Consider the following 142,991-nt stretch of genomic DNA (forward strand, 5'->3'; position numbering starts at 1 on the left):
GCAGGGGGGCGCCCTAGGGGGGGCACCCCCCACCCTCGTGGACAGGGTGTGGGCCCCCTGGTCTTCATCTTTGGCGAGGATTTTTCATTATTTATTATAAGGTATTCCGTGGAGTTTCAGGACTTTTGGAGTTGCGCAGAATAGGTCTCTAATATTTGCTCCTTTTCCAGCCCAGAATTCCAGCTGCCGGCATTCTCCCTCCTTATGTAAACCTTATAAAATAAGAGAGAATAACCATAAGCATTGTGACATAATGTGAAATAACAACCCATAATGCAATAAATATCGATATAAAAGCATGATGCAAAATGGACGTATCAGAGGTCCGTAATCTCATTAGCGTAATCACGCTCATGACCTTCCATTTTATCAATGGTGACCTCATGCTCCTCAAGATGAGATTCCAACTCATCAATATATTTCTTGCCCTCAGTAGCAATAGACATGATTTCCATGAAGTTGGAACGAGCAATTTTATTCTTAAGAAGAGCTTTAAAAATCATTTCGCCCTTAATTTTTAAGGAGGCAACATCATCATTCTCTTCATCATAATCAACATCATCATCACTCTTGCCATCATCAATATCATCACAAGATATATTGGGATTCAAAGTGGGAAATACCTTTGAAGCCTTGGCCATAAGGCAAAATGCAATAGATGATGATTTAGGATCCCTTGAAGCACCATCCAAGACCACATCTTGTTCCATGGAGTGTTGGGTTTCCTCTACATTGTTAGCACAACAACTCGAGGAAATACATGCATTTTCATCATGGCAACAAGATATAGCAAGCATATCATCATGAGATTTAGTCAAGCAATTTCTACATGATATGCAAGGACTATCCACACAAACATGTGAAACATTTGGAGTGCTCGAAGTGCTAAAGTCCAAAGATGAAGCATTGCAATAAGAAAGTGATGAAGGATTATCAACAATGAGCCCACTATCATCATTGCAATGAACACCACTACTCACCATGTAATTACCTTGTGGCAAACCACACGTAGGTGAAGTAGAAGAAGTTGAGAACACAACACGGCTGGAGGTGGAGGGAGAACAATCATCCCCACAAAACTTGGACACGTCATATTTATCTTGAAGCTTTGTCCACAACTCATGAGCATCCCGGAACGGCATGAGCTGAAATATAACTACATTGCTCAAAGCATCGAAAAGCACATTAGAAGCTTGAGCATTGAGATAAGAGTTTTTCTCATCCTCTAAAGATAATCTTAGGGGATCCTTTGGAGGAGAAAAACCCATATCTACAATTTGCTCTAAATTTGGGTCCATGACCCTAAAGAGATTAAGCATGCGAATTACCAAAACATCAAAAATTTGTGCCATCGAAACTAAGAGTGTCAGACAATCCTAATCCCCTAGTCGACATCTTTACTCTCTAGGTGGTTAAGCCTAACAAAGAGAGACGAGACTCTGATACCAATTGAAAGATCGTGGATGTCGCCTAGAGGGGGGTGCATAGGCGCTTTAAAATAATTACGATTTAGGCTTGAACAAATGCGGAATAAACCTAGCGGTTAATTTGTCAAACACAAAACCTACAACAACTAGGCTCACCTATGTGCACCAACAACTTATACTAAGCAAGATAAACAACTATGTGATAGCAAGATATATGACAAGAAACAATATGGCTATCGCAAAGTAAAGTGCATAAGTAAAGGGCTCGGGTAAGAGATAACGGAGGCACGCGGAGACGACGATGTATCCAGAAGTTTACACCCTTGCGGATGCTAATCTCCGTTTGGAGCGGTGTGGAGGCACAATGATCCCCAAGAAGCCACTAGGGCCACCGTAATCTCCTCACGCCCTCGCACAATGCAAGATGTCGTGATTCCACTAAGGGACCCTTGAGGGCAGTCACCGAACCCGTACAAATGGCAACCCTTGGGGGCGGTCACCGAACCCGTACACTTTGGCAACCCTTGGGGGTGGTCACCGGTACCCGTCAAATTGCTCGGGGCGATCTCAACAACCTAATTGGAGACCCCGACGCTTGCCCGAAGCTTTACACCACAATGATTGAGCCCCGAACACCACCAACCAGCTAGGGCGCCCAAGCACCCAAGAGGAACAAGCTCAAAGGTACCAAGCACCCAAGAGTAATAAGCTTCTCAACTTGTAACTTCCACATATCACGTGGAGAACTCAAACCGATGCACCAAATGCAATGGCAAGGGCACACGGAGTGCCCAAGTCCTTCTCTATCAAATCCCACCGAAGCAACTAATGCTAGGGAGGAAAATGAGAGGAAGAACAAGAAGGAGAACACCAAGAACTCCAAGATCTAGATCCAAGGGGTTCCCCTCACCAAGAGGAGAAAGTGATTGGTGGAAACGTGGATCTAGATCTCCTCTCTCTTTTCCCTCAAAAACTAGCAAGAATCCATGGAGGGATTGAGAGTTAGCAAGCTCGAAGAAGGTCAACAATGGGGGAAGAACACGACATCAAAGGATAAGGTTCATTGGGGAAGAAGACCCCCTTTTATAGGTGGGGAAAAATCCAACCGTTATGCTCACAGCCCGCACCGAACGGTACTACCGCTCCAAGGAGCGGTACTACCGCTAGGGCGGTAGTACCCCTTTGAAACACAACAGCGAGGAGGCAAAAAAGCCAAAAGAACCGTCGGAGCGGTAGTACCGCTTGACCTCACGGTACTACCGCTAGGGGTAGAGGTACTACTGCTAAGGGTAGCGGTACTACTGCTTGCGAGCGGTACTAAAAAATTACGTCCGTGCCTACCACCGCTGGACTTGTGACGAGTTTTTGGTCCCGAGCGGAAGTAGCCACAGAAGTAGCCGCGGTAGTACTGCTCCAAGCGGTAGTACCTCTCCCAAGAGTGGTAGTAAAAAATTACATCCGCTCCTATCCGCGGTAGTACCGCTGCAGCCTTTTCAGAACACCAAAACTAACACAAGTTCTGCAAACGGACTCCGAATTTGACGAAACCAAGTTTGTTGGAAAGCTAGTGACAAGGGCTAACACAATCTTGATAGAAATACCAATAATAAGAAAATGAGAAAAGGCCCAAAAGAAAATGGTGAGAACCCTTCCTCGGATAAGACCGGTAAAACCTCCAACACCGAAAACATCATAGAAGACGCATGCAAACTCCGTTTTCGATGAACTCAAGCTTGTCATCAAGATGACCATAAGCTCTAAGACTCACAAAGAGAACCAAACAAGAACCAAGAAACATGATGCAAGGATGCAATGGTTTGAGCTCTTGACGAACGATACGATCAAGCTACTCACTTGAGAGCCCCCCTTGATAGTACGGCTATCGATCCTATAACCCGGTCTCCCAACTACCACCATGAGACCGGTAAAATAGAAAACCTACCAAGGGCAAACCTTTGCCTTGCACATGATCCACTTGAGCTAGATGATGACGATCTTGTCCTCCTCAAGATGGACCACCTTTCTTGATTGCGTTGGGTCGATGGAGACTAGATGATTGCTCCCCCATACTCCAGTATGGGTGAGCCACTCTTCGGCACATCTTCACAAGTCCATTGACACCACAATGGATGGAAAGCTTCAAGCACTTGATCTCTTTGCGATTCTCCACTTGAACTTGCACACGGCAATCTTGATGACGATCACCACTTGATGTCATCCTTCCCATGGGTTGTATGATATCATCGTCTTGACGCAAGCCCATGGACACGTACCTAATCCCACATAGACTCTCACATAGACCATGTGTTAGTACACAAAGTGCAATGGACAATGCTTACCATACCATGGGATCACTTGATCCCTCTCGGTACATCTTCTACTCTTTGTGAGTTGATCAACATGATTCACTCTTGACTTAGTCTTGATCAACCTTGAATCTTTACAACTCTCTTCGTTTGGATGATGTCTTGAAGGTAAACATGAATGATCACACAATCTTCTTCTTCAAGACATGCTTGCAATAAGCTCAACACTCACATGACCAATCTTTGGATAATTTCTTAATAGCATCTTGGTCAACCCATAAACTCCTTGAAACCAACACATGGACTTCAAGAAATGCCTATGGAAAATCCTTCAAATATAACTCAATGCAACCATTAGTCCATAGAGAATGTCATCAATTACCAAAACCACACATGGGGGCACCGCATGTCCTTTCACCAACGAGGAGCAGAAGGAAATGATAAGCAGTTTTCAGTAAGGTATTCTCTGCAAGCACTGAAATTGTCGGTAACAGATAGTTTTGTGATAAGGTAATTTGTAACGAGTAGCAAGCAACAAAAGTAAATAAGGTGCAGCAAGATGGCCCAATCCTTTTTGTAGCAAAGGACAAGCCTGGACAAACTCTTATATGAAGGAAAGTGCTCCCGAGGACACATGGGAATTATCGTCAAGCTAGTTTTCATCATGTTCATATGATTCATGTTCGGTACTTTGATAATTTGATATATGGGTGGACCGGTGCTTGGGTACTGCCCTTACTTGGACAAGCATCCCACTTATGATTAACCACTATTGCAAGAATCCGCAACTACAACAGAAGTATTAAGGTAAACCTAACCATAGCATGAAACATATGGATCCAAATATGCCCTGCTCGACGGGATCATTAGGCACGATAAATTCTTCGTCGCCGAGGCTCGCCTCGTCTTCGGAGAGGGACATGTAAGTGTCATCTTCTGATTCTTCGTTTGTCGCATGTTTCTTAGGGCTATCTTGCCCATCCTCCTGCTTGAAGCCTGGCTGGAGGGGATTGTCTTTGTCTTCGGCACTATCCGCAGTGTTATTGTCTCTTGTGCCGGTATCGCTGTTTTTGCTATGGCGAGGCTTAGAGTGGTGTTGATGACGCCGGTGCTTAGATTGCTTCTCGAGGGGATTATCCTCCGTTGCCTTATTGTCGTCGCTTTCTTTGGGGGTGTCCACCATGTATATATATCATATGATGAGGTGGCAGCCAGCGCCCTGTGGGCGGTGGTTCCCGTTCTTCTCCTGCATCGTCGTCCATACCGTCGATGTCTTTGGAGCCGAAGTCGAGCATGTCGGATAGGTCGTCGACATTGGCTATGAAGTGGGTGGTGGGTGGGGGACGAATTTCTTCGTCGTCCACTTCCCACTCAAGCCAGACACAATTCGGCCAAGGGCCTCCTGACAAGGAGAGAGGCCTTAATGAATTTAGCACATCGCCCAAGGGAGAGTGCTGAAAGATATCCGTGGAGGAAAACTCCATGATCGGCGCCCAATCAGATTCGATAGGAACGGACGCAGGCGGTTCGGAGCCCATGGCCGGAGACGAATCCAAGGATCCGGCAACACATGTCTCGTAGGAGGTGAAGTCAGTATTCGGCTTTATCGCCGCTGAGTGTGCGGCCTCCGTGGCGGGGTCCATCCACCCGTCCTCGGACGACGCGATATGCTCCGGGTCGAGGGCCGGAGTTGCCACAGGGGTGATCTCCCGAACACTGTCCGGCAGCAGAGCTAAGTCATGCTCGTCGTGATTGTGCAGTGCACCTGACACGGGCTCGAATCCGTCGAAGATCAAGTCTCCGCGGATGTTGGCAGTATAGTTTAAGTTTCCAAACCTGACCTGACAGCCAGGGGCGTAGCTCTTGATCTGCTCCAGATGGCCAAGCGAGTTGGCCCGCAGTGCAAAGTCGCCGAATACGAAGATCTGTCCGGGGAGAAAAACCTTACCCTGGATCACATCGTTGCCGATGATCGAAGGAGCCATCAAGCCTTTATCGTGACGGTGCAGTGGAACTCTCAATGAAAGCCCCAATGTCCATGTCAAAACCGGCGGATCTCGGGTAGGGGGTCCCGAACTGTGCGTCTAAGGCGGATGGTAACAGGAGGCGGGGGACACGATGTTTACCCAGGTTCGGGCCCTCTCGATGGAGGTAATACCCTACTTCATGCTTGATTGATCTTGATGATATGAGTATTACAAGAGTTGATCTACCACGAGATCGTAGAGGCTAAACCCTAGAAGCTAGCCTATGATTACAATTGTTTTTTTGTCCTATGGACTAAACCCTCTGATTTATATAGACATCGGAGGGGGCTAGGGTTACACAGAGTCGGTTACAAGGGAGGAGATCTACATATCCGAATTGCCAAGCTTGCCTTCCACACAAAGGAGAGTCCCACCCGGACACGGGACGAAGTCTTCAATCTTGTATCTTCATAGCCCAACTGTCCAGCCAAAGGATATAGTCCGGCTGTCCGGGGACCCCCTAATCCAGGACTCCCTCACCTATCCAACAACACCTACAAAGTACTTCTAGTTTCATACTTGTTCTAGGTAAAGCGAACATCAAGCGTGCGTAGAGTTGTATCGGTGGTCGATAGAACTTGAGGGAATATTTGTTCTGCCTTTAGCTCCTCGTTGGGTTCGACACCCTTACTTATCGAAAACTGTTGCAATCCCCTATACTTGTGGGTTATCAGGGAGTTGATACGTCCATTTTGCATCATGCTTTTATATCGATATTTATCGCATTATAGGCTGTTATTACACATTATCTCACAATACTTATGCCTATTCTCTCTTATTTTACAAGGTTTATATGAAGAGGGAGAATGCCGGCAGCTGGAATTCTGGGTAGGAAAAGGAACAAATATTAGAGACCTATTCTACACAACTCCAAAAGTCCTGAAACTTCACGGGAGCAAATTTCAGAATATATAAAAAATATTGGGCAAAAAAAGTACCAGAGGGGGGCCACCCACCATCCACGAGGGCGGGGGGCGCACCCCCTGCCTCGTGGGCCCCCTGGCAGTCCTCTGATGTCCATCTTCTGCTATATAAGGTCTTTCGTCGAGAAAAAAATCATAAGCAAGCTCACGGGACGAAACCCCGCCGCCACGAGGTGGAACCAATCTAAGACTCCGGCGGAGCTGTTCGGCTGGGGAAACTTCCCTCCAGGAGGGGGAAATCATCACCATCGTCATCATCATCGATCCTCTCATTGGGAGGGGGTCAATCTCCATCAACATCTTCACCAGCAGCATCTCATCTCAAACCCTAGTTCATCCCTTGTATCCAATCTTTGTCTCAAAACCTCAGATTGGTACCTGTGAGTTGCTAGTAGTGTTGATTACTCCTTGTAGTTGATGCTAGTTGGTTTATTCGGTGGAAGATCATATGTTTAGATCATTTATGCATATTAATACCCCTCTATTTATGAACATGAATATGATTTGTGAGTAGTTACGTTTGTTCCTGATGACATGGGAGAAGTCTTGCTATAAGTAGTCATGTGAATTTGGTATTCATTCGATATTTTAATAAAATGTATGTTATTTTTCCTCTAGTGATGTATGTTGATCGGGTGCCATTTTATAAAATCGCTCCATTTATAAAACTCACGTGTTTTTTCCTTCTAAAATGGCACTCACCAGACCTGGCCAAACGGGCCGGCACGGCACGGCACGGCCCATCGTAATCGTACCTGACCCGGCACAGCCCGCCAGGGCACGATTACTATACGGGTCGTGCCATGCCGGCCCGTGTGCTGCGCCTCCAAGCCCAAGCACGGCCAGTTAGTAAACGGGCCAGCATATTGGCCCGTTTAGCACGCTGGGCCGCATTTTTTTCCAGCCTGTTGGGCTGATTTTTAGGTTTATTGGGCTATATTTTAGGTATACATACATATATATATTAAGGACCCAGGGTGAGGAATAAGTAATTCATCACCCTGGTCGATCGACCTAGATGGAAGTTGGGCTAAACCAAACCAAGACACCGTCGTACCGCTGTAAATTTCTACTGGCACCGATGTAATTTTACTTTTCCTCCTTACCGCTGTAATTTTACTTTTCCCTTGATAGTTAGCTGATCGTGGGGATTGGGAGATACCCCGTTCCCCATCCTATTCTATACGAGCGGTTTCTGGAGTCTGGACAGCGCGCGGCGAACGTTAACGGGAGATCCTCAGCGGCAAATCTTCAGCGGTGCTCGTCGATACTGCTCGTTGTTGGCGGCCCACCTCCCGTTCTATTCCAATCAGGCGATGCGGTGAGGGGCTGCTCGTGGGATCAACAGTGCGGTGGTCGGCGGGCAGGCGGGGCGGCATGGTGCTCAACGGCTGGTGTCGATGTTGGGCGGCCCTCGTATATATGGTGGTCGCGGTGACTCTACTGTGAATGGATGCGGCGGCTCTGCGGTAAGTGTGTTGAGGTGGTGCTAGAAGGTACTGAGTCCAACGTTTTCTATTTTTATTTTTAGGATTTTTTTCGATTTTCAGGCTGATTGAGTGTTTGGGGTTGTCTGCCTGAAGCTGCGGTAGTTTAGGAAGAAGATGGAGAAGAAGTATCCTGGGAAGTAGGTAGAAGCTGACACGGACAAGGGGGCGCGTGTGCCATCTCCTAGATGTGGAGAGCGGCAACAGCCATGTAGCATACCATTTGAGGTGAACCTTGTGTTTCAGATACCTTTCTGAGTGTGGTGCGTGGAGTTGAGCGAGTCATTGGTGTGTGTAATACCCATCCACAGGAAGCCGCAAGGTTGTGGGTGGGGAGCTCATGGGAGGATGTGAGAAACCCTGATCCCAGTTCCAATATATTTACACTTCTTTTATGTCTGTGTTCTTCCCAAATTTTCTGTTTTTTCTGAAGCAATAAGGGAAGGGGGTATCCAACCTGAAAAGGAATTTCATTAATTAAGGACCAGGGTTACAACTCTTAGGGAACTGGTTCTTTCCAAATTGCTAAATCGGTGTTCGATTTCTGTCGAATCGGTGGTATGGAGAGATCATGAGACGAAATGTCATACCTGGTATATGCGTGCTCGTGTTTGCATGGTATACTTTTTGTTGTTGTTTTTCTTAGGAATACACTCTGATTTATATTAGACATGCAATGTTTTTGGAAGCTCTGGTTGTGTTACTGTTTTTTAAGTTCATGTTGGGAGAGTATGAATATTGATAATAGTCGTGATTCTAGTCGGAGTAATGCAAATGTCATACAGCTTCTTCAGGTTTACACCATATAACCAATTGAAGCATGGAACTGATGTTATCACCTTGTTTCAGTCCCATGTACTTCTAAGTGACAGCTGAGAACACTGCATTTCATTAATCATTTTCTTTTTCACACAATTTTCAGAAGCTAACTCAAGTAGTTAGACAAGTGCATAAGAATTGCCATGGTAGGCCGGTACGTCCTCTGATTGCTCTGCATGTGATGCCTGCTTGCGACATGAACAACAGGTACATCTCAGTCAGGATCAAAGGAAAATAAAGCTATTTCTTTCGTGCCATTTGGAGATGGGTATTAGTTTACCACTAGTCAAGAAAACGGCACCACATGATCCTATATAGAATGTACTGCCTATTGAAACAATGAGAAAATGAGACATGCATTGAAACAAAAATAACTGACTGGAGTTTAGGCTAGCAAAAAATCTGTGCGCACAGTTCTCTACATGAGTAACATTGATTATTTCGAGAAAAGCAACCAGCTATTATATCTTCAGCTGACCGCATGAGTAACATTGATTATTTATCTGAATCCAGAGTAGTCAAATTTTTCTCGTTTGATGCTGTTTGGAGCAATGCTTGGTTAGTACCAATTTCCAGTTAGATTTATTTCCATTGCAAAGAGGTGAATTCTGATCCTCTTCAGGGCGTCAATCTTTGCTGGGTTTTATTTTCGATACTTTTTGTTTCATTACAGTGCAACGAGGAACTTGGAGGTTAGTTGCGCCCATTTTATAAATCAACACGCATGAATCTTGATTATGTATGAGATTATTCTGAGATACTGCCAGCATTTTTTATGTTTTGGAGAATGAATTTATCTTTTGTGATAAACTGAGGAGGGTGAAGGCTATGGTTGTCTGTGCAGACTGTGAGATGAATATTTCTACAGCTGGAAATTGCTTCTTTTATATGGTTGGCCGGTGTGCTGCTTCCGTCGTCTTGTTGGAAGGGCATAGGGGTCCCCTAGTTGCTGCGGCGTATCGGGGGTGGCATGAGCCCGATACTCCTTGTAGACTAGGTGTCGCTCCTAAGTATTGTCTCGGCAATCTCCGTTGCTTTGCTTATTGTCATCTGCAGCATCCTCTGTGCATTTGCTCGTCCTTGAGTGTGATGTGTTGTTCAACAGGTGAAGTTTCTACCTCCATGAGCTCGGCTTAGCACAGTGGCGGTGGTCATTTTGTAATCCGGTTGGTCTCAGCGGTTGTTTTCACCTTAGGTCTCGAGGGAGCGTCTCCATCTTCCGATGGATTGTTGCCTCCCGTGCCAAGGCAAGGGGGCAGGGAGCGCCCTCCAGAGATGGATGAGGTCACAACTAATTTTCTCTTGTGCCCATGGTGATGTCGAGGACGCTTCCTCTCCTGCTGGTTGTTCATCGTTCCCAAGGCTTTGCTTTTGCTGCTGATTACTGTCTTGTTCGTCTAGAAGGGCTTCATCTACTTTAAGCTGGAAATGTGCCTTAGTTGTTTATCTTAGCTTGTTGCTTTTGTTGTAACTTGTGAGTGGTTTGCTGAACCCCTTGTATCTTTTGTTGTTTTCTTTTCTTTGTTTGTTGGTGTTTTCTTAGAGATGTTGGTGGTTATTGTAATTCTTGCCGGCTGGTCGCTTTGTTAATTCAAAGTCGGGTTAAGCTCGAGTCTTTTTTTAAAAAAAAAGCTCAGCTATTTCTATGTCCTTGATCCTCTGATGAGGTAGAATATTGAGATCAGATTGAGTCAGCGACAAATGACGTCAATGAGATGGCCTTCAGGCTTCAGTGTCGTGTAACGGAAAAAAATATTACAAAATAGTTTGGAATGCCGCATAAATTATTACATTTGCCTATCATTTTACAAGTAAGTCATACGTTGACATGACATTCAGTTACTGGACCATACACGTTGAAGAACCTCTTTTTTTTATGGAACGTTGAAGATACTCTTGTTTACGTCTACTGCCAAATTTCTTATGTTCGGATCTCAACTGAATTAGTAACGTGTTCTCGTGTCACAAAATAAAATACAAGTAGGACGTGTTTCTCAACTGAATTAATAGAACTTGTTTCTTTACCGTCAAAATAAAATTAGAACCTCTTGTTTGCTTTTTGGATTCCAAATTTCTTACCGACCTAGGAATTGAATATAAAGTTTTTTTTAAAAAAAATTGACCTGTGATAGGGAGACAATTATGACGCGGCAATGCCCATGTATAGCAGATATATAGAGGTAATTTACTAATCTCTTGGCGGCGAGGGGATGGGCAAGGCTCAGAATATATCAACTCGGTGTGGAAGGATATGTGGAATTTGAAGGTTCCTGGGAAGATAAAACACTTTGGTTGGAAAGTCCTGCACGGTTCCCTACCTTGCCTTGGTGTATTGGCAAACCGCCATATCCCATGCACAGTCTGCTCAGTTGGAGTAGAAGATATACAACACTGCCTGTTTAACTGCCCGCGAGCAAGCTCGGTTTGGAAACAACTTAGCTTGGCGCAAAGTGTGCAAGAGGCGATGGCTGAGGACAGATCAGGTTCTATCACAATGGAAATCCTGTCGAAGCTTCAGGGTAATGACCATGAACTACCAAGGGCAGAACTTGCACTAGTGGCGGCCTGGTACATTTGGTGGCAGCGACGGCAGATCGCCAAAGGTATTGAGGTCCAAGATTCGTCGAGAACGGCTCTAGCGATTAGAGTTCTGACAACGAATTACTTGCGATCAGTGTCTCCCAAGGGCACATCAAAGACAGTTGATCATATTTGGAAGAAGCCAAACCGGGGGATAGTGAAGATTAATGTTGATGCTGCGTTCCAATATGAAACACTCTCAGGAGCGAGTGGGGCTGTGGCCCGAGATGATCGAGGAGATTTTATAGCGGCAGCAAATTGGTTCTTTCCAGTAGTAACAGGGGTGGACAGCGCTGAACTAATGGCGATCAGGAATGGTCTCTACCTAGCAGCCAATATTGGGTGCAGCACTGTTGTTCTGGAGTCAGATTCTTCATTTGTGGTGGACTCAATGAACCAAATCTATGATTATATGGGGCCGGATATAGCTATCATCATGGAGTGTAAGCAACTAATGACAGACTTCGCGTCAGTATCATTCAATCACTGCTTTAGAGAAGCTAACCAAGTGGCGGATGAACTAGCAAAGAACTCTTTCATGAAAAGGGTTTCTGGGTTTTGGGACGTGATCCCTGACTTTATTTCCAATCTCATTGTAAAGGACATGTCTATTATTTAAGAAATAAAGTCTTATTTGCGGTCAAATTTTTTTTTACTAATCTCTTCCCGTAAAACTATGTTACATACAGATACATGGCATGCCCTTAGTGCTTCACGCCTCCTCTCTGTAAGATTACATTGCACTCCAGGTTGTAAGATTACACTGCACTCCATGCTACCGTAAGTAGTAAACTACGGAACGCCTTCCAGTATCCATAATTTTACCTCCTGTGTGTTGTGTTCCTGCGGGATGGGTGGGGTGAGAAATAAGAATTCCTCACCAGGGTGACGAATAGCGCGTGCCATGCCGGCCCGCGTGCCAGACATGGCCCGTTTAGCCTGTGCCATGCCTGGCCCATGGCGGACCGTGCCGGCGTGCTCGCGGGCTGGCCCGTTTAGTCTGGCCCGTTTGGCCACCTATAGCACTTGCTTGCTCCATGACCCACCCCAGCACAACCCAGTCCCCACTCCGAGTCCCCATCTCCAAAGGCACTCCGCCGCCGCCGCCATCCATCTCCGCCGCCGCAACCTACCTATTCCAGCCACCTAGTCCACCCAAGAACTGTAGCCAGCGCTCGCGGAGGACACGCGGCATGGAGGAGCCGATGCCCAGACTCACCCACGACCTAATGGCGGAGATCCTCTCTCGCGTTCCCTACAAATCTCTCTGCATCTGCAAGTGCGTCTGCCCGGCCTGGCGCCACCTCATCGCCGACCCCGTCTACAGGAAGAAGATTGTGCAGTCCCTGGCCGGCTTCTTCTACCACACCACCGCCAAACGCGAGGCCGACTCTGCCGAGCCCCGCGGCTTGGCCGTCAACTACGCCGATCTGTCGGCCTCCCCTTGGGCGAGCGTCCCCAGGACCTACCCGCGCCTGCCACTGCCGCCTGACAGCACGGAGTGTTTCTTCACTCTCGAGGATTCCTGCGATGGGCTGTTTCTTACCCGCATTCGGACGGGCACCCCGGAGCTACAGTTTCGCTACATGGTCTCCAATCCAGCTACCAGTGAGTATACTCTGCTGCCCCACTCCGGCTACGCTGGCAACTGCTGAGTGCTGTGGCTCTTACTTGGGCTTGGACAGTGGTGTCTCCACTCAAGAGTTTCATGTGTTCCAGTTTGTGGAATGGGCAGACGAGCACTGGGTTCCCCCGGTTGTGACAGGGGTCAACATTTACTCTTCAGAAACTGGTGCATGGGTAGCAATGGAACCCAAATGGGACGTCCAAGTTAGCTTGTGCGGTGGTCCGCTTGGAGTTTTCCTTAAGGGGTGTTTGCACTTGCTCATACATCTTGATGGGTTGGCAATAGTTGATGCACAAGGGCTAAAATGGAGAACCACCCGGTGCCAAATTTCATCGATCCGAGTTCCTCTGGTTTCATTGGAAAATCTGCAGGACAACTGTTTTATATCAACTCTGACGACCGTGAAGAAGGATATGGCTCGCCCCCATTTTCAACTGTATCTGTCTACGTTCTTAGTAGTGGGATTTATAACTGGGATGTGTCTCATTTGGATGACGGATGCACGCATTGGATATTGTTGCACAAGCTTTCAAATGTGATTCCAAGGAAGAATTTTTGTCTCAGCCGGCACCTCAAAGTCGTCGGAGTACACCCACATGCCAATATCATCTTTTTGGCCGATTGGAACAATAATGAACTGCTGGCATATGATTTGGATCATCATGAAAGTACAGCTGTACTCCGCATTGAGCGTACCTACTGCGCACATGAGCAATATTTCCCATATGTGCCACTGCTGTCCAGCCTACGGCTCGCAACTCCTAGTTGATGAATGTTCTGCTGATTGAAAATGGGAAGCCATGGACGAGGTGCTCAGTTGGTTGTTGCGTTTTCAAGTGAACTCTTCACAAAGATTCAAACGGAGATGCTGTGTTGTTCATAGAAAATGCCACCTTTAGTTTCAGTTTGATCTGCATTGGTTTTCATTTCTAGTATTTGTCTCGTTGGATGTTTCCCTCATGGATGTGTTACTGTGATTTGTCGTATGCTCTATGCCTTTTGACGAGGCAACAAGTACGGATGTATGAGACATTTCCGTGTGTACCTCTATTGGCTCAGCCAGAATTATTTATGTTCTACTATGGATGTGTACAAGACACTTGGTATGAGTTGTAGAATGTTCTGTGCCTTTTGATGTGCAACGAGTATGAGCTATATGAGGCAGTGAGACACTAGTCTAGTGTGTTCTAATTTGATTTGTTTTGTAATGTTTTACCCGAGTGGCTAAGCAAGAGTTGCTTATGTTCTGATGTGTACACATACAATTCTATCTAGGTGTTTGCATTGCTAAGATTTTCTTGGTCTCTTGTTTTTTCTGGTTTGATGTTATATTCCTAGAGGTTTGCATATGTGTGCATCATGTATGTGATCATGCTAGGTCAAAAGGTTGAGAAAGCCAGTATCAGAAATGATCATAATCTCTTGATGATGCATGGACAATTTCCTGCTATATTTTTCTTCTAAAGGATTCAAATTGAAACCATGGCTGGGTTATCTAGTTTAATTTTCTGAATCCATGAGTCAATTGTGTTGGGAAACCATCTGTTTAACTCTGCTCCAGCTCCAACAAGTCGGGATGAAATAAAATGTACTAGTCCTGCTTTGTCAGGCTAATCAGAAAAGTCGACTTGCCACTCTGTTTTAGTGGGCTGATCACTCTGTTTTAGAGTAGAAATAAGCATTTTAGAACACATGTTTAGTAAAATAATGGGGTTGGTTTTTCTAGTAGATAAGAATGTGTTAGGGTTACCACTTTTGAGCTGGTGCTTGTTAAGGTTAGCACTTGACACTTATTTTTGCTAGAATTAAAGTAACTGTACTGATGCTAATATTTTATTTAAGGTATAACTACTATAACTTTGTACTCCCTTTTGTTTCTCTAACCTATGTCTTATTGTACTCACTACTTCAGTATATTTTTATTAGTGGCATTGTACTATTTCCTGCCTTTATTAATTATGGCTACACCTTTCTTCGATTGGTTATCTCCTTCCCTCAGGAAACTTCCGTTGAACCTCTTTCCTGGAGAGATTGCAGAGAGGATCCTCAGGAGACTTCCATTGAAGCTCCGAAGGTTGTACTAATTTTCCTCTTGGGCTCGCACTTCAGTGTGAATATTCAGTCAGATATCATATAACCTGGCCAGATCACAGCTACTCTGGAAAATCGAAGTGATGATGCCAAAGTAACATCATCAAACCAGCGGACTATGGAAAAAGATTGGAGACAACTATTGACAATTCAATGTCCTAACAAGATGAAGGCGGTTTTATTTGTCATCTTTGTAATCGAGAGGAAAATGTGGAGCATTGTTTTTTGTAATGCCAATAATGTGTCATAAATATGGAAAGATCCGAAGAAAGATTATGGTATTTGCCTGAAGCTTCAATATTTTGCTCATATCAGGCAATGCTCAGTGGGCTGGATTACTGAAGCATCGGACTTCCACTGCTTGATTTTTGGGCTGGCTGTATGGCACATGTGGAAGAACTTTGTATTGATGTCGTGATGATCCCTTCGCGTTGCTAAAAATATCCAGGCTTATATCGATTTTGTGTCGCTGATTGGCATCAGTTCAGCAGGCTACAGTAGGCGTGAGACGCTGTCGACGTCAACACATAAATATATGATCTCTGCCGCTTGTTGATGATCAATGTGGATGCTGTGATTTTGTTTCAGAACCCTGTTTTGTACTCCTGTGATTTTGGAGTAGTACCTAGCCTCTCGCTCCAGCAAGCAGCATCCTGTGAGGAAGCCTAGTCCAAAATCATGGGAAGATTCTCAAAAAAAAATATATCATGGGAAATGCCCGTTCAAAAAAAACATGGGAAATGCCTGGAAAAAAAGTAGTAGTACTGATATTTGATTTAAAAATAAGTGACATAATTCATTATGTAAAGGGGAAAATATGAGGTGCATTTGGGAGCATGTACTTCTCTAACTAAATTCATACTGTACATTATAAAAGTCTCACGTCCAAGTGACTCATGTATGTTTCCAGATTTAAAGTTTATGAAAATCGCAATTTATTTGTGCTCTGTAAAATGTAAAAAATGAAACCAAGCATTTTTCTATGCGACAATGGCTAGTTATTCACTTCAGTTTTTTTATATCCAGACCACAAATTAATAAAAAAATCCACAAAAAATTACTGGTACAAGACCCACTATAAAATCCACACACAGGTTTCTTTTGAAAAAAAATCATATTTTCAGCTCAGCTTTGAAATTTTCTGAAATAAACGGACCAGGTGATCTTCATATCAAAGCAAAGAAAACCTCAAGAAATAAATCAAAGCAAAAAAAAAGGCCACCTTTTTTATCTTCATCGTGGGCCTTTTCCCCAATCCGAGACATCAGTCAGTCCCCACTCCGTCCGAGTCCCCTGCCCCAACCCCTATAGCCTACCCATTCCAGCCGCCACCCCTTCCAAGCCGTCGTCGCCGCCGCCGCCCATCTGCCGTCGAAACCTACCTATTCCAGCCGCCGCCGTTTCAAGCTATGGAGAATCCGGTGGTGGAGCCGATCTCCAGGCTCACCCGCGACCTAATCGCGGAGATCCTCTCCCGCGTGCCCTACAAATCTCTCTGCATCTGCAAGTGCGTCTGCCCGGCCTGGCGCGACCTCATCGCCGACCCCGTGTACAGGAAGAAGATTCTGCAGTCCCTGGCCGGCTTCTTCTACCGCATCAACGACGAGCCCCGCGGCTTCCCCGGCGTCAACTACGCCGACCTGTCCGCCTTCCCGTGGGCGAGCGTCCCCAGGACCCACCCGCGGCTACCGCTGCCGCCCGACAGCACGGACCGCGTCATGTCCGTCGATGATTCCTGCGATGGACTGTTTCTTGCCCGCATTTCTATTGGGGCTGGCAATTTTCGCTACATGGTCTCCAATCCAGCCAGCGGTGAGTACACTCTGCTGCCCCACAATGGCCACGCCGGCACCAACAGCATTGCTTACCTGGGTTTCGACAGTGGTGCGTCCACTCAAGAGTTCCATGTGTTTGAGTTTCTACACGAATGGTCACACCGGAACTGGGGCTCGAACAAATCCCTGTTTGTGAGAGCAGTGAGGATTTACTCCTCAAAAACTGGTGCATGGGTGGCAATGGAACCCCAATGGGACATCGAAGTCGGCTTGTGCTTTGATCAGCCTGGAGTTTTCTGTAATGGGTGTTTGCACTTGCTCACATATCAGTCCGGGCTGGCGATAGTTGATGCACAAGGGGTAAAATGGAGAACCGTCCTGCTGCCAATACTCGCTGCTAAGGGTTTCTCAGGTTTCATCGGGAAGTCTGCCGGACAGCTACTTTACATCGACCCCCGTGATAGTCAAGGATACAGCTCAAACAGATCTTTGACTATATCAGTTTACGTTCTTAGTGTTGAGATTTATAACTGGGAAGTGTCCCACCTGGACGACGAATGCGTGTACTGGAATATGTTGCACAAGTTTTCAAATGCAGTTCCAAAGAAGAAGTTTCTCAAAGTCATTGGTGTACACCCACATGCCAATCTGATCGTCATGGCTTATTCAAACAGTGAACTGTTGGCATACGATTTGGATCACCGTGAAAGTACAATTGTATATCACCTTGATCATGACTACCGGACATTTATGCAATTTTTCCCATATGTGCCACTGCTGTCCTGCCTACCATTGGATGGAGGAATACGGCTGGCAACTCCAAATTGATGAATGTTCTGCTGATTGAAGAAAGGGCGGCCATGGGTGAGGTACTCTGTTGCAATTTCAAGTGAAATCTTCACAAAGATTCAAATGGAGATGCTGCGTTGTTTGTAGAAAATGCCAGCTTTCGTTTCCAGATTGATATGTATTCTTTTTCATTTGTAGTATTTGTGTCGCTGAATGTTTCCCTCATGGATGTGTTAGTCTGAGCTGTAGTATGCTCTGTGTCTTTTGATGGGCAACAAGTATGAGACATTTCTGTGTAAGCCAGAATTGTTTATGTTCTAGTTTATGTACACATGCAATCTGAGCCATATGAAAGTGTACGAGACACTTGGTATGTTCTACGCCTTTTGATGTGCAACAAGTAGAGCTGTATGAGATGCTTTAGTGTGTGTTCTATTTTATTTATTTTGATATTTTACCTGAGTGTCTAAGCAAGAGTTGCTTATGTTCTGGTGTTTGCAAGATTTTCTCGGGCTCTTGTTTTTTCTGGTTTGATGCTATATTCATAGAAGTTTGCCTATGTGTGCAGCATGTAAAGTGATCATGCTAACTCAGAAGGTTGAGAAAGGTCAATTTTGATGATTCACATCCCAGTTGGTAAATGTTATAGTATGTCAGAAATGATCATAATATCTTGATGAGGCATGAATAATTTCCTGCTCTGTTTTTCTTCTTGTAAGGATCCAAATTGAAAGTACGGCTTGATTATCTACTTTAATTTAACAACACTGTTGGTATATCCCTGATCCAAAACCACCATAACTTCATACTGCCTTTTGTTGCTCTAGCCTATGTCTTTTCGTACTCACCCCCTTAGTTTTCCTATTTCTGGCATCCTGTTATTTCCTGCCTTTATTGATTGTAGCTACACTTTTGTTTCTTCGGCTGGTTATCTCCTGCAGGTAACTTCCATTGAACCTCTTTCCTGAAGAGATTCTCAGTATTCCAGCAAGTTCTGAACGTTGTACTGATTTTCTGCCTTGTCCCACACACTAAGATTGGAGCATATTCTAGAAAAACCTAAGTGATGCTGCCAAAGGAGCATCGTCAAATCAAGGGACTATGGAAAAAGCTTGGAGAAAATTATGGTTAATTCAGTGTCCTAACAAGATGGAGGTGGTTTTACGGAGAATGTGGCTCATAATTGCCTTCTTACTGGTATTCAACTTCAAGTGCGATCAGTCACGACAAGGTATGATTGTAATCAAGAGGAATCTGTGGAGCATTGTACTTTGCAATGGCAATATGTTAAAGATATATGGAAAGAGCTGAAGAAAGATTTGGTATTTGCCTGAAGCTTACATTTTTTGTTCATACCAGGCAATGGTCAATGGCTGTATGGCACATGTGTGTGGGAGAACAGGTACCGATGTAGCAATGGTGAGGCACTATCCCACCCTCTTCGCGTTGCTGAAAAAAATCTAAGGTTATATCGATTTTATCTCGCTAATTGCCATCAGTTCAATAGGCTCGAATAGGCGTGAGACGCCGACGTCAACTCAGAAATATATGATCTCTGCCACTAGAAAGCTTGTTGATGATCAATGTGGTTTCTGCATTTCTTTAGAATCTGGATGCGCTGGTTTCGGAGTAGTAACGTGTGCTCACTTGGGACTGGTGAGCTGTTTGCTGAGGCTTCCTCAGTCGTGTATATTGCCCTCAAGCTCTCAGTTCTTGCTGAAAATACAGGGGTCCAATCGCTTCAGGTGGTTTCTGATTGTCCCTCGGTAATTAATGAAGTCCAACAACAACAAGGCCTCGATAGATCTCTCACCAGTGCGGCGGTGCTATTATCCGTAATATTTAAGAGCAGAGCTAGAAAGTTTATATCCTGTGCACATAGACATGCTGTTCGTAGGTGTAAGGAGGCAGCTCATGTTCTGATCACTCAGTTGTAGAATAGAATTAAGCATTAGTGTATAATGATAGAGTTTTTTTTTTCTAGCAGATAAATTTGTTAGTATAGTATGATTTTTTTAGCGGGTGCTTCTTAAGGTAAGCACTTACCACATGCATTTTAGCTAATTAATGTAACTATATTGATGTTTACTGCTTTAATGATTCTCGTAGTAGCATACTGCTATTTCCTGGCTTCCTGCCTTTATTAAGTAGAGTAAGGCTAGACTACTTTTCTTGCGTCCATTGGTTATCTACCTTCTACTGCTTTCTGCAGGTAACTTCCATTGTCAGTGTGTATTCTACTGAATATTGTGAAGCACATTGCCTGCTAAAAACCTTGCATAGCCGTTGAACTGTTCTGCTCCCTCTTACTAGTAATTACCTACAGTTATATCCTTAGTCCTTGATAGAATTTCATTAGCTCTACACTAACTAATTCACTAATTCTTTATAAATAATGGTTCTTAAAAAGTGTTACATTTAGAGAATCATTATTGCTTTTCTGTAGCCATATGCCTTATGATGAGGCAGCGGGAATCCTCTTCCTTTTATGTTGTATTGTTACTTAATTTTGCAGATTCAGATAAACTGTGGTTCAGTCACCATGAATCGTCGAATTTGATGCTAGCAACTTTCAGAGATCAGATGGGTGTGCATCTGCAGACCACAACAGTTTGCACTTAGCAGTCTAAAACCGTGGGGTCTTTGCTAGTTTCCTTATTTCTTACCAGTTACTAGCTTTCTCCGCTTCGCTTTTCTCACTTTGTTATTCTACAGTCTGATATCTTTTTTGGTACTACATTCTACTTAATAGGGATAATGTTGCGCAAGACAGATTCAACAGAGGTTGCTTGATCTTCCACCTATTCGGAACACAGTTACTGTGCGGATGTCAATTCTCCCAAGAGAAAAGGCGGATGCATAAGCCAAGTTAACTTGTGATCGTTGGTCTGGTGCTAGTAGATGCCCAAGAGACAGTGATCAAGTCAAAGGCGATGCATGAATGTTGCAGTAATCGGGGCACAAAATGCAGTCAAAGGCGTTCCGGGGCTTGTTTGAGTTGCTGGCTCCAGATGACTGCCACCTCACACCAGCTGAGAAGGAGACGCTGGACGAACCATATTGTATCGGACGGTGTTTCCTAAATATCCCAAAGGCAGAGGAGGAAAGTTGTAGTCTGAAATCTGGCTGTACGGCATACTCAAACTTGTTTATTTGTTCCTCTATGTTACATCTCACATTTGCTCTAGAGGCAACTGCAGCGACCTGATTGCTTAGAGAATATGAAGATTCTATGTGCTACAACAACAAGTACCAATAAAACATAAATTATCCCCCAATTTTTCCTTTTGATTTTTTAATAGACTCTAATGTATAGCTGCGAGGTATTTTTTTCTAACTCGAGGCCTTGCTTTCTATACCTAAAATAAGAGGATCTTTACATTCGCCAATGGGTAGTATATAATTGAATTTCTGTTGACTGATTGTTATTTAACTGTGGTAGTGTTCAGCTCTAACTATAGCTGCTGATTAATTATTATATAAGTTTTTTTGTGGGGAAGTTATTATATAAAGTTAATAGCATAGCTCAATGAAATTTGCGTTATTTACATGAAATAAAAAAATATGCAAGTGCTCGATGATAGCACCTTTTGGCTGGGACTCGAGGCTCCATTACTTGGCTCAATCGTATACATATGCAACAAACATACTTGTATTGCATAAACATACTGGATCCCCACACACATACACACTACCACATAGCCTCTTGAAGATTGGAGTCACGGAGCTTGAAGAATGTGTTGAAAGTTGAATGGCTTTGGGCCTGTTAATCAAATAATTCGCGGATAAATCTCATACGCTCATGATATGGGTGTGAGTTTAGTCCCACATGGGATATGGAGGAGATGTTGCAACAACATATAAGGAACTATCTTCCACATCGCATTGGAGCATGAGAAGAGGAGTGGTACAAGCACTCCTCCTCGACCACACACCAGGTCCGGTGCACACTTTCATGTCGTGTTTCATGAACGAGTCAGGCTCATACCCATAATAGACGTGTTAATTTCTACACAGAGCATCTCGGCGCGACTACCGTGGGTAACAACAATGGCACCTTGAAAAAGATTGCTGCTGCCACTTCTTTTGATGCCGCAACCTTGATCTTTCCTACTAGAGAGTATGATGTAGTGAAAACAAAGTGTGCTTAGGGGGTTCCTTTAGAACGTGGTCGAGACCGAGAATATCATAGGTGTCTTTAATAAAGCGAGCACAATAAATATTTATTTAGGGGGTGTATATGACGACCTTATAGCGACTCGATGTTTTTGAATAGGTTCACCGACTCGACAGAGCGCGATGTAATCCTGTGTTAGGAAGGAGTTGAGACTCCTTAATTGGCACCCTCTTCAAGCTTCTCCTCGACAACAATTAGTCGTACGAGACTCCGCGGATTGGACGTTGAGCTCCCCGAACAAGTCTTGGAGCTTTAATTAGTGCCCTCCCCTAGATTATATCCTAGTAGGGGTGAATGAGTTGCATGCCCATGGGGGTGTTATCTATGCTAGGAGTCCTTAAAAGGGACCAAGAGTACCCTTGAGATGGTAAATATGAATAGTATCAGAGGTAATATTTGGTCCATGGTGGATTAGAAAGGGGAAGGGAGTTCATAGTTCATAGTGGACCAATCCTTCTCACCCCTACCATGGGGGGCTTCTCTTCGTGGGCTTCCTTCTTAACTTGGGCATCTTTGCTTTTTAACTATTCCTTTGATGTCTTCTTCTTATCATTTTTCCTCCATTGACTTGTTTGACCATTAAAATTTGCTTAGACTTTATTGATTGCAATAAACTTCATTACACTATGATTGACTTGCCAAGTAGGACTAGGTAGGTCCCCCAGGTGCAATTAATTGTTCTCACTACAAGAGTCCCTTGAGTTGAGCCAGGTGAATCGTCGCGATTGTGTGTGTGTGGGGGGGGGGGGGAGGGGGGCGTCTAAAGTCTCTAGATCGGAGGATGTTGTCATCTTTCTTGATTTGGGGGGGGGTGGTAGCTTGCTTTGACTGCGAGCAAAACTTCCATTGTGTCCTTGGAACTTTTAGATTTGTCTTCGATGGAAAATTCCCTTTTGTTTTGAAACCCTGGGTCTTGATTGCCGAAGAAAGGCTTGCTTCATCACATGGGGCAAAAGAGGAAGAAGAGAAAGAAGTCTCATTTGAAGGGCGGTATAAAAGGTCCCAGTAGGTCTCCCTATTTTCCCTTCCCTTCCTGGCAATTTTCTCCATTTCTCCATATTTTACTAATTTTTTGTTAAGTTTCTATGAATTTCTCGAGTTGTCTAGCACTTTCAGGGATTTCCCTGGTTTCTTAAGAAAATCTACCGAAGAATCAGACCTTTCTATTATTCTTGGGATTTGGGGTGCTACTTGCAAATGTTCCAATGGGCAAGGGTCTTTGCACAATTTTGAAAAATTGCAGCGTGATTTGCACATGAGTGTTGTGGGGATCCTTTTGTTAGTTTTTCGAGCCATTGAGAACCTCTCTTTTATTTCCAAAAAGTACATGGTGTCGTTTTGCAGAAAGATGACTTGGAATTCTATTTATGGAAGCGAGAGAAGATTCTATCGTCATATTATGATACATTATCACAGTGCATCAATCATGAAAAACATAGGGATCACCTATGCATTTTATATTTCAGTCGATTAGCGCGAACCCAATGACCTTGGCGTCTTCTTTTTCTTCTTCTTCTTCTTCTTCTTCACGCAACCACCGACCAACGTAGTCTAATGGCCTACCGCCGCCATTTGTGGCCAGCACTGCATGACGCCCCCCCCCCCCCCCCCCCCCCCCCCCCCGCGCGCCCCGCCCCCTCCATCTCCGTTCTGCTGCCATCGTCCTGATCATCCCTCTAACCCCGACACGATCTCCGTCGCCAGTAACCTCCCCGCACCCCCAAACCCATCAACCTCTGACTCTCTTCTACCGGTGACACTATTGCCATCATCCTTGGCTCTGACCCTTCTGGCTAGGCCTCGCTAGCATCCCTGCCTCTCGTTGGTGCTCCTTGCGGTGTCCTATCTTTACCTCGGTGCTTCGTCCAAAATCGACTAACCCAGATCAGAGCATCAGGCAACTGATGAATAACAAATGAGAAAAAATAAATAAGAAATCGAAATATATATACAACTTTCTATGTACACAATGAATTAACCCCTCCCACCTACCTGCCCCTCATTCCCCACTCAAAGAGTCCCCAACCCTAAAGGCACCCCGCCGCCGCGGCCGCCGGCATCCATCCCCGCCGACCGCCGCCACAGCCTACCAATTCCAGCCCATCCCTTCCGCGAGAACCGCAGCCAGCGCTCGCGGCGGACGGCCGGCATGGATGAGCCTATGTCCAGGCTCACCCACGACCTAATCGCGGAGATCCTCTGTCGGGTGCCCTACAAATCTCTCTGCATCTGCAAGTGCGTCTGCCCGGCCTGGCGCGGCATCATCGCCGACCCCGCCAATCGGAAGAAGATGGCGCAGACCCTGGCCGGCTTCTTCTACCGCATCAACAACGAGGCCACGGCCGAGCCCCGCGGCTTCGACGGCATCAAGTACGCGGATATGTCTGCTTTCCCTTGGTCCAGCGTCCCTGAGACCCACCCGCGTCTGCCACTACCGCCCGATAGCACGGACTGCTTCTGCTCCCTCGAGGATTCCTGCGACGGACTGTTTCTTGCAAGCATTCGCACGGACACCCCTGCTGGAATTTCTCGGTACATGGTCTCCAATCCAGCTACCAGTGAGTATATCGTGCTGCCTCACTCTGGCTACTCTGGCAACCTCAGCAGCGCTTACCTGGGTTTCGACAGCGCTGTATCCACTCAAGAGTTCCATGTCTTCGAGCTTGTGACAGACATTTTACCCCCGGACAGCCAGGGCATACACCCCCTGGTTGTGACGGGAGTGAGGATCTACTCTTCAAAAACCCGTGCATGGGTGGCAATGGAGCCCAAATGGGACATCCAAGTCACCTTATGCTTTGGTCAGCGTGGGGTTTTGCATAAGGGATTTCTGCACCTGCTCATAGATGAGTCCGGACTGGCGATGGTTGATGCACAAGGGGTGAAATGGAGAACCCTCCTGCTGCCGATACTCGCCGTCAAGGGTTTCTCAGGTTTCATCGGGAAGTCTGCCGGCCGGCTACTTTATATCGATTCCTGGGATCGTGAAGGGTTCATCTCACGCAGAGCTTTGACTCTATCGGCCTACGTTCTTGGTTCTGAGGTCTATGACTGGGATGCGAGTCGTCAGCAGAATGACGAATGCATGTACTGGAAACTGTACAGGTTTCCAGATGCGGTTCCGGGTAAGACGTTCCTCAAAGTCATTGGACTACACCCACATGCCAATCTCATCTTCATACATCATTCAAACAATGAAATTTTGGCATACGACTTGGATCATCGTGAAAGACCAATTGTATATCGCCTTGACCATAACTACCAAAGATTTATGCGATTTTTCCCATATGTGCCGCTCTTGTCCTCCTGCCTACCATTGGACGGAGGAATACGGCAGCTGGCAACTCCCAATTGATGAATGTTCTGCTGATTGAAAATGGGAAGCCATGGGCAAGGTGCTCCGTTGTGTTTTCAAGTGAACTCTTCACAAAGATTCATTCAAACGGAGATACTGTATTTTGTTTATGTTAGTATATGAACAATACATACAATCTGAGCCATATGAATGGGCATGAGACATTTGGTATGACTTGTTGTATATGTTCTATGCCTTTGGAATTTGGATGTGTAACAAGTAGAACCGTATGAGTATGAGACACTTTAGTGTGATCTATTTTGATTATTTTTATGTCTTACCTGATTAGCTAAGCAAAGTTGTTTGCTTATGTTCTGATACGAGCGCCCACAGTCTGCATTGGCTGATTTCATTGCTAAGATTTTCTTGGTCTCTTATTTTTTCCGGTTCTGATATGTGTGCAGCATGTATTGTGATCATGCTAGCTCAAAAGGTTGCGAAATGTCAATGTTGATGATTTGTAATCCTGCCTGTTTCAGAAACCAGAGTAGTTGCATTGCCTCTACGGCTCTACCAGTATCAAATGGATATTGTAATTTGCAGCATGTTGATCACTCAGTTGTAGAATAGAACTAAGCATTTCAGCTACATGTTTAGTGTATTATGAATTTATGATAGAGATTTTTTCTAGCAGATAAATTTGTTAGTGCAGTATGAGTTTTTTTTGGCGGGTGCTTCTTAAGGTTAGTACTTACCACATGCATTTTAGCTAATTAATGTAACTTTCATTGTCCGTGCTTATTCTACTGAATATTGTGAAGCACATTGCGTGCTAAAAACCTTGCATACCCGTTGAACTGTTGTACTCCCTCTTACTAGTAAACTACCTACAGTTCTATCCTTAGTCCTTGGGCAGAATTTCGTTAGCTCTAAACTATTTCACTATTTTTTTTGTAAATAATGCTTATCAGTATTCATTCAAAGTTCTTAAAAGTGTTACGTTTAGAGAATCATTATTTCTTTTCTGTAGCCATATGTCCCACGATGAGGCGGCGGGAAGCCTCTTTCTTTAAAGTTGTGTTGTTACTTAATTTTGCATATATTCAAATAAACTGCAGTTCTGTCACCATGGATCGTCGGATTTGATGCTAGCAACTTCCAGAGATCAGATGGGTGTGCATCTGCAGACCACATTGGTTAGCACTTAGCGGTCTAAAACCGTGGGGTCTTTGCTAGTTTCCTTTCATACTCACTGCTCATTTTCCAATAGATAAGCATGTTTAGCGACTACTTTTATTGGATTGATTGGTTCTCTACTGCTTTCCACAGGTAACTCCCATTGTCAGTGCGTACTCCGCTGAATAATGTGAAATATATTGCCTGCTAAAACCTTGCACACCCGTTGTGCTGCTCTTTTCCCTCTTGTTAGTATCAACCTACAGTTAGATCATTACTCGTTGGACAAAATTTTGTTAGCTCTGCACTAATTCTTTATAGATAATGGTTATTAGTATTCATGTAAAGTTCTTAAAAGTTTTCTGTTGAGTCAACTTTTCAGTAACTTATATGTACTACTCCTTAAAATTACTTCTGTTGAGTAATTTGGAGAATCATTACTGTTCTTATGTAACAACCTGTCTTACGATGAAGCGTCAAGAAGCAGTCTTCCTTTTATCCTGTGTTGCTACTCTATTTTGCAGATTCAAATAAACTGTGGTTCAGTCACATGAAACCTCAGAATTTATGGTAGCAACTTTTTCAGAGATGGGTGTGCATCTGCAGACCACATTGGTTAGCAGCCCAAACACGTTGGGGGTTACGAGGCTCGGCGCCATGACTGCCAGCTTGCAGCCCTGAGCAGGAGGTGCTGGATGAACCACATTGTGATCGTCCTGGCCGGCGTTTCCGAAATATCCTGGAGGCGGAGAGGCGGAGCGGGAGGGAAACATGGTGGGCACCTTTGAGGAAAGAGCATGCTTCGACGGTATCTTCGGTGCCTCAATGGAGGGCTCATAGGCTGGGGTCGACACGGCTGGAATCCCATGGTTATGAGACTAGCGGATGTAGTGTCGATGTGAAGTGGACACTCTCTAGTGTGTTGTTTTTAGCCTGTGTGGTTTTGCCTGTACGGCTGTAGCCCTCCAGGCTCCAGCGTTGAGGGTGTCTTCGTATCGCAGGTTTGGTTGCCGTTGCCGTTTTCTATCAGTTTTTTAGCAACGTTTTCCATTAGTTCTGTAGGATAGTTTGTTTTGCTTTTCCTGACCGGTCACTCCTCAATTGTCCGTGTCCACAACAATCTCCCTCATAGCAAACCCTCAAATCCATACATTGTCATGCAACATACATGTCACCGGACACCAAAAATTGGCATGTTCTACTTGCTGTCTTCATCATGGAAGTAGTGCACTAGTAGAAAAAAGGGCTTTGGTTAAGGCCTGGATAAAGACATTAATCCCGGTTCACTCACGAACCGGGATCAAAGGGGGCATCAGTCCCGGTTCGTGAGGCCAGGGCACCGGCCGGGTCTCAGGGGCCATTGGTTTCGGTTCGTCTAACACTTTTGGTCCCAAGACTAATGAGCCTCGCTCTTGGCCGAGTACCTTTAGTCCCGGTTGGTGACTAGAACCGGGACCAAATGTCAGTCTTCTGTCCCGGTTTAAGCCGCCAACCGGGACTAAAGAGAAGCCTATATATACCCCCGTCCCTGCCTGCGAACAGAGCCATTGCTTTGTTTTTTTGGCCGGTCGTGGGAGAGGTGTGTGTTGCTCTAGCTCACTTCTGTTGCACATGAGATGTTCGATGAAATGCCCGAGCCACACTTAAGTTTTCTCCTCTTCAAGCTTCTAGTCCAAACTCCATTTTCCTCGAGATTTGTTTAGGTTTGACGGTCCATCTTGTCCCGTCCTCGTCCTCACCGCCGTTGATCGCCCGCGCTCGTCGTCAGCACCACCGTGGCGAGCCTCTTGTTCTTATCTTCTTTCTAAAAAAAGTCTTACTTGTATATTTAGATAGATACTTGTATAATTTTTTTATTTTTATTATTTTTTGTTATTATATGATGCGATGGTTTTGGTATCCGCCCCCGTCGGCCCTCGTCGGATGTGGTATATTTTATCTTTTATAACTATTTGTTTTATTTAGTGTTTATGACAATTATGCCGACCAACATGACTTAGATGTTTTTATCTAAGAGGTATGTGAATCGGAAATTTCAACCGACCCTCTTGTCGAGAGGCTAAATTTAGTTGAAAAAGAAAACAATTACTCACTGTCGGAGCTGTCCGATTTGTCACCCTCCTCTTGTGGGGGGGGGGGGAGAACCGCCGGGGTTTTCCTCTTTTACAAGGGCAAGGGCACGACGGGCATGTAGGTACTTTACTATCCATGGCCGCGTCGTCTGGTGGTGTTGATCTCGGACTCTGAGCCTGAAGTCGCGGGAGACGAAGCTCCACCAATGGGGTTGCGCCGTCGGCTTGGGGCCTCCGATTGGGTGCGGCAGTACCTCCTGACGATGCTCGCCATCTCTGGCTTTGTCCGGTCATGAGCCTCAAGCCATCGGTGTGCGTCGGATCCAAGCACCACTTGTGCGAATGCAATGAATTGTCGCTGGAGCGACTCCGACCATAGAGCACGGTTTCCTCTCGGGACTGGCGAATCGCTAGTCAAATGGCTAGCTCCTCCCTGTCCCCGCATTAGAAGAGGTCCAAGTCGACGAATCCAAAGTTGTCGGAGATGAGATCCACTGCTCATCAAGATGTAGAAGGCCGGAGATCGTCAGTTGGCCTTTGTGCTATGCTTGCTACTGTGCCCCATCTCTATTCTCTACCATGGGGCTTTGTCCAAAATCTACTTACCCGGATTAGAATTTCAGGCAACTGATGAACACCAAATGTGAGAAAATTAATAAGAAATCAAAATATACACACAACTTTATATGGGAAGAACCAAATGTGGCACCCCACTACCCAAAGCTGGCCAAATGGGCCGGGCCTGGCATGCCGACCCGTGAGCAAGTTGGCACGGCGCGCGGCTAATCGGGCCGTGCCAGGTACGTGGCACATCCTGGGGCGTGCTTGAGCTGCTAGGCTGAGCACGTAGGCCGGCACGGCATGACCCGTTTATCTTTTTCATTATTTTTTAATTTTTTATATATGTATATATGGCATAATACCAGCCCAGTAGGTAAAAATAGGCCAGCAAGCCAAACAGTAGGTGGGCCTACGTGACTGGCGGGCCGGTGGGCCGGCCCGATTTGCAGCTCGGCACGGCCGGTCTAATAACCGTGCTGGCCCCATCACCACCTCATTCCCCATTAGTCTTGTCTCAAAAAAAAATAGTCAAAAAAAAAACCTCATTCACCACTCCGAGTCCCCAATCCTGAAGGCACCCCGCCGCCGCCGCCGGCCATCCCCCGCCGCAACCCTACCAATTCCAGCCGTCATCCCGTCGGAGAACCGCAGCCAGCGCTCGCGGCGGACGGTCGGCATGGAGGAGCCGATGTCGAGGCTCACCCACGACCTAACCGCAGAGATCCTCTCTCGCGTGCCCTACAAATCGCTCTGCATCTGCAAGTGCGTCTGCCCGACATGGCGCGGCATCATCGCCGACCCCGCCAACCGGAAGAAGATGGCGCAGACCCTGGCCGGATTCTTCTACCGCATCACGGCCGACTCCGCCGACCCCCGCGGCTTCGTCGTCAACTACGCCGACCTGTCCGCCTTCCCTTGGGCGAGCGTCGCCGAGACCTACCCGCTCCTGCCGCTGCCGTCCGACAGCACGGACTGCTTCGTCTCCCTCGAGGATTCATGCGATGGATTGTTTCTCACAAGCATCCGCACGGGCACCCCTGCTGCTGCTGGAACATCTCGCTACATGGTCTCCAATCCAGCTACCGGTGAGTATATTGTGCTGCCTCACTCTGGCTACGCCGGCGACTGCTGTCGCGCTTACCTGGGTTTCGACAGTGGCGTGTCCATTCAAGAGTTTCATCTGTTCGAATTTATGCTGGAACAATCCCAATCCCTGGTTGTGAGAGGAGTGAACATTTACTCCTCAAAATCTGGTGTGTGGGTATCAATGAAAAGCCAATGGGACAGCGAAGTTAGCCTGTGCTGGAGTCAACCAGGCGTTTTCCACAAGGGGTGTCTGCACTTGCTCATACATCAGCGTGGGCTGGCAATAGTTGATGCACAAGGGCTAAGATGGAGAATCATTCCACTGCCAATATCAGTTGATCCGAGTTTCGCGGGTTTCATCGGAAAGTCCGCAGGACAGCTATTTTATATTGACTCCGATGATACTGAAGGACATGATGCAAACTCATTTTCGACTATATCAGTTTACGTTCTTGGTGCTGACATCTATCAGTGGGATGGGACTCACCTGAATGACAAATGCATGCACTGGAAATTGTTGCGCAAGCTTTCAAATGTAGCTCCAAATGTGTTGTTTCAGCTCGGCTTCGACCTTGAAATCATTGGAGTACATCCACATGCCAACATAATCTTCTTTATAGCTCATTGGAACAATGAACTGATTGCATACGATCTGGATCGTCATGAGAGCACAGTTGTATATCGCGTTGAGCCTAACTACCAGAAGTTTAGGCCTTTTTTCTCTTATGTGCCCTTGTTTTCCCGCCTACCACTGGATGGAGGAATGCGCTTGGCAACTCCAAATTGATGAATGTTCTGCTGATTAGAAGTTTGGCAGGCATCGGTGAGGTGCTCTGTTGCGAGAGTATTCTTGACAAAGATTTTCAAATAGAGATGATGTTGTTTTTGAAAACACCAGCTTCAGTTTTCAGTTTGATCTGTAGTTCTGTACTCATTTTCATATCTAGGCCTGTCTCTGGTTGCATGTTTCCCTTATGGACATGTTGGTACGAGTTGTAGTATGTTGACTATGCCATTTCATGTGCAACAAGTAGAGTTGTATGAGACTTTAGTGTGTTCTATTTTGTCATGTACCTGGTATCTCTATTAGAATATTATGTTCTATATGAAAAGGCATAATCTGATATGTGCACACATTATCTACATTGGTTGGTTCTATCTAGGTGTTTGCACTGCTAAGATTTACTTGGTCTTTTTTTTGGGGGGGGGGGGGGGGTGGGGTGGGGTTGATGTTAGATTCATAGAAGTTTGCATACATGTGCAGCATATAATGTGATATGCTATCTCAAAAGGCTGAGACAATGTGAATGTTGATGATTCGTAATCCTAGCTGGTTTATCAGAAAATGACCATAATCTTCTAATGGGACTTGAACAATTTCTTGCCTTTTTTTTTCTTTTTTCTAGTGGCTCCAAATTACGAAATTGAAAACCATCTGTAGGATATTCATCTGTCTTCGAACCTGATTGCTTTTTCTAGCAGGTTTTCAAGATTCTGTGCTCAAAATCAAAAGTCCTAGTCCTGCTTTCTTGGGCTAATCAGAGTAGTTGCCGTGCCTCTACCAGTATCTGCAGTCTGCTGATCACTCAGTTGTAGAGTAGAATTAACCATTTCGAGCACAGTTACCAGTCGGATGCCAATTCTTCAAGGTAAGGCGGATGCATTAGCCAAGCATCGATCAGTTCACTTCCATCAGTGGGTATACTCAAAGACGGTATAATATTGGGGACATTTGGGGACATAAATACACTCAAGCAACGCCAGTCCGCCAGACAGAGGATAAGTGGGAGTTCTGAGTGAGGCTCGAGCTGCTGGCTGCAGATGACTTTCACCCCGCGGCATCTGAGCAGGAAACGCTGGATGGCCGCACCATGCCGGTGTTTCCATATATTCCAGATGCAGATCAGGAGGAAAGTTCAGCCTCTTTCTGGCTACACCCCAGATTCATAGAAATATTTGCTGGTTTCTTAATATGACATCTCATATTTGGTAAATAGTGACAACTTCAGAAAGACTTGGTGGGTGACCGCAGTGAATAGCGGTCATCCGATCCCCACGGCGTTCTTCGTGGTGAACACCGCAGCACAAGATGCGGGTCAGGTTTGGAGATCCGGTGCACCTATGATACCTGAAAGACTAGAATCTTGACATTTTGTCTTCCGGAACTGAGTTCAGCTTTGACGGTTTGTTGTGTAACTGGGCCACTGTTCAAATCTGACTGTAGCTTGTTGTCTGAATAAGTCAGCAGGAGCATAGTCTGCACCAGAAGATTTGGCAAATAACTGAGAAATTCTGCAGAAGCTCCTCAGCGAGAAAAGGAGCCTGGACTGGGAATACACAGTACAAGATTTGTTGGGGCAGCGCTGCGCTCTGTTCCAGGGATACTACACTGGGATGTCAAGTGCAAGAACATACTGCTCGATTCGAAGTATGAGGCATACTTGGCTGATTTTCGGCTGGCCAAGCTAATGAACTGTCCCAAGTCCCAACTATATCATGCCATGTTGCGTATCGCTGGTTCTTATGTGTACACACTGCTCCAGGCAAGTAACTTGTACTAACGTGCATTTATATTATCCTGTACTGTTTCTTACTATCTTCAGCATTTAGAACTGTAGGCAGATAGTGTACATTCATTCACCGGTTGATCCCACTGCTCCGTGACTTATTGGGGTAGTGCTGTTACCTAAGCAAGATTCTTTGACTTGTGGTTGCTTCTTCTAGTAAGCTTAACATGGTTCTTCATCCAGGACCATGTCGATATCTTGTACTCCCTCCGTTCCTCAATCTAGTGCGCATAGTTTGCAGCACACGTACCAATGTATGTGCTGGCGGAGGCTTTTGGACGAGAAAGCCCTCAGCCCTCACACGCTTTGTCCCACTCCCAGCCCATGCCATATGTGCCCAAGTAGTACTACAGTACTAGTACTAAGTGGAGAAGAAAGTGGCAGCGTGCCGTCGCTGCGCCGGCGGCGTGCCCTCGTAACTTGCTGGACGCGGAGACGCCGGCCGAGGACGCGGCAACGCCGGCAGCGACGAAGGCATGCTAGCCGGGGACAGAGTTACAGCGGAGATGCTGACCGCGGACGTGGGCATGCAGGCCGTGTATGCGGTGACACCGGAGACGCCGACGGTGGACTTGGTGACGCCGGGGTCGTGTCAGGGGGGGACGCACGAGGTTAGGACTTGCCAGAAGATCGCGGTGTCAAGCTAGCCAACGAGCAGTCAGTGACGCCGGCGGGAGCCAACCTTCCGTTGTGGTCAACGTGGGCAAAGGGCATGCCTCCTGTGTGTACAGGGGGTCCAGCCAGCCCCTATCGCCGCCATTGTCAGGCGGCTCCCCATCTTCTTGCCCGTGGCACCATACATCATCTTCTTCCTCCATCTGCTTGAATCCCGCTGGGCCGCTGCAGTCCTGACCACCTGGACGGCCAGCATCGCCTTCTCCGACGGCGGCACAAGCATCCTCCTCTCCACCCCCCGCCTCCTCCGTCCATCACGCCACTGAACGCCGCCTCCACCACCTCTGACCTCTTCCCCCGCCATGATCTCTTCAAAGGATAGCAGTCGCGTGCGCTAGGCGAGTAGATCGGCGATGTGGAGTTCAATCGAGATGCATCTGCGGGAGGAGGGGATAAAGCAAACAGAGGAAGGAGCGAGCGGAGGACGAAGCGCGTCCTTGCGGTCTGGGGTTAGAATCGTCCAGAATCGCCCATGGGTGCTAATGCGCACTACAAAGTGGAATTTTCGTCAAGATTTTATACGCACTAGATTGAGGAACGGAGGGAGTAGTTTAAGCGGGTGACTGGGTAGTAACTGACATTGTTCTTGCTGAAGCAGGTTGGCCTCATGCTGTTGATTCCAAATGCCTAGCACATCACTGTGTTGATTTGCATAATTATATTGAAGTGCAGCGATAGGTGCAAACTACAATTATTGTTCTACTAAGTACTAAATAAAATAAAAGATGATTTCAGTTTCATGGCACAGTGGTTTGACATTTGCCTTTCATTTCAGAGTATGGCTACACCACCAAGAAGAGCGACATGTACAGCTACAGCGTGATGCTCCTGGAGATCTTGAGCGGGCGGACGGAGTGTCATCGAGCCGATGGTCAGCGACAGCCTGCACACTGGAGTGTGCGAAGATGGGGAGCCACGAGCCGGCAGTGAACATTCTGGGCCCCAAGCTGCGTGGCATGCCAGACCAGCTGGTCCAGGAGATGCCGCATGCGCTGGGCATTGCCATCTTCTGGGTGAAGCCGGCGCCGGAAGGAGGCTGTGGCCTTCCTCAAGGAGGCGAGGAGTGACCTAAGACTGGCAGCGAGGAGGCTGACTAGAGCATCTTTGTGGTGGATTCAGTGGCGCATCTTGTACAAGAAATGGAGGGACATCAGGAGATGATATGGGAAAGGAAAATGAGTAGGATTTTGATAATTGCCTAGCTAGCTTTGGTTAGGGGTTTCTTGTACAGTTTGAGATGACGTTGTAGCTCATTCTGGGGAACTTGAATGGGAAATTTCAATGTTATTACTTTGCTCTTGCAAATTCACTGTGCCTTCTACTCCCTCCATTCCTAAATATAAGCCTTTTTGGAGATTCTAATACGGACTACATATGGAGCAAAATGAGTGAATCTACACTCTAAAATACGTCTATATACATCCGTACATAGTCCATATTGAGGGAGTGGTGTTTTGGCTTTGGGGTCTAAGTGGTCGTGATATCTTATCTATCCATATGTGCTTTGGGGTCTGTACCAGAGGGCATTCAATGCTACATACGTTGGTGTAAAAGCATTTTGGGGTCTGTACCAGAGGGCATTTAATGCTATATACGTTGGTGTAGAAGCATGTCGCTCTTAAGAACCCTGTTTGTTTGGGTTTTTGCTTCTCCTTTTGCAGCGTTTTGGCTTTGGGGTCTAAGTGGTTGTAATATCTTATCCATCCATATGTGCTTTGGGGTCTGTACTGGAGGGCATTCAATGCTATATACATTTGTGTAGAAGCATGTCGCTCCTAAGAACCCTGTTTGTTTGGGTTTTTGCTTCTCCTTTTGTAGCGTTTTGGATTTGGGGTCTAAGTGGTTGTGATATCTTATCCATCCATATGTGCTTTGGGGGTCTGTACCGGAGGGCATTCAATGCTATATACATTGGTGTAGAAGCATGTTGCTCCTAAGAACCCTGTTTGTTTGGGTTTTTGCTTCTCCTTTTGCAGCTCTTCTAGTTTGGCAAAAAAGCTCCGAAATAGGTGCCTTTTGCTTCGGCACTTGGGCATTGAACATTATGAATATCAAGACTAAACTAAGGAAGAGGAGTTTAAATACACTCATGAGCCCATCATTGGAGATCACAGGTCCAATAGTGGAGAAAACCCCGCCATTGACATGAGCATACTGGTAGTCGCTAGACCTTTTAGTGGAGGTGTCTAATCGATCGTTGGTAGTAGGGTAGTGTATCTTGGAAAACTCACAAAATTGCAGTAACTCTCTTGTTTACTGATTGAAGTGTTTGAAAATATTTGGATAAACCTTCAAACATGATATTGAGAATAGGAGATTAAATTGAAGAAATCATTGTTAACAATGGCAAAGCATCATGTGGGCGTGGAACGAAACAAAGGGATATTTACTTTGATGCTCTAAAAACTAGTGAATATACCTTGAGTCCAAATTGTAACGACTCTCATGTTTAATGATGATTGAGGTGTTCAGAAGTATTTTTTGAATACATCCCCAAACATAACATGTTTGGAACTTAAGTGAATAAAATGGAAAAAAGAATCTATTTTGTGTGTATTAAGGTGGGTGGGGGGTTATTGTAGGTTAGTGTATTTCACCTAATTTTGCAACGCATACATCGTACTCGGCATCTCCTCAAACTGACGGCAAGTTACACCAATATCATGTTGAAGTTAGACCATCTTGCTGACTTAAAAATTTGACAATATTTTGTGATGTATGCTGAATCAAACCTCACTCAAAACAGTAGCGAATGGTTGAATTGTTGAAGATGGCGACATTAGGGAGACAAAAAAAGGAGGTTGCGGTGAGCGTGGATCGAACACGCGACCTTCAGATCTTCAGTCTGACGCTCTCCCAACTGAGCTATCCCCGCTTGTTGTTTTTGCATTTAGTTTCCTATATTTATCGTGGGTTTCTGACCCACTTCATATTTGACTCTATATCTATACTAACGCTCTTCAAATTTTGCTGCTCACTAGTGGTTGGGGCGCACCCTTGGTGCGCCGCCTGGGAGAAAGTTGGGGCGGTACCAGGTTGGATGTGTCCCTTACACTGTCTTTTTTATTCTTTGGGTTAGTCTTCTGGATACAAGCTCTATTAGTGTTGCATACTGTATTTGTGTGAGAGCACAAAATAGTAATATGAAAGCAGTCACAGGTGCAAGTTATTGACTGGAGCAGTGTAAACAGTGACAACATAGATACTAACAGCGATAATATGGACACTAAGATCAGTGATAACAAAAGACAATAGTAATTCAAAAGGAACTGATGACAGGTTTCAAAAGTAGAGCATCATACGGCACGCAGTGGTAATCTAACACGTAGTTCCCGTGCGGCAACTACCCAGTCAGCGACGACCAAGTGGATTGTTAGTGACAACATGGGCATAGGTGCAGCCCGCCACCCCACCGCAGTCTTATGGTTGAATAACAGAAAAATATGTTCTTTTGCAGAAAATCAGAAAAATACGTTGACAAAAGAAACAGAGGATGACAAAATGTTGGGCAATATCATACCCAGTGCAAAACCAAAGGAGAACCAGGCTCCCTAATGGAGGCAAAGGATAACATGTTGTCATCCTTGGAAGCCACCGAGAAGTTGAATGGGGCCGCCTTCATCCTCCGTTTCTCCTTGAAGTAATTGTTGTACCGTCCAGAGTACGAGCGTGGTGTCAAAAGTTCGGGTGTGGCACTGTCGGCCAACACCCGGCGGGGCATCGAAGTCATGATTATGGCCACTGGTCCTCCTGTTAAAACTGCTTGTCTTCCTCGGAACAGAGTTGGACCCAAAGATCATCTCATTCTCTTTACGCAATAGATTGTGCAGGTTCTTCTAGTCCTTTGGTAAGAGTCAGTGAACAAGACTGATACTTCTGTTGTGAGTGTAGTGCTTGAGGATGTGGAATTTATACCCGGTATCGTCTCTTATCTTCCTCTTTCTGTACTCTCCTAAGTTTTTGCTCTTCCAAAATGGCAACCATATGAACCTTTGCATGAAAATTCAATGCATTGGATCTAGTGTGCTTGATTTCTGGTAATCATGGTGAGCTAGCTCAGTGACTTATTGCGTCATATAGAAATGGTGTATTGCTTTCATCCTCCCAGGCAAATGTCTTGTCTATCAAGTTGTCAATCATAGCTGCACAAATATAGCTTCTGATCATATTACGTACCAAATGAGCGACTGAGTGACCAACAGAACAAACGAAGATCACAGTTGATCTTTTTGAAAAAATAGGAAGTATATTGCGCTTATTGAATGATGGAGCACGGTTACTTAAAAAATATTATACGGAAATCACTACAGTGTCCAAATGAAGAAACGAAGACTCACTTGGAATCTTCTGAACAAAGTACCCCTGCTTTCTCTACACGCTTGAGATTCAAATGGGCACCCCTGCCTATACCTGTTATCATCCTGCAGTAGGGCATATGCAAACATTAAATAGGGCATTACCTAAATCATAGCTTGGCAGCTAAATTGAATATTTAGTACAAGCATGCCAATATAGAGAAGAAAATGCGGAAATCATATTAAGCTGATGGACCATGTGCTAGCATATTTTCATGAAAATAAACATGATTGATTATATTCCTCAAGCCAAGACTCTTCATCACAGGCCGATAGCCATTTGTTTACTCTCTTCATGATAACTTTCTTTGTTATGGATTCATCCTTTGCTTTTGTAATTTGTGCTTCAATGTTGGAAAGAAGTTTGCAAGGATCCACTATACCTGTAAGTGAGAAGGTTCTAGGATCGTTCAAGATATTCAGCAGGGGCATTTTTACAATTGTAGGTGCGAGAGAAAGAGATCAGCGCCATAAATACCAGTCAATTAGAGCAACAATCTTCTCTATGGCTCACTATATTATTTTCAGGCTAACGGATACTGTACTCAAATTTCCTATTCCACAACAAACATTTAAATTTCAGCAACCAGAAGGAAGTCTAATAAACAACTAATGCACTATTATTTTGGAGGAACACAAGTAAATGGGAATAAACTCTAAAAAGTAGACCGTATTTTAGGATACCATGAAACAAAAAATGTTCCAAGTAATACCAGATCATATTCATGGATAATTCACCTTTTATTTCTTGGGTTTAACACAAAGTATATCCACGTAAGAGACAATTATTTGATAAGAAAATCCATTTGAGAAAATATAAAGTGCAGCTTGCATTTGACAAAAAGCCAGGCATATTCCTACAAAATGACCAGATTTAAGCATAGAAATGATAACTATATCATACACAATGTTGAGGATGTCGCTTATCGTTATCGTCTCGGTCAGCTAGGGATTAGATAAATGGCAAAGATAAGGCATGATCTTATCGGTCACCCCCGATTAGCGATAAATCGGAAGATTTCTTGAACAGTGATCATACATGACTCCTGACCACCAGACCATTACACAACTCATAATGGCAGACATAGCGCTGAACTTCACACTGGTAAAGCACAAGCACATCAAAGGTTTCCAGTAAAAGCTAATAGGCACATAAGACCCAAGAAATGTTTAGAAGCATTAGAATTTAGCACATATGGGATTTAGTAAACAAATTATCTCAGATTTTGGAGAAAATCAAGGAGAGCACGGATATGTAGCCCCTGACTTCCCAGTCGCCTTGTCCTTGGAGAAGGTGCAGCTCAGGACGGGAGATGAAGAGGGCACGAGCGTTGTGTTCAAAACAAGATTGAACTTACAGAATACCACTATACCACATGGTATTTGGTTTGATCACCCAAAACAAAACATAAAAATAGCAATTTCGGATCTATAGGAATTAGATTAGAAATTGCTATTTTTTTGTTATGTTGTCAGTTACGGACCATTTCCAACAAAAAATGTGTGTAGTGCTCTTAAGTAGATTTCACCTGTAGGTCATCTTTGATACTTAATGTTACCTGTAAATCAATTTAGTGCTATCTTAAGTAAACTGATGGCAAATGTTGCCATACGGTTCTTTTTGATTACTTTTGTAGATACAGTGATTACCCATGCTGAACAGAGGCTCTATTTAGTAGATCTGTTATTTAGTTTCAAATGTCAATATGAACAGAGTAGCTATCGATCCGCAAATACATGATCTCGGAGTAATTATCCTCCCACCAAACAAACTAAGAAAGTCTGGCTTGTTCGACGAAAAAACAATACTAAAGATTCCACGTCAAAACAAATCATGGTTAGTAATTCTAGAAATCAAACATCAACCGATACTGAACTGAACCCAAGTTTAGAAAAGTTGTTACCTAGTGTCAAATGTCACAATAATTTCCAACTACCGCACTTACCCAGCCATCCCATAGTTAATTAAACATATGAACAAAGTAAGGTACATGCACCCACGGCGCCACCGCCGCGTGGTGGAGATGGATTCAGGATTCAGTGAGTTATTTACCTGCACGTCCTGCTGGTTGACGTCGAGGTGCTTTGGCGATAAGGAACCTGAAGCGGTAGGAGTCGAGGTTGGTGCCGCAGCCGATGACGCGGCTGGCCGAGAAGCTGGAGAGTCTCCAGGCGACGTAGGTGAGCACGTCGACGGGGTTGGAGACTACGAGAAGAAGCGCCTCCAGGGAGTGCTCGGCCACAGACGGCACGATCTTGCGATATAGGGGAACGTTCGTCTGCAGCAGGTTGAGCCTGTTCTCACCCGGGATCTGCCTAGCCCCGGCCGTGACGATGACGAGGTCGTAGTTCTTGGTGACGGCGGCGTCGGCGCCGGAGACGATGCAGACGCGTCGGAGGAAGGCGGCGGCGTGCTGCAGGTCGAGGGGATAATCAGATAAACATGAAGATGTACACAAAGATTGTGTGCAAGAACACAAACAGGAAAAGGAACACTGAAGGAGAAAATTAGTTGCAGGCCAGGCCAAATAAAAAGTCTAGTTTAATCTAATAATACACATAACAGGCACATTCAACAGAAAGATTCAGTTACTTTATGCAATTGCTGATGAACTGCAATTGCTTATCAGTTCAGCAGGACATTGGGTGGATCTCGGGGGGGGGGGGGGGGGGGGGGGGGGATATTTTTTACAGAACAAATAGACTTTGAACTATCAACAAAAAAGCAACAGTGGCATACCTGAAACAATAGAGCTGTCCAATCTCGGCTCATTAATGGTCCTGAGCAGACACACCAACGAATGGTTCAGGAATCAGGATTTGCACACTCCAAACCAGCATTCGAGCAACAAGGTATGACAAATTTAAGTAGCACACACGTAAGATGAAGCTCCTTGATGACAGCGAGCTCATCGATTGGTGGCCTTCCCCATGGGGGAGAGGATGACGATGGGCGCCTCCTCGGGGAAGCTGAGGATGAGGTCGGCCACATCCCGGATCCGTGCGGCCGACGACAGCGACGACCCGCCGAACTTCATCACGACAGTGAACCCCGCCACTGTCCCGGCCCCATCCGCCGCCTCGCCCTTCTCGAGAGTTGCCGCCGTCGCGGTGTGCCGCTGCTGGCACTACAGCGAGGAGCCAGTGGTGGCGGCGGCAGATCTCAGGGGCAGGGATTGGTGGAGGAGTGCTGGCCGGCGTGGGGAGGCCCAGCGCCACACACGACACACCGAGGCACGAGGACGGCAGCATGAGCTGACGTCAACCCTTGTCCCCAACCGAGAGAGAGAGAGATTTGTGGCAGAGGTTGGGTGCGTCCGAAGAGAAAGGATGGGAGAGGTGAAGCCGAGCCCCCCATGGCATCCCCTTCTCATCGCCTCCTCTACATGTCCAGCGCTCGTTGTTGCCCAGCCGACGAGCCTCGCTTTCCCTCGACCAAGGCGCTCCCTCTGCCTGTCCGGCGCTCGTCCTCAACCGCCGACCCCGCCCACATCCGTCCCTCCCCGCGCTTCCTTCAACCATTGCTGCTTCCGCCCGCAGCCGCCGCGCCTGCCTCGTCCCGATCGCCGCCATGGGAGATGATTTGCTGTGGTGACGAGGAAAGGAGGACGGAGGCGCAGCTGTGTTAACGAGGGATAGATGAGGAGGGGGGTGCGAAAGGGGAAAAGGAGGAGGCGTGGAGATGTGGGTGTGCTTGCCTTCGAGGGGAAGGAACGAGTGCGCGACAAAATCGACACAGTACATCGCGAATACCTCCTGCACACGTGGACTGCGCGAGCGAGCGCCCATGCTGCACACGTTAATGTGTTTAATAAGGCCCCAAAATCTCCACGTAGCAGCGATCAGTAAATGTTCATCAGTATTATTACGCATCTCTTAGAACTCGTAGCATGACATCTTTTTATGCGTACTTGATGATGTTCTTTCTTTACATTACGTGGAACAATCGTAAAAGTCCAGAACAAACGCGCGCAGTTTAATTAGGCAGTAGTACATACGAGTACTACGGAATAGCCCGTTGGCTCATTAACAAATTGTTCAATGAACCTCCGAATTTTCTTCCGGGGGAAAGGCTTTGCAACACTAACCTAACCTCCAAGAACCAGCCCGAGAATGAAGAGCTCAACTCACTTTCGTCCGTCTTTGGGCGGTGGCCATCAGCTTCAGATTGCGCTCCCCGTGGGCGGGGTGGGAGATCTCCGCAGGATGTGGCAAGGTGTTAGCGGTATTTTCCTTTTTTGGAGCCGGACTTCTAAAACTGTTTGTATATGCAGGCGCAACCTGTTTTTTAAATATTAATTGCAAAGAAGTGAATCTGATGGTATTATTTTTCGAAACGGAGGTAAAAGTTTTGCCTCATCGATTGATTAAGAAGAAGAGAATTGCCCAGTTAATTATGGAAACCGGGCAAAAACCAATACAAATACGCTACATGTGAACTACTCACAAAGTATGGTACACCACAACCACACGATCGATCCAATAGACATAACCAACGCACAACAACAAACTCTCACACTTTTAAAACACAATGGAACACCCAACAGGAACACCTCGACTCAAGACAACGGACACCACCATGGGGACGGTCGAAGACATTTGAGATCATCCATTTAAGCAGCGGCGGACGCCTTTCCTACGGCGCCACACTTCTTGCCTATGCTCCTAAGAGCTTTTTCCACCTTCTCGATTTTGCCCGTTGTAGCCTTGTTCGTCAGGATGCAAGCAATCGCCTTGCCAGATCCGGGGCTACCCACTTCCAAACTAGCAAGCAAGTCATAGATCTCTTTCGCAAACAGAGCCTCAGAATTAGTTGTCGACACATTTGCTATATCAACCTCATCACCCACAGACACCACTTGCCCAATGTTCTTCTCAGGTTTCTCCTTCATCACGCCAATAACAGTCTTGCTAGACACAGGGTGATCAGACGCCAATTTGTCAAAGAAATTGTAGAACTCATTGTAGTTTTTGGTGTAATTCTCATCAACTAAGCAATTGCCACTAGCACGCACCAAGACAGCGGCCGCATCAACCTCCTTAACTTCAGGCATCACCGACCTGGTGGGTTCAATCATAGGCAAGGTGGAAAGATTCTCATCACAGAAACTCGCACGAGCCTCTGCAAGACCCAAGTCCAAGATGGGAACACCATCCAGCACCTTCGTTGGCACTTGGCTAAGCTCCAAGGTGGTTCGAGCAGGAGCCACATGTTGGGGAACGTAGTAATTTCAAAAAAAAAAAATTCTACGCACACGCAAGATCATGGTGATGCATAGCAACGAGAGGGGAGAGTGTGATCTACGTACCCTTGTAGATCGACAACGGAAGCGTTTGGTTGATGTAGTCGTACGTCTCCACGGCCCGACCGATCAAGCACCGAAACTACGGCACCTCCGAGTTCTAGCACACGTTCAGCTCGATGACGATCCCCGGACTCCGATCCAGCAAAGTGTCGGGGAAGAGTTCCGTCAGCACGACGGAGTGGTGACGATCTTAATGTACTACCGTCGTAGGGCTTCGCCTAAGCACCGCTACAATATGACCGAGGTGGAATATGGTGGAGGGGGGCACCGCACACGGCTAAGGAACGATCACGAAGATCAACTTGTGTCTAGGGGTGCCCCCTGCCCCCGTATATAAAGGAGCAAGGGGAGGAGGCCGGCCGGCCCCTATAGGCGCGCCAGGAGGAGTCCTCCTCCTAGTAGGAGTAGGACTCCTACTAGGAGGGGGAAAGAAGTGGGGAGGGAGAGGGAAAGGGGGGCGCCGCCCCCCTCTCCTAGTCCAATTCGGACCAGGGGGGAGGAGGCGCGCGGCCCACCTCTGGCAGCCCCTCTCTCTCTCTCCACTAAGGCCCATATGGCCCATTACTTCTCCCGGGGGGGTTCCGGTAACCCTCCGGCTCTCCGGTTTTCTCCGAAATCACCCGGAACACTTCCGGTGTCCGAATATAGCCGTCCAATATATCAATCTTTATGTCTCGACCATTTCGAGACTCCTCGTCATGTCCGTGATCACATCCGGGACTCCAAACTAACTTCGGTACATCAAAACTCATAAACTCATAATATAACTGTCATCGAAACCTTAAGCGTGCGGACCCTACGGGTTCGAGAACAATGTAGACATGACCGAGACACGTCTCCGGTCAATAACCAATAGCGGAACCTGGATGCTCATATTGGCTCCTACATATTCTACGAAGATCTTTATCAGTCAGACCGCAAAACAACATACGTTGTTCCCTTTGTCATCGGTATGTTACTTGCCCGAGATTCGATCGTCGGTATCTCAATACCTAGTTCAATCTCGTTACCGGCAAGTCTCTTTTACTCGTTTCGTAATACATCATCTCGCAACTAACTCATTAGTTGCAATGCTTGCAAGGCTTATGTGATGTGCATTACCGAGAGGGCCCAGAGATACCTCTCCGACAATCGGAGTGACAAATCCTAATCTCGAAATACGCCAACCCAACATGTACCTTTGGAGACACCTGTAGAGCACCTTTATAATCACCCATTTACGTTGTGACGTTTGGTAGCACACAAAGTGTTCCTCCGGCAAACGGGAGTTGCATAATCTCATAGTCATAGGAACATGTATAAGTCATGAAGAAAGCAATAGCAACATACTAAACGATCGGGTGCTAAGCTAATGGAATGGGTCATGTCAATCAGATCATTCACCTAATGATGTGATCTCGTTAATCAAATAACAACTCCTTGTTCATGGTTAGGAAACATAACCATCTTTGATTAACGAGCTAGTCAAGTAGAGGCATACTAGTGACACTCTGTTTGTCTATGTATTCATACATGTATTATGTTTCCGGTTAATACAATTCTAGCATGAATAATAAACATTTATCATGATATAAGGAAATAAATAATAACTTTATTATTGCCTCTAGGGCATATTTCCTTCAGTCTCCCACTTGCACTAGAGTCAATAATCTAGATTACACAGTAATGATTCTAACACCCATGGAGCCTTGGTGCTGATCATGTTTTGCTCGTGGAAGAGGCTTAGTTAACGGGTCTGCAACATTCAGATCCGTATGTATCTTGCAAATCTCTATGTCTCCCACCTGGACTAGATCCCGAATGGAATTGAAGCGTCTCTTGATGTGCTTGGTTCTCTTGTGAAATCTGGATTCCTTTGCCAAGGCAATTGCACCAGTATTGTCACAAAAGATTTTCATTGGACCCGATGCACTAGGTATGACACCTAGATCGGATATGAACTCCTTCATCCAGACTCCTTCATTTGCTGCTTCCGAAGCAGCTATGTACTCCGCTTCACATGTAGATCCCGCTACAACGCTTTGTTTAGAACTGCACCAACTGACAGCTCCACCGTTTAATGTAAACACGTATCCGGTTTGCGATTTAGAATCGTCCGGATCAGTGTCAAAGCTTGCATCAACGTAACCTTTTACGATGAGCTCTTTGTCACCTCCATATATGAGAAACATATCCTTAGTCCTTTTCAGGTATTTCAGGATGTTCTTGACCACTGTCCAGTTATCCACTCCTGGATTACTTTGGTACCTCCCTGCTAGACTTATAGCAAGGCACACATCAGGTCTGGTACACAGCATTGCATACATGATAGAGCCTATGGCTGAAGCATAGGGAACACCTTTCATATTCTCTCTATCTTCTGCAGTGGTCGGGCATTGAGTCTTACTCAACTTCACACCTTGTAACACAGGCAAGAACCCTTTCTTTGCTTGATCCATTTTGAACTTCTTCAAAACTTTGTCAAGGTATGTGGTTTGTGAAAGTCCAATTAAGCGTCTTGATCTATCTCTATAGATCTTAATGCCTAATATGTAAGCAGCTTCACCAAGGTCTTTCATTGAAAAACTCTTATTCAAGTATCCCTTTATGCTATCTAGAAATTCTATATCATTTCCAATTAGTAATATGTCATCCACATATAATATCAGAAATGCTACAGAGCTCCCACTCACTTTCTTGTAAATACAGGCTTCTCTAAAAGTCTGTATAAAACCAAATGCTTTGATCACACTATCAAAGCGTTTATTCCAACTTCGAGAGGCTTGCACCAGTCCATAAATGGATCGCTGGAGCTTGCACACTTTGTTAGCTCCCTTTGGATCGACAAAACCTTCTGGTTGCATCATATACAACTCTTCTTCCAGAAATCCATTCAGGAATGCAATTTTGACATCCATCTGCCAAATTTCATAATCATAAAATGCGGCAATTGCTAACATGATTCGGACAGACTTAAGCATCACTACGGGTGAGAAGGTCTCATCGTAGTCAATCCCTTGAACTTGCCGAAAACCTTTTGCGACAAGTCGAGCTTTGTAGACAGTAATGTTACCGTCAGCGTCAGTCTTCTTCTTGAAGATCCATTTATTCTCAATTGCTTGCCGATCATCGGGCAAGTCAACCAAAGTCCATACTTTGTTCTCATACATGGATCCCATCTCAGATTTCATGGCTTCAAGCCATTTTGCGGAATCTGGGCTCACCATCGCTTCTTCATAGTTCGTAGGTTCATCATGATCTAGTAGCATGACTTCCAGAACAGGATTACCGTACCACTCTGGCGCGGATCTCACTCTGGTTGATCTACGAGGTTCAGTAGTATCTTGTTCTGAAGTTTCATGATCATCATCATTAGCTTCCTCACTAACTGGTGTAGGTGTCACTGAAACAGTTTTCTGTGATGCACTACTTTCTAATAAGGGAGCAGGTACAGTTACCTCGTCAAGTTCTACTTTCCTCCCACTCACTTCTTTCGAGAGAAACTCCTTCTCCAGAAAGTTTCCGAACTTAGCAACAAAAGTCTTGCCTTCGGATCTGTGATAGAAGGTGTATCCAATAGTCTCCTTTGGATATCCTATGAAGACACATTTCTCCGATTTGGGTTCGAGCTTATCAGGTTGAAGCTTTTTCACATAAGCATCGCAGCCCCAAACCTTCAGAAACGACAACTTTGGTTTCTTGCCAAACCACAGTTCATAAGGCGTCGTCTCAACGGATTTTGATGCTGCCCTATTTAACGTGAATGCGGCCGTCTCTAGAGCGTGTCCCCAAAACGATAGCGGTAAATCAGTAAGAGACATCATAGATCGCACCATATCTAGTAAAGTACGATTACGACGTTCGGACACACCATTACGCTGTGGTGTTCCGGGTGGCGTGAGTTGCGAAACTATTCCACAATTTTTCAAATGTACACCAAACTCGTAACTCAAATATTCTCCTCCACGATCAGATTGTAGAAACTTTATTTTCTTGTTACGATGATTTTCAACTTCACTCTGAAATTCTTTGAACTTTTCAAATGTTTCAGACTTATGTTTCATTAAGTAGATATACCCATATCTGCTTAAGTCATCTGTGAAGGTGAGAAAATAATGATATCCGCCACGAGCCTCAATATTCATCGGACCACATACATCTGTATGTATGATTTCCAATAAATCTATTGCTCTCTCCATAGTACCGGAGAACGGTGTTTTAGTCATCTTGCCCATGAGGCACGGTTCGCAAGTACCAAGTGATTCATAATCAAGTGGTTCCAAAAGTCCATCAGTATGGAGTTTCTTCATGCGCTTTACACCGATATGACCTAAACGGCAGTGCCACAAATAAGTTGCACTATCATTATTAACTCTACATCTTTTGGCTTCAACACTATGAATATGTGTGTCACTACTATCGAGATTCATCAAAAATAGACCACTCTTTAAGGGTGCATGACCATAAAAGATATTACTCATATAAATAGAACAACCATTATTCTCAGATTTAAATGAATAACCGTCTCGCATCAAACAAGATCCAGATATAATGTTCATGCTTAACGCTGGCACCAAATAACAATTATTTAGGTCTAATATTAATCCCGAAGGTAGATGTAGAGGTAGCGTGCCGACTGCGATCACATCAACTTTGGAACCGTTTCCCACGCGCATCGTCACCTCGTCCTTAGCCAATCTTCGCTTAACCCGTAGTCCCTGTTTCGAGTTGTAAATATTAGCAACAGAACCAGTATCAAATACCCAGGTGCTACTGCGAGCATTAGTAAGGTACACATCAATAACATGTATATCACATATACCTTTGTTCACCTTGCAATCCTTCTTATCCGCCAAATACTTGGGGCAGTTCCGCTTCCAGTGACCAGTCTGCTTGCAGTAGAAGCACTCAGTTTCAGGCTTAGGTCCAGGTTTGGGTTTCTTCTCTTGAGTAGCAACTTGCTTGCCGTTCTTTTTGAAGTTCCCCTTCTTCTTCCCTTTGCCCTTTTTCTTGAAACTAGTGGTCTTGTTGACCATCAACACTTGATGCTCCTTCTTGATTTCTACCTCCGCAGCTTTCAGCATTGCGAAGAGCTTGGGAATAGTCTTATTCATCCCTTGCATATTATAGTTCATCACGAAGCTCTTGTAGCTTGGTGGCAGTGATTGGAGAATTCTGTCAATGACGCAATCATCTGGAAGATTAACTCCCAATTGAATCAAGTGATTATTATGTTGGAAATATGCCCTAGAGGCAATAATAAAAGCATTATTATTATATTTCCTTGTTCATGATAATTGTCTTTATTCATGCTATAATTGTGTTATCCGGAAATCGTAATACATGTGTGAATAACAGACACCAACATGTCCCTAGTAAGCCTCTAGTTGACTAGCTCGTTGATCAACAGATAGTCATGGTTTCCTGACTATGGACATTGGATGTCATTGATAACGAGATCACATCATTAGGAGAATGATGTGATGGACAAGACCCAATCCTAAACATAGCTTAAAGATCGTATAGTTCGTTTGCTAGAGTTTTTCTAATGTCAAAGTATATTTTCCTTAGACCATGAGATCGTGTAACTCCCGGATACCATAGGAGTGCTTTGGGTATACCAAACGTCACAACGTAACCGGGTGACTATAAAGGTAGACTACGGGTATCTCCGAAAGTGTCTGTTGGGTTGACACGGATCAAGACTAGGATTTGTCACTCCGTATGACGGAGAGGTATCACTGGGCCCACTCGGTAATGCATCATCATAATGAGCTCAAAGTGACCAAGTGTCTGGTCACGGGATCATGCATTACGGTACGAGTAAAGTGACTTGCCGGTAACGAGATTGAACGAGGTATTGGGATACCGATGATCGAATCTCGGGCAAGTAACATATCGATTGACAAAGGGAATTGTATACGGGGTTGCTTGAATCCTCGACATCGTGGTTCATCCGATGAGATCATCGTGGAGTATGTGGGAGCCAACATGGGTATCCAGATCCCGCTGTCGGTTATTGACCGGAGAGTCGTCTCGGTCATGTCTACATATCTCCCGAACCCGTAGGGTCTACACACTTAAGGTTCGGTGACGCTAGGGTTGTAGGGATATGTATATGCAGTAACCCGAATGTTGTTCGGAGTCCCGTATGAGATCCCGGACGTCACGAGGAGTTCCGGAATGGTCCGGAGGTAAAGAATTATATATAGGAAGTGCTGTTTCGGCCATCGGGACAAGTTTCGGGGTCACCGGTATTGTACCGGGACCACCGGAAGGGTCCCGGGGGTCCACCGGGTGGGTCCACCTGCCCCGGGGGCCACATGGGCTGTAAGGGGGTGCGCCTTGGCCTACATGGGCCAAGGGCACCAGCCCCAAGGGGCCCATGCGCCTAGGGTTTCCAAAGGGGAAGAGTCCCACAAGTGGAAGGCACCCCTAGGTGCCTTGGGGGGGAGGGAAACCTCCCTTGGCCACCGCCTCCCTAGGAGATTGGATCTCCTAGGGCCGGCGCCCCCCCCTAGGCCCTCCTATATATAGTGGGGGAAGGAGGGCTTTTTCATCCATGCCTTTGGTTGCCTCCTTCTCCCTCTCCAACACCTCCTCCTCCTCCATAGCGCTTGGCGAAGCCCTGACGGAGTACTGCAGCTCCATCACCACCACGCCGTCGTGCTGCTGCTGGAGCCATCTTCCTCAACCTCTCCTTCCCTCTTGCTGGATCAAGAAGAAGGAGACATTACGCTGACCGTACGTGTGTTGAACGCGGAGGTGCCGTCCGTTCGGTGTTAGGATCTCCGGTTATTTGGATCACGTCGTGTTCGACTACCTCATCCCCGTTCTTTGAACGCTTCCGCTCGCGATCTACAAAGGTATGTAGATGCATCCGATCACTCATTGCTAGATGAACTCATAGATGGATCTTGGTGAAACCGTAGGAAATTTTTTGTTTTCTGCAACGTTCCCCAACAGTGGCATCATGAGCTAGGTCTATGCGTAGTTCTTCTTGCGCGAGTAGAACACAATTTGTTGTGGGCGTAGATGTTGTCAACTTTCTTGCCGCTACTAGTCTTATCTTGCTTCAACGGTATTGTGGGATGAAGCGGCCCAGACCAACCTTACACGTACACTTACGTGAGACCGGTTCCACCGACTTACATGCACTAGTTGCATAAGGTGGCTGGCGGGTGTCTGTCTCTCCCACTTTAGTTGGAGCGGATTCGATGAAAAGGGTCCTTATGAAGGGTAAATAGAAGTTGACAAATCACGTTGTGGCTTTCACGTAGGTAAGAAAACATTCTTGCTAGAACCCTAATTCAGCCACGTAAAACTTGCAACAACAATTAGAGGACGTCTAACTTGTTTTTGCAGCAAGTGCTTTGTGATATGATATGGCCAAAGTTGTGATGAATGATCTATATGTGATGTATGAGATGTTCATGCTATTGTAATAGGAATCACGACTTGCATGTCGATGAGTATGACAACCGGCAGGAGCCATAGGAGTTGTCTTTATTTTTTATATGACCTGCGTGTCATTGAGAAACGCCATGTAAATTACTTTACTTTATTGCTAAACGCGTTAGCCATAGTAGTAGAAGTAATAGTTGGCGAGCAACTTCATGGAGACACAATGATGGAGATCATGATGATGGAGATCATGGTGTCAAGCCGGTGACAAGATGATCATGGAGCCCCAAGATGGAGATCAAAGGAGCTATGTGATATTGGCCATATCATGTCACTATTATTATTTGATTGCATGTGATGTTTATCATGTTTTGCATCCTGTTTACTTAGAACGACGGTAGTAAATAAGATGATCCCTCATAATAATTTCAAGAAAGTGTTCCCCCTAACTGTGCACCATTGCGACAGTATGTTGTTTCGAAGCACCACGTGATGATCGGGTGTTAGATTCTAACGTTCACATACAACGGGTGTAAGACAGATTTACACATGCAAACACTTAGGTTGACTTGACGAGCCTAGCATGTGTATAGACATGGCCTCGGAACACAGAAGACCGAAAGGTCGAGCATGAGTCGTATAGAAGATACGATCAACATGAAGATGTTCACCGACGTTGACTAGTCCGTCTCACGTGATGATCGGACACGGCCTAGTTGACTCGGATCATGTTATACTTAGATGACTAGAAGAGGGATGTCTATCTAAGTGGGAGTTCATTGAATAATTTGATTAGATGAACTTAATTATCATGAACTTAGTCTAAAATCTTTACAATATGTCTTGTAGATCAAATGGCCAACGTAGTCCTCAACTTCAACGCGTTCCTAGAGAAAACCAAGCTGAAAGACGATGGCAGCAACTATACGGACTGGGTCCTGAACCTGAGGATTATCCTCATAGCTGCCAAGAAAGATTATGTCCTACAAGCACCGCTAGGTGATCCACCCATCCCATAGAACCAAGACGTTATGAACGCTTGGCAGACACGTGCTGATGACTACTCCCTCGTTCAGTGCGGCATGCTTTACAGCTTAGAGCCGGGGCTCCAAAAGCGTTTTGAGAGACATGGAGCATATGAGATGTTCGAAGAGCTGAAAATGGTTTTTCAAGCTCATGCCCGGGTCGAGAGATATGAAGTCTCCGACAAATTCTTCAGCTGTAAGATGGAGGAAAATAGTTCTGTTAGTGAGCACATACTCACTATGTCTGGGTTACATAACCGCTTGACTCAGCTGGGAGTTAATCTCCCGGATGACGCGGTCATTGACAGAATCCTCCAGTCGCTTCCACCAAGCTACAAGAGCTTTGTGATGAACTTCAATATGCAGGGGATGCAAAAGACCATTCCTGAGGTATTTGCAATGCTGAAATCAGCAGAGGTAGAAGTCAAGAAGGAACATCAAGTGTTGATGGTAAATAAAACCACTAAGTTCAAGAAGGGCAAGGGTAAAAAGAACTCCAAGAAGGACGGCAAGGAAGTTGCCGCGCCTGGCAAGAAAGCTGCCGGGAAGAAGCCAAAGAATGGACCCAAGCCCGAGACTGAGTGCTTTTATTGCAAGGGAAGTGGCCACTGGAAGCGGAGCTGCCCCAAATACTTAGCGGACAAGAAGGCCGGCAAAACGAAAGGTATATGTGATATACATGTAATTGATGTGTACCTTACCAGTATTCGTAGTAGCTCCTGGGTATTTGATACCGGTGCGGTTGCTCACATTTGTAACTCAAAGCAGGAGCTGCGGAATAAGCGGAGACTGGCAAAGGACGAGGTGACGATGCGCGTCGGGAATGGTTCCAAGGTCAATGTGATCGCCGTCGGCACGCTACCTCTGCATTTACCTACGGGATTAGTTTTAAACCTCAATAATTGTTATTTAGTGCCAGCTTTGAGCATGAACATTGTATCGGGATCTCGTTTAATTCGAGATGGCTACTCATTTAAATCCGAGAATAATGGTTGTTCCATTTATATGAGAGATATGTTTTATGGTCATGCTCCTATGGTGAATGGTTTATTCTTAATGAATCTCGAGCATAATTCTACACATATTCATAGTGTGAGTACCAAAAGATGTAAGGTTGATAATGATAGTCCCACATACTTGTGGCACTGCCGCCTTGGTCACATAGGTGTCAAACGCATGAAGAAGCTCCATGCAGATGGACTTCTAGAGTCTCTTGATTATGAATCATTTGACACGTGCGAACCATGCCTCATGGGTAAAATGACCAAGACTCCGTTCTCAGGAACAATGGAGCGAGCAACCAACTTATTGGAAATCATACATACTGATGTGTGCGGTCCAATGAGTGTTGAGGCTCGCGGTGGCTATCGTTATGTTCTCACCCTCACTGATGACTTGAGTAGATATGGGTATGTCTACTTAATGAAACACAAGTCTGAAACCTTTGAAAAGTTCAAGGAATTTCAGAGTGAAGTTGAGAATCAACGTGACAGGAAAATCAAGTTTCTACGATCAGATCGTGGAGGAGAATACTTGAGTCACGAATTTGGCACACACTTAAGAAAATGTGGAATAGTTTCACAACTCACGCCGCCTGGAACACCTCAGCGTAATGGTGTGTCCGAACGTCGTAATCGCACTCTATTAGATATGGTGCGATCTATGATGTCTCTTACCGATTTACCGCTATCTTTTTGGGGCTATGCTTTAGAGACTGCCGCATTCACTTTAAATAGGGCTCCGTCGAAATCCGTTGAGAGGACACCATTTGAATTATGGTTTGGGAAGAAACCTAAGTTGTCGTTTCTAAAAGTTTGGGGATGCGATGCTTATGTCAAGAAACTTCAACCTGAAAAGCTCGAACCCAAGTCGGAAAAATGCGTCTTCATAGGATACCCTAAAGAAACTGTTGGGTATACCTTCTACCTCAGATCCGAAGGCAAGATCTTTTTGCCAAGAATGGATCCTTTCTAGAGAAGGAGTTTCTCTCGAAAGAAGTAAGTGGGAGGAAAGTAGAACTTGATGAAGTATTACCTCTTGAACCGGAAAATGGTGCAACTCAAGAAAATGTTCCTGAGGTGCCTACACCGACTAGAGAGGAAGTTAATGATAATGATCAAGATACTTCTGATCAAGCTCCTACTGAAATTCGAAGGTCCACAAGGACACGTTCCGCACCAGAGTGGTACGGCAACCCTGTCTTGGAAATCATGTTGTTAGACAACGGTGAACCTTCGAACTATGAAGAAGCGATGGCGGGCCCGGATTCTGACAAATGGCTAGAAGCCATGAAATCCGAGATAGGATCCATGTATGAAAACGAAGTATGGACTTTGACTGACTTGCCCGTTGAGCGGCGAGCCATAGAAAATAAATGGATCTTTAAGAAGAAGACAGACGCGGATGGTAATGTGACCATCTATAAAGCTCGGCTTGTCGCTAAGGGTTATCGACAAGTTCAAGGGGTTGACTACGATGAGACTTTCTCACCGGTAGCAAAGCTGAAGTCCGTCCGAATCATGTTAGCAATTGCCGCTTTCTACGATTATGAGATATGGCAAATGGACGTCAAAACGGCATTCCTTAATGGTTTCCTTAAGGAAGAATTGTATATGATGCAGCCGGAAGGTTTTGTCGATCCTAAGAATGCTGACAAGGTGTGCAAGCTCCAACGCTCGATTTATGGGCTGGTGCAAGCATCTCGGAGTTGGAACATTCGCTTTGGTGAGATGATCAAAGCGTTTGGGTTTACGCAGACTTATGGAGAAGCCTGTGTTTACAAGAAAGTGAGTGGGAGCTCTGTAGCATTTCTCATACTATATGTAGATGACATACTTTTGATGGGAAATGATATAGAACTCTTGGACAGCATTAAGGCCTACTTGAATAAGAGTTTTTCAATGAAGGACCTTGGAGAAGCTGCTTATATATTAGGCATCAAGATCTACAGAGATATATCAAGACGCCTCATAGGTCTTTCACAAAGCACATCCCTTGATAAGATATTGAAGAAGTTCAATATGGATTAGTCTAAGAAGGGGTTCTTGCCTGTGTTGCAAGGTGTGAAATTGAGCTCGGCTCAATGTCCGACCACGACAGAAGATATAGAAGAGATGAGTGTCATCCCCTATGCCTTAGCCATAGGTTCTATTATGTATGCCATGCTGTGCACCAGACCTGATGTAAACCTTGCCGTAAGTTTGGTAGGAAGGTACGAAAGTAAACCCGGCAAGGAACACTGGACAGCGGTCAAGAATATCCTAAAGTACCTGAAAAGGACTAAGGAAATGTTTCTCGTTTATGGAGGTGACAAAGAGCTCGTCGTAAAAGGTTACGTCGACGCTAGCTTCGACACAAATCTGGATGACTCTAAATCACAAACCGGATACATGTATATTTTGAATGGTGGGGCAGTAAGCTGGTGCAGTTGCAAGCAGAGCGTCGTGGCGGGATCTACATGTGAAGCGGAGTACATGGCAGCCTCGGAGGCAGCGCATGAAGCAATTTGGGTGAAGGAGTTCATCACCGACCTAGGAGTCATACCCAATGCGTCGGGGCCGATCAAGCTCTTCTGTGACAACACTGGAGCTATTGCTCTTGCCAAGGAGCCTAGGTTTCACAAGAAGACAAGGCACATCAAGCGTCGCTTTAACTCCATTCGTGAAAATGTTCAAGATGGAGACATAGAGATTTGTAAAGTACATACGGACCTGAATGTAGCGGATCCGTTGACTAAACCTCTCCCTAGAGCAAAACATGATCAACACCAGAATTCCATGGGTGTTCGATTCATCACAATGTAACTAGATTATTGACTCTAGTGCAAGTGGGAGACTGTTGGAAATATGCCCTAGAGGCAATAATAAAAGCATTATTATTATATTTCCTTGTTCATGATAATTGTCTTTATTCATGCTATAATTGTGTTATCCGGAAATCATAATACATGTGTGAATAACAGACACCAACATGTCCCTAGTAAGCCTCTAGTTGACTCGCTCGTTAATCAACAGATAGTCATGGTTTCCTGACTATGGACATTGGATGTCATTGATAACGAGATCACATCATTAGGAGAATGATGTGATGGACAAGACCCAATCCTAAACATAGCTTAAAGATCGTATAGTTCGTTTGCTAGAGTTTTTCCAATGTCAAAGTATCTTTTCCTTAGACCATGAGATCGTGTAACTCCCGGATACCGTAGGAGTGCTTTGGGTATACCAAACGTCACAACGTAACTGGGTGACTATAAAGGTAGACTATGGGTATCTCCGAAAGTGTCTGTTGGGTTGACATGGATCAAGACTGGGATTTGTCACTCCGTATGACGGAGAGGTATCATTGGGCCCACTCGGTAATGCATCATCATAATGAGCTCAAAGTGACCAAGTGTCTGGTCACGGGATCATGCATTACGGTACGAGTAAAGTGACTTGCCGGTAACGAGATTGAACGAGGTATTGGGATACCGACGATCGAATCTCGGGCAAGTAACATATCGATTGACAAAGGGAATTGTATACGGGGTTGCTTGAATCCTCGACATCGTGGTTCATCCGATGAGATCATCGTGGAGTATGTGGGAGCCAACATGGGTATCCAGATCCCGCTGTCGGTTATTGACCGGAGAGTCGTCTCGGTCATGTCTACATATCTCCCGAACCCGTAGGGTCTACACACTTAAGGTTCGGTGACGCTAGGGTTGTAGGGATATGTAGTAACCCGAATGTTGTTCAGAGTCCCGGATGAGATCCCGGACGTCACGAGGAGTTCCGGAATGGTCCGGAGGTAAAGAATTATATATAGGAAGTGCTGTTTCAGCCATCGGGACAAGTTTCGGGGTCACCGGTATTGTACCGGGACCACCGGAAGGGTCCCGGGGGTCCACCGGGTGGGTCCACCTGCCCCGGGGGACACATGGGCTGTAAGGGGGTGCGCCTTGGCCTACATGGGCCAAGGGCACCAGCCCCAAGGGGCCCATGCGCCTAGGGTTTCCAAAGGGGAAGAGTCCCACAAGTGGAAGGCACCCCTAGGTGCCTTGGGGGGGAGGGAAACCTCCCTTGGCCGCCGCCTCCCTAGGAGATTGGATCTCCTAGGGCCGGCGCCCCCCCTAGGCCCTCCTATATATAGTGGGGGAAGGAGGGCTTTTTCATCCATGCCTTTGGTTGCCTCCTTCTCCCTCTCCAACACCTCCTCCTCCTCCATAGCGCTTGGCGAAGCCCTGACGGAGTACTGCAGCTCCATCACCACCACGCCGTCGTGCTGCTGCTGGAGCCATCTTCCTCAACCTCTCCTTCCCTCTTGCTGGATCAAGAAGAAGGAGACATTACGCTGACCGTACGTGTGTTGAACGCGGAGGTGCCGTCCGTTCGGTGCTAGGATCTCCGGTGATTTGGATCACGTCATGTTCGACTACCTCATCCCCGTTCTTTGAACGCTTCCGCTCGCGATCTACAAAGGTATGTAGATGCATCCGATCACTCGTTGCTAGATGAACTCATAGATGGATCTTGGTGAAACCGTAGGAAAATTTTTGTTTTCTGCAACGTTCCCCAACATATTATACCCAGACATTTTGAGTATATGCTCACTGACAGAACTGTTCTCCTCCATCTTGCAGCTATAGAACTTATTGGAGACTTCATATCTCTCAATCCGGGCATTTGCTTGAAATATTAACTTCAACTCCTGGAACATCTCATATGCTCCATGACGTTCAAAATGTCGTTGAAGTCCCGATTCTAAGCCGTAAAGCATGGCACACTGAACTATCGAGTAGTCATCAGCTTTGCTCTGCCAGACGTTCATAACATCTGGTGTTGCTCTAGCAGCAGGCTTGGCACCCAGCGGTGCTTCCAGGACGTAATTCTTCTGTGCAGCAATGAGGATAATCCTCAAGTTACGGACCCAGTCCGTGTAATTGCTACCATCATCTTTCAACTTTGCTTTCTTAAGGAACACATTAAAATTCAACGGAACAACAGCACGAGCCATCTATCTACAATCAAGCATAAACAAGCAAGATACTATCAGGTACTAAGTTTCATGATAAATTTAGGTTCAATTAATTTACTTAAAGAACTCCCACTTAGATAGACATCCCTCTAATCCTCTAAGTGATTACGTGATCCAAATCAACTAAACCATGTCCGATCATCACGTGAGATGGAGTAGTTTCATTGGTGAACATCATTATGTTGATCATATCTACTATATGATTCATGCTCGACCTTTCGGTCTCCGTGTTCCGAGGCCATATCTGTATATGCTTGGCTCGTCAAGTATAACCTGAGTATTCCGCGTGTGCAACTGTTTTGCACCCGTTGTATTTGAACATAGAGCCTATCACACCCGATCATCACGTGGTGTCTCAGCACGAAGAACTTTCGCAATGGTGCATACTCAGGGAGAACACTTCTTGATAATTAGTGAGAGATCATCTTATAATGCTACCGTCAATCAAAGCAAGATAATATGCATAAAAGATAAACATCACATGCAATCAATATAAGTGATATGATATGGCCATCATCATCTTGTGCTTGTGATCTCCATCGAAGCACCATCGTGATCACCATCGTCACCGGCGCGACACCTTGATCTCCATCGTAGCGTCATTGTCGTCACGCCAATCTTATGCTTCCACGACTATCGTTACCGCTTAGTGATAAAGTAAAGCATTACAGCGCGATTGCATTGCATACAATAAAGTGACAACCATATGGCTCCTGCCAGTTGCCGATAACTCGGTTACAAAACATGATCATCTCATACAATAAAATTTAGCATCATGTCTTGACCATATCACATCACAACATGCCCTGCAAAAACAAGTTAGACGTCCTCTACTTTGTTGTTGCAAGTTTTACGTGGCTGCTACGGGCTTAATCAAGAACCAATCTTACCTACGCATCAAAACCACAACGATAGTTTGTCAAGTTGGTGCTGTTTTAATCTTCGCAAGGACCGGGCGTAGCCACACTCGGTTCAACTAAAGTTGGAGAAACTGTCACCCGCAAGCCACCTATGTGCAAAGCACGTCGGGAGAACCGGTCTCGCGTAAGTGTACGCGTAATGTCGGCCCGGGCCGCTTCGTCCAACAATACCGCCGAACCAAAGTATGACATGCTGGTAAGCAGTATGACTTATATCGCCCACAACTCACTTGTGTTCTACTCGTGCATATAACATCAACATATAAAACCTAGGCTCGGATGCCACTGTTGGGGAACGTAGTAATTTCAAAAAAAAATTCCTACGCACACGCAAGATCATGGTGATGCATAGCAACGAGAGGGGAGAGTGTGATCTACATACCCTTGTAGATCGACAACGGAAGCGTTTGGTTGATGTAGTCGTACGTCTCCACGGCCCGACCGATCAAGCACCGAAACCACGACACCTCCGAGTTCTAGCACACGTTCAGCTCGATGACGATCCCCGGACTCCGATCCAGCAAAGTGTCGGGGAAGAGTTCCGTCAGCACGACGGCGTGGTGACGATCTTGATGTACTACCGTCGCAGGGCTTCGCCTAAGCACCGCTACAATATGACCGAGGTGGAATATGGTGGAGGGGGGCACCGCACACGGCTAAGGAACGATCAAGAAGATCAACTTGTGTCTAGGGGTGCCCCCCTGCCCCCGTATATAAAGGAGCAAGGGGAGGAGGCCGGCCGGCCCCTATAGGCGCGCCAGGAGGAGTCCTCCTCCTAGTAGGAGTAGGACTCCTACTAGGAGGGGGAAAGAAGTGGGGAGGGAGAGGGAAAGGGGGGCGCCGCCCCCCTCTCCTATTCCAATTCAGACCAGGTGGGAGGAGGCGCGCGGCCCACCTCTGGCAGCCCCTCTCTCTCTCTCCACTAAGGCCCATATGGCCCATTACTTCTCCCGAGGGGGTTCCGGTAACTCTCCGGCTCTCCGGTTTTCTCCGAAATCACCCGGAACACTTCCGGTGTCCGAATATAGCCGTCCAATATATCAATCTTTATGTCTCGACCATTTTGAGACTCCTCGTCATGTCCGTGATCAGATCCGGGACTCCGAACTAACTTCGGTACATCAAAACTCATAAACTCATAATATAACTGTCATCGAAACCTTAAGCGTGCGGACCCTACGGGTTCGAGAACAATGTAGACATGACCGAGACACGTCTCCGGTCAATAACCAATAGCGGAACCTGGATGCTCATATTGGCTCCTACATATTCTACGAAGATCTTTATCGGTCAGACCACAAAACAACATACGTTGTTCCCTTTGTCATCGGTATGTTACTTGCCCGAGATTCGATCGTCGGTATCTCAATACCTAGTTCAATCTCGTTACCGGCAAGTCTCTTTTACTCGTTTCGTAATACATCATCTCGCAACTAACTCATTAGTTGCAATGCTTGCAAGGCTTATGTGATGTGCATTACCGAGAGGGCCCAGAGATACCTCTCCGACAATCGGAGTGACAAATCCTAATCTCGAAATACGCCAACCCAACATGTACCTTTGGAGACACCTGTAGAGAACCCTTATAATCACCCATTTACGTTGTGACGTTTGGTAGCACATAAAGTGTTCCTCCGGCAAACGGGAGTTTCATAATCTCATAGTCATAGGAACATGTATAAGTCATGAAGAAAGCAATAGCAACATATTAAACGATCGGGTGCTAAGCTAATGGAATGGGTCATGTCAATCAGATCATTCACCTAATGATGTGATCTCGTTAATCAAATAACAACTCCTTGTTCATGGTTAGGAAACATAACCATCTTTGATTAACGAGCTAGTCAAGTAGAGGCATACTAGTGACACTCTGTTTGTCTATGTATTCATACATGTATTATGTTTCCGGTTAATACAATTCTAGCATGAATAATAAACATTTATCATGATATAAGGAAATAAATAATAACTTTATTATTGCCTCTAGGGCATATTTCCTTCACCACATGCACCAACAATTCCCCATGTAGCGGGGAAATTGGTTCCTCACACATCCCTGGAAGCTCGGGCATGGTCTGCATCACCGGGGCCAAGACCACGGAAGTGGCCTCTCCCACAGAGTCAACATGAGCGGTGGGTAGAGCATGAAGTGACGATGAACTGGCTTTGGAACAAGGCGAAAAGCAACCATAGAGCTCCATATCACTCCCATCAACAACTCCAACATCAAGATGAACCATAGGAGACGATGCAGGGGCGGTTTGCTTCGCAATCAAAGCAATAGAGAGCCTATCTAGAACAACTTCCGCACACTCCATAAAGCTCCCAAACCAAAGCAGCCAATCTTGCATTGATTCGGCGACATCACGTAGAGGTTGCACCGCCTCCTTCAGCTGAAGCGACGCCAAGCCTTGCAGTTCAGAGTGCAATAACTCGGCTTGCGCTGCAAAACTAGGCTGCTGGGTTGCAAAACTCGAGGACGCCGAGATAGTGGGGGCAGAAGCAACAATTGCTGCCTAGAAATGACGCTGAATTCCTTTGGAATGGGCATGTTTTGGAGCAGGAGCTTGGGCTTGACAATGCTGAGTGACGAGGCGGTGTGGTGACGATATGGCAGAGGTTGCCAACAGGCTGAGTGGGCGCCAAGCATTGCGACATCCACGCGCACGATGACCATTCCCAAGGCAACGGGAGCACCTGAACGGATCTTTGCAATCCATGGCTTGGTGCCCAGGAGCGAGGCAACGACAATATCTACCGTGGAGCCAAGCGGGGATTGGACGGTGAGTAGATGTTGGGGATAGCGACGACGGATGACACGATCCATGACGCGGTAGAACCTCCTACCAACCCCCTTCTGTGTCTGGTACGTGCCCCACATGCACCTCGGTGGAGTCGATGACCTTGGCGGCAGCCGGCGGCGTCTGGGGGGCCACTGATAACCCACAAGTATAGGGGATCGCAACAGTTTTCGAGGATAGAGTATTCAACCCAAATTTATTGATTCGACACAAGGGGAGCCAAAGAATATTCTCAAGTATTAGCAGCCGAGTTGTCAATTCAACCACACCTGAAAACTTAATATCTGCAGCAAAGTGTTTAGTAGCAAAGTAATATGATAATAGTGGTAACGGTAGCAAAAGGTAACGGTAGCAAAAGTAATGTTTTTGGTATTTCGTAGTGATTGTAACAATAGCAACGGAAAAGTAAATAAGCGAAGAACAATATATGGAAAGCTCGTAGGCAATGGATCGGTGATAGAGAATTATGCCGGATGTGGTTCATCATATAACAGTCATAACCTAGGGTGACACAGAACTAGCTCCAATTCATCAATGTAATGTAGGCATGTATTCCGAATATAGTCATATGTGCTTATGGAAAAGAACTTGCATAACATCTTTTGTCCTACCCTCCCATGGCAGCGGGGTCCTAGCGGAAACTAAGGGATATTAAGGCCTCCTTGTAATAGAGTACCGGACCAAAGCATTAACACATGGTGAATACATGAACTCCTCAAACTACGGTCATCACCGGGAGTGGTCCCGATTATTCTCACTTCGGGGTTGCCGGATCATAACACATAGTAGGTGACTATAGACTTGCAAGATAGGATTAAGAACACTCATATATTGATGAAAACATAATAGGTTCAGATCTGAAATCATGGCACTCGGGCCCTAGTGACAAGCATTAAGCATAGCAAAGTCATAGCAACATCAATCTCAGAACATAGTGGATACTAGGGATCAAACCCTAACAAAACTAACTTGATTACATGATAGATCTCATACAACCCATCACCGTCCAGCAAGCCTATGATGGAATTACTCACGCACAGCGGTGAGCATCATGAAATTGGTGATGGAGGATGGTTGATGATGACGACGGCGACGGACCCCCCTCTCCGGAGCCCCGAACAGACTCCAGATCAGCCCTCCCGAGAGGTTTTAGGGCTTGGCGGCGGCTCCGTATCGTAAAACGCGATGAATCCTTCTCCTTGATTTTTTCTCTCCGAAAACGAATATATAGAGTTGGAGTTGAGGTCGGAGGAGCTCCAGGGGGCCCACAAGGTAGGGGGGCGCGCCCAGGGGGCAGGCGCGGCCCCCACCCTCGTGGCTAGGGTGTGGGCCCCCTGGTCTTCATATTTTGCAAGAATTTTTTATTATTTCGAAAAAGACGTTCCGTGAAGTTTCAGGTCATTCTGAGAACTTTTGTTTCTGCACATAAATAACACCATGGCAATTCTGTTGAAAACAGCGTCAGTCCGGGTTAGTTCCATTCAAATCATGCAAGTTAGAGTCCAAAATGAGGGCAAAAGTGTTTGGAAAAGTAGATACGACGGAGACGTATCAACCACCTCCTCGTCGTCATCCTCGCCTGAATCGGGGCCAACAGAGAGAGCTCCACGAAGATCATTGTCTCCAGCAGCATTGACGGGCGGCGTGGTAGGTGTCGGAGTCGCGTGGCCCAGATTGGAACTGGCCGACGTCTCGGTTGTGGAGGGCCGCAGTGGTTACAGGAGTCCCGGCATGGTTGGGTCAGCCTTGCGGGAGGCAAGAAAGGCCGCAGCGGTGCCGTCCATAGAGGGCATCGGCAGACGGGCTGAGGTGGCCTCTGTCATCGTAGTGATGGTGGCGCCGGCAGAAGGAGACAGAGAGACCGGGGAGGCCTCCGTCGTCTGATGGTATATGGCCCAAACATGATCAAGTGTAAAAAGTTTGGGTGTCACTCGACTGGTTTTTTAATTTTGGTTGAGTTGATCGTTTTGGACTGTTGGATGAAGATTGTACAGCACCCGACTCTTCTTCTTCCTCACATCTTATTCTTCCCAGACCGCCGCACGCGCCGCCATCCCTCGCCGCCCTGCCCTCCCCTGAACCACCCCCACCACCGGTCTTGCTACCGCCACCGGCCATCCCTCTAGCCCCGCTTGTGTCTAGTTTTTTTTCTCCGGCGAAGCCCCACCACTGCTCCCCACCACCACCCCATCCTACACCCTAAGATAAATAATGGGGCTGCCCTCCGCGAGCCCCTTCTTTCTCCTTCCTTCCCTCCAGCTCGCTCCGGCGAACTACTCAAAATCGATTGACCCGAATTTGAAATTCACTTGATTGTCATTTAGCTAAACTGAAAAAGTCTATGGAGTGACTTTCATGGTATTATAGCCGGAAAAAATCAGCACTATATCGAAGTTACTATTCACATTTTTTGTTCCCATTTTTTTGCCAAAAATTCGACAGTAGTTTTCGTTGGTGAATTTTTTTATACGAGTACAACAAAAGGCCGACTTTTGCTTCCTAAAGTTTTAAGATTTTTTGGACCAATATATAGTTTTTTTGGCATATCGACTGCATATGCACCCAAGAGCCAAGTCTTATTTCCCCTTTTTGCATGCTATCAAATCCATGTATCCTTACCAGCTATGGTCTACTTCTTTTCTAGCCTCCAAGCAGTATTGAGAAATAGAAAAATCAAATTGGTTTCTCTCTACATTCTTATTTGGGGAGAACCCATCTGATATATGCTTTCTTCGAGAATGCTTTTGCTACATTTTCATGGGATGTGGCTAGGTCTAAATTGACTGAGATTGACAAGTCTCGGTCAAGTGGGATAACTTGTAAGAAAGAAAATAAAAATAAAAAGAAAAAAGTGAAAATAAAAATGTGTATGAATCCCTTGTCATTCAAGTTGAATATAGCATCCACTGAGACATAACCAAGTCTCAGTCAACTAAGATTTAACAAGACTGTTTTTCATGGTATGAATCCCTTGTCATTCAAGTTGATGTTGTTTCCACCGGATATAATTTAGAAATCACTTCAACTGAAGTCACGTAGAGGGCCATATGGGATCCTCCCCTCCGGTGTTACTCCCGTGAGTGACCGGGGGGAAACCCTAGAGCTAGGCTCAGGTCCTCCTCTCTCCCTCCCCTCATTGCTACCCCGGCACGCCGGTTGGGCTTTGCCTGCCAATATCGGCGGCGACGTGGTGTTCCATCTTCCCCCGCTTGGTGTAGGTAGGCATGGGCCCACTGAGTCAAGTTGTGTCATGACGCGTGTAGTGGCGGAGCTAGGATTCGAGTATAGGGGGGGCCGAGTACGTATATTGATTGAATCTTGTTGATAATTACTAGTTGCTTCTACTAAAATTGTTGATCGTTAGGGGGGCCAGGCCCCTGCTCGTCCCCCTGGCTCCGCCCCTGGATGCGTGCACATGGCGTGGCCTCACAGTGGTAGGGGCTGGTGGTTGTGCCGCGGATTGCTGGCGGTGGTGTGAAGGGTCGTGAGCGGTGGGGGTGTGCGACATTCCTACAATGGTGGCATGACTGGGAGTGGCTCAGATCTGGCGCCTCGCGAGTGCAGGTGGCATGGTGCATGGTGTCAGTAGGGCTTGGACGCACCACTAGTTGTGGCTGGTTTCAGAGGCCATAGACTATTGCGCCCCCTGGTGATTGCGTATTTTCCATGCTTCGGCCAAATCCACTGGATCTGTTGCCAGTAGTTGGCAGACGGTGATGGCGGTGGCTGAGGCCCGCTGGGTTGGAGGCATGGGACATGGTCCATGGGGGAGGTGGAGGTCTTTCACAGGTGTGGTGGCCTCACCCCGGTGCTGCGGTCCGCGGTGGTGCGACGTCTGATGGATTGGCGCTGATGGCCATATATGAGGTATCGTGCGAGCTTGCGTGGGCCAAGGCCGGTGGGTTATGGTCGAGGCTTGCTGGGCAGCAAACATCAACATCCATGGGGTCATCTCTCCCCTGATCCACGGAGATGGGTTGGGGACACAAGCTTCGACACTTCCTACCATGGAGGCATGGACCCAGACTCGATGGCTGATGTTGGGCCAGGAGTGGAAGGAGGCGCCTTCTGCTCTTCCTACTGGGGTTGGTGTGTTGTGTGTTGTGCGTGGTTGGCGGTGTCTCAAGGCATGTATGCTGGTGCGGAGGCCACAGATGGTGGCTCGCATGGTTGGCTCTCCGACGGGCATTTTGGTGGTGGCCGGTGGCTACGCCTCTTAGTCATGTTGGTGCCGAGGGGTGTAGCAGTGGGTGGCCTGGTCTCATTCTTTGTCATTGGTGGTGGTTTTTTTTTTGAATTTTCACCAGGGGGAGAGTTTCCCCCACCTGAATATATTGATCACGGCGGGCTAGGCCCCCAGATTTTTACAGTGAGAGAGTTTTACAAACGAGGCAACATGGGGCATAGTCCTGAGTGAGAAAGACAAGCCTAGGGTGCGAGAGCCCTAAGCCAGGAGTCGACGTGAGCCCGACGGTCATGTTGCAGGCGAGCACACCACAGATCAGTGTCCTCCCTACAGCACTGCAGGGCCCTGGCCAAGGACGGTGCCTGCCACTGGAAGACCACGGCGTTGCGATGCTTCCATAGGTGCCAGCAGCAGAGCATCACAAACTCCACCCCAGAGTCGACGACGTTGCTTGCCGCCCTAGCCAGGGAGTTCAGGTTGCTAAACGAGGCTCCGTCCGCACACATCCCGACTTTTTGCCAGAGACCGCCCGCGAACGGGCAGGCAAACAGCAGGTGGTCCGCAGTCTCGAGAGTGGCGGGGCACAGAGGGCAGCCGGCCTCATCCGCAGCAAGAATGCACTTCCTTAGCAGGACATCACGCGTGTGGATGCGTCTTTGAACCAGCAACCAGCAGAAGAATTTGACTCGGGACGGCACTCGCGCGCCCCAAATCATGGCGGCGTAGGTCGCGGTCACCCCACCGAACCACAAGAGGGCGTAGACCGAGCTGGAGGACAAGCCCCCCTCGCGCGCCCTCGCATGGATCAGCCGACGCTTGTCGGGGCCCTCCCGGCGCGGCACCTCGTTCAGCAGCCTCTGAACATCCCGCAACTCGCGCGTGCCCACGGCCGTGGGCCTGGGAACCAGAAAGCTGTTGAGGCCGTACCGCCTCACCTGCCACACCGTGACCTCAGCCTCGACGGTGTGCGAGAGGAGAGCAGGGAAGACCGAGGCGATCGCTCCGCAGGGGAGCCAGCAGTCCCACCAGAAGGAGCAGCACCTCCCGTCCCCCACGTCAACCCTTGTGAGGGATCAGTAGAGTGGCATCAGCTTGACAATGGAGGCCCGGTGCTCGCCCAACGCTAACTCGCCGCGTGAGAGGAGAGAGTGGCCGGCCGCGCCAGCCCAGACCCACGACGCCCATCTCGACCGTGGCGAGGCATGTAGCCGGTGTATCATCTTTAGAAGGAGGCACTCATTCTGGGTGACCAGGTCGCGCACTCCCAAGCCACCTTCGGCTTTGGCGCGACAGACCTGACACCACGCGACCAGGCATTGAGCGCCTGATGCCCGTTCAGCGATGTTCCAGAGGAACGAGCGATGGAGTCCATCCAGAGCACGGATAACGGCAGGCGGCAGGAGTAGCGCCGCCATGGCATAGGTAGTCAGGGCGTCGAGGACGGCATTGATGAGGACGAGCCGTCCGGCGGGCGAGAGAAGGTAAGCAGCCCATCCGGCAAGGTACATGTCCACCTTCGCGATCATGGGCAAGAAGTCGGCGAAGCGCAGTTTTTCCCAAGAAAGAGGGAGCCACAGGTGTTGGGTTTCGTAGTAATTTCAAAATTTTCCTACGCACACGCAAGATCATGGTGATGCATAGCAACGAGAGGGGAGAGTGTGATCTACGTACCCTTGTAGATCGACAACGGAAGCATTTGGTTGATGTAGTCGTACGTCTCCCCGGCCCGACCGATCAAGCATCGAAACTACGGCACCTCCGAGTTCTAGCACACGTTCAGCTCGATGACGATCCCCGGACTCCGATCCAGCAAAGTGTCGGGGAAGAGTTCCGTCAGCATGACGGCGTGGTGACGATCTTGATGCACTACCATCGCAGGGCTTCGCCTAAGCACCGCTACAATATTATCGAGGACTATGGTGGAGGGGGGCACCGCACACAGCTAAGAATATGATCACGCGGATCAACTTGTGTCTAGGGGTGCCCCCCTGTCCCCGTATATAAAGGAGCAAGGGGAGGAGGCCGGCCGGCCCCTATAGGCGCGCCAGGAGGAGTCCTCCTCCTAGTAGGAGTAGGACTCCTACTAGGAGGGGGAAAGAAGTGGGGAGGGAGAGGGAAAGGGGGGGCGCCGCCCCCCTCTCCTAGTCCAATTCGGACCAGGGGGGAGGAGGCACGCAGCCCACCTCTGGCTGCCCCTCTCTCTCTCCACTAAGGCCCATATGGCCCATTACTTCTCCCGGGGGGGTTCCGGTAACCCTCCGGCTCTCCGGTTTTCTCCGAAATCACCCGGAACACTTCCGGTGTCCGAATATAGCCGTCCAATATATCAATCTTTATGTCTCGACCATTTCGAGACTCCTCGTCATGTACGTGATCACATCCGGGACTCCGAACTAACTTCGGTACATCAAAACTCATAAACTCATAATATAACTGTCATCGAAACCTTAAGCGTGCGGACCCTACGGGTTCGAGAACAATGTAGACATGACCGAGACACGTCTCCGGTCAATAACCAATAGCGGAACCTGGATGCTCATATTGGCTCCTACATATTCTACGAAGATCTTTATCGGTCAGACCGCAAAACAACATACGTTGTTCCCTTTGTCATCGGTATGTTACTTGCCCGAGATTCGATCGTCGGTATCTCAATACCTAGTTCAATCTCATTACCGACAAGTCTCTTTACTCGTTTCGTAATACATCATCTCGCAACTAACTCATTAGTTGCAATGCTTGCAAGGCTTATGTGATGTGCATTATCGAGAGGGCCCAGAGATACCTCTCCAACAATCGGAGTGACAAATCCTAATCTCGAAATACGCCAACCCAACATGTAACTTTGGAGACACCTGTAAAGCACCTTTATAATCACCCAGCTACGTTGTGACGTTTGGTAGCACACAAAGTGTTCCTCCGGCAAACGGGAGTTGCATAATCTCATAGTCATAGGAACATGTATAAGTCATGAAGAAAGCAATAGCAACATACTAAATGATCGGGTGCTAAGCTAATGGAATGGGTCATATCAATCAGATCATTCACCTAATGATGTGATCCCGTTAATCAAATAACAACTCTTTGTCCATGGTTAGGAAACATAACCATCTTTGATTAACGGGCTAGTCAAGTAGAGGCATACTAGTGACACTCTGTTTGTCTATGTATTCACACATGTATTATGTTTCCGGTCAATACAATTCTAGCATGAATAATAAACATTTATCATGATATAAGGAAATAAATAATAACTTTATTATTGCCTCTAGGGCATATTTCCTTCAGTCTCCCACTTGCACTAGAGTCAATAATCTAGTTCACATCGCCATGTGATTCAACACTAAGAGTTCACATCACCATGTGATTAACACCCATAGTTCACATCGTCATGTGACCTATACCCAAAGGGTTTACTAGAGTCAATAATCTAGTTCACATTATTTATGTGATTAACACCCAAAGAGTACTAAGGTGTGATCATGTTTTGCTTGTGAGATAATTTTAACCAACGGGTCTGTCACATACAGATCCGTAAGTATTTTGCGAATTCTATGTCTACAATGCTCTGCATGGAGCTACTCTAGCTAATTGCTCCCACTTTCAATATGTATCTAGATCGAGACTTAGATTCATCCAGATCTGTGTCAAAACTTGCATCGACGTAACTTTTTACGACAAACCTTTTGTCACCTCCATAATCGAGAAATATTTCCTTATTCCACTAAGGATAATTTTGACCAATGTCCAGTGATCTACTCTTAGATCATTATTGTACTCCCTTGCTTAACAGAGTGTAGGGTATACAATAGATCTGGTACACATCATGGCATACTTTATAGAACCTATGGCTGAGGCATAGGGAATGACTTTCATTCTCTTTCTATCTTCTGCCGCGGTCGGGCTTTGAGTCTTACTCAATTTCATACCTTGTAACACAGCCAAGAACTCTTTCTTTGACTGTTCCATTTTTGAACTACTTCAAAATATTGTCAAGGTATGTACTCATTGAAAAAACTTATCAATCGTCTTGATCTATCTCTATAGATTTTGATGCTTAATATGTAAGCAGCTTCACCGAGGTTTTCTTTGAAAAACTTCTTTAAAAACACTCCTTTATGCTTTGCAGTATAATTCTACATTATTTCCGATCAACAATATGTCATTCACATATACTTATCAGAAATGCTGTAGTGCTCCCACTCACTTTCTTGTAAATACAGGCTTCACCGCAAGTCTGTATAAAACTATATGCTTTGATCATACTATCAAAGCGTTTATTCCAACTCCGAGAGGCTTGCACCAGTCCATAAATGGATCGCTGGAGTTTGCACACTTTGTTAGCTCCTTTTGGATCGACAAAACCTTCCGGCTGCATCATATACAACTCTTCTTCCAGAAATCCATTCAGGAATGCAGTTTTGACATCCATTTGCTGGATTTCATAAAATGCGGCAATTGCTAACATGATTCGGACCCCTGTTCAAGAATTCATCCGATTAACCAGTTAACTTGCCGATTAATCCCTACTCATAGGGTGCCCGAGTAGTCGATTACCCGATAAATCGTCCGATTAATTGATTAAATGGCCGAGTAACTTGCCGATTAGCCTATTAATCCCCTACTCACCAGCCGACCGAGCAGTTACCAGTTAACGATTTTCTCAACAATGATTCGGACAGACTTAAGCATAGATACGAGTGACAAACTCTCATCATAGTCAACACCTTGAACTTGTCGAAAACCTTTTTGCGACAATTCTAGCTTTGTAGATAGTAACACTACTATCAGCGTCCGTCTTCCTCTTGAAGATCCATTTAATCTCAATGGCTCGCCGATCATTGGGCAAGTCAATCAAAGTCCATACTTTGTGCTCATACATGGATCCCATCTCAGATTTCATGACCTCAAGCCATTTTGCGGAATCTGGGCTCACCATCGCTTCTTCATAGTTCGCAAGTTCGTCATGGTCTAGTAACATGACTTCCAGAATAGGATTACTGTACCACTCTGGTGCGGATCTCACTCTGGTTTACCTACGAGATTCGGTAGTAACTTGATCTGAAGTTACATGATCATCATCATTAGCTTCCTCACTAATTGGTGTAGTCGTCACAGGAACATATTTCTGTGATGAACTACTTTCCAATAAGGGAGTAGGTACAGTTACCTCATCAAGTTCTACTTTCCTCCCACTCACTTCTTTCGAGAGAAACTCCTTCTCTAGAAAAATTCCGAATTTATCAACATAAGTCTTGCCTCTAGATTTGTGATAGAAGGTGTACCCAATAGTCTCCTTTGGGTATCCTACATATTTCTCCGATTTGGGTTTGAGCTTATCAAGATGAAACTTTTTCATATAAGCATCACAATCCCAAACTTTAAGAAATGACAACTTTGGTTTCTTGCCAAACCACAGTTCAGATTGTGTCGTCTCAACGGACTTAGATGGTGCCCTTTTAAACGTGAATGCAGCTGTCTTTAATGCATAACCCCAAAACGATAGTGGTAGATCGATAAGAGACATCATAGATCGCACCATATCTAATAAAGTACGGTTATAATGTTCGGACACACCATTATGCTGTGGTGTTCCAGGTGGCGTGAGTAGTAAAACTATTTCACATTGTTTTAACTGAAGGCCAAACTCGTAACTCAAATATTTTACCTCTGCGATCATATCGTAGAAACTTCTATTTTCTTGTTACGATGATTCTCCACTTCACTCTGAAATTCTTTGAACTTTTCAAATATTTCAGACTTGTGTTTCATTAAGTAGATATACCCATATCTGCTCAAATCATCTGTGAAGGTCAGAAAATAATGATACCTGCCACGAGCCTTAACACTCATCGGATCTCATACATCAGTATGTATTATTTCCAATAAGTCAGTTGCTCGCTCCATTGTTCCAGAGACGGAGTCTTAGTCATCTTGCCCATAAGGCATGGTTCGCAAGCATCAAGTGATTCATAATCAAGTGATTCCAAAATCCCATCAGCATGGAGTTTCTTCATGCGCTTTACACTAATATGACCTAAACGGCAGTGCCACAAATAAGTTGCACTATCATTATTAACTTTGCATCTTTTGGTTTCAATATTATGATTATGTGTATCACTACGATCGAGATCCAACGAACTATTTTCATTGGGTGTGTAACCATATAAGGTTTTATCCATGTAAACAGAACAACAATTATTCTCTAACTTAAATGAATAACCGTATTGCAATAAACATGATCAAATCATATTCATGCTCAACACAAACACCAAATAACACTTATTTAGGTTCAACACTAATCCCGAAAGTATAGGGAGTGTGCGATGATGATCATATCAATCTTGGAACTACTTCCAACACACATCGTCATTTCACCCTTAACTGGTTTCTGTTCATTCTGCAACTCCCGTTTCGAGTTACTACTCTTAGCAACTGAACCAGTATCAAATACCGAGGGGTTACTACGAACACTAGTAAAATACACATTAATAATCTGTATATCAAATATACCTTTGTTCACTTTGCCATCCTTCTTATCCGCTAAATACTTGGGGCAGTTCCGCTTCCAGTGACCAGATCCTTTGCAGTAGAAGCACTTAGTCTCAGGCTTAGGACCAGACTTGGGCTTCTTCACTTGAGCAGCAACTTGCTTGCTGTTCTTCTTGAAGTTCCCCTTCTTCCCTCTGCCCTTTTATTGAAATTAGTGGTCTTGACTACCATCAACACTTGATGCTCTTTCTTGATTTCTACCTTCATCGATTTAATCATTATGAAAAGCTCGGGAGTCGTTTTCGTCATCCCTTGCATACTATAGTTCATCACGAAGTTCTACTAACTTGGTGATGGTGACTAGAGAATTCTGTCAATCACTATCTTATCTGGAAGATTAACTCCCACTTGATTTAAGCGATTGTAGTACTCAGACAATCTGAGCACATGCTCACTAGTTGAGCGATTCTCCTCCATCTTTTAGCTATAGAACTTGTTGGAGACTTCATATCTCTCAACTCAGGTATTTGCTTGAAATATTAACTTCAACTCCTGGAACATCTCATATGCTCCATGACGTTCAAAACGTCTTTGAAGTCCCGATTCTAAGCCATTAAGCATGGTGCACTAAACTATCAAGTAGTCATCATATTGAGCTAGCCACACGTTCATAACGTCTGCATCTGCTCCTGCAATAGGTCCGTCACCTAGCGGTGCATCAAGGACATAATTCTTCTGTGCAGCAATGAGGATAAACCTCAGATCAAGGATCCAATCCGCATCATTGCTACTAACATCTTTCAACACAATTTTCTCTAGGAACATATCAAAATAAACACAGGGAAGCAACAACGCGAGCTATTGATCTACAACATAATTTGCAAAATACTACCAGGACTAAGTTCATGATAAATTTAAGTTCAATTAATCATATTACTTAAGAACTCCCACTTAGATAGACATCCCTCTAATCCTCTAAGTGATTACGTGATCCAAATAAACTAAACCATGTCCGATCATCACGTGAGATGGAGTAGTTTCATTGGTGAACATCACTATGTTGATCATATCTACTATATGATTCACGCTCGACCTTTCGGTCTCCGTGTTCCGAGGCCATATCTGTATATGCTTGGCTCGTCAAGTATAACCTGAGTATTCCGCGTGTGCAACTGTTTTGCACCCGTTGTATTTGAACGTAGAGCCTATCACACCCGATCATCACGTGGTGTCTCGGCATGAAGAACTTTCGCAATGGTGCATACTCAGGGAGAACACTTCTTGATAATTAGTGAGAGATCATCTTATAATGCTACCGTCAATCTAAGCAAGATAAGATGCATAAAAGATAAACATCACATGCAATCAATATAAGTGATATGATATGGCCATCATCATCTTGTGCTTGTGATCTCCATCTTCGAAGCACCGTCGTGATCACCATCGTCATCGGCGCGACACCTTGATCTCCATCGTAGCATCATTGTCGTCTCGCCAATCTTATGCTTCCACGAATATCGCTACCGCTTAGTGATAAAGTAAAGCATTACAGCACGATTGCATTGCATACAATAAAGCGACAACCATATGGCTCCTGCCAGTTGCCGATAACTCAGTTACAAAACATGATCATCTCATACAATAAAATTTAGCATCATGTCTTGACCATATCACATCACAACATGCCCTGCAAAAACAAGTTAGACGTCCTCTACTTTGTTGTTGCAAGTTTTACGTGGCTGCTACGGGCTTAAGCAAGAACCAATCTTACCTACGCATCAAAACCACAACGATAGTTTGTCAAGTTGGTGCTGTTTTAACCTTCGCAAGGACCGGGTGTAGCCACACTCGGTTCAACTAAAGTTGGAGAAACTGTCACCCGCATGCCACCTATGTGCAAAGCACGTCGGGAGAACCGGTCTCGCGTAAGCGTACGCGTAATGTTGGTCCGGGCCGCTTCGTCCAACAATACCGCCGAACCAAAATATGACATGCTGGTAAGCAGTATGACTTATATCGCCCACAACTCACTTGTGTTCTACTCGTGCATATAACATCAACATATAAAACCTAGGCTCGGATGCCACTGTTGGGTTTCGGAGTTATTTCAAAATTTTCCTACGCACACGCAAGATCATGGTGGTCCATAGCAACGAGAGGGGAGAGTGTGATCTACGTACCCTTGTAGATCGACAACGGAAGCGTTTGGTTGATGTAGTCGTACGTCTCCCCGGCCCGACCGATCAAGCACCGAAACTACGGCACCTCCGAGTTCTAGCACACATTCAGCTCGATGACGATCCCCGGACTCCAATCCAGCAAAGTGTCGGGGAAGAGTTCCATCAGCACGACGGCGTGGTGACGATCTAGATGCACTACCGTCGCAGGGCTTCGCCTAAGCATTGCTACAATATTATCGAGGACTATGGTGGAGGGGGGCACCGCACACGGCTAAGAATATGATCACGCGGATCAACTTGTGTCTAGGGGTGCCCCCCTGCCCCCGTATATAAAGGAGCAAGGGGAGGAGGCCGGCCGGCCCCTTATAGGCGCGCCAGGAGGAGTCCTCCTCCTAGTAGGAGTAGGACTCCTACTAGGAGGGGGAAAGAAGTGGGGAGGGAGAGGGAAAGGGGGGCGCCACCCCCCTCTCCTAGTCCAATTCGGACCAGGGGAGAGGAGGCGCGCAGCCCACCTCTAGCTGCCCCTCTCTCTCTCCACTAAGGCCCATATGGCCCATTACTTCTCCCGGGGGGGTTCCGGTAACCCTCCGGCTCTCCGGTTTTCTCCGAAATCACCCGGAACACTTCCGGTGTCCGAATATAGCCGTCCAATATATCAATCTTTATGTCTCGACCATTTCGAGACTCCTCGTCATGTCCGTGATCACATACGGGACTCCGAACTAACTTCGGTACATCAAAACTCATAAACTCATAATATAACTGTCATCGAAACCTTAAGCGTGCGGACCCTACGGGTTCGAGAACAATGTAGACATGACCGAGACACGTCTCCGGTCAATAACCAATAGCGGAACCTGGATGCTCATATTGGCTCCTACATATTCTACGAAGATCTTTATCGGTCAGACCGCAAAACAACATACGTTGTTCCCTTTGTCATCGGTATGTTACTTGCCCGAGATTCAATCGTCGGTATCTCAATACCTAGTTCAATCTCGTTACCGGCAAGTCTCTTTACTCGTTTCGTAATACATCATCTCACAACTAACTCATTAGTTGCAATGCTTGCAAGGCTTATGTGATGTGCATTACCGAGAGGGCCCAGAGATACCTCTCCAACAATCGGAGTGACAAATCCTAATCTCGAAATACGCCAACCCAACATGTACCTTTGGACACACCTGTAGAGCACCTTTATAATCACCCAGTTACGTTGTGACGTTTGCTAGCACACAAAGTGTTCCTCCGGCAAACGGGAGTTGCATAATCTCATAGTCATAGGAACATGTATAAGTCATGAAGAAAGCAATAGCAACATACTAAACGATCGGGTGCTAAGCTAATGGAATGGGTCATGTCAATCAGATCATTCACCTAATGATGTGATCCCGTTAATCAAATAACAACTCTTTGTCCATGGTTAGGAAACATAACCATCTTTGATTAACGGGCTAGTCAAGTAGAGGCATACTAGTGACACTCTGTTTGTCTATGTATTCACACATGTATTATGTTTCCGGTCAATATAATTCTAGCATGAATAATAAACATTTATCATGATATAAGGAAATAAATAATAACTTTATTATTGCCTCTAGGGCATATTTCCTTCACCAGGTATGACTACAGGAACACACCGGCAGCGCACCCCAGGGCAGCCACCACCTGCTCCACAATGTCGGCATTGGCGTGCATCGGGACGAGGGTGCTTTTGGCAAAGTTAATCACCAGCCTGGTGGCCTCCGCGAACTGGTCCAGAAGCAGCTTGAGGCGCGCCGCCCCTTGCCCGCACGCCCGCATGATAATCAGAGTGTCATCGGCGTACTGGAGCACCATCGCCGGAGCATCCGGCAGTAGGGGGTGGCGGATGAGGCGTTGGAGGACGTCGGCGACGATGATGAAGAGGTAGGGGGAGATGGGGTCCCCCTGCCGCAGGCCGCAGCCGACCTGGAACCACCTCCCCGGCACGCCGTTGAGGAGGACGACCGAGCGCGAGGAGTGGAAGAGGGAGTCCATCCATGTGCACCAGAGCGGCGGGAACCCCCGAACCGCCATGATAGTCCGCAAACTTGCCCAGTTGATGGAGTCAAAAGCTTTGGCGAAGTCAAGCTTCAACACCACCGCCGGGGCGCGCCGCCTATGGCAGCACTTCACCAGCTCCGTGGCATACACGAAATTCTCCGAGATGCTGCGCCCTCGCACGAAGCCAAATTGATCCTCGTCGATCAGGAGGGCGATTTGCCGTTGAAGCCTCATCATGAGCCCCTTGCAGAGGATCTTGACGTCGCCGTTTTGAAGCGAGACGGGCCGGAAATCAGCCGGGGTCGGCACGGCCGGTTTCTTGGGCAGGAGGGCGATGTAGGCTCTGTTGATCCCATCGAGGCGGGCAGTCCCAGCATGGAACTCTGCAAAGAGGCGGTGGATGTCCGATGCCACCTCCGCCCATGCCGCCTGGTAGAAGGCAGGACCAAGCCCGTCCGAGCCCGGGGCGCTGGTGCGATCCAGGGCATGGACCGTGGCCTTGATCTCGACGTGGTCGAACGGAGCCACCAGCGACGCCCCGTCAACCACAGGGGCATCGACGTAGAGCGCTGGCAGATCGAAGCTCCAGGTGGGCGGCTTGGGCCGGCCCAGCAGAGCCGAGTAGAAGCCCAGCAAGGCGGCGGCCTTGCCAGCATGGTCCACCACCTGCACCCCTCCAACTTCCAGCGTGCCGATGGTGTTGCGTCATCGTCGGGTGGAGGCGGAGGCGTGGAAGAACTTGGTATTTTCGTTGCCTTCGCGGACAGCCCGGCGTTTCCCTCACTGCTGCCAGTGCGCGCACTGCTGGCGAACCGACGCAGCAAGGGCAAGCCGCGCGTCGAGACGGAGGGACGCCTCAGCTGCAGAGAGAGCACGTGTTTCCTCCCAAAAATCGAATAGATCAATTAAGAAACGACAGTCGTTATCGAAGGTGGGGATGAACCGGTGTTGCTTTTTCCATACCTTGGCGGCGTACCTGAATGCCTTTTTCCGGGCCGCAAGAACTCCCGCAGCGCCTGAGCCACGTCATTGGTGGTGGTGGCGCCCACATCTGTATCTGGAGGTATGTGCTCGTCACGGTTGCCATGGATGCCTTCCTGGCACGGGTGAGCTGTTGAGCGAAAGCTCCAAGCTTTAGCGACTATGGGGGCAATGCCTACATGTGCAACTCTGCTCTTAAGGACATCATTGTGGTTCTCCTCTCCGTGCCGGGTTTTCGGGTGAAGGCCCTTGTCCATTTTGAACGCAACAACGACGATGCTTTGCTCGGCTCCCACCTCCTGAGGACGTTGTCATGGTATTTAGGTGTCCTAGGGCTTGGTTTGGTGTTGCGTTTGAGTGAAAGTGTAGTCACCTAGAATGACGGTGACCAAAATGATGAAATACGACAACCATTTAGCAGCTAACTATGTTAGATCCTTCTTGGCTAGGTTTGAAAATAAATCACAACTACCAATATATTTTCTGTAAAATGAGAGCCTATTTTAGTCAGAATCAATTGTTTCGGGCCGGTAATGTTGCAGTAGTTGTTTCAACTTAATTAGCTTCCTACTTGCGATCAAAATGTTCAGTGCCACTGTCACAATTCTAGCTACCGGGCCATCTCAGGATCCAAAATAAGACTCATTGATTTTGTTTTCGAGGCAAAAATAAGACTTATTGATACTACGGCCCAGAACTAGTCGATGGCAATTAAGGCCGGGTAGGTTGAGTGGATTTTTGGAACCGGATGTATTGGAGGATCTTATTTTAAATATTTTGAAAATCACATTTAAGGTTTCAAAAAATTCTGAAAAAAATTCTACGTGATTATATGGATGTATATTAGACATGTGTAAAGTTTGATGATGAAATAAGTAAATATGCGACCTATACAAAAATGACAAAATGGTGTCCAAATAGTGAATTATGCATGCACTGTTTATCTTTTCAAAATTATAATTTTGTCATTTTTGTATAACTCACATGGTTACTTATTTCAGCATCAAAATTTACACATGTGCAATATACATTCATATAAACATGTTGATTTGTTTTCAGAATATTTTGAAACTTCAAAATAGCATTTTGACACAGTTCAAAAAATAGGGCTCCAATGCACCCGGGTTTCAAAGTGACTTTTGCGGTGGTTTTCTTCTTCCCCACGAGAGACGAGACCACGACGGTGGTGGAAGGGTTACTTTCTTTTCGCAGCGGCCGCGTCTACTCCACGTACTCCTACCATAGTCGGTTGAGAATCGTCGAAGAAAAGAACTCCATGCTGGGTTACTATTCTTTCGTAGCGGGCGCGTTTCTGGTTCGCTATAAATATAGGCCGGTGAGACGAGACACGATCATCAGATCGAACAGGCGAGGAGCAGTTGATCAGTCGGCGAGAAAAAGGAAAGATGCAGATCTTCGTCAAGACCCTGACCGGGAAGACGATCACGCTCGAGGTGGAGAGCAGCGACACCATCGACAATGTCAAGGCCAAGATCCAGGACAAGGAAGGTATGTACCACCATCGATCAATCTCATCGCTGGTCGCCGGCCTTAGTGTTCGTCGCGGCAGTGATCAATCTCATCGCCGGTTGCTTTTGCTTACCGATTGCAGGTATCCCTCCGGATCAGCAGCGTCTGATCTTCGCCGGGAAGCAGCTGGAGGACGGGCGCACCCTGGCGGACTACAACATCCAGAAGGAGTCGACGCTGCACCTGGTGCTCCGCCTGCGGGGCGGCAGCCGCGGCCAGTACATCATCATGGACCCCAGCCTCCTGCAGCTCGCGCTCAAGTACAAGGAGAAGAAGATGATCTGCCGCAAGTGCTACGCGCGCCTCCCCCGCGGCACCACCAACTGCCGCAAGAAGAAGTGCGGACACAGCAACGAGATCAGGGCCAAGAAGAGGTTCCTCGACAAGCATATCATGTGAAGAAGAAGAAGTCCAATATGATAGATTTCGTGTTATATAGTAGTAGTAGTATTTTCTATGGCAAGACAGTCTTTTAAGTCTTAGGTTTATTAGGCTGGTCACAATGGGCAAGAACATAAGCTAGGAACTTACACACTTCCCTAGACTATGTTACTATCTTCATAGTGGATAGGAACATCTATGTAGTGTCATGCAACGATGTATTTATTAGGTTATAGACTCACTGTTTCTTGGAGTGTGTGATGTTCCAGTAACTTAGCTAGTTACCACAAGCATCTCTCTCTTCATTAAATATGTGCCACATAAGCAAAGTTGCATTGGAGTGTGTGATGTTACTCCTAAGTTCTTCCCCATTGTGACGAGCCTAAGCCATACAAACTATAGTCCGCATGGATTGGATGTCTAATGATGACAATTTATTAAATGGCCAGGTTGACTACAGTTGTGTGCACATATTTTGTTTGTCTGTTTTCATTCATTAGCCAATATAATTATTTTCTGAACGCCACAACCATTATTATCCGTAATCTCTTGAACAACAGCAACAATGACGAAATTAAAGGAACAAATCCTATAAGCACACCTTCTTCTTGTGCTTGAACGTTTTGTCCATGCATGGGCAGTCCAATGTCAAAGAAACAGACCAAACTTTACTCAAAGCAAAGCATCGTCTATGGGTGATGTTTTGCAGATCATGCATGGGAGCATGCTGGATCGGTTTAACACCTGAACGGCGTAACTCCCGCTGGGGCGGCTTCGGAGAGGTGCGCCCTAGATGTACGTTGCAACCTTTCCCAGCTTCATTGTTTGCTTTGTGTTGTCTCAGTGGTCATCTTAGCAAGAAGCGGTCGTAATTAAACTTTCTGGTTTCACCTTATTTATTATGGTGCTTGCTGCTGTCCCAGCGGTGCTTTGCACCCGTGGTTGGTCGTGTTCTGCATGGTGCCGATAGGAGAGAGCAGAGTGTTGTTGGTATTGATCTAGAGGCCCAATGGGCCAAAACGAAAATAAAAAACCAGAAATAAAGTTACGTTAAAGAGAGAAACAGGGAAGCCACGAACCAATGTTCGTACATCTCGATCTCAACTTACGCGCCCTGATCGGGGGCACCCTAACCAACTATGGTTTTGGCCCCTGTCGCCAGCGCACATAAAAAGATGGGGGAGCAGCCGGCACCTACGTAAGACTAGTTCTCGTACGGTTTACTTCTGCTCCCCACATCCCTAAACCCTAACCGATCTGGGGGAGCGCTGCACGACGGGAAGATCATCTCCAAGCTCTGCCCCTGTCCCAGGGCAGTGCCGGTGGCGCTCGGAGGGACGCCGCTACCTGCAACGAGCAACTTCACCGAGCCTGCATTAAGCCTGCATCGAGTAGGCACGGGACTTCGCACCGTCGACACCAATGGCTGCTTCCATTGGTGGTAAGAACCTAATCCATCTCTCTGATCTGTGCTATTAGGTGATCTAATGCCAGGCTTACGATCTGTTAAGTAGATCCTATGGAATTATAAGTCTAACAATGGTATCAGAGCATGGTTAAGCCTAGATTAGATCCTTAAGATGATCTGTTTAAGTTTGATGATCCTGATTACATACTGATGATTAAGGTTGAGGATAATGGTTCATGATTAAGGCTAGATTGCCCTCTGTTGAAGTCAATGTTTAATCTCTAGGGTTATGTGGTTTCGGTTTAGATCTAATTTGCTACGGGATTAGTGTTAATGATTCAATAATGATGATTAATCTATTCGGTTAGTCTAACAACACCATGCTTCTGCATCAAGATATGTAAATTAACACTGCTTTTAGTCCCTGTTAGCAATTAGATTGAACTGACGAAGTTAAAGTTAGCCGAACCCTAACTCTAGAAATTCCCCAATTTTGGAACCTAGAAAGTCAAAATCATGCCTCAAATTGAAAGAAATTAAACAAAGGAGGTGCTGGATCTTACGTTTGTTGAGCATGACGGCCTTCGGGTCCGACGGCCACCGCCGTTGGGGCACGGAATGGCCGGAACGCCGTCGCCTCTCGGGACGGCGAGTGGAATGAAGCAGCAGCCGCCGCTGCTGCGCTCACTCACGAGCGTGTCGCCTGGCCTCCGCGCCTTGCACGCCGCCGTCGCCGTCGAACGCCTGCGCCGGCAGCAGCCGGTGAAATGACCTCCCTTCCGCCGCACGAGTCGCCATGCGCGCGACGCTGGAGCTACGCTCGCCGGAGGAGCGCACAGGACTCGGTCCGTCGCACGCTGCTCCGGCGAGGGCAGCCACCGCGCCACCATGGCCGGCGAGCCTCGAGCTGCTGCGCGGTCGCCACTCGTCTGGAGTGAGCGAGGAAATCGGGAGGAGATGGGGAAATAAGGGCTAGGGTTTTGAGCCTCGCTCGTTTTGCTCCATGCGGGACGATCGCGGCCATCGGCCTGATCGGACGGCCGAGAGCGACGGGTGGCTCAGGGCAGGCCTTCGGGCTTACGTTTTCGCGGCTGGGCTTCGGCCTAAGTTGTCTTAGCCCGCAGAAAAGGTGTTTTTCTTGTGTTTACTGGGCTAGGATTTAAAGAGCTGCCTTGGGTTTTGGGCTAATATTGAAGTTTTTGTGCGTTTTCTATTTATTCAGTGTATTTCCGTATTATGATTATTCCCAAAATGTTCTTGCACTATTATAAATAGAAAATTGCCAGAAAAATGATTCTGAAAATTATGGTTTAGTTTTCTGAATGAAATGGAACCAGCGAGAAATTTTATTTAGAAAACTTTTATGAATTAATGTTTGTGTCATTTTATGGAACATTTATGTTCATCCCATGGTAATATCAATAAATGGTGAATTATTAATGTTGGAAAATTGATATTACACATGAGATTAATGTGATCATTTTTGTAATACAGACCAACGTTGTTTTACATTTTTTGAATCACTCCGTTAATTCCTTATTATTTTCTGCCCAACGGTGATATAATTTGGAGTTAATTTTTGCATGAAAATTGATCAAACCAACGTAGGTGAATTTTTGTGCAATTTAATTTAATTTAATTATGATGTTCTTTTCCTTTACTTATGATATTTCGAAACATGACAGCTTTCGGTTCTCGTGGCCTCGAGATCGAGCCACTTACTGGGAATAACTTCCAATCGTGGAAGGACTCATTGCTTTTGCACCTCGGATGGCATGAGGTTGACCTCACACCGAGGGAAAGTAAACCAGTGGAACCTGCAAAGGGTGCCACTGGGTATGCTGAGCTTAAGAAAGATTATGATACTAAAGTTGAGAAGTGGGAGAGGTCAAACAGAATGGCGCTCCTAATTATGAACTTCTCCATCTCGACTGAGATTAAAAGGGCTATTCCTGCCAATGAAAGTGCCGCCGAATATTTGAAATCGGTGGAAGAACAATTTAAGGGCTCCGAGAAAGTGTATGCAGATGAGCTTTTGCACAAGCTGCTTGCAAAATATGACGGGCATGGAAATGTGAGGGAGCACATCTTAAGTATGAGCAATGCCGCGGCAAAGCTTAAAACCATGAAGTGTGACTTGAACGAAGAGCTTCTGGTGCTCCTAGTTTTTAGGTCACTACCCTCACAATTCAATCCATTCAAGATAAACTATAACTCTCTTGAAACCAAATGGAAACTATCTGAACTCATTGCACATTGCGTTCAGAAGGAAGAGAGAATGAAGAGTGAGCAGAAAGATCAAGCTCTCCTTGTTAACTCTGCAAAGAGGAAGCATGAGAACCATGCTCATAACAATAATGTGCCCAACAAAAAGTAGTATTCCAAAAAGAATCCTCCAAAGCCTAACCAATGCAACGAGGCAAGTTGTTCACGTCCCCCACCTTCAGCGGCTACTTCAGTTAATCTTACAAATGCCGCTGGAGAAAGACTTTGCAATTTTTTGCAAGCAGCCAAATCATTTCAAGGCGGACTGTCCAGGTTTTCTTAAGTGGCTAAATAAAAAGGGTAAGGATGAGATCACTCTTGTAGATGAATCTCTATATGTTGATTTTTCTGAATCTACATGGTGGATTGACTCAGGTGCGACTGTTCATGTCGCGAATTCTTTGCAGGGATTCCATATAAGCCACACCCTAAAGGGAACAAGAAGACTTAATGTCGCGAATGGGAAGGAGGCTGAAGTTGAAGCCGTGGGCTCCCTCACCTTGAAGTTGCACACTGGTTTCCTACTTCAGCTCAAGGATGTTCTTTATGTGCCTACTTTGAGTAGGAATTTGATTTCAGTTTCATGTTTAGATGATTTTGGATTTCATTGTACCTTCGGGGAGAAACAATGTTTTTTAAAGTATTGTAATAAGGATGTTGGTCTTGCCGTCCGACGAGGCAAACTTTATATGTTAAATCTTTCCGGTTATCCTATGTGTGTGAATCTCTGCGAGATGAATATGAATGAACGCAATCATAAAAAGAATGGGAGAAGTATCAATCCTTCTTCAAAACTGTGGCATCATCGCTTGGGCCACATTTCGAGGGGGAGAATGGAACGATTGATTAAAGAAGAAATACTTTATCCGCTAGATTTCTCTGATGCGGGCAATTGTATTGACTGTATTAAGGGAAAATATGTGAAAACAATTAAGAAAGGAGCAGTAAGAGCCACATCGGTCCTTGAACTTATTCATACTGACATATGCAGACCTTTTAATGTAAAGTCTATGGATGGTTTTGATTCCTTCATTACCTTCACAGACGATTTCCCTCGCTATGGTTACATTTATCCCATACGTGATCGATCCGAAGCTTTGGACAAATTTAAGATTTATAAAGCCGAGGTTGAAAATCAACTCAACCTAAAGATCAAAGTAGTACGGTCTGATCGCGGGGGAGAATATTATGGCAGGCATGCTCCTTATGGGCAAATTCCAGGACCGTTCGCAAAATATCTTGCTGAAAATGGAATAATTGCCCAATATTCAATGCCTGGTGAACCTCAGCAAAATGGCGTAGCTGAGCGTCGCAATCACACTCTTATGGATATGGTACGTAGCATGCTTAGTCATGCGAACTTACCAGTAAGCCTTTGGATGGAGGCATTGAAAACAGCTGCACACATCCTAAATCTTGCTCCAACTAAGTTAGCACCGAGCACACCTTACGAGATGTGGGTGGGAAAGAAACCGAGCTTGAATTACTTGCGAGTGTGGGGCTGCCCGGATGAAGCTAAAGTATTCAATCCACATATTAAGAAATTGGACCCAAAGACAGTCAGTTGTTTTTTCATTGGGTACCCTCATAGAGGAAAAGGATATCGCTTTTATTGCCCAGGTCATACCACCAAGTTTGTGGAAACCAGGCAAGCGGTGTTTTTTGAGGATAATGAAGTCACTGAGGTTAGGGCGATTGATCTTGAGGAGAAGCGGGTGTACGTTCCATCCCCGACTATCCAACAGAACTTTATCCCTATGCCTAATATGCATGAGACACCTACTGGTGATCCCGAACCTGAAGTGGATCCTCAATCTGACGAGGAGCCTCAGCATAATGAAGATCCTCAGCATGATGAGGACCCTCAGCCAAATGATGATCCTCAACCCAATGATAATCGTCAACCTTCTCGGGCAAGAGAAAATGCACATACTAATGAGCCTATGAGAAGATCACAACGGGAAAAGAAAAATGCCATCTTTAGCGATTATGTCACTTTCATGTGTGAGGATGAAAATGACATAGGGAAGGCACAAGATCCGACCTCATATAAAGAAGCCACTAAAAGTGAAGACTCGTCCAAATGGTTGGTAGCCATGGAAGACGAATTGAAATCTATGAGCTCGAATGATGTTTGGGACTTAGTAGAAGTTCCTAATGGAGCCAAAAGGGTAGGCTGCAAGTGGGTCTACAAAACCAAATATGATTCCAAAGGGAACGTCGAAAAGTTCAAAGCGAGACTTGTAGCAAAAGGTTTTACACAGAGAGAAGGAATCGATTATAAGGAGACCTTCTCGCCTGTGTCATCCAAAGATTCTTTTAGAATTGTCATGGCACTTGTAGCTCATTATGATTTGAAGCTGCATCAAATGGATGTCAAGACGGCATTTCTGAATGGTGACTTAAAAGAAGAAGTTTACATGACTCAACCTGAAGGTTTTGTCGTGGAAGGAAAAGAACACATGGCATATCGTTTAAAGAAATCCATATATGGGTTGAGGCAAGCTTCAAGGCAGTGGTACCTCAAGTTCGACGAGATTATTAGAACTTTTGGTTTTAAAGAGAATGAAGTGGACAACTGCATATATGTTAAATTTAAAGGCAGTAGGTTCACAATTTTAGTCCTATATGTGGATGATATTCTATTGGCTTGCAGCGATAAAGATATGTTGCATGAGACCAAGAGATTTCTGTCCTCAAAATTTGACATGAAGGATCTCGGTGAAGTCTTGTATGTCCTTGGCATCGAGATTCATCGAGATAGGTCCAAAGGAACATTAGGACTATCGCAAAAGGCATACTTTGAGAGAGTACTAAAGAAATTCAATATGCATAAGTGCTCTTCCTCACCTGCCCCCATAGTTAAGGGCGATAAGTTTGGGACTTTCCAATGTCCGAGGAACCAAAATGAAATTGATCAGATGAAGTCGGTTCCTTATGCTTCAGATGTCGGAAGCATCATGTATGCTCAAGTATGTACACACCCTGACTTAGCTTTTGTAACCGGGATGCTTGGCAGATTTCAATCTAATCCAAGACCGGACCACTGGAAGGCCGCAAAGAAAGTCTTGCGTTATATGCAAGGTATTAAAAATTTCATGCTTACATATAGAAAGTCCGATAACCTGGAAGTTATTGGTTATTCAGACTCTGATCTTGCCGGGTGTGTGGATAGTATGAAATCCACGTCAGGTTATATATTCACACTCGCTGGAGGAGCCATATCGTGAAAAAGCTCCAAGCAAAAGATAGTTGCCTCATCTACGATGATGGCAGAATATCTAGCATGTTTTGGGGCCACCGGGCAGGCTGTATTTCTAAAGAATTTCATTCCCGGACTTAAAGTGGTTGACAGCATTTCCAAACCACGGACATTGTACTGCGATAATGAACCCGTAGTTTTCTATGCGAATAACAACAAGTCAAGTGCTGCTGCCATGCACATTGACCTAAAGTACCATGTTGTTCAACATAGAATCCAGGATCAAACTATTAATGTTAAGCATACCAGTACGACACGTATGCTTGCGGATCCGCTTACCAAAGGCTTACCACCCAATATATTTTGTGAGCATGTAGCCGGCATGGGATTATTGGAAGCCTCTTGATTCTGGAATTATGGGACCGCTAATATAAACCACTCCCAATAAGTAAAATGTTTCCTTTTCGAAATAGGATGTGTGCTATGAATATTGAGGTTCAATGGTTTTTCATCGGCTGTTGTAACACCTTACTCTGGTATATTATTCCTATGGAGAATGGACAAAAGTCATTGAGCCTAACGATCAAGGGGGGGAATGTTGGTATTGATCTAGAGGCCCAATGGGCCAAAACGAAAATAAAAGACCAGAAATAAAGTTACTTTAAAGAGAGAAACAGGGAGGCCACGAACCAACGTTCGTACCTCTCGATCTCAACTTACGCGCCCTGATCGGGGGCACCCTAACCAACTATGGTTTTGTTCCCCTGTCGCCAGCGCACATAAAAAGATGGGGGAGCAGCCGGCACCTACGTAAGACTAGTTCTCGTACGGTTTACTCCTGCTCCCCACATCCCTAAACCCTAACCGATCTAGGGGAGCGCTGCACGACGGAAAGATCATCTCCAAGCTCTGCCCCTGTCCCAGGGCAGTGCCGGTGGTGCCCGGAGGGACGCCGCTACCTGCAACGAGCAACTTCACCGAGCCTGCATCAAGCCTGCATCGAGCAGACACGGGACTTCGCACCGTCGACACCAATGGCTGCTTCCATTGGTGGTAAGAACCTAATCCATTTATCTGATCTGTGCTATTAGGTGATCTAGTGTCTAGATTACGATCTGTTAAGTAGATCCTACGGGATTATAAGTCTAACAAGTGCATGTCAAGATGTACTCTTATCTTATACTCCCTCTCAGGGGCAAAGCTAGGAGCCTAGGATAAAAGGATGCCGGGGTCAACATGAAACAAGTAGTACTATCCTCACAAAAAATCATCAAATGATCGTGAGTTCAGAAAAAGAAATCATGATTTGAAAAATGTTCGATAAATCATAATTTTTTCACGCACTAAAAAATGTTCCCATATTCAAAAATGTTTGTGTATTCATAACTGTTCATGAATTTGAACAAAAATTCATGGATTACAACAATGTTCATGCATTTTTTTAAATGTTCACAAAAACAAAAAATTGTTCACGAATTTCAACTATTGTTCCCGAAAATTCAAAACAAAGAATCATCGTTTCAAAATAATATTAGCTGATTAAAAATAGTTCATGAATTCAAAAAATATTAATGCATTTAAAAAATATTCATGAATTTCAAAAAAAAAATGTTTTCGACCACTAGCATCATCATTCAAAAAACTACATTGTATCGTTCCTTATCCCGCCTTTCTCCAATGGTTCACCTTCACCTACTTCTTCCTCATTTTCTCAAGCATTACTCCCCTCGATCCTCAGCACAAGATTTCTTGGCTCCGAGCACCCACCAACTTGATGTGCCAATGCTTCTCGCTTCAAAGCAACAACACCTTGTTCCAGAATCGCACACTCTTCATTATTTTGTAGACCTGCCCAATAAAGCATAAACGAGCATGCATAACATATGAATTCAACAAGAGATCTAGCAAATTTTTTCTCAAAACAAAATCTATTACATAACTTGGATGGGCATGTAGTGCCTTATCATGAAGGTGATGCACTCCTGGACTTGTAGTAGAGCTGGTAGCTGCCACAAGTGCCTCCCTATATGTGGGTGGCCTTGAGGCAGGCATCGCGGAGGGGCATCTCTCCTCCGTCTCTTATTATAGGTCACATCTGTGGAGTCCCTCGGCGTCTACCATGATCTTGCTATCAGGTCCCATGGCTATGGCTACTTCAAGTTCTACTCACAGAAGGACGATGAGATCTGATCTATTAGACCCCAAAATAGCCAAAGCATTATATCTCTGTGAGCATGCATGCTAAAGGTAGCAGATCAAACCCAAAAGGACAAGTAAAAAAGACCAAGACACTCACCGTCCTCTTTGGATGGAAATTGATGTAGTCGTAGCCATACGACCTGTAAGCAACTTTGTGGCAGATGCGCAAGGAAGCCACAGGCGCGACCTGGTCGTAGATCTAGAAGAGTTGCCCCTCCATGACACCTGCCTCGGGGTCATCATTGATGCCAGGAATTATATGGCTGGCTTGCCATTTCTGCCGATGGTCGCCAATCCATCGGTATAGGAGGCAATGTCATCATCGAAGCCAAGGGCGGAACGCTTGACATTGTTAGTGGATGTTCACAAATCAGAGGAGTGAAGATTACTATACTATGGGTAACCGGTTGGTCTAGATGTATCAACTATATATTGAGTCCTCTCTTATCGGTGTCGAGTCCACCTGTCCGGTGGATGCTCTCTCCAGTATGCTTTTGTATAGGTACTAATTAATGATATTTATTTGCTACCTTTTAGATAAGCTTCAGGTGTAATTAGGCGACGAGTCTCTTTTTTGTATATCTGCATGCTGGTGAGTTGCGGTAATTGGGTCCACATGCCAGCCTATATGCGCGTGATGAGTTGCTGCATGTATGTAGGTATGGACTACAAATTTCTTCTATTTTTTAGTGCAATATCACTATCAATTAATATTTGAGATAGAGTAGATATCACTACAAATTAATGTTTGAGATAGATTAGATCAACTTTACCATGTCGTGGTCAATGATCGTTGACTCGTGAGGATCCCTCGCTGCCTTCCTTGGTCAGGGCACCTCCAACACCGACCCTGAAACCTTCTTTCTCCCGCAAACCGGAGACAAACATGGAGGAGGGGGCTTTGAGGGAGTCCGGACCGCTCCCACACTCGCTTTTGACCGCCTTGGCCCATCCAAAACCCCTCCTCCATCTAGCGCGCTCTTCCGGCCTGGCGCTAGCTGCCCGCATTCATGCCACTGTAGAGTGTGCTGCTCCACATTGAAAACGGCACAGGGCAGACGCGATCTCTCACTGCCTTCCCCGTTGAAGTGTCCGCCGGCCAAGGGCGTCACCCGCTGCATGCCCGGCTGAACACGCCTCCTCGCCGCATTCAAACGCCTCCATTAACACAGTGGAAGCCGAGAAACCTACTCCGGCCACACGTTCATTCACTATTAGGGAAACACCTAGTAGTAGCGCGGGGCCCCGCGCTATTAGTAAGGCGCTACAGCTATTCCTTAGCAGTAGCGTGTGTGACGCGTGTGACACATGCTACTGCTAAGACATATAGCCGTAGCGTGTATTGTTTCCAGCGCTATTGCTAATCTAACTAGTAGTAGCGTGCTTCCTGTCCAGCGCTACTAGTATTTTATTTTTTTTATTTTTTATTTTTAGTGTATTTATACACCGTTATATAAATTTTGATACAATAACAATTAAGAGGTTGTTATATCATTATGTCCATGATGAATTAATATATCATTGTGAGGAAGAAACATGGATTAGATTCATTTGGATGAATCAAAAGTTGAATTAGGACGTTGATCCTACTAATTCAACTTTTGGTCACTTTTGATCCATCCACATGAATCTAATCCGCGTTCCTTCCACCAATGATATAATAACTAATCATGATCATAATAACAAATCATCATGATAATCATGATCAACATCATAATTATATTAATATAAAAACTCTTGCATCATATCATCACCAACAACACTAGCTAATAATCATCATAGTCATTACCAACAACACTATTTAATCATCATAGTCATAGTGCAGTTATTTAATCACTGCCAACACTAGCTAATAATAACCATTATAGTCATTACCACCAACACTAGTTATTTAATAATCATAGTCATAGTATAGCACATCATTATCTTCAAACTCATTCTAGCTAGCTAATCACTCCTGCTGCTCTCTTTCAGGTAAAATAGCATAAAACATGTGTAGCACTCCTGCTTCATCATATTGGAGAATGCAGATGAACCTGTCTCCTAATTATGGGCCGCGCTTTTGATTGCTGCCCCCTATTACTTCTCTATTGTGATCCTTCATAATTTTGCTCCAGTCTTTCACTATTAAGACTTGCTCGCTTTAGGGAATCATGAATGCACTCACGTGCAATGTAGGATGTCTTGACCGTAAGCTAAACATTGTCATGTGACCTTTAGGCTTGATCCAACAAGGCACACCATTCATCGGGAGTCCCTGTTGAAGAACATCGTAGTAACATACTTAGCAATGAAATTTAGCTTAAAAAATAATGTATGCAAAAAATGCACTAAGGACAAATAGTAAAAATCTTACCATCTTTCCTAAATAGATGTGACCATAGTTCAATACGCACACTAGTGATCACGCGTATTGAGTACTAATATTTCGAAGTCCACGAAAATAACCTATCTTGACAGTATCAAGATCCTCAAGCTATGAAATATAATGACTTATCTCCCCACAGTTTAGTTCAGCCCCGGGACAGTAGTAGGTGCTGTCTACCAAGCGCCGGGCAAGTTTGCTTGAATGGAAATAAGCTGTCAATATAAATTAGCTGTCAACTATTTTTAAATAAACAATATAAATTACTTAATAAATATGGTTGAGAAACTCACATAATGGTAGAACTGGAGGGGTCTCCTCACGAATTTCAACTATTGTTCCCAAAAATTCAAAACAAAAAATCATCGTTTCAAAGTAATATTAGCTGATTAACACGAATTCAAAAAATATTTATGAATTTCAATTTTTTTTCTAATTTTCAAAAATCTTCTGCCGCTTCAAAAATGTGGACATGTTTAAAAAATGTTCGTGTTTTTTCTAGAAAATCATGAATTCAAAAAAGGTTCATGATTTAATGTTCGCAAATTTGCAAAAAATGTTCAAGATTTCAACAAATGCTCACAAACTTAAAAAAATGGTGTTTGACATGTGCGGCAGGAGAGTTCATGGTGTCGTATCTGTAGTTAAATTGTTGGTGATGTTGTAGATACAATTGAAATGCTGCCGACAACTCGAATAATCTGTTGCTAAAATACAACGTAATAACTGTTTATATAGTGTAGACAATGTCAAACAATGCTCATAAATTTAAAGGATGTTCAAAAAAGGAAAAGTAAAAAAATTAAGAAAAAGGTAAGAAAAGGAAAACGAAAAAACGAAAAAAAATAAAAGAAAAGGAAATAAAACCAAAAAACCAAAAAACGAAAAACCGGTTGGTAATAAGCAGTAAAATGGGCCGGCCCATACTCTCGATCGGGCGCTGGAGTGTGCGCGCGGTCGCTCGCGCGCGACCTACGCACCAAATGTTTTTTTAGTCTACCTACGCGCCAAACAGGATCGCCACTAGAAGAGTAGATAATCTTTGTTTTTGAGCAAAAGAAGAGTAGCTTTTTGTTTTCTTTAGCGGTGCAAAAGAAGAGTAGATAATTCTACGGCCCAAGCAGCCCAACCAGTTGCCCTGTCCGTCCTGCTTTTAGAATGCCTAACCTTTCCTTGTTGATATCTTCTTCTGGCCGTGGTCCATTGCAATTCCCTGATCGGATCGTGATGAGCGAGCATTGAGAGGAGCCAACGGGCCGCCAGCGTGCTGTGTGTCGATCGATCGTGATGAGCGATCATGGCGATGAGTCCACACGCCGCCAGCGTCGCCGTACCATGCCGCCGGCGGGGCCTGCTTTCCCACTCTACAGCGACGACGTCCTCGGGGAGATATTCCTCCGCCTCGGCCCTCTGAAACCCTCGCTCCTGCGCGCGTCTCACGTGTGCAAGCAATGGCGAAGCCTCGCCTCCGACCCTGGTTTCCGCCGCCGGTTCCGCGCGCGCCACCGGCAACCCTCGCTCCTCGGCGTCTTCACGCAGCAGCACGGAGAAGCCCTCTTCCGCTCGGTTCCCCTCGACCCTCCTGTTATTCCTTCGGAGCGCTTCTCCCTGCGAGGCTACGGCTCCTGGGATCTGCTTGGGTGCCGCCATGGGCGCGTCCTCATCATCAACCACACTGAGGGGAAGGCCATTGTGCATCACCCCATTACTGGCGACCAGCACCGCATAGAAGTTCCTTGGGAGTTCCGTCAGAATGAAGTGGTTGCTAATATCAATGGCGCGGTGCTTTGCACGGGCATGGCGGAGAACAAGGGCCACATACATGGTGCGTGCCGCTCAAGCCCCTTTAAAATCGTTTTGGTGCGCGCCTATACGGCCTACTCGGCCAAGAGGGATCTTACTTATCATATGGCCCACGCATGTGTGTACTCGTCAAAGACTCGAACCTGGGGCAAAGATGTCTCGGCACTGCTACCATGTGACAGTTACATTCCTGGTCACCATAGCGTCTTTGCTGGTAATGCCCTTTACTGGTATCTTCCTGGCTATATACTAAAGTTTGATATGGGCATGGAGAGCCTACGTGTGATTCGGAAACTTCCTGTTGCGAAAGATTGCTACGATACAAGCCATATTATCCGCTCAAAAGGTGGCGGTGTTGGCATTGCTTTTTTGTCATACCCTACCTTTCAAGTGTGGGACATGAAGAATTTCAAGAAAAAAAACAATTGTCATGGTGGAACTAGATGGGCGCTGCGGAAGCCTATTAGTCTTGAGCTAGGATGTGGGAGTGGTATAAGGATGAAGCAAGCTATAGTGGGGTATGACGAGGACGGGCATCAAATCTTCTTTCGAGTGGGGAGCAATATCTTCATTGTCGAACTTGTATCAATGAAGTCCAGTAAAATATGGAGAAGCTATTCTACACACAAATATCATCCTTACACGTGTTACTATACTGCAGGTAACTGCTCATCTTTAAATTGTTGAGTTATATGTTACTCCCTCCGTTCCTAAATATATGAGGTTTTGGTAGTTCAAATTTGAACTACCAATCATATATTTAGGAACAGGGGGAGAAATATCCAATTATTTTTGCTAGTTTGTTGCCGCCGGATACCTCTTTTGTTTTTTGAAGTGTTCACCACAAACTTAAATTTAGTTATACATTTTTATTCCTACTTGGATGTAGGAATATCACAGCCTCATCATTCTTAAAGTCTTAGATTAGCTGTTAGAATATGAAACTATATTTACTATTGATTGTGCCATTAAGATGCATTTTCAATACATCTTATATGAAACCTTTATGAAAATCCTTTTACGTATTTAAGGTAGACAAGTCGCATGTAATTTTGATGGGAAATCTTATATCATAAGATCTTAGAATACCGAGATCTAAAGGGAACATTATTACTTCATTTTACATGCAACATTTATCATAGCAAGAGTTTTCATTTAGACATAGTTATAGCATAAAAGAATCATTAGATGTGAAAAACTTACTCGAACTTGCCTCTTCATGATGTTTTAGGATAAGGTAATGATATTCTTCATGTAGACACCACATAGCTGAAATTTGTGGAGAGTAAGAGGAAGAGTAAGAGCAAGATGGCAGGCCTTTGGACGTTTTGTTGCATTATAGATAGAAATTAGCACTCAAAGAGTTGGTTTTCCGCTTCCTACTTATGCTATTTATCAATTGATCACTGCTTGCAGCCCTCGAAACTTCTCCTGATAATGCAAGTATGACATACGGTGGAGACCAAGAAAATACTGCTCAAGGAGGAAGCGTGCAAATTTAAGCGGGTGCCAGTGTCTATGTGTGTATAGATTGAACTTGAGTATTTCATTAAGACAAACAGATGAGCCATCTATTTATAAAGAAGTTTGATTAGTCTAAAGTTTGGAAAGTTTGGCATGCTACAAGTTCAGCAAGGACCCAACTAAACCTGGGCATCCTCCGGTCCGGGCCTGGCTTTGTAAAGCCTCGCCTCAAAATCTCAAGCCCAAGCCCGGCCCGGCCCAGCTCGAAACATACGAACAATGCTCCTTTTTATTAAAAATATTGGTTTTCAGGGTATTTAACTAATATATTATACCTATATTTGTAATTAAATAATGATATATGCCTTCTTTGTGCATATGGAAGAGATAAAATCCTATGTCCTACTTTGCTTGTATTGATTATGGATGGGATACAAAGTATAGGTGATCTACCGCGAGATCGTGTGTGAATGAAGCTATCCTCTATGGTCCTGGCACCGTAGTTTATATAGATACCAGGGTGTCTAGGGTTCCACATAAGTCAGTTGTTCCTAGGGGCAAATACGTTGGAGACTATCTCAAAGCTTTGGGGTGCATGCAACTCTTCGGATCATTCCTTCTTGGCTTGCTTGGTCACGATGAACGAAGCCCACCAGTTGATAGGCTTAGGGGGTCCTTGGCCCAGCCCATAGGACGGGCAACCAACACACCGAGCACCACTAATCCATGACTTCGTTAGTAGCCTCTGAACTGGTGTTCAAGCCGATGATGTTCCTCAGTCCTCTGAACTTCTATTCGTATTTGGTTTTCTAAGCTGGTTCATCCTTACGCAGTTTCCAAAGTTGTTTTTCACTGGTCGAGTAGTCATATAATCATCTAATTATCTTGTGCATGGATCAAAGTTGGCTAAGTTAGACGTGGCAGTGTCAGTGTGTAGCATAAAGATTGTTTTTGGAAAAAATAGTTGCCCATGCAAATATTACTGGAAATGATTAGCATTTAAAGTCTGCTTACATCAAGCAAAGCAATTCAGGCTATTGACGTTGTCAAGTGTGTGAATGCAGGAGCAGAAAGTGTAGATTTTCTGATGTGCATCAACTTTCATGGCCTTTTAAAATAGACCGTCACTTGAAAGGAATACACCTTGGATTGTATGACAGCGTCACTTGCAAGGAGAACACTTCGCATCATAATATTCGTATGACACTGTTCATACATTCAAATCAATCAACCCAAACTAGCTAGAAAAAGGACACTTAGATGGATTTGCTTGTTCCACTGCTTAGTGTTTCACTCTTGTTCTTCATAACAAAACAATTAGATTGGTACAAATGCTAAAAAAATAATGATACGAAATATTTTCACTGAAGGGTTTGTTTTAATTAACAGTAATAAATTGAAAATATTCAAAGATAATCATCATTATCTTTTACTGAAAATACACAGTAGCCAAAAAATCAGAACTCTCATTGGTTGGACATCACTTGCTGCCCAGGGTCATTCTCTTTGTTGCAGATTTCTTCAGTACGGAGTCTGTTAGGCTTTTCCATGGAAGAGTTGCTTTCCGGTATAGTGAGAATTTGCTTAACATCTTGTTCTTGCCTCTCACATTAGAAATGCAGATCACTGCGATTCACTAGATTGACTTCACTGCAATTGTCTTGAGTGATGGAGCTGAGCTTGCCATCAACATTAGTACTTGCTTCTTTTCCAACTTTGGAGCCAGTACGAAAATCAGCCCTCTAGTGTTTTCCTGAAGAATGATCTTTTCTTAATATGACATCTGCATTCTCCAAAACCTCTTTAGCCTTCATAATCCTGACGTCCAATTTGAACATTAGCACACACTTCTTTGAAGCGAGACTAACAACATGTTCGTAGACAGACAAGGCATCAATCCTAGAAAAGCTTCTTCTATATCCAGATGCATGAGCCTCTATCTTTCGAACCTCATCAAATGAGAAAAGCTGAAAGAATAACACTTCATTCCATCACTAAAATCATTACTTCCAGCATATGCATACCCAAAAGACGTATAGAAACATTGTGATTCACCTTAGCAGGGAGGTAGACTTCATACGATGCTCCAGGGTAACAGATCATCTTCAGAGCTGTTGCAAAATGGATTAAAACCCAATTCTTAGTGTCGATTTCAGATGTAACCATGAAGTCCTTTAGAAGAAGGTGGAAGAACTTCAAATACTCCTTCTCACATAATTCGATATCATGCAGGAGATAAGCTGCCTCCTTAATAGACGTGTCATCAACCTGAAGTTAAGGAGCATTTCTTCATCACTGAAAGAAAGCTGAAGGCCGGAAATTCTAGAAGACGCTTCATCGATGAATAAGACAAATTGAGGTTCTTAGATGTTAATTTCCAATACAGCGTGTCTATGAAAAACTTCAATCATTGGCAATTAAAGCATTATAAGCATACAATCAGTCTGAAAGGACTAACACTGCATAACTAAAGGCGATTTATTGAAGCTAGAGTTATTGGCTGAAAAGAAAAGAAAAAGAAGGTACTAGTAGTCTAGTATTGACCAGGGAGAAATAAAGCAGACAAGGAAGGCCAAGCGGTAAGCTCACCATCTTAAGCTTGACATCAAAGCCATGTTGATGTAAGAATAATTCTAAATCTTTGGTCGGATCTGTTGGTTGTTGAGGCAATAAAGCGGGCTTGTTCATACTGCGAATTATCACCTCACAATCCGGAACATCAACGTGCAGACAGGTTATTCCCTAAAAAGCAAATGGTGATCAATACTATTCACCCAGACAAAAGCAACAACAAGCTTACAAAGTTAGCACTTACCAATTTCATCTCAATTATCCGTTTATATTCAGAACTTCCCACAACTAGTTTCCTCCCAGAACCACACAGCTTCCTGAGCCTCTTGACCAGGCGACCATCGACAACCTCAGTAGAAGGGTTGATGGGGATGGGCATCTGCTCCTTCTTTATGAACACTATCAGACTCTGGAAAAAGAAACACAGATGGGATCTAAAAAGCTTGTCAAATATAATGCAAGTGCCTAAATCATGAAATGAGGCAGGTTAATTTAGTAGCCCTGCATCAATCATAAAGTATAGTGTTGCTTAAGTCTTTGTTTGTACAATTCTCTCAGTGGTGCTCCCAAAACATTCATACGTAAGGCTAGATGTTAGTATTTTGGAAACAATCCATAGTGTCATTCTTGGTAGGAGTACCATGCCAGGACTCATTCATCCCTAGCTAAGAAGATGTAACCACTTCGTAGAAATTTGTGCCTAGCAGTACCCACTTAGGTTCCAACCAGCACTAATTGATATTTTAAGGATCCATTAGCAGATGTCTGACCATAAAGACACTGCACCATGGCACTAAAATAGAACATGGTAATCAGGAAAGACTCCAACCCAGAAAAATATATGATTGACCAGCTTGATTTGATTTTGAATTGAACGAATCAGTTCAATAACAAATAACAACTACTGAGTACTCCCTCCGTCCAAAAAGGCTTGTCCCAAGCTTGTCCTTCACATGGATGTATCTAGCCCTATCTTGGTGCTAGATACATCCATTTAAGGGACAAGCTTTTTCGGACGGAGGGAGTAGTAATGAGTTAATGTTAATATTCACCCACTCATTACAACAAGAATTGACAATAAAGACTGGTGAAGCATTATTCTGTTCTAGTTGGCAACAAGAAGCGTAAGGAAATATAACAAAACTAGTAAGAAATAAAATAGGAGGGCTACTATAACAAGCTGTGGCAAGCATGCCCAGAAGTCCTGTGGAAAAAAAATAGACAGATATCAATCAGATGATCTTGATCTCTTCTTTGATGACATTTATTGTTGGAAATATGCCCTAGAGGCAATAATAAATTGGTTATTATTATATTTCCTTGTTCATGATAATCGTTTATTATCCATGCTATAATTGTATTGATAGGAAACTCGGATACATGTGTGGATACATAGACAACACAATGTCCCTAGTAAGCCTCTAGTTGACTAGCTCGTTGATCAATAGATGGTTACAGTTTCCTAACCATGGACATTGAATGTCGTTGATAACGGGATCACATCATTAGGAGAATGATGTGATGGACAAGACCTAATCCCTAAGCATAGCACTAGATCGTGTAGTTCATATGCTATAGCTTTTCTAATGTCAAGTATCATTTCCTTAGACCATGAGATTGTGCAACTCCCGGATACCGTAGGAATGCTTTGGGTGTATCAAACGTCACAACGTAACTGGGTGACTATAAAGGTGCATTACAAGTATCTCCGAAAGTGTCTGTTGGGTTGGCACGAATCGAGACTGGGATTTGTCACTCCGTGTAAGCGGAGAGGTATCTCTGGGCCCACTCGGTAGGACATCATCATATGCGCAATGTGACCAAGGAGTTGATCACGGGATGATGTGTTATGGAACGAGTAAAGAGACTTGCCGGTAACGAGATTGAACAAGGTATAAGGATACCGACGATCGAATCTCGGGCAAGTAACATACCGATAGACAAAGGGAATTGTATACGGGATTGATTAAGTCCTTGACATCGTGGTTCATCCGATGAGATCATCGTGGAACATGTGGGAGCCATCATGGGTATCCAGATCCCGCTGTTGGTTATTGACCAGAGAACGTCTCGGTCATGTCTGCATGTCTCCCGAACCCGTAGGGTCTACACACTTAAGGTTCGGTGACGCTAGGGTTGTAGAGATATTAGTATGAGGTAGCCCGAATGTTGTTCGGAGTCCCGGATGAGATCCCGGACGTCACGAGGAGTTCCGGAATGGTCCGGAGGTAAAGAATTATATATAGGAAGTGCTATTTCGGCCATCGGGACAAGTTTCAGCGTCATCGGTATTGTACCGGGACCACCGGAAGGGTCCCGGGGGCCCACCGGGTGGGGCCACCTGCCCCGGGGGGCCACATGGGCTGTAGGGGGTGTGCCTTGGCCTATATGGGCCAAGGGAACCAGCCCCAAGAGGCCCATGCGCCAAGAGAGAAAAAAAGGGGGAGAGTCCTACAAGGGGAAGGCACCTCCGAGGTGCCTTGGGGAGGATGGACTCCTCCCCACCCTTGGCCGCATCCTTCCTTGGAGGAAGGGGCAAGGGCTGCGCCTCCCCCTCTCCCTTGGCCCTATATATAGTGGGGAAAAAGGAGGAGCAAACCAATCTAAGGCCTGGCGCCTCCCTCTCCCTCCCGTGACACATCTACCTCCTCCCGCAGCGCTTAGCGAAGCCCTGTTGGAATCCCGCTACTTCCACCACGCCGTCGTGCTGCTGAATCTCCATCAACCTCTCCCTCCTCCTTGCTGGATCAAGGCATGGGAGACGTCTCCCTTCCGTACGTGTGTTGAACGCGGAGGTGCCGTCCGTTCGGCGCTAGGATCATCGGTGATTTGAATCACGACGAGTACGACTCCATCAACCCCGTTCACTTGAACGCTTCCGCTTAGCGATCTACAAGGGTATGTAGATGCACTCTCCTTCCCCTCGTTGCTGGTTTCTCCATAGATAGATCTTGGTGATACGTAGGAAAATTTTGAATTTCTGCTACGTTCCCCAACAGTGGCATCATGAGCTAGGTCTATTGCGTAGATTCTATGCACGAGTAGAACACAAAGTAGTTGTGGGCGTTGATTTTGTTCAATATGCTTGCCGTTACTAATCTTATCTTGATTCGGCGGCATCCTGGGATGAAGCGGCCCGGACCAACCTTACACGTACTCTTACGTGAGACCGGTTCCACCGACATTCATGCACTAGTTGCATAAGGTGGCTAGCGGGTGTCTGTCTCTTCTACTTTAGTCGGATCGGATTCGATGAAAAGGGTCCTTATGAAGGGTAAATAGCAATTGGCATAGCACGTTGTGGTTTTGCGTAGGTAAGAAACATTCTTGCTAGAAACCCATAGCAGCCACGTAAAACATGCAAACAACAATTAGAGGACGTCTAACTTGTTTTTGCAGGGTATGCTATGTGATGTGATATGGCCAAAAGGATGTGATGAATGATATATGTAATGTATGAGATTGATCATGTTCTTGTAATAGATGATCATGGAGCCCCAAGATGGAGATCAAAGGAGCTACATGATATTGGCCATATCATGTCACTATTTGATTGCATGTGATGTTTATCATGTTTATACATCTTATTTGCTTAGAACGACAGTAGTAAATAAGATGATCCCTCATAAAAAATTTCAAGAAGTGTTCTCCCCTAACTGTGCACCGTTGCTACAGTTCATCGCTTCGAAGCACCACGTGTTAATCGGGTGTGATAGATCCTTTCGTTCACATACAACGGGTGTAAGAAGTTTTACACATGCAAAAACACTTAGGGTTAACTTGACGAGCCTAGCATGTGAAGACATGGCCTCGGAACACAGAGACCGAAAGGTCGAACATGAGTCGTATGGAAGATACGATCAACATGATGATGTTCACCGACGTTGACTAGTCCGTCTCACGTGTTGATCGGACACGGCCTAGCTCACTCGGATCATGTAATCACTTAGATGACTAGAGGGATGTCAATCTAAGTGGGAGTTCATAAGATGAACTTAATTATCCTGAACATAGTCAAAAGGATTTTGCAAATTATGTCATATCTCACGCTTTAGTTCTACTGTTTAGATATGTTCCTAGAGAAAAATTAGTTGGAAGTTGATAGTAGCAATTATGCGGACTAGGTCCGTAAACTGAGGATTGTCCTCATTGCTTCATAGAAGGCTTATGTCCTTAATGCACCGCTCAGTGTGCTGAACCTCGAACGTTGTGTGTGGATGTTGCGAACATCTGACATACACGTTTTGATAACTACATGATAGTTCAGTTAAACGGTTTAGAGTTGAGGCACCAAAGACATTTTTGAAACGTCACGAAACATATGAGATGTTTTGAGGGCTGAAATTGGAATTTCAGGCTCGTGCCCACGTCAAGAGGTATAAGACCTCCGACGATTTTCTTAGCCTGCAAACTAAGGGAGAAAAGCTCAATTGTTGAGCTTGTGCTCAGATTGTCTGAGTACAACAATCACTTGAATCAAGTGGGAGTTGATCTTCCAGATAAGATAGTGATGTTTCTCCAAAGTCATTACCACCAAGCTGCTAGAGCTTCGTGATGAACTATAATATATCAGGGACATATATGATGATCCTTGAGATATTCGCGATGTTTGACACCACAAAAGTAGAAATCAAGAAGGAGCATCAATTGTTGATGGTTGGTGAAACCACTAGTTTCAAGAAGGGTAAGGGCAAGAAGGGATACTTCATGAAACGGCAATTCAGCTGCTGCTCTAGTGAAGAAACCCAAGGTTGAACCCAAACCCGAGACTAAGTGCTTCTGTAATAAGGGGAACAAACCACTGGAGCAGAATTACCCTAGATACTTGGTAGATTAGAAGGCTGGCAAGGTCGATAGAAGTATATTGGATATACATTATGTTAATGTGTACTTTACTAGTACTCCTAGTAGCACCAGGGTATTAGATACCGGTTCGGTTGCGAAGTGTTAGTAACTCGAAATAAAAGCTACGGAATAAACGGAGACTAGCTAAAGGTGAGCTGACGATATGTGTTGGAGGTGTTTCCAATGTTGATATGATCAAGCATCGTAAGCTCCCTCTACCATCGAGATTGGTGTTTGCGTTGAGCATAGACATGATTGGATTATGTCTGTCGCAATACGGTTATTCATTTAAGGAGAATAACGGTTACTCTGTCTATTTGAATAATACCTTCAATGGTCTTACACCTAAAATGAATGGTTTATTGAATCTCGATCGTAGTGATACACATGTTCATGCCAAAAGATAGTAATGATAGTACCACCTACTTGTGGCACAGCCACGTAAGTCATATCGGTATAAAACGCATGAAGAAGCTCCATGTTGATGGATCTTTGGACTCACTCATTTTTGAAAAGTTTGAGACATGCGAACCATGTCTATTGGTGTATATGCATGAAGAACCTCCATGCAAATGGACCGTTTGGACTCACTTGATTTTGAATCACTTGAGACATGCAAATCATACCACATGGGCAAGATGACTGAAAGCCTCGTTTTCAGTAAAATGGAACTAGAAAGCAACTTGTTGGAAGTAATACATTTTGATGTGTGCAATCCAATGAGTGCTGAGGCATGTAGTGGATATCGTTATGTTCTTACTTCACAGATGATTTGAGTAGATGTTGAGTATATTTACTTGATGAATCACGAGCCTGAATTATTGAAAGGTTCAAGTAATTTCAGTGTGAAGTTGGAAGATCGTCGTGATAAGAGGATAAAAATATCTATGATATGATCATAGAGATGAATATCTGAATTACGAGTTTGGCACAGAATTAAGACATTGTGGAAATCGTTTCACAACTAATACAGCCTGGAACACCATAGTGTGATGGTGTGTCCGAACATCATAACTGCACCCTATTGGATATGATGCATACCATGATGTCTCTTATCAAATTACCACGATAGTTTATGGGTTAGGCATTAGAGACAACCACATTCACTTTAAAAGGGGCACCACGTAATTCCGATGAGATGACACCGTATGAACTATGGTTTAGAGAAACCTAAGCTGTCATTTCTTAAAAGTTTGGGGCTGCGACGCTTATGTGAAAAAGTTTCAGGCTGATAAGCTCGAACCTAAAGCGGATAAATGCATCTTCATAGGACAACCCAAAAACAGTTGGGTATACATGCTGTCTCAGATCCGAAAGCAATAAGGGATTGTTTCTAGAATCGGGTCCTTTCTCGAGAAAAAGTTTCTCTCGAAAGAATTGAGTGGGAGGACGATGGAGACTTGATGAGGTTATTGAACCGTCTCTTCAGCTAGTGTGTGGCAGGGCACAGGAAGTTGTTCCTGTGGCACCTACACCAATTGAAGTGGAAGCTTATGATAGTGATCATGAAACTTCAGATCAAGTCACTCCCAAACCTCGTAGGATGACAAGGATGCGTACTACTTCAGAGTGGTACGTAATCCTGTCTTGGAAGTCATGTTGCTAGACAACAATGAACCTACGAGCTATGGAGAAGCGATGGTGGGCCTGGATTCCAATAAATGGCTTGAGGCCATATAATCCGAGAGAGGATCCATGTATGAAAACAAAGTGTAGACTTTGGCAGAACGATTCGATGATCGTAAGGCTGTTGAGTACAGATGGATTTTAAAAGGAAGACGGACAATGATGGTAAATGTCACCATTAAGAAAGCTCGACTTGTCGTTAAGATGTTTTCCGACAAGTTCAAGGAGTTGACTACGGTGAGACTTTCTCACTCGTAGCGATGCTAAGAGTCTGTTGGAATTATATTAGCGATTACTGCATTATTTATGAAATCTTGCAGATAGGATGTCAAAAAACATTGTTTCCTCGACGATTTTCTTGAGGAAAGGTTGTATGTGATACAACCGAAAGGTTTTGTCAATCCTGAAAGTTGCTAATAAGTATGCAAAGCCCCAACAATCCTTCTGAGGACTGGAGTAAGCAACTCGGAGTTGGAATGTATGCTTTGATGATGATCAAAGATTTTGGGTGTATACGAAGTTTATGAGAAACTTGTATTTCCAAAGAAGTGAGTGGGAGCACTATAGAATTTCTGATGAGTATATGTTGTTGACACATTGTTGATCAGAAATGATGTAGAATTTATGGAAAGCATATAGGGTTATTTGGAAAGTGTTTTTCAATGGAAAGCCTGGATTAAGCTACTTGAGCATTGAGCATCAAGATCTATAAGGATAGATCAAAACGCTTAATAGTACTTTCAAATGAGCACATGCCTTGACGTGATCTTGAAGGTGTTCAAGATGGATCAGTCAAAGAAGGAGTTCTTGCCTGAGGTGTAAGGTATGAAGTTAAGACTTAAAGCTCGACCGCGGCAGAATAGAGAGAAAGGACGAAGGTCGTCCCCTATGCTTAAGACATAGGCTCTACAGTATGCTATGCTGTGTACCGCACCTGAAGTGTGCCTTGCCATGAGTCAGTCAAGGGGTACCAGAGTGATTCAAGAATGGATCACAGGACAGCGGTCAAAGTTATCCTTAGTGACTAGTGGACTAAGGAAGTTTCTCGGTTATGGAGGTGGTAAAAAGAGTTCGTCGTAAAGGGTTACGTCGATGCAAGCTTAACACCTATCCGGATAGCACTGAGTAGAGATACCGGATGCATATAATGGAGCAACAATTTAGAATAGCTCCAAGTAGAACAGTTATTTGGAATAGCTCCAAATAGAGCGTGGTAGCTACATCTAGGAGATGACATAGAGATTTGTAAAGAACACACGGATCTGAAAGGTTCGGACCCGTTGACTAAAACCTCTCTCACAAGCAACATGATCAAACCTAAAACTCATTGAGTGTTAATCACATAGTGATGTGAACTAGACTACTGACTCTAGTAAACTCTTGGGTGTTAGTCACATGGCGATGTGACCTGTGAGTGTTAATCACATGGCGATGTGAACTAGATTATTGACTCTAGTGCAAGTGGGAGACTGTTGGAAATATGCCCTAGAGGCAATAATAAATTGGTTATTATTATATTTCCTTGTTCATGATAATCGTTTATTATCCATGCTATAATTGTATTGATAGGAAACTCAGATACATGTGTGGATACATAGACAACACAATGTCCCTAGTAAGCCTCTAGTTGACTAGCTCGTTGATCAATAGATGGTTACGGTTTCCTAACCATGGACATTGAATGTCGTTGATAACGGGATCACATCATTAGGAGAATGATGTGATGGACAAGACCTAATCCTAAGCATAGCACTAGATCGTGTAGTTCATATGCTATAGCTTTTCTAATGTCAAGTATCATTTCCTTAGACCATGAGATTGTGCAACTCCCGGATACCGTAGGAATGCTTTGGGTGTATCAAACGTCACAACGTAACTGGGTGACTATAAAGGTGCATTACAGGTATCTCCGAAAGTGTCTGTTGGGTTGGCACGAATCGAGACTGGGATTTGTCACTCCGTGTAAGCGGAGAGGTATCTCTGGGCCCACTCGGTAGGACATCATCATATGCGCAATGTGACCAAGGAGTTGATCACGGGATGATGTGTTATGGAACGAGTAAAGAGACTTGCCGGTAATGAGATTGAACAAGGTATAAGGATACCGACGATCGAATCTCGGGCAAGTAACATACCGATAGACAAAGGGAATTGTATACGGGATTGATTAAGTCCTTGACATCGTGGTTCATCCGATGAGATCATCGTGGAACATGTGGGAGCCATCATGGGTATCCAGATCCCGCTGTTGGTTATTGACCAGAGAACGTCTCAGTCATGTCTGCATGTCTCCCGAACCCGTAGGGTCTACACACTTAAGGTTCGGTGACGCTAGGGTTGTAGAGATATTAGTATGCGGTAACCCGAATGTTGTTCGGAGTCCCGGATGAGATCCCGGACGTCACGAGGAGTTCCGGAATGGTCCGGAGGTAAAGAATTATATATAGGAAGTGCTATTTCGGCCATCGGGACAAGTTTCAGTGTCATCGGTATTGTACCGGGACCACCGGAAGGGTCCCGGGGGCCCACCGGGTGGGGCCACCTGCCCCGGGGGGCCACATGGGCTGTAGGGGGTGTGCCTTGGCCTATATGGGCCAAGGGCACCAGCCCCAAGAGGCCCATGCGCCAAGAGAGAAAAAAAGGGGGAGAGTCCTACAAGGGGAAGGCACCTCCGAGGTGCCTTGGGGAGGATGGACTCCTCCCCACCCTTGGCCGCATCCTTCCTTGGAGGAAGGGGCAAGGGCTGCGCCTCCCCCTCTCCCTTGGCCCTATATATAGTGGGGAAAAAGGAGGAGCAAACCAATCTAAGGCCTGGCGCCTCCCTCTCCCTCCCGTGACACATCTACCTCCTCCCGCAGCGCTTAGCGAAGCCCTGTTGGAATCCCGCTACTTCCACCACGTCGTCGTGCTGCTGGATCTCCATCAACCTCTCCCTCCTCCTTGCTGGATCAAGGCATGGGAGACGTCTCCCTTCCGTACGTGTGTTGAACGCGGAGGTGCCGTCCGTTCGGCGCTAGGATCATCGGTGATTTGAATCACGACGAGTACGACTCCATCAACCCCGTTCACTTGAACGCTTCCGCTTAGCGATCTACAAGGGTATGTAGATGCACTCTCCTTCCCCTCGTTGCTGGTTTCTCCATAGATAGATCTTGGTGATACATAGGAAAATTTTGAATTTCTGCTACGTTCCCCAACAATTATGACGATGAAAACCTAAGTAGCGTCAGCAAAAAAAACAAGTACCTCCACTGAATCGTTGAGGTAACTCCCATCAAAACAGAAAATTGCGATCCCAGAGGGTGCTTGGTATCAGTTGCGGCGCCACGGTAGGGGCGAGTATCAAGATTGCAACGGGGCCCCGAAACCCGCGTCCCCGTGGGTTTTTACCCTATTAGGGGACGGGGATGGTCATCTTTTCATCCCCGCGGGGCTGATGTTGGGCACATTATACAACCCGACACGTTTCATGGGTTTGCACCCGTTTTGGTAGTCCCCGAACCCGAAACCCGGCAAACCCGGCAAAATACATTTTTTTGCTGATATATGCTCCCGTTTGTTGCTGAAATATGCTTATGTTCGTTGTTGAAATGGGCTATAGTTGTGCTAAAATAGGCTTCTTTTAGCTGATGTTATTCCTGAGTATTGTGCTGAAATTTGCAGTTGTTTTGCTGTTGAAATATACGATGTTGCTGCTGAAATGATATCATTGTTGCTACTAATTATCTTATGTTTGCTGCCTCCGAAATATACTATGTATGTTGTTTAAATATGCTAAAATACACTGTATATAGCTGTTGAACCATCTACTATTGTTTTTTTGTTGAAATTTGCTCTAGTTATGCTGCTGAAATGTGCTTGTTTTTCTATTCAAATGTTATTCTTTGTCGCCACTATGTTTGTTTAAATATTTTTATTTTCTCGTGGGTTCCCCGAAACCCGATGGGTTTAGGGGACGGGTGGAAAACTAACCCCGCACACGGTGATGGGGACGGGGATGGGTTTGCGATTTTCTCGTGGGGATGGGTTTAGGAAGGCAAAACCCGATGGGTTTTGTCCCCGTTGCCATCTGGAGGCGAGTATGGTCGGCCGCCCCAGGTAGCCGGAATCATGTACGCAAAAAATACGATTTGTTTTGTACGCATATACGGTCACAGCCCAGCCCAGTTATAGCCCATAGCCCATAGGATGCCCCGATCAGGTACAGGAACTCCCACTAGTAGAAAATGGGTCAAATGTGAAGCACATTAGTGCCGGTTTGATTTTGAGCCAGCACTAATGTGTGCATTAGTGTCGGTTCCAACGGCTAGCCGGCTGCTCTCATTAGTACCGGTTGGTGGCGAACCTTTAGCACCGGTTCGTGGCGAACCTTTAGCACCGGTTCGTGCCACAAACCGATACTGAAGTGAGTGGTGGCAGGATGTTGTCAGTCTGGGGCCCCTCCAGCACCTTTAGTACTGGCTTGTGGCACGAACCGATGCTAAAGGTTCTCCTACATAAACCCTTCGTCCACCAGCTTGCTCTGTTCTTCCCCTTTCCCCTCTCCTCTCTGTTGTTCCCCTCTTCCTCTCAAGCTCATCACACATTTTGCCCAAAATTTGTCAAGATTTGAAGGCCCCCATCCATTCAAATGATCACAAAGGTTAGCAACTTTGTCCTTTCATCTCTCATTGCTAGATTAGCTCTTGCAATGCTTCATATAGTAATTGATTTGTGTGTTTAGTAGTTTGGGAGGAATTATATATATGTGCTATTATTTGATTTATATGCAATTTGAGGTCAAAAATAACACTTAGTTTGCATATGTAGGTGTAGTTTACTTAGTGCCTTCTAAATCTCCGTCATAACCACCGTCGATCGCCCGCAACGTCCCGTCGCCAGCACCACCTTGTGGTGAGCCTCTTGTTCATGAATGTTTTATATAAAAAATTGATGTTTGTGTGATTTGGATGTATAGTTACTCGTATAATTATCTTACCCATACGTTGTTTGTTATACATAGTGCCATGGTTTTGATATCCGTCCCCGTCGGCCCTCATCCGGGTTATGATTCGGATGTGGTATATTCTCTTTTAAAACTATTTGTTGCATTTTGTGTTTATGACAAATTATGCCCATCAAGTTGACATAGATATTTGTATGTAGAAGGTAGTTGAACCGGAAATTCCAACCGACCGTATTGTCGAGAGGTTAAATTTAGTTGAAAGAGAAAACGAGGATTTGAAGGAAAAATTGAAAAGAATTGAGGGGGAGAAGATGAAATTGGAGTTGCATGTTGCCGATGTCGTCGATGATCACAAGATTAAGATGGAGAAAATGCGCTTGAAGATTAGAAAGATTAGAAAATATGCCATTCATAGTGAGGCTTGGTATCATTATGCTGTCGGATCAATTGTTACCTTAGTTGCGATCTTGATCGCATTTGTTGTTGCATTTAAATTCTTTAGCTAGAGAGTTATTTGTTTGTTGCATTTAAGTGTTGTATGAACTTGTATTAATTTGGTCTTTTTTGGTGTTGTGTAATGAAGATGAGCCGACAATGGATGTACGATGACCGATACTCTCCCGAGTTCATTAATGGCGTGCAAACTTTTCTGCTTGCGGCTGAGGCAAACAAGCGGGCGGATGGTTTTATGCCTTGTCCATGTGTTGGCTGTAAGAATGATAACAATTACTCTAAGTCAAGAACCATTCACGTCCACCTGTTTAAGTCCGGTTTCATGCCCCGCTATAATGTTTGGACCAATCACGGAGAAAGAGGGGTTATGATGGAAGACAATGAAGAAGAGGACGACGACAGCTATCCTGGCCAGGATGGGTTCCGTGAATACGATGATACAACAATGGGGGAAGAAGCTGAGCTGGCAATGCGGGAAGAAGCAGAAGAAGAGGCATCAGATGAGCCCGCTGATGATCTAGGTCGGGCCATTGCCCATGCAAAGAGAAACTGCGCAAGTGATTTGGAGAAGAAAAAGTTGCAGCGCATGTTAGAGGATCACAAGAAATTGTTGTACCCGAATTGCGAAGCTGACAAGAAAAAGTTGGGCACCACACTGGAATTGCTGCAATGGAAGACAGAGAATGGTGTATCTGACAAGGGATTTGGAAAGTTGCTGGTAATGATAAAGAATATGCTTCCAAAGGATAACGAATTACCCGAGAGTACGTACGAAGCAAAGAAGGATGTATGCCCTCTAGGGTTAGAGGTGCAGAAGATACATGCATGCCCTAATGACTGCATCCTCTACCGCGGTGAGTACGAGGATTTGAACGCTTGCCCGGTATGCGGTGCATTGCGCTATAAGATCAGGCGCGATGACCCTGGTGATGTCGAGGGCGAGCGCCCCAGGAAGAAGATTCCTGCCAAGGTGATGTGGTATGCTCCTATAATACCACGGTTGAAATGTTTGTTCCAAAACAAAGAGCATGCCAAGGCGATGCGATGGCACAGAGAAGACCGTAAGAAAGACGGAAAGTTGAGAGTACCCGCTGACGGGTCGCAGTGGAGAAAAATCGAGAGAAAGTACGGGAAGGAGTTTGCAGATGACGCAAGAAACGTATGGTTTGGTCTAAGCGCAGATGGCATTGATCCTTTTAGGGAGCAGAGCAGCAACCATAGCACCTGGCCTGTGACTCTATGTTTGTATAACCTTCCGCCTTGGTTGTGCATGAAGTGGAAGTTCATTATGATGCCAGTGCTCATCCAAGGCCCTAAGCAACCCGGCAACGACATTGATGTGTACCTAAGGCCATTAGTTGAAGAACTCTTACAACTGTGGAATGGAACATGTGTACGTGCGTGGGATGAGCACATGGGGGAAGAATTTGACCTAAAGGCGTTGCTGTTCGTGACCATCAATGATTGGCCTTCTCTTAGTAACCTTTCAGGACAGACAAACAAGGGATACCGCGCATGCACGCACTGTTTGGATGATACCGACAGTATATATTTGGACAATTGTAGGAAGAATGTGTACCTGGGACATCGTTGATTTCTTCCGAGCAGACATCCCGTAAGAAAGAAAGGCAAGCATTTCAAAGGTGAGGCGGATCACCGGACGAAGCCTCACCACCGTACTGGTGCTGATGTACATGATATGATCAAGGATTTGAAGGTAGTCTTTGGAAAGGGTCCTGGCGGACAACCTGTTCCGAATGACGCTGACGGTCGCGCACCCATGTGGAAGAAGAAATCTATATTTTGGGACCTGCCCTATTGGAAAGACCTAGAGGTCCGCTCTGCAATCAACGTGATGCACGTGACGAATAATCTTTGCGTGACCCTGCTTGGCTTCTTGGGCGTGTATGGGAAGACAAAAGATACACCTAAGGCATGGGAGGACCAGCAACGTATGCATGGAAAATACGGCATACATCAGGGTCATGCCAGCTACGCTCTTACCAAAGAAGAGAAGGAAATCTTCTTTGAATGTCTGCTCAGTATTAAGGTACCATCTGGCTTCTCGTCGAATATAAAGGGAATAATAAACATGGCAGAGAAAAAGTTCCAGAACCTAAAGTCTCATGACTGCCACGTGATTATGACGCACTGCTTCCGGTTGCATTGAGGGGGCTTCTACCGGATAACGTTCGATTAGCCATTGTGAAGCTATGTGCATTCCTCAATGCAATCTCTCAGAAGGTAATCGATCCAGAAATCATACCAAGGTTAGAGAATGATTTGGTGCAATGTCTTGTCAGTTTCGAGTTGGTGTTCCCACCATCCTTCTTCAACATCATGACGCACGTTCTAGTTCACCTATGTGAAGAGATTAACATTTTGGGTCCTATATTTTTACACAATATGTTCTCCTTTGAGAGGTTCATGGGAGTCTTAAAGAAATATGTTCATAGTCGTGCTAGGCCAGAAGGAAGCATCTCCAAGGGCCTTGAAAATGAGGAGGTCATTGAGTTTTGCATTGACTTTATTCTTGACCTTAAGCCGATTGGTGTTCTTGAATCGCGGCATAAGGGCAGACTGGATGGAAAAGGCACGCTAGGAGGGAATCAAAAAATATGTATGGACGGACATTCTCTCACTGAAGCACACTACACAGTTCTACAGAATTCCGCCTTGGTGGCTCTGTATATGGACAAACACAAGAATTTTCTACGCTCCAAACACCCGGAGCGGTCTGATGACTGGATTACACGTGAACAAACCAGGAGTTTCGCCGGCTGGTTGCAGACACGTGCCATGCATGATGCCTCTATTGAAGATGATATGTACTCGCTGTCCCAGTTACCATCTTCGAATATAAATGGTAATACATTTTACACGATCGCCCAAGATAAGAAGAGCACCAACCAAAACAGTGGTGTCCGCTTTGATGCAACAACCAAGATGGGAAAGGAAACGTATTATGGTTACATAGAGGAGATATGGGAACTTGACTATGGATGTGGTTTGAAGGTCCCTTTGTTTCGGTACAAATGGGTCAATATGACACGAGGCGGGGTAACGGAAGACCCGCAGTATGGAATGACAACAGTGGATCTCAACAATCTTGCGTATGCAGACGAACCATTCGTCCTACCTAATGATGTGGCACATGTTTTTATGTGAATGATATGTCTACCAAGCCGATAAAAAGAAAAGATAAGGAAGCGAATGCATCACACGATGAGCCAAAGCACCACATAGTTCTTTCTGGAAAGAGAAACATCATGGCAGTGGATGACAAGACAGACATGTCAGAAGATTATGAAAAGTTTGATGAAATTGCTCCATTCACAGTGAATATTGACCCGAGCATCCTGTTAAATGATGAAGATTTTCCATGGCTACGGCGCAAAGGGACACACACAAAGAAAAAGTTTCACACCTAAAGATCTGGGATGTGATCGGCTTCACTATCATCACTTTCTTCCGTGTTTCACACCCAGGAGGGAATCTCTGTAATAGTTAGGGTAGTTATGTGTACAAAATGGACAATCTCTTTCGAAGTATCAGAGTTTCGGACGAAAACTCATCCGTTACAAAGGCATTTCATTTTTTAAATAACCTAAGCATTACCAAATTGAATATAATGATTAAACACACTGATATTAAACATAAGAAAAAAGAATCACTGAAAAATCTATTTTCAAAGTTAAGTTATTCACAAATAGTGATTCACAGAAATTTCAAATAATTCAAAATGTAAACTATTCAAATTTATAAACTACCGGCACTAATAGAAGGTTTGTAATTTTTTGTACCTAAAGCAAAAAATATTCACAAAGAAACTCTAAAGACAGCAAAAAAACAACTCAAAAATAAATAAAACAAAAATAAATAAAGCAAAAAAAAATAAGAAAATAAAAAGCCCGCTTACTGCGCCATAGCGGCCTGCATACGACTAGAAACCCAACCTGTTGTTGGGCCAGGATGCGGGCCCGCAAAGGCCCAGTAGGCCCATAGGGAAGCACAGAACATTTAGGCCCAGTAGGCCTGCTTTGGAGAGGAGCTCGAGAGAGCTACCGCACTGGGGCTTATAAACTAGTGCGGACACCCCTCGGTTAGTGAGGTGGGACTAAACTTGCCGCACCGCACCTGCGCCAGCGCACCCCCTTTAGTACCGGGTCATGGCTCCAACCGGTACTAAAGAGGGCCTTTAGTACCGGTTGGTGCCACCACCCGGTACTAAAGGGGTGCGGTTCCCGCCGCTTCGCCTGGCCAAAACAGACCTTTAGTACCGGTTGGTGGCTCCAACCTGTACTAAAGGTGCCTTCTATATAAGCAGCACTTGAAAAAAATTTCATTCTTACTTTGTTTCCCCATCGAAGCACCGCCTGCCCCGATCGATCGACGCCGTCGCCGCCCCCGTTCCGCGCCGTCCCCGTCGCCGCCCCCGGCGCGCGACGTTGCCGTCGCCGCCCCCGACCCGACCCTGCGTCGCCGCCCCCGTCACGTCGCCTCCCCCCGTCGCCGCCCCCGGCCATCGCCTCGCCATCGCTGTTGCCTCGCCGTCGCCGTCGCCCCGCTGTGAGCTCCCCCCTCTATCCCCTCTCCCTCGCCCCCGGCGGCCACCATGGGCACCGCCCCTCCCCGAGCCCATACACACACAAGCATGATGAACACACACACACACATTTCCTAAAGTTAATTAGTATATACGTATTTTTGTATGTTTAATTAGTTTACATGTTTTAGATTATTATTTTTTTCACTAGTATATATGTATGAATGCATGTTAGATGGATATAATTAGTGTTTAATTAGTATGGACTTTTTTATATAATGTTGTTTTTCTGTTTTTAATGGGTGTATAGAAGTTGTTTTTTTCTGTTTTTAGTGTTAGATGCTTAATTAGTATGAAATTGCATATAGAATTGCTTAATTAGTATGATAGCATTTTTAAAATTTGTACATAAGAAATCACAATCCAATAATTTTAAAAATGTTACTTTTGCGGCATATAGTATTTTTTCTCGACGATGCCCGGCCCGCATCCTCGCCGTCGACCTGTTCGTGACGACGTCCTGCTTCAGAGGACCCATGTCCGGGACTGGGCTCCGCTGGGCTGGCACTGGGAGGTGCTACCTTCAGGGGCTCGCCGCTTGGTGAGGAACCTGGGTCCCGTCGTCGACCCTGATCTCCTTTGGTGGCATTCACGTGGGCCACATTCGGTGCAGAGGGAGCCGGCCCCACCGGAGGTGGTGTGTCACTGTGTCAGGGAGGAGGACGAGCACGTCCATCGCTACATGGCTGCTATGGACGTCAGGTTCTCCAATACCTGGCAGGTTCTTTGGGCAGATGACCGGAGATATGATCCTGTGATGGTTCCTTCTCATTGGGTGTCAACCTGATTCTTCTATAGTATTCGATATTTATTATCTACCTAGCCAGTGATTATTCGAGACAATGTATTCGAGATTATATATTATTTGAGACGATGCATTCGAGATTATATATTATCCAAGACAATGTATTCGAGATTATATATTATTCGAGACGATGCATATTATGTACTATATGATTCAGTTTTTCCTTATTGATTGCATCCATGCATTGTAATTTGAGTACTAAATTGTTTTATATTTCTTATGGATTAGTGTTAAATAAAAGATATGGCGGACAATACCGGCAGAGAGGGAGAAGAGGCCATGTTCGAGATCATACGTGATACGTCTCCAACGTATCTACTTTTCCAAACACTTTTGCCTTATTTTGGACTCTAACTTGCATGATTTGAATGGAACTAACTCGGACTGACACTGTTTTCAGCAGAATTACCATGTTGTTACTTATGTGCAGGATCAAACATTCTCGGAATGACCTGAAACTTCACGGAGACACTTTTCAAAAAATAAGAAAAATACCTGCCAAAGATGAAGGTCAGGGGGCCCACCGTCTTGCCACGAGGGTGGGGGCGCGCCTGCCCCCCTAGGGCGCGGCCCCTACCTCGTGGGCCCCCTGTTGCGTCTCCGACTCCAACTCCACCTCCATATATTAAGTTTTGATGAGAAAAAATCAGAGAGAAGAAATCATCGCGTTTTACGATACAGAGTCGCCGCCAAGCCCTAAAACCTCTCGGGAGGGCTGATCTGGAGTCCGTTCGGGGCTCCGGAGAGGGGAAACTATCGCCATCGTCATCATCAACTATCCTCCATCACCAATTTCATGATGCTCACCGCCATGCGTGAGTAATTACATCGTAGGCTTGCTGGACGGTGATGGGTTGGATGGGATCTATCATGTAATCGAGTTAGTTTTGTTAGGGTTTGATCCCTAGTGTCCACTATGTTCTGAGATTGATGTTGCTATGACTTTGCTATGCTTAATGCTTGTCACTAGGGCCCGAGTGCCATGATTTCAGATCCGAACCTATTATGTTTTCATCAATATATGAGTGTTCTTGATCCTATCTTGCAAGTCTATAGTCACCTATTATGTGTTATGATCCGTTAACCCCGAAGTGACAATAATCGGGATACTTACCGGTGATGACCGTAGTTTGAGGAGTTCATGTATTCACTATGTGTTAATGCTTTGTTCCGGTTCTCTATTAAAAGGAGGCCTTAATATCCCTTAGTTTCCGTAAGGACCCCGCTGCCACGGGAGGGTAGGACAAAAGATGTCATGCAAGTTCTTTTCCATAAGCACGTATGACTATGTTCGGAATACATGCCTACATTATATCAATGAACTGGAGCTAGTTCTGTGTCACCCTAGGTTATGACTGTTACATGATGAACCGCATCCGGCATAATTCTCTATCACCGATCCGTTGCCTACGAGCTTTCGATATATTGTTCTTCGCTTATTTACTTTTCTGTTGCTATTGCTATCATCACTACAAAATACCAAAAACATTACTTTTACTACTGTTACCTTTTGCTACCGTTATCACTACTATCATATTACTTTGCTACTAAACACTTTGTTGTAGATATTAAGTTTCCAGGTGTGGTTGAATTGACAACTCAGCTGCTAATACTTGAGAATATTCTTTGGCTCCCCTTGTGTCGAATCAATAAATTTGGGTTGAATACTCTACCCTCGAAAACTGTTGCAATCCCCTATACTTGTGGGTTATCAAGACTATTTTCTGGCGCCGTTGCCGGGTAGCATAGCTCTATTCTTTGAGTCACTTGGGATATATATCTGCTTATCATTATGAAGAACTTGAGAGATCCAAAAACCAAGATCTATCCCTCAACTACGAGGGGAGGTAAGGAACTACCATCTAGCTCTGCACTTGATTCACCTTCTGTTTTGAGTAAGCTTGCGACACCTACACCTGCTTCTGCTATTCGTTCTGATATGTCGCATGTTATTGATGATGCCACTTCTGCTATGCATGATACTTATGATGAAACTACCTCTATGCCTGATACCACTATGCCACTTAGTGAATTTCTCGATGAACAACTTGCTAGGGCTAGAGAGATTGAAAATATTGAATCTGATGATACTGATGAAAGTGATGATGAAGAACCACTTGCTATTCCCAAGGGTTATGTATTTGATCAAGATGCTTCTTTAGCTATTTTAGCTTGCCGAAATAGAACCGAACTAAAAAAATTATTAGCTAAATGGAGTAAGCAATCCCTAAATGATAGAATGAAACCTGACCCTACTTTGGCTACTTCACCTATCTTTGTTACTGATAAGGATTATGAATTCTCTGTTGATCCTGATATAATTACTTTGGTTGAATCTGATCCTTTTCATGGTTATGAATCTGAAACTGTTGTGGCACATCTTACTAAATTAAATGAAATAGCTACCCTGTTCACTAAAGATGAGATAACTCGCTACTTTTATATCCTTAAAATGTTTCCGTTCTCATTAAAGGGTGATGCTAAGATATGGTTTAATTCTCTTGATCCTGGTTGTGTGCGTAGTCACCAGGATATGATTTATTACTTCTCTGCTAAATATTTCCCTGCTCATAAGAAACAAGCTGCTTTAAGGGATATATATAATTTTGTGCAAATTAAAGAAGAGAGTCTCCCACAAGCTTGGGGGAGGCTTCTCCAATTACTTAATGCTTTGCCTGATCATCCTCTTAAGAAAAATAAAATACTTGATATCTTTTATAATGGACTAACCGATGCCTCCAGAGATTACCTGGACAGTTGTGCTGGTTCTGTTTTCAGGGAAAGAACACCGGATGAAGCTGAAATTCTATTGAATAATATGTTGACAAATGAAAATAATTGGACGCCTCCGGAGCCAATTCCTGAGCCTATTCCTAAACCAACTCCGAAGAAGAGGGGTATTCTATTTCTCAGTCCTGAAGATATGCAAGAGGCAAAGAAATCTATGAAAGAAAAGGGTATTAAAGCTGAAGATGTTAAGAAACCAACTCCTGCTTTCTTTGATTATCAGGCAAGAGGAGGATATACTATTACCACAGAGGAGGCAGATGAGTACGAGAGGAGAGAGGAGGTCGCTCGTCGCCACGCTGCAGCTCAGCAGGCGATAGCCGCTGCATCATAGTACGACCCCAACAACTATTATTATGGATATCCGCCAGGCCAGCCGTGGCCATAGACCAACTTAGGCAAAAATCCTAAGCTTGGGGGAGTACATATTTCCCACCGACATTATATTCATGTTCACACACTCATTGCTAAATGTCGCTGCTCATACTTTTTCATTGTATCATCCATGCTAGTTTATTTTCCTTTTTATGCTTTCTTCTTGTGTGTTTGATAAACCTTAAGAAAAACCAAAAAAATTAGTTGTAGTTTTTAATTAGTTTACTTTCCATGCTTGTAGTAGTAATTAAAAAGAAAACCCAAAAAGATTTCATGTTCTTCTTTTGCTTTTTGGGAGCTTTCCCATGTAAATAGTTTTATTTCTTTTCTTTTCTTTGGGAGTCAATAGGAGAAGACCATAATTGAATTGTTGAAGTGGCTCTTATATGCATTATTGTTGATCTGACAAAAGAGCCCATATTGCCTTGTCTTCTCCTATTTATTGAATGCCTGCAAATTCCATCTTAGTCCAATGCACGTGCACTATTATTATTATTCACATCATTCGGTCTTGCAAGTGAAAGGCAATTATGATGATATATGATGGACTGGCTGAGATGAGAAAAGCTGATATGAACTCGACCTCTTTTGTTTTTGTAAATATGATTAGTTCATCGTTCCTGATTCAGCCTATTATGAATAAACATGTTTGCAATGACAACTAGAGATCATAGTTTCTTCTGCCATGCTTGATTATCTATGAGTTATAATGGTTTACCTTGCGTGCCAACATGCTATTAAAATGGTTATGATGTGGTATGATAGGGTGGTATCCTCCTCTAAATGATATAAGTGACTTGACTTGGCACATGTTCACGCATGTAGTTGAAACAAAATCAACATAGCCTTCATGATATTTATGTTCATGGTGGATTATATCCTACTCATGCTTGCATTCAGTGTTGATTAATTTTAATGCATGCTCATGACTGTTGTCGCTCTCTAGCTGGTCGCTTCCCAGTCTTTTGCTAGCCTTCACCTGTACTAAGCGGGAATGCTGTTTGTGCATCCAATCCCTTAAACCCCAAAGTTATTCCACATGAGTCCACTACACCTACCTATATATGGTATCTACCTGCCGTTCCAAGTAAATTTGTATGTGCCAAACTCTAAACCTTCAAATAAATATCCTGTTTTGTATGCTCGAATAGCTCATGTATCAACTAGGGCTGTCTGTATCTTCCATGTTAGGCGGGTTATTCTCAAGAGGAGTGGACTCCGCTCCTCACTCACGAGATAAATGGCTGGTCACCGGGATGCCCAGTCCCATGCTTTATGCAAACTAAATCAAAATAATTGCAAACAAAACTCCCCCTGGGATCTTGTTAGTTGGAGGCACTCGTTGTTTCGAGCAAGCCATGGATTGATGCTTGTGGTGGAAGGGGGATCATAAACTTTACCATTCTGTTTGGGAACCGCCTATAATGTGTGTAGCATGGAAGATATCGCCATCTCTTGGTTGTTATGTTGACAATGAAAGTATACCGCTCAAAATATTATTCACCTTTGTTTCAAAACTGAGTTCTAGCACCTCTACAAATTCCTTCTTTCCTCTGCGAAGGGCCTATCTATTTACTTTTATGCTCAGTCATCATCCTCTAATTAAAAAGCACTAGTTGGAGAGCACCGCTGTCATTTGCATTCATTATTGTTAGTTTACATTGAGTTTGACTTGACTGGATCTCTTTTACCATGAATTACAATGTCTAGTCAGTCCTTGGTCTTTAAAGGTGCTCTGCATTTATGTTTTGCGGTCTCAAAAAGGGCTAGCGAGATACCACCTTGTTATATCATATTATGATTGTTTTGAGAAAGTGTTGTCATCCGAGTTTTATTATTATGGCTCGCTAGTTGATTATGCTATTGATATGAGTAACTTGAGACCTATGCGTTATTGCGAATGTGGTTAGTTATAATCTTTGCTGAAAACTTGAATGCTAGCTTTACATATTTACAACAACAAGAGAAAACAGAGTTTGTAAAAGTTTTGCTTTATCACTTTCAGTTTGTCAACTGAATTGCTTGAGGACAAACAAAGGTTTAAGCTTGGGGGAGTTGATACGTCTCCAACGTATCTAATTTTCCAAACACTTTTGCCCTTGTTTTGGACTCTAACTTGCATGATTTGAATGGAACTAACCCGGACTGACGCAGTTTTCAGCAGAATTACGATGGTGTTATTTATGTGCAGGATCAAACGTTCTCGGAATGACCTGAAACTTCACGGAGACACTTTTCAGAAAATAAGAAAAATACCTGCCAAAGATGAAGGCCAGGGGGCCCACCGTCTTGCCATGAGGGTGGGGGGCGCGTCCCCCTACCTCATGGGCCCCCTATTGCGTCTCTGACTCCAACTCCACCTCCATATATTGAGTTTCGATGAGAAAAATCAGAGAGAAGAAATCATCGTGTTTTACGATACGGAGCAGCCACCAAGCCCTAAAACCTCTCGAGAGGGCTGATCTGGAGTTCGTTCGGGGCTTTGGAGAGGGGAATTCGTCGCCATCGTCATCATCAACCATCCTCCATCACCAATTTCATGATGCTCACCGCCGTCCGTGAGTAATTCCATCGTAGGCTTGCTGGACGGTGATGGGTTGGATGGGATCTATCATGTAATCGAGTTAGTTTTGTTAGGGTTTGATCCCTAGTGTCCACTATGTTCTGAGATTGATGTTGCTATGACTTTGCTATGCTTAATGCTTGTCACTAGGGCCCGAGTGCCATGATTTCAGATCTGAACCTATTATGTTTTCATCAATATATGAGTGTTCTTGATCCTAGCTTGGAAGTCTATAGTCACCTATTATGTGTTATGATCCGTTAACCCCGAAGTGAGAATAATTGGGATACTTACCGGTGATGACCGTAGTTTGAGGAGTTCATGTATTCACTATGTGTTAATGCTTTATTCCGGTTCTCTATTAAAAGGAGGCCTTAATACCCCTTAGTTTCCGTAAGGACCCCGCTGCCACGGGAGGGTAGGACAAAAGATGTCATGCAAGTTCTTTTCCATAAGCAGGTATGACTATGTTCGGAATACATGCCTACATTATATCAATGAACTGGAGCTAGTTCTGTGTCACCCTAGGTTACGACTATTACATGATGAACCGCATCCAGCATAATTCTCTATCACCAATCCATTGCCTACGAGATTTCCATATATTGTTCTTCGCTTATTTACTTTTCCGTTGCTATTGCTATCATCACTACAAAATACCAAAAACATTACTTTTACTACTGTTACCTTTTGCTACCATTATCACTACTATCATATTACTTTGCTACTAAACACTTTGATGCAGATATTTGTTGGGGAACGTAGTAATTTCAAAATTTTCCTACGCACACGCAAGATCATGGTGATGCATAGCAACGAGAGGGGAGAGTGTGATCTACATACTCTCGTAGACCGACAGCGGAAGCGTTATGACAACGCGGTTGATGTAGTCGTACGTCTTCACGGCCTGACCGATCAAGCACCGAAACTACGGCACCTCCGAGTTCTAGCACACGTTCAGCTCGATGACGATCCCCGAACTCCGATCCAGCAAAGTGTCGTGGAAGAGTTCCGTCAGCAGGACGGCGTGGTGATGATCTTGATGTTCAACTATCGCAGGGCTTCGCCTAAGCACCACTACAATATTATCGAGGACTATGGTGGAAGGGGGCACCGCACACGGTTAAGAGAACGATCTTAGAGATCAACTTGTGTGTCTATGGGGTGCCCCCTGCCATCGTATACAAAGGAGTGGAGGAGGCGAGGGCCGGCCCTCTCTATGGCGCGCCCTAGGGGAGTCCTACTCCCACCGGGAGTAGGATTCCTCCTTTCCTAGTCCAACTAGGAGTCCTTCCAAGTAGTAGGAGTGGGAGACAAGGAAGGGGAAGAGGGAAGAGAAGGAAGGAGGGGGCGCCGCCCCTCCCCCTGGTTCAATTTGGACTAGTCAATGGGGGGGGGGGCGCGGCCTGCCTCTCCCTCTCCCCTAAAGCCCAATAAGGCCCATATACTTCTTCTCCCGTATTCCCGTAACTCCCCGGTACTCTGAAAAATACCCGAATCACTCGGAACCTTTCCGATGTCCGAATATAGTTGTCCAATATATCGATATTTACGTCTCGACCATTTCGAGACTCCTCGTCATGTCCCCGATCTCATCCGGGACTCCGAACTCCTTCGGTACATCAAAACTCATAAACTCATAATATAACTGTCATCGAAACCTTAAGCATGCGGACCCTACGGGTTCGAGAACAATGTAGACATGACCGAGCCACGTCTCCAGTCAATAACCAATAGCGGAACCTGGATGCTCATATTGGCTCCCACATATTCTATGAAGATCTTTATCGGTCAGACCGCATAACAACATACGTTGTTCCCTTTGTTATCGGTATGTTACTTGCCCAAGATTCGATCGTCGGTATTTTAATACCTAGTTCAATATCGTTACCGGCAAGTCTCTTTACTCATTCCGTAATACATCATCTCTCAACTAACTCATTAGTTGCAATGCTTGTAAGGCTTATGTGATGTGCATTACCGAGAGGGCCCAGAGATACCTCTCCGACAATCGGAGTGACAAATCCTAATATCGAAATACGCCAACCCAACATGTACCTTTGGACACACCTGTAGAGCTCCTTTATAATCACCCAGTTACATTGTGACGTTTGGTAGCACACAAAGTGTTCCTCCGGCAAACGGGAGTTGCATAATCTCATAGTCATAGGAACATGTATAAGTCATGAAGAAAGCAATAGCAACATACTAAACGATCGGGTGCTAAGCTAATGGAATGGGTCATGTCAATCACATCATTCTTCTAATGATGTGATCCCGTTAATCAAATAACAACTCTTTTGTTCATGGTTAGGAAACATAACCATCTTCGATTAACGAGCTAGTCAAGTAGAGGCATACTAGTGACACTCTGTTTTCTATGTATTCACACATGTATTATGTTTCTGGTTAATACAATTCTAGCATGAATAATAAACATTTATCATGATATAAGGAAATAAATAATAACTTTATTATTGCCTCTAGGGCATATTTCCTTCAGTCTCCCACTTGCACTAGAGTCAATAATCTAGTTCACATCGCCATGTGATTCAACACTAATAGTTCACATCACCATGTGATTAACACCCATAGTTCACATCGTCATGTGACCTATACCCAAAGGGTTTACTAGAGTCAGTAATCTAGTTCACATCGTTTATGTGATTAACACCCAAAGAGTACTAAGGTGTGATCATGTTTTGCTTGTGAGATAATTTTAGTCAACGGGTCTGTCACATACAGATCCGTAAGTATTTTGCGATTTCTATGTCTACAATGCTCTGCATGGAGCTACTCTAGCTAATTGCTCCCACTTTCAATATGTATCTAGATCGAGACTTAGAGTCATCCAGATCTGTGTCAAAACTTGCATCGACGTAACTTTTTACGACGAACCTTTTTGTCACCTCCATAATTGAGAAATATTGCCTTATTCCACTAAGGATAATTTTGACCGCTGTCCAGTGATCTATTCTTAGATCACTATTGTACTCCCTTGCTTAACATAGTGTAGGGTATACAATAGATCTGGTACACAACATGGCATACTTTATAGAACCTATGGCTGAGGCATAGGGAATGACTTTCATTCTCTTTCTATCTTCTGCCATGGTCGGGCTTTGAGTCTTACTCAATTTCACACCTTGTAACACAGCCAAGAACTCTTTCTTTGACTGTTACATTTTTGAACTACTTCAAAATATTGTCAAGGTATGTACTCATTGAAAAAACTTATCAAGCGTCTTGATCTATCTCTATAGATCTTGATGCTTAATATGTAAGCAGCTTCATCGAGGTCTTTCTTTGAAAAACTCCTTTCAAACATTCCTTTATGCTTTGCAGAATAATTCTACATTATCTCCGATCAACAATATGTCATTCACATATACTTATCAGAAATGCTGTATAAAACCTTCTAGTTGCACCACTTTCTTGTAAATACAGGCTTCACCGCAAGTCTGTATAAAACTATATGCTTTGATCAACTCATCAAAGCGTATATTCCAACTCTGAGATGCTTGCACCAGTCCATAGATGGATCGCTGGAGCTTGCACATTTTGTTAACACCTTTAGGATTGACAAAACCTTCTAGTTGCATCATATACAATAAATCCATTAAGGAATGTAGTTTTGTTTATCCATTTGCCAGATTTCATAAAATGCGACAATTGCTAACATGATTCGGACAGACTTAAGCATAGATACGAGTGAGAAAGTCTCATCGTAGTCAACACCTTGAACTTGTAGAGAACCTTTTGCGACAATTCTAGCTTTGTAGATAGTAACACTACTATCAGCGTCCGTCTTCCTCTTGAAGATCCATTTAATATCAATGGCTTGCCGAACATCGGGCAAGTCAACCAAAGTCCGTACTTTGTTCTCATACATGGATCCTATCTCAGGTTTCATGGCCTCAAGCCATTTTGCAGAATCTGGGCTCATCATCGCTTCCTCATAGTTCGTAGGTTCGTCATGGTCAAGTAGAATGACCTCCAGAACAAGATTACCGTACCACTCTGGTGCGGATCTCACTCTGGTTAACCTACGAGATTCGGTAGTAACTTGATCTGAAGTTACATGATCATCATCATTAGGTTCCTCACTAATGTGTGTGGTAGTCACAGGAACAGATTTCTGTGATGAACTACTTTCCAATAAGGGAGAAGGTACAATTACCTTATCAAGTTCTACTTTCCTCCCACTCACTTCTTTCAAGAAAAACTCCTTCTCTAGAAAGGATCCATTCTTAGCAACGAATGTCTTGCCTTCGGATCTGTGATAGAAGGTGTACCCAACAGTCTCCTTTGGGTATCCTATGAAGACATATTTCTCCGATTTGGGTTTGAGCTTATCAGGATGAAACTTTTTCATATAAGCATCACAATCCCAAACTTTAAGAAACGACAACTTTTTGGTTTCTTGCCAAACCACGGTTCAGATTGTGTCGTCTCAACGGACTTAGATGGTGCCCCTTTTTAACGTGAATGCAGCTGTCTCTAATGCATGATCCCAAAAACGATATTGGTAAATCGGTAAGAAACATCATAGATTATACTATATCCAATAAAGTACGGTTATGACGATCGGACACACCATTATGTTGTGGTGTTCCAGGTGGCATGAGTTTGTGAAACTATTCCACATTGTTTTAATTGAAGACCAAACTCGTAACTCAAATATTCGTCTCTGCGATCAGATCGTAGAAACTTTATTTTCTTGTCACGATGATTTTCCACTTCACTCTGAAATACTTTGAACTTTTCAGGCTTATGTTTCATCAAGTAGATATACTCATATCTGCTTAAATCATCTGTGAAGGTCAGAAAATAATGATACTTGTCGTGAGCCTTAATATTCATCGGACCACATACATCAGTATGTATGATTTCCAACAAATCTGTTGCTCGCTCCATTGTTCCGGAGAACGGAGTCTTTAGTCATCTTGCCCATAAGGCATGGTTCGCAAGCACCAAGTGATTCATAATCAAGTGATTCCAAAATCCCATCAGCATGGAGTTTCTTCATGCGCTTTACACCAATATGACCTAAACGGCAGTGCCACAAATAAGTTGCACTATCATTATTAACTTTGCATCTTTTTGTTTCAATATTATGAATATGTGTATCACTACGATCGAGATCCAATGAACCATTTTCATTGGGTGTGTAACCATATAAGGTTTTATTCATGTAAACAGAACAACAATTTATTCTCTTACTTAAATGAATAACCGTATTACAATAAACATGATCAAATCATATTCATGCTCAACGCAAACACCAAATAACACTTATTTAGGTTCAACACTAATCCCGAAAGTATAGGGAGTGTGCGATGATGATCATATCAATCTTGGAACCACTTCCAACACACATCGTCACTTCACCCTTAACTAGTCTCTGTTTATTCTGCAACTCCCGTTTCGAGTTACTAATCTTAGCAACTGAACTAGTATCCAATACTGAGGGGTTGCTATAAACACTAGTAAAGTACACATCAATAACATGTATATCAAATATACTTATGTTCACTTTGCCATCCTTCTTATCCGCCAATCACTTGGGGTAGTTCCGCTTCCAGTGACCAGTCCCTTTGCAGTAGAAGCACTTAGTCTTAGGCTTAGGACCAGACTTGGGTTTTTCACTTGAGCAGCAACTTGCTTGCCGTTCTTCTTGAGGTTCCCCATCTTCCCTTTGCCGTTTTCTTGAAACTAGTGGTCTCGTCAACCATCAACATTTGATGTTTTTCTTGATTTCTACCTTTGTCGATTTTAGCATCACGAAGAGCTTGGGAATTGTATCCGTTATCCCTTGCATATTATAGTTCATCACGAAGTTCTACTAACTTGGTGATGGTGACTAGAGAATTCTGTCAATCACTATCTTATCTGGAAGATTAACTCCCACTTGATTCAAGCGATTGTAGTACCCAGACAATCTGAGCACATGCTCACTAGTTGAGCGATTCTCCTCCATCTTTTAGCTATAAAACTTGTTGGAGACTTCATATCTCTCAACTCGGGTATTTGCTTGAAATATTAACTTCAACTCCTGGAACATCTCATATGGTCCATGACGTTCAAAACGTCTTTGAAGTCCCGATTCTAAGCCGTTAAGCATGGTGCACTAAACTATCAAGTAGTCATCATATTTAGCTAGCCAAACGTTCATAACGTCTGCATCTGCTCCTACAATAGGTCTGTCACCTAGCGGTGCATCAAGGACATAATTCTTCTGTGCAGCAATGAGGATAAACCTCAGATCACGGATCCAATCCGCATCATTGCTACTAACATCTTTCAACACAATTTTCTCTAGGAACATATCAAAAATAAACATATGAAAGCAACAACGCGAGCTATTGATCTACAACATAGATATGCTAATACTACCAGGACTAAGTTCATGATAAATTAAAGTTCAATTAATCATATTACTTAAGAACTCCCACTTAGATAGACATCCCTCTAATCCTCTAAGTGATCACGTGATCCAAATCAACTAAACCATGTCCGATCATCACGTGAGATGGAGTAGTTTCAATGGTGAACATCACTATGTTGATCATATCTACTATATGATTCACGCTTGACCTTTCGGTCTCCGTGTTCCGAGGCCATATCTGTATATGCTTGGCTCGTCAAGTATAACCTGAGTATTCCGCGTGTGCAACTGTTTTGCACCCGTTGTATTTGAATGTAGAGCCTATCACACCCGATCATCACGTGGTGTCTCAGCACGAAGAACTTTCACAATGGTGCATACTCAGGGAGAACACTTCTTGATAATTAGTGAGAGATCATCTTAAAATGCTACCGTCAATCAAAGCAAGATAAGATGCATAAAAGATAAACATCACATGCAATCAATATAAGTGATATGATATGGCCATCATCATCTTGTGCTTGTGATCTCCATCTTCGAAGCATCGTCATGATCACCATCGTCACCGGCGCGACACCTTGATCACCATCGTAGCATCGTTGTCATCTCGCCAATATTATGCTTCCGCGACTATCGCTACCGCTTAGTGATAAAGTAAAGCACTACAGCGCAATTGCATTGCGTACAATAAAGCGACAACCATATGGCTCCTGCCAGTTGCCGACAATTCGGTTACAAAACATGATCATCTCATACAATAAAATTTAGCATCATGTCTTGACCATATCACATCACAACATGCCCTGCAAAAACAAGTTAGACGTCCTCTACTTTGTTGTTGCAAGTTTTACGTGGCTGCTACGGGCTTAAGCAAGAACCGATCTTACCTACGCATCAAAACCACAACGATAGTTTGTCAAGTTGGTGCTGTTTTAACCTTCGCAAGGACCGGGCGTAGCCACACTTGGTTCAACTAAAGTTGGAGAAACTTACACCCACTAGCCACCTTTGTGCAAAGCACGTCGGGAGAACCGGTCTCGCGTAAGCGTACGCGTAATGTCGGTCCGGGCCGCTTCGTCCAACAATACCGCCGAACCAAAGTATGACATGCTGGTAAGCAGTATGACTTATATCGCCCACGACTCACTTGTGTTCTACTCGTGCATATAACATCAACGCATAAAACCAGGCTCGGATGCCACTGTTGGGGAACGTAGTAATTTCAAAATTTTCCTACGCACACGCAAGATCATGGTGATGCATAGCAACGAGAGGGGAGAGTGTGATCTACATACCCTCGTAGACCGACAGCGGAAGCGTTATGACAACGCGGTTGATGTAGTCGTACGTCTTCACGGCCTAACCGATCAAGCACCGAAACTACGGCACCTCCGAGTTCTAGCACACGTTCAGCTCGATGACGACCCCCGGACTCCAATCCAGCAAAGTTTCGGGGAAGAGTTTCGTCAGCACGACGGCGTGGTGACGATCTTGATGTTCAACTGTCGCAGGGCTTCGCCTAAGCACCACTACAATATTATCGAGGACTATGGTGGAAGGGGGCACCGCACACGGTTAAGAGAACAATCTTAGGGATCAACTTGTGTGTCTATGGGGTGCCCCCTGCCCCCGTATATAAAGGAGTGGAGGAGGGGAGGGCCGGCCCTCTCTATGGCGTGCCCTAGGGGAGTCCTACCAAGTAGTAGGAGTAGGAGACAAGGAAGGGGAAGAGGGAAGAGAAGGAAGGAGGGGGCGCCGCCCCTCCCCCTGGTCCAATTCGGACTAGTCAATGGGGGGGCGCGCGGCCTGCCTCTCCCTCTCCCCTAAAGCCCAATAAGACCCATATACTTCTTCCCCCGTATTCACGTAACTCCCCGGTACTCCGAAAAATACCCGAATCACTCGGAACCTTTCCGATGTCCGAATATAGTCGTCCAATATATCGATCTTTATGTCTCGACCATTTAGAGACTCCTCGTCATGTCCCCGATCTCATCCGGGACTCCGAACTCCTTCGGTACATCAAAACTCATAAACTCATAATATAACTGTCATCGAAACCTTAAGCATGCGGACCCTACGGGTTCGAGAACAATGTAGACATGTCCGAGACACGTCTCCAGTCAATAACCAATAGCGGAACCTGGATGCTCATATTGGCTCCCACATATTCTACGAAGATCTTTATCGGTCAGACCGCATAACAACATACGTTGTTCCCTTTGTCATCGGTATGTTACTTACCCGAGATTCGATCGTTGGTATCTTAATACCTAGTTCAATCTCGTTACCGGCAAGTCTCTTTACTCGTTCCGTAATACATCATCTCTCAACTAACTCATTAGTTGCAATGCTTGCAAGGCTTATGTGATGTGCATTACCGAGAGGGCCCAGAGATACCTCTCCGACAATCGGAGTGACAAATCCTAATCTCGAAATACGCCAACCAGACATGTACCTTTGGAGACACCTGTAGAGCTCCTTTATAATCACCCAGTTACGTTGTGACATTTGGTAGAACACAAAGTGTTCCTCCGGCAAACGGGAGTTGCATAATTTCATAGTCATAGGAACATGTATAAGTCATGAAGAAAGCAATAGCAACATACTAAACGATCGGGTGCTAAGCTAATGGAATGGGTCATGTCAATCACATCATTCTTCTAATGATGTGATCCCGTTAATCAAATAACAACTCTTTTATTCATGGTTAGGAAACATAACCATCTTCGATTAACGAGCTAGTCAAGTAGAGGCATACTAGTGACACTCTGTTTGTCTATGTATTCACACATGTATTATGTTTCCGGTTAATACAATTGTAGCATGAATAATAAACATTTATCATGATATAAGGAAATAAATAATAACTTTATTATTGCCTCTAGGGCATATTTCCTTCAATATTAAGTTTCCAGGTGTGGTTGAATTGACAACTCAGCTGCTAATACTGGCTCCCCTTGTGTCGAATTAATAAATTTGGGTTGCGAAAACTGTTGCGATCCCCTATACTTGTGGGTTATCAATACGCAGCCCTACCAGGCCAGATGATCTGAATGAAGCAGATGGCGGCTCCCAATATCTGAAAAATACCGGGGAGGGTGATGATAAGATATTCGATCAGGACGACCGAGCTGATGAAGTCATGAACTATGATTATGATTATGATTTGATCTTGAAATAACAAAGACTACCGGTGAGGTATATTTATAAGAAGGCATCTAGTGATCATCACATATTTTTTATTTGAAGATATATCAACGAATCGATCTTTCTTCTTTCAGCCCTCCGGATCGAGCAAATCTGCTTCTATAGACAGCAGGAAAAAGCGAGGCCCGGGCAAAAAGTTGAAGGAGGGTGTAAAGTACAACATCGATTCCATCAAAGCTTCTGGCGAACCCCTTTCGCCTAAGAACATTGCGAACAAGTTCGTTCGTCAGTGCGGAGTTCTGGTGAAGGACCAACTCCCGATCTCCATTCAAGAATGGAAAGAGCCAAAAACTAAACGTCCAAATGTTACTTGGGTCGACGATAGAGCAAAAGGCAATCTTTGGGAATCTCTGATGGAACATTTCACCCTACCAGATTATTTCATTGATGCAGATGTGCAGAAAGTCAAGGACGCTGCTCTTAAGAAGATGGCAATTGCATTCAACACCCACAAGAAAACTGTATGGGCCAACTACCTCGCTGCAGACAGGAAGACTCCTGAATTCACTGGAACACTGGAGAAGCAAAGAGAAAACTGGCCCGCTTTTGTGGAATTCAAGGAATTAGAATTATCTAAGGAACGGTCAAGAAAAAACAAGGCCAATGCCGCAAAAAAGACGCAGTTCCATAGGCTGGGGCCAGGTGACTACACGGTGGCAATGCCTAAGTGGGATAAGTCTGAGCAAGATATGGAGGATCACTACAAGAAACCTATTAATCCATGACGGATTTCTCATGACATTTTCAGAAACTGTCATGGATGGGCTGGTACACCCCGCAAGCCCGCCAAAGCCCGCTAAAGCCCGACTACCCGTTTCCCGTATAAAAACCTAACCCTAACACCCTCCTACTCGGCACACTCTCTCCCCCGCAGCGCACTCCCATTCCCCCTCATCTCACAGCGCCGCCACCCACCCCCGTTCGCCTCCCTCATCTCACAGCGCCGCCACCCACCCCCGTTCACCTCCCTCATCTCACAGCGCCGCCACCCACCCCCGTTCACCTCCCTCATCTCACAGCGCCGCCACCCACCCCCGTTCATCTCCCTCATCAAAAGCTCGTCGCCGCCCCCCTCCCCACCTCTCACCTCGCAGCATCGGCAGCTGCCAGATCTACCGAATCCCCTACCCATCCAACCCTCTCGCAACCCATCTCTCTCTCACGTGCGACCCCTCACGCCGGGACCAGCGCCCGTCGATTCCGGCGGGTCTCCAACCCTCTGCCGTCCAGTCCGGCTGGATGCCGCTCCCGGTGTCCGGCGCTCGCCCGCAACCCCTCGCCCGTGGCTAGGGTTTCGGCTGTAGCGCCGCGTCCGTCGCCGACGTGTCTCTAGCGGCCCCTCTCCATCGCACGCTATGCCCCCTCGCACCGTCTTCGCCTCCTGGATGGCTGCCCCTACTCGATGTGCTCGCCTGCGTTGGGCTGGCGGCACAAATTTTGTTCTATTCCCAAGTTGGCTGCTAATATGATTTTAACCCATCAGTTTCTGCTATCTTGCTGCTGCAATACCTGAATTTTTTTGGTTGCTAATATGATTTTAACAATTTCGCTACAATATCACCAGCTTATCTAGTGATTTGGAAAATTTTGCTAATGCAATAGTTTGAAGCAAAACCTCTGTTATCAGTTGTACAGGAACTTTGATGCCATCTCATCTGGTTGGGCTGTGTCAAGGGAAGGGAAGAGGGCCATATCATGGAGTAGCTGCAATGGCATGCAGGAGAGGAGGGCCGACCCCTCCGCCACTGAAGGTCTCTCTCTGTTCTGTTAATGAGCTAGGAGAATCATCAGCCAACTTAAACAAATATGATCATATTCATTTGATTAATCAATCTCTTTTGATCCCACAAGTTGGACCATACTAGACATGAAGGAGATCTAGAAAATTGTGCCTTTTCATTTGATGCTTGCTTGTATTCACACACTGGATGGTCATGTGAAGAATTTTACATTTGTTTGTCAAATATTGCCTGCAGGTCATGTGTATAAAATGTTTACCCAAGTTGTTGATGCCACCATCTATCCTTTTTAGTTAAGTTAATCGACACACATTCCTTCAGCGGATGCATTCATGATTAAGTTTTTTTCTTTTGGATTTCTGGTTTTGATTCATGTCAAATCAAATGCAAATATGCAATTGGTGCAAGTATATTACTGCTACTCTTATCAGGCATATACTTTGTTCTAATCAAATTTGATAGGATTAATGTGACACACTACCCGTATAAAGTGCAGAGGACTAGCTGGCCTGGTCTCCTTAGCTAGTTGTTATCATGCACCTTCTCCTGTCCTTAATCTGTTGTTATCACACACTAAATTTGTTATCACACACTAAATTTGTAGTTCTTGTGCAAGCTGATGTGGTTTGCCACTGTTGTCACCTTGTATAAATATATACTGGTTAAGTTCATTTCATTATTGTTGCCGGGTTTATATGGTCTCAACTACTGCTGCTATAGTACTTGGAGTTCTGTGATGTGTGTTTTGTTACTTTGTCATTTGACACACTTTTCTTTGGATTTATTTTAAGCAACCTCATGTTCACTCTTGTTTTATAGTAGATACAATGTTATTCTCATTTGTAGGCACTATAAGATTGAAGAATTTTGGACAACATGTAATTCATTTTTATATTTGTTGCAATTCTCTTATTTCTACTATCTATTCATAATTACAAACTTCTAATATTCTTGTAAATATGCTAGGTAAGATTGGATAGCGATTTACTTGGTGCTGCCCATCATAATCCACCATGACATGATAGTTGCCATCAAGGGCGCCGACCGCAAGAGCTTGAATAATAGTAGTTTATGTGCTCTGTTGATGTAAAATGGACTATACCGGTTCCTAACTCTGTTGTGATATATAGTGTCGATATGTGTTATGATGTAATTTGTCAATCTATGTTACAAGTTATCATTTCATAGCTGATTTTGTAAACTGCTATTTTGTAGATACATGCAGATGACAGCATAAACTGTGTAATGTTTTACACTTTGCAAATACTTTTTTGTTGGGCCAAAATTTGTAGGATTTGGGTAATGCATAATGCTAACAACGTACTGGGTCAAATTTTGTCCAAAGGAAATGGGCCCAGCCAAATTTAAATCGCCCTTTAAATTGTGCCAAAATCCATGACGGTTCATGTGACGAAAAATAGTATCCAAGTATGCTGCCACATCATTCGAATTGGTCAACTGAAAATCCTACGTGGCGTTAGTCCATGACGGACTGTTCCGTCACAATGGTTTGGGCCTGGGCGGGCTTGGGGCAGATCCATGATGGCCAAGAGCCGTCATGGAAGGTGCCATATCAAATTATGACGTGATATACATGACGGATTTCGGATCCGTCAACGATGGGCACCCATGACAGTTTTCCATTGATCTGTGACGGACTAAATCCGTCACGTATTAACAGATTTCTTGTAGTGGATGCAGGGGTCACTCCGGTTACAAGGAGCTGCCCCCCCCCCCCAGGTGCAGAACTTGGTTCTATGCGCATGGGGAAGTTGGACCCGAAGACAGGCGAGGTTTCAAAGAAGGCAAGTCTAAAAGGAGCCGAACAAAAGTTACTTGACGCAATAGAAGATGCTCGAAAGGGGGTGTTCATGCCCAACAGAGAGAACGACGAGCTTACGCGCGCCCTGGGAAATCCTGAACACCCAGGAAGAACACGAGGCAAGGGCGTTATTCCTTGGTATGAGGGCTTTTCGAAATGGAACGACGACTACAGGAGCCGTGCAAGAAAGAAGAGGGGGGAGGAGAAGAAGAGGAAGCTAGAGCAGGAGCAGAGGAAGCAGGACGCAGAATGCCTGCAAGGCACGCAGACTTGGCACTCAAATTCCAGCAGCAGCAGCAGATCGACTCACTTAGCCAGGAAAGGGGGTCTCAGCAGCGGCAACAGCAAGCGGATGAACGTCCAGCATTAGATAGCATCGTCCCATCCATGCCGAGAAGCAGCGTTGGTTCCGCCCCGGGCCACGCACCGCTGGATACATACCCTGTGGATGACACACACACACACATATATATATATATAGTGTTACTATTCATCACCCAGGATGTAGAATAAGTTATTCTTCACCCGAGGTAATCTTACGATTATTTCGTAATTAAATTACGTTTGCAATTTAAATAGTTACATCCCTATAGATTCATTATGTAAAATTTGGCATAAGAAAATAAAAATATAGGTCATTAAGACAAGAAAATTTGCACTTTATGTGTATTTTACACTATGTTTTTACGTTTGTAATTTTACATAACATAAAATATTTTTTACAACGATTATATATTTTCTTACGGTCTCTTTTTATGTCGGAAATAAGATAAAACTTACGGAACGTAAAAATACGGGGCATTGATGGTATAATAGAGGGGGGTGAAGAATAACTCTTCCTCACCTAGGGTGACGAATAGGGTGACACTATATATATATATATATATATATATATATATATATATATATATATATATATATATATATATATATATATATATATGATCGACGAGAAAATCTATTTATATATATGCATAAAGTGTACAATACGTAGTATCGTAAAATATCAGCAAACAAAAAAGGATTAAATGGAAAACACAAAATTAATGGAAAAATAAAAAATAAAACCAAAACCACCCCAAACATTTAGTGCCGGTTGGTGTTACCAACCGGCACTAATGTCCTACACGCACCCGGGCCTGGCTCGTGCCACGTGGTGGCACTTTAGCGCCGGTTCGTGATGAACCGGTATTAGGGGGGGGGGACCTTTAGTCCGCACTCTTTAGTGCCAGTTCTGGAACCGGCACTAAAGGCCCTTACGAACCGGCGCTAAAGCCCGGTTCTGCACTAGTGTCCCCAATCGAGGAGGCAGACAGCGAGCGTAACCTAGCCGTCGCCGCCACACCACATAGCTCTGCCTCGCCGGCTGCCGGCTGCGGGCCACCAGGCACCTGATCCAGTGCCCCCCCCCCCCCCCAAAAAAACAAGGCACCTGATCCAGATCAGCAGCTGGGAGAACCAAAAGAAGCAGTTCCGGGCCCGGCCGGCGTGGGAAGAAGCAACAGTGGCACAACATCCAGCTCATACAAACGGTCAGCTGCATTTTGCAAAATTAGAAACCAGCAGGTACACAACAACGGACAGTCCAACTCATTTTCTGATATTGACCTTCGTTTCTAGCCAATTATTGAACATGGTGATGTTGTAATGTACGGAATCTATAAAAGAATGTAACCAATTGCTGGTTATTTTGGAACTCCTCAAACTACTGAATCTTTTTTTCTTCTAGAATACCCCCAACTACTGAATCTCAAGTGACCATTGAAGCCTGTTCCATGTTATAGTAGGACGGAGGGAGTATATTGATATGCAGCTTGTTCACCTATTGTGCATATCTTTAGTCATAGAGTTGGACATTTTGGGCCATGGAATGAATGATTCAAGCGGCAGGATTCCATGTTAGTAGTTCTCTGTGACGTTTATGTTGTATTTTGTGTTTTTTGGTGGTTACATCACCTAGTTGTTGAGAATATTTAACTATTCTAAATCTAGTTATGTTGAATTTTTTTAGTGCATCTTGCTTCATATTTGAATTGTATGACTTCTAGTTGAGTGGACTTGAATTTGTCCAAGAAAACATTAGACCTTAAATATTTCGCCCCGGCTAAGTTCAATTCCTGGATCCGCCACTGCTTGGTATAGCAGCATAGCCAATGCATCATTAACCTTAACTGACTGCATGTGCTTCTTCAGACTGCGAAATATCACCTCGCAATCCGGAACCTTAACACACAGACAGTTTATTGCCTGAAAAAGCAAATGGTGATCGATGATACTGTTTGCCAGACAGAACCAACAAGAAAACTCACAGAGTTTTACTAACCAGTTTCTTTCGAATTATTGTTTCATATTTCCCATGACTAATTTCTTATCAGAACCACACAGCTCGGTGAGCCTCGTGCCCAGCTACCGTCAATAGCCTCATTAACAAGGTCAATGGGGGTGGGCACCTTCTCATACTTTATGGACAATTTCAGACTTTGGGAAATAAACACAGCAGGGATAGCCGATGCATCATTCATCTTTCTTTTTCTTAGGGATGATGCATCACTAATCTTAATGTCTCCTGCTGAGAAACGAAGCAAACTTAATCCAATGGGTTTACATGAACTCCCACACAGACACAACCCCTCAATCTATCACGAATACGCCTCTTTTTAGGCGAAAAGATCGTCCCCTATCATTCATACGACGGAATGAATCCCCAACCGAAATCAGTGTGATTTAGCTCCTTACTTGTGACACTTTCTGGTCGATGTGTTGACGAATCTGACAGGGGGGAGGGGGCGGCGTCGAGGCTCTCTAGGGTTTCATTTCTTACTGTATTTCTTATCTCATGGCTCCAATTTCTAAGAGAGAGAAGGGTGACTCACCTGCGCTGGAGGGCGTCGCCGAGGCCAAATGCCGGCGGCGGTGTCGTCGTCCCTCCCTCGTGCGAGAGACTAGGGTGCACTTGCGTAGAGACATGGGCCATGCTTGATTTTTTTTGAGACATGGGCCATGCTTGTAAGGCCGGCATGCGGGCCGGGGCCCATTAAGAGGTTGCGGGCGGGTGGTTTTCTCCCGATTTTGGGAACCTTCCACAAGGCAGAAGGTTCCCCTTCCCCGAACCGGTTTTCTTTTTCCTGTTGTTTTTCGAGGCTGGTTTTCTTGTAGGTTTTTTCTTTCTCATTTCTTCTTTTCTGTTTTTTTATTTTCGTTTTTATCTTTTCTGTTTCTTTCTCCTTTCTTCTTTTTTCTTTTCTTTCCTTTTTCTGTTTCTTTTTCAAAAATTCCCAAATATAAAAAATTTTCAGGATTCAAAATTGTTTCTCAAATTTTAAAATATACTGGGGCTTTTAAAAAAAATGTTTGTGTGTTCAAAAAATTATTCACAAAGTTTTAAAAAATGTTCGTCTTTCTGAAAAATGTTCGCACAATCAAAACAATGTCTGCAATTTTAGAAATGTTCAATATTTTTTTAAAAATGTTCGAATTTGAAAAAAAAGTCCGTGTCTTCAGAAAAACATTCAGTTTTTGAAACATATCATGTATATTTTTTCAAAGTGTTGATGCTTCCAAAAACAATTCCAAATTTGAAAAATGTTCGTTTTAAAAAAATTGCATTAGCTACAGTACTCCTACAGAGTCCTTTTACTAGACTACAGTATGTCCGTACGAGTAGATAGTTCTTAAAACTTTGCGCGGCCATTTTATGTCATTTTAGGGCCATTTTAACCTTTTAATCTGAAAATTTAGGCCTTTTAGAGATATTTTAACATTTTTATTGTTGTTTGGGGTCCTTTTTAAAACGGGTCGGCCCGCAACCGTGCAGTGCCTCCCGACCCTTTTACCTGGCGTGTCAGGCCGATACGCAAGGCGCCTTCAGGTGGCATAACAGGACCTTTTATATTCCTTAAAAAACTAGTAAATTTGCACGTGTAATGCACGTCTAACCTTAGACCAAACTTTTCTTGTTCATCATAGTTAGAAGGCACATTTATTCAAATAAAATCATTTAATTCTTCTCTTCATTCCGACAATTGTGCTCAACGTATTGGTCAACAGAAAATCAGAAAATTCAATACTCAGATAATGCATTGATTGATTCCCAGTCTAAACAGAACTTCAGAAGGGGACAACAGCATACTTGCCTTCATCATTGCCGATCGTGCTCTAGATGCCCGAATGGCGACCCAACATGACTGAGCGCTACCCCTATAAAGCAGCCGGCGCGGCTTATCGATGGTGTAGGAAGGCCCTTCAATGCAGGCTATCGTATGTGGTGGCAGTAAAGGGTGAACGTTGTTTCAATTCATTTGCATTGTCGCCTTGCGATGAACAAGCTGTTTGAACAGTATATAGGCTAACATCTTCGAACATGTCAAGCATTCCAATGTCAGCCAATTCTGCAAGCCAATCACTCTCATCCAGACAATTTTGAGAAGATCCACAATCATGCTTTGTTTCCTCAAGAAAACTCTGTTTCCGAGCTTCCTTTACATGCAAAGAGCAGCTTCGAGGGTAGTTCGAGGGTAGCTGCAGTCAACTTATCCGACTGACAATGCATGTCTATGCCAACATGTAATAACTAAACATAACATAGTGTAAGAAAAGTTCAGATAGTATATCGACCACAGCAATTCTAATCCAAATGCAGAATTACTATCCTGAAAATTTGATGTGAAGTGGACAATCCATAATTCAGAATTTGCTTCCAAGAAAGCCAAAGTGATTTAAATCATCACCATTATACAAGGACACACACACACACACACACACACACACACACACACACACACACACATAAACTCAAGAGAGTCTGGATCCTCTTTTATTTTACCACTATTAGCAAAAGTAGATCCTCTTTTAGTTGGCAACTATTATTTTTAGGCGCCAAATTAAATTAGCTTAATTTTTTAACACGATTGGACGCATGCCCCAACTGCCGAAGAGGAAAAATAGTTGTTGCAGTGAAATGTTGCATCCAAATTTATACATAGAACAGAAAACAAATAATCAGATATTTGACTACCCGGTTCTCCTCAAACTAAACAAAGTGGAATGATGATGGGCATATCTTTTACGAATTAACAGGTTCAAATTATCGTCAATCCTAGGACGAAAATGCACGGACAAATGCATGCCAATAGCTGTGAATCAGAAAAGAAAGAAAAACAATCACCATCTTGTGCAACGAACAGCCAAGAATACAACTGCAAATACTCCAGGGATAAGGGTGCAAGCATGGTGTCGTACATGATTTATCCAGTAACAGCTCGTGTAGGAACTTATTCTGAATTCTTTGAAACCCAAAGGACGATCTAAAAATAATTTCTTCGATGTAGAAACCTCGTCCACTCTGAAAAGAGATAACTAAAAGAAAAAAAACATATGTATCAGTATAGAGGGTGTTTTGTTTACAACAATGGCTGGAAAATATAGTGCTACATCCCTGTAATAGCATCTACATATAACAACCATATAGAGATATGAATAATAAAATGGATGATAAAGGGAACTGCATGGAGTAATGCACTGCTATAGGATCCTGGAGCAAAGTAAATATATGTACGATCTTCAATCTTGCAGGCACATAATGTTTTGGTTTTGTTTCTCAAGAGTTGTGTAGGTCATTGTAGGAACATCTGGCTTCAGGCTTTCAACTCTTGACCTCAAACTATTTTCTTTAGTAACTAATCTGCAAATAAATCGACATGGAACTAAGCTGAGAGAAAAATAAGACTGAATTTTGCTTATAAAATCGAACCACATAGGCGCTCACCAAAGGGTGAATAAATCAATTCTGATTTCTATATTACTAAAATTGGATCTAATTCATATGCATCTCACTTGCAGGCAGGTTAGACCCAATACCTGTATACTAATCTGAAGAGGATCGTGCAAATTAGAATTAACCATGATGGTTTGGACAAGGGGCTTACATCCCAGATTGCCGGAGTACTATTGGTGCTGGTACGAACTGGCCATGATTTGGCTTCTCTGCTATTAGACCAGGACATCGGAGTCCGTTGGGAAGCAGAGGAGTACCGACGGCACCCGCACCTAAGCACCAGTATCTCATATTTGGTCATCACAAACTCTTGTACGTTGACATATACTACTAATATCATCTTAGTTGATTATTCCTGCACCAAAAGAGCTCCTAACAAAAGGTGCTGAACCAAAACTGGGCTGGGTTCCATATTGATATCATACGTCCCCGTATTATTTATTGGCTCACAGATCCTCGATAAACTCCTTCCCTACAGACATGTGCTCCTTAGTGTGGTAGGACCTAATATTCTCCCACTTCCCTGCCACTGCCGCCATTGGCAAACACATAAAGAGCAAGTCAAGAAGACATAATTTAACTAAACTATTCAGATAGCATAGCTTTAATCTATAGATAATTCAGCTCACTTCTTCCCATACCTACTCCACTGGAAGCAAACTGAGGATGACTTGCTCCCAAGATCCATACCAAAGCTCATGTGTTCAGAAAGGAAATGGACAACCAATACCTGCATTAAGATGCACTAAAGTTTATATATTGTCCGAAAGGAGCTACCAATTTCATAAATGGTAGTAAATACTTACGACCAAGACTTAAATAGTCCATCCAATGATCAATAAGAACATAAATCAACATTGCATGAATATAAGAGTAAGAATGGCAATAAATTGACATTATAATGCTTTTAAGGAGCTCACATTCTTTCTTTCTGTGGGTAAAACTTGTATTACTCATCTTTCAGCATCATTACAAATAGCAGTGCAAAGATGAACCCAACCAAACTACGGTTGTTCTTTCTATCCAGCAAGTTTGCTAGGTATTGACTAATCTGATTCTGAGTTCGTTTTATATGAGTACGATACAATTTTGACAATTTCAACGATTCCCTGGAAGAGTTTTGGTGAAGGAAAAAATTGTTCACTTCCCATCATTTGGGCAAGTGAGAATATTAAAAGAAACTGTAGCCTCCACAGAATAGAAAATAATTCTCTAGTCTCCACAGAATATAAATAAATTTCTAGCCTCCTGAAAGATAAACTATATACCAAGACTATAATTAAACTACTTTCCATCACCATGCATAAATGTTGATTTTTTTGGTGGAAAAAAGATGGGATATAAACAATGCTACTATACACATGACGTATTAATTCATCCAATTTTTGTACGATGCTGCTATTTAACCATCAATGCTTGTGAAAAAAATGTAGAACACCCACTGAATTGTACACATACCAAGGTCGGACACCAAAGTATTGGACATGGAAGTAGTTCCAGAACAGGAATCATGATTCAGGAAAGAAGATAACAAATATATAAGCTTGTATATGCGTTCTTTTCCTCGTCTGTGAAAGCACTACACCACCATAGAAGTGTGTTGCCGCAGTGCTAATGCTCTGCAACTGTTGCTCCTCACCACATCACTCCGCATCCTCCCAGCTCTACTTCTTCTCGTCAGAACTATAAGAAAATCGGAAAGTTAATAATCAATAATCAACCAGATGGGAACAAGAAGTGGAGTGGGGAGGAAGATGTCGCTGGCAAGGAGAAGGACGGACCCGGTGAGGGGTCGAAGCAGGAGGATCGGAGAGCGGCAACAGAGGCCGAATTGAGTGGCGCCGACGGAGACCAAGTTGAGCGGCGACGGCGGGGGAGTGGAGGCAACCCGCGATGGCATCGACACCGAGACCACCCAGCACGCCGCGAATCCTCCTGTCGCAGAACAGCCTGCCGTGAAACTGTCGATGTTGATCGAAGCAGCCATTCGCTGGTGGAGGTGCAGCTGAGGAGCGGGGTGGCGCTGCTGGTGGAGAAGTGGTCGTCGGGAGGGCGTTCGGTGAGGGTGTTGGCGCTGCCTCCTCTCAGCGCCTTCTTCTTCTTGGCTGTCTCTCACAGCTCAACCTTCTCTCTTGTGGTTTCTCTCAAACACACACACATTGAAGAAACTCCAAACACATACACGCACACACACCCATGTACCAAGGAAGAGAACTAGCTAGCTTTGCCGGGAGGCTCTCCTCCTTGGTTACACAAATGCTACATTGTTTCTCAGCCCTCTCGGCCTTGGCTTTCATTAACTCAATGTGCAACATATATACACAGGGGACTCGACCCACCCACGCACTAGCCAGCCACATCTCTGGGAAACTAATCCCACGTACGCATGTCCACCTTCACCTCCTGGAGTCACTCGCTGCTGCCAATAACTCGGCCGGCCAACCGTCCACTACAGAAACAGACGCAACTAGCATGCACCCGATGACTGAATCACTCAGTCCATGCCGATCAACTAACCTATCTTTTAGCTAGCTCACCAACGAACCTATGCATGCAGCTAACGACTAACTCACCCAATTGTCTTGGTCATCCAGAGTGGTCTCCAGCTCCTCGTGCGACTGCCGCATCACACGACGATGCCGTATCACACAGCACGGCAGCCTCTCGCCGCCATCAGCATCCCACCTTGCTTGCCGCATCGCATGGCAGCCCGACATCTCGCCTTCTCTGTGCACTCAACTAAAGTCTTGATGACTAGCTACTCCCTAGATCACCTAAGTTACATGTATGACGAAAAACCAAACTAAAATGCTGATACAATAATATCAAGATTAGTCCTAACAGAGAGAACACAAGGATGGAGCGGTGGGAGGGTGGGGCGGCAGGGAGGGCGCAGGTTATAGGCGGCAGTTGGGCGGCGCTGCCCGGTGAAGTGGCGGCGTTCGGTGGTGAAGCAGCCCCGGGGTAGGCGAGGGGCGTGCTCAGCGGGTGGCGCCGGAGCCCAGTGGATCGGCGGGCGGCGGAGGCCCGCCCGTCCTGGCGTCCGTTGGGGGGGGGGGGGGGGGGGGGGCGCCCGGAGGAGCAGGCGAAAAAGATCATGGTGTGGGCGTGGTGTCACGAGCAGTTTGGTTGTTTTTTTTATTCCGAAGCGGCCGGTATGATTAGCGATGGCGCGGGTGTTGCTTAATTGTTGCGTGGCTTGCTGTGTTAAACATGGAGATAATTTAGACCCTTGGATATCTCAGATAGACGGCTCTTGTTATTTGAATCTGTCTCTCTTTTCTTTTTATAATGATAGTAGATACGACCTTTTATATGGCTAGGTCAGGCCCATATGGCCAGGTCTGCTTGGACACATAGGTAGCGCCCCACCTGTCCAGCGAACCCAAGCAAGGAGAGCCTTCTATCTCTCCTCCACACAGTTTCGTTCCCTATCCCACACCAAACGAGAAACCATAGGAATCCTCCTCTCTCTCAACCCCTCAAAGAATTGTCCTCCGGCGAGCTCCACCATTCAGTCGTTGTCGTAGGTCCGATGGGGTGCATCGTTGCAAGGCATAGGCGAGGGGCGACCACCCGGGGGTGTTTTCCCAAGGCTAAGGGGCGGATGATGTAGTGAGAGCGACGCCTTCGACAAGAGTGGCCACACAAATGAAGGTAGTTGTTTCTGGAGACATGGTGGTTCTGCAAGCCAGCGACTGGTACGACACAAGCACGCGATGCAAGTTGCGACCCAACATGATGCAAGCTATGACCCTTGTGCGCTGGTGTTTCAGTGTTTTGTTATACGTATATGAACACAAATTGCATGGAAATTTAAATCATAGCAGAAGACACAGTTCCTACACAAGTCAATCGACAACTTCCTTTGGTGAACTAACCTGTAGTTGGATGGTTAGGAGGATAGTGGTATACCCAGCCCACCAAGATTCAAGTCCTAGACTTGACATTGATGCTCGCATTTTCTGAATTTATTCCTAGACTTAGCAAGCCACCTCCAATTTCAGTATGAGCATGTACCTCTTGTTAATTGACAGAGGTGTGGGCTTGCGATGGTCGCGGCGACGTGGATCTGGCTGCCGAGGGTGGCATAGGATGGTTGGTGATCCTTCTTCTCCTGGGTTCGAGGTATCGGCTGACGGTGGCTTGGACCTAGGGATCGTTCTCGGGGTGGACAAGATTTGGGCCCGAGCAGGTCAAGGCTGTGTGATTGGGCGTGGTCCAGGTGGTGTTCGCGGGTGGTTGGCTCCTCTGCTCGCGTTGCGCAGTGGCCGATAGTGGAGGTTGCGGTTGGTGAATCCCTCGGGAGCTCACGCTCGAGCTTCGGGAGGAGGCGTCTCACAGGTGCAACGGCTGCCGGGAAAGAAGTAGACCCGGTTCTACCTGTGTGCCTGCACGTCGCCTGTGTCAAAAGACTTTGCTCGCCGGAATCGTGGCGCCGGCGACGGCTCGAGTACTAATATACCGCGCAAAGAGGGACGAGAGTGAGTTGGAGCGCGTCATTCTCTGCCTAGTTCCTTTCTTTTTCCTTTTTCTTGCGGTGATTCTCGGGCTAGTTCTTGGTGGTTAATGCTGCAAAGCCTTTAATTTCCTCCAAAAGAAAATTTGGAGGTTAATTAAACAATTTGCTAATGAGGCAACGGGACCACTCCGTAGTATGTATTACTGCCTAAACCGCGTGTGTTCTGACGATTGTTCCACAGATCATAGATTTCCTTCTTCCATGTCAAAAAA

The 142,991-nt window shown here is 44.9% G+C and overlaps 7 protein-coding genes, 1 long non-coding RNA gene, 1 other non-coding gene and 2 pseudogenes across 13 annotated transcripts; 7 read left to right on the top strand and 4 right to left on the bottom strand.

Annotated features, from left to right (window-relative positions):
- Positions 1–12,524: 12,524 nt before the first annotated feature.
- On the top strand, positions 12,525–14,387 carry LOC147961431 (F-box protein At5g07610-like; annotated as a pseudogene).
- Positions 14,388–16,558: 2,171 nt separating this feature from the next.
- Positions 16,559–21,231, top strand: LOC125524434 (F-box protein At5g07610-like). 2 transcript variants are annotated; one of them, XR_015611472.1, is made up of 3 exons: positions 16,559–17,931; positions 18,793–19,082; positions 19,211–21,231. XR_015611472.1 is itself a non-coding variant. In XM_087536601.1 (1 exon), exon 1 carries the CDS (start codon positions 16,697–16,699, stop codon positions 17,888–17,890), a length of 1,194 nt encoding a protein of 397 aa, XP_087392727.1. In that variant the 5' UTR covers positions 16,559–16,696; the 3' UTR covers positions 17,891–18,267. The 2 variants fall into 2 exon arrangements, 1 of the variants encoding a protein (XP_087392727.1); XM_087536601.1 differs by lacking the exons at positions 18,793–19,082; positions 19,211–21,231 and having other exon boundaries at positions 16,559–18,267.
- Positions 21,232–24,012: 2,781 nt separating this feature from the next.
- Positions 24,013–25,703, top strand: LOC147961432 (uncharacterized). The gene has a single exon (XM_087537257.1). The coding sequence runs from the start codon at positions 24,178–24,180 to the stop codon at positions 25,381–25,383; it is 1,206 nt and encodes a 401-aa protein (XP_087393383.1). The 5' UTR covers positions 24,013–24,177; the 3' UTR covers positions 25,384–25,703.
- A 3,951-nt stretch (positions 25,704–29,654) lies between these two features.
- On the top strand, positions 29,655–34,750 carry LOC125519807 (F-box/kelch-repeat protein At3g17530). 4 transcript variants are annotated; one of them, XM_087535165.1, is made up of 3 exons: positions 29,655–32,761; positions 34,059–34,138; positions 34,236–34,750. In XM_087535165.1, the coding sequence occupies exon 1, from the start codon at positions 29,809–29,811 to the stop codon at positions 31,003–31,005; it is 1,197 nt and encodes a 398-aa protein (XP_087391291.1). In that variant the 5' UTR covers positions 29,655–29,808; the 3' UTR covers positions 31,006–32,761; positions 34,059–34,138; positions 34,236–34,750. The 4 variants fall into 4 exon arrangements, with proteins under 4 accessions (XP_087391291.1, XP_048540532.2, XP_048540533.2 ...); XM_048684575.2 differs by lacking the exon at positions 34,059–34,138 and having other exon boundaries at positions 29,655–31,041; positions 31,701–32,761; XM_048684576.2 differs by lacking the exon at positions 34,059–34,138 and having other exon boundaries at positions 29,655–30,217; positions 31,701–32,761.
- A 1,512-nt stretch (positions 34,751–36,262) lies between these two features.
- TRNAF-GAA (transfer RNA phenylalanine (anticodon GAA)) lies at positions 36,263–36,335 on the bottom strand. Its single transcript has one exon. It is a non-coding gene; the product is annotated as a tRNA-Phe (tRNA).
- A 361-nt stretch (positions 36,336–36,696) lies between these two features.
- Positions 36,697–41,497, bottom strand: LOC125525267 (uncharacterized). Its single transcript, XM_048690269.2, has 5 exons — positions 40,695–41,497; positions 40,556–40,596; positions 39,869–40,229; positions 37,798–37,881; positions 36,697–37,602 (listed from the first exon to the last, which is right to left on the bottom strand). The coding sequence occupies exons 1-4, from the start codon at positions 41,065–41,067 to the stop codon at positions 37,877–37,879; spliced, it is 780 nt and encodes a 259-aa protein (XP_048546226.2). The 5' UTR covers positions 41,068–41,497; the 3' UTR covers positions 36,697–37,602; positions 37,798–37,876.
- A 24,199-nt stretch (positions 41,498–65,696) lies between these two features.
- Positions 65,697–66,826, bottom strand: LOC147961433 (uncharacterized). Its single transcript, XM_087533810.1, has 2 exons — positions 66,750–66,826; positions 65,697–66,516 (listed from the first exon to the last, which is right to left on the bottom strand). The coding sequence occupies exons 1-2, from the start codon at positions 66,824–66,826 to the stop codon at positions 65,697–65,699; spliced, it is 897 nt and encodes a 298-aa protein (XP_087389936.1).
- Positions 66,827–78,428: 11,602 nt separating this feature from the next.
- Positions 78,429–79,134, top strand: LOC125522858 (ubiquitin-ribosomal protein eL40 fusion protein-like). The gene is made up of 2 exons (XM_048687897.2): positions 78,429–78,641; positions 78,745–79,134. Exons 1-2 carry the CDS (start codon positions 78,539–78,541, stop codon positions 79,059–79,061), a joined length of 420 nt encoding a protein of 139 aa, XP_048543854.1. The 5' UTR covers positions 78,429–78,538; the 3' UTR covers positions 79,062–79,134.
- A 2,995-nt stretch (positions 79,135–82,129) lies between these two features.
- On the top strand, positions 82,130–83,007 carry LOC147961434 (uncharacterized; annotated as a pseudogene).
- Positions 83,008–87,430: 4,423 nt separating this feature from the next.
- LOC147961435 (uncharacterized) lies at positions 87,431–89,244 on the bottom strand. The gene is made up of 2 exons (XR_015611779.1): positions 88,215–89,244; positions 87,431–88,109 (listed from the first exon to the last, which is right to left on the bottom strand). It is a non-coding gene; the product is annotated as an uncharacterized LOC147961435 (long non-coding RNA).
- Positions 89,245–91,705: 2,461 nt separating this feature from the next.
- Positions 91,706–93,787, top strand: LOC147961436 (uncharacterized). Its single transcript, XM_087537834.1, has 2 exons — positions 91,706–92,946; positions 93,702–93,787. The coding sequence occupies exons 1-2, from the start codon at positions 91,770–91,772 to the stop codon at positions 93,785–93,787; spliced, it is 1,263 nt and encodes a 420-aa protein (XP_087393960.1). The 5' UTR covers positions 91,706–91,769.
- Positions 93,788–142,991: the final 49,204 nt, after the last annotated feature.

This window comes from Triticum urartu, chromosome 7A, assembly GCF_056163025.1.
Source record: "Triticum urartu cultivar PI428250 chromosome 7A, HENAU_Tu73, whole genome shotgun sequence".
NCBI classification, from domain to species: domain Eukaryota; kingdom Viridiplantae; phylum Streptophyta; class Magnoliopsida; order Poales; family Poaceae; genus Triticum; species Triticum urartu.

Bases quoted from the DNA above. Each gene is read 5' to 3' on its own strand.
- LOC125525267 (XM_048690269.2), bottom strand. From the start codon at position 41,067: ATGCTGCCGTCCTCGTGCCTCGGTGTGTCGTGTGTGGCGCTGGGCCTC. The intron at 40,597-40,694 runs GTGTGTGCTACT...GTGTCTGCTCAG, and splicing joins ATCAAGGAGCTTCATCTTAC to GACCATTAATGAGCCGAGAT. The intron at 40,230-40,555 runs GTATGCCACTGT...CTCGACCTGCAG, and splicing joins GGACAGCTCTATTGTTTCAG to CACGCCGCCGCCTTCCTCCG.
- LOC125522858 (XM_048687897.2), top strand. From the start codon at position 78,539: ATGCAGATCTTCGTCAAGACCCTGACCGGGAAGACGATCACGCTCGAG. The intron at 78,642-78,744 runs GTATGTACCACC...TACCGATTGCAG, and splicing joins CAAGATCCAGGACAAGGAAG to GTATCCCTCCGGATCAGCAG.
- LOC147961436 (XM_087537834.1), top strand. From the start codon at position 91,770: ATGAGCGATCATGGCGATGAGTCCACACGCCGCCAGCGTCGCCGTACC. The intron at 92,947-93,701 runs GTAACTGCTCAT...CACTGCTTGCAG, and splicing joins CACGTGTTACTATACTGCAG to CCCTCGAAACTTCTCCTGAT.
- LOC125524434 (XM_087536601.1), top strand. From the start codon at position 16,697: ATGGAGAATCCGGTGGTGGAGCCGATCTCCAGGCTCACCCGCGACCTA.
- LOC147961433 (XM_087533810.1), bottom strand. From the start codon at position 66,826: ATGGACTCCATCGCTCGTTCCTCTGGAACATCGCTGAACGGGCATCAG. The intron at 66,517-66,749 runs GTCTGTCGCGCC...ATCCCTCACAAG, and splicing joins GCCTGGTCGCGTGGTGTCAG to GGTTGACGTGGGGGACGGGA.
- LOC125519807 (XM_087535165.1), top strand. From the start codon at position 29,809: ATGGAGGAGCCGATGTCGAGGCTCACCCACGACCTAACCGCAGAGATC.
- LOC147961432 (XM_087537257.1), top strand. From the start codon at position 24,178: ATGGATGAGCCTATGTCCAGGCTCACCCACGACCTAATCGCGGAGATC.